At 50.6% G+C, this 121,896-nt stretch overlaps 3 protein-coding genes across 3 annotated transcripts in view; 2 read left to right on the top strand and 1 right to left on the bottom strand.

The window, feature by feature from the left end:
* Window positions 1-273: 273 nt before the first annotated feature.
* Smc1b (structural maintenance of chromosomes 1B) lies at window positions 274-53,302 on the bottom strand. The gene is made up of 27 exons (XM_048339826.1): window positions 53,194-53,302; window positions 44,510-44,698; window positions 42,013-42,125; window positions 41,725-41,928; window positions 38,499-38,737; window positions 35,620-35,878; window positions 34,099-34,239; window positions 30,526-30,608; window positions 29,500-29,707; window positions 26,645-26,830; window positions 23,682-23,861; window positions 21,520-21,666; window positions 19,178-19,315; window positions 18,752-18,868; window positions 17,341-17,447; window positions 16,259-16,400; window positions 15,535-15,680; window positions 14,063-14,216; window positions 11,434-11,532; window positions 9,309-9,465; window positions 8,272-8,426; window positions 7,198-7,349; window positions 4,445-4,514; window positions 2,502-2,612; window positions 1,096-1,216; window positions 488-564; window positions 274-402 (listed from the first exon to the last, which is right to left on the bottom strand). Exons 1-27 carry the CDS (start codon window positions 53,300-53,302, stop codon window positions 274-276), a joined length of 3,933 nt encoding a protein of 1,310 aa, XP_048195783.1.
* Window positions 53,303-53,577: 275 nt separating this feature from the next.
* Ribc2 (RIB43A domain with coiled-coils 2) lies at window positions 53,578-65,921 on the top strand. The gene is made up of 7 exons (XM_048349285.1): window positions 53,578-53,698; window positions 55,489-55,570; window positions 57,229-57,580; window positions 60,433-60,550; window positions 63,028-63,255; window positions 65,174-65,340; window positions 65,843-65,921. The coding sequence occupies exons 1-7, from the start codon at window positions 53,585-53,587 to the stop codon at window positions 65,919-65,921; spliced, it is 1,140 nt and encodes a 379-aa protein (XP_048205242.1). The 5' UTR covers window positions 53,578-53,584.
* Window positions 65,922-100,334: 34,413 nt separating this feature from the next.
* The window catches only part of Fbln1 (fibulin 1), a 61,067-nt gene continuing 39,505 nt past the window's right edge, over window positions 100,335-121,896 (top strand). Inside the window, exons 1-8 of the mRNA XM_048339817.1 lie at window positions 100,335-100,422; window positions 112,072-112,177; window positions 114,382-114,520; window positions 115,488-115,659; window positions 117,703-117,762; window positions 118,492-118,593; window positions 119,258-119,395; window positions 121,083-121,220. Coding sequence (XP_048195774.1) covers window positions 100,335-100,422; window positions 112,072-112,177; window positions 114,382-114,520; window positions 115,488-115,659; window positions 117,703-117,762; window positions 118,492-118,593; window positions 119,258-119,395; window positions 121,083-121,220 — 943 coding nt within the window. The remainder of the gene's footprint in view (window positions 100,423-112,071; window positions 112,178-114,381; window positions 114,521-115,487; window positions 115,660-117,702; window positions 117,763-118,491; window positions 118,594-119,257; window positions 119,396-121,082; window positions 121,221-121,896) is intronic.

Genomic DNA, 121,896 nt, shown 5'->3' with positions numbered 1-121,896 from the left:
ACTGGCCACCCATTTCCAGAGCAGATTGGCATATTAACTAATATTTTATTACCACTGAAAGTATAAAGCCAGTTACACTATGTGTTCGGGGTTTTGTTGTTTTAATATGCTTGGCAGGCTCTGTACTTGCCTCGCCCGTGATCTCTGTGTGCCTTTGTGTGGTGTGGTGGGTCTGCTGTGTGTCTCCATCGTACCTGGAAGGACCAGTGGCTATGTCCTTGTACAGAAGGGAGGGCTTCTGCATGGAGTACGGACACGGGCGTCAGCCGGCACTCAGCGCCACGGCCGAGGGGTCCGCCGGTGGCCTGAGAGGAGGCGCGTGGAGGCTTCCTCCGCAGGAAGAAGAGCCTCTGAGACCCCAGTCTTGCTGTGACTCAGTTCACCTCGCAGGTCAAGTGCCTTCTGTGGACGTGAAAGGATGAGTGTGCGAAAGTGACTGACTTCACGAGGCTGCGCCGGGTCAGCCCTTGGCGCAAAACAGACTTACAGAGAATATCGTCCTGGAGTTTGCACAGCCATTTTCAGTGGGTGCGAGTGACGTCATGCCAGGGGCCTCGTCCTTTCCTGCGTGTGAGCATCGCGGTGGCTGAGAAAGCCTGCGTTCTTAATAGAAACTAGACTTGGAGGCGTTGGAAAGTAGGTTGCTTTTATTGATATTTTCAATGTTGACATAGTTCTGAAACAGTTTCCCATAAAATCCGGTTTCAACAACTTAGTAATAACTGTTACCCTATTTAAAAACGAGTCTTTCAGGGGTCACGCACTTTTGTAGCGTGTGGGAGGTGTGGGTTCCATGCTCAGTGCCACAGAATCAATTCCCCTGGAAGATGCGTTTCTTTCGAAACACTTCAGTGTGCAAGGCACACCAGAGTGGATGTTTGAAAAACTTCTGACAAGCTTATCCAAAATAATGCAAATTGTGCTTAAGCAATCATACACACTCAGCACTGCCCTACAGACGGGCGAGCCTGACAGAGCTCCCTCGGGGCCACAGCTGGCTGCCTCCAGTGAGGTGGGTTTTCCTCAGTGCCGCACAGACCTGGCTTTTAACTGGGCACTGAACCCTGGGCTGTGCGCCTGCCACTGGCTTCTAACGGGAATGGGAGTCTCCGGCCTCTCGAGCATCCGGGACTTTTCGGCCTTCTGGGCCCTGGGTGTCACATGGATACGGAGAAAGATCCAGGGTCAGAATTCGGCTGAACATGCAGTCGTTGTGCTGAAACACGGAAAACAGTTAAGTCCTCATTTAGGGGAAAAGGATTAGTGCCCCAAAATAAGGCCATTAGTGAGTCTGGATTTTTTTTTTTTTTTTTGGCCAGTCCTGGGCCTTGGACTCAGGGCCTGAGCACTGTCCCTGGCTTCTTCCCGCTCAAGGCTAGCACTCTGCCACTTGAGCCACAGTGCCGCTTCTGGCCGTTTTCTGTATATGTGGTGCTGGGGAATCGAACCTAGGGCCTCGTGTATCCGAGGCAGGCACTCTTGCCACTAGGCCATATCCCCAGCCCCGAGTCTGGATTTTTGTTAGTAAAAAAGACTCTCCTTTTACCCAAAAGGTCATGAACAGATAGATGTGACCTGTTTATACCAGGATTTCTTAAATAGCTACCTTAGAGCTTTTACACTTTATTTTTTGCTAGTCCTGAGGCTTGGACTCAGGGCCTGAGCACTGTGCCTAGCTTCCTTTTGTTCAAGGCTTGAGCCACAAGGCCATTTCTGGCTTTTTCTGTGTATGTGGTGCTGAGGAATCGAACCCAGGGCTCTGTGCACGCTAGGCAAGCACTCTACCACTAAGCCACATTCCCAGCCCCAAGATTTTTTTTTAAAAGGAAGGCTGATTTGAAAATATGGAATGCTTCATGAATTTGCTTATCATCCTTGTGTAAGGGCCATGTATTTTTTTAGTTACCTGGTATGAGAACTTCTACCTCATGCAGCTTATTTCTGGATGATCCTCTTCACAGGAATGTAAGTTACATTTGTTCTCAGCTTCAAGGAACATTCGGGAAGTAGGACCTGAGCCCCAAAAGCCCACTGTCTGGAAGCTTGCTCTACTCTGTCAGCTCAGGTAAGTATCTGAATAGCTTACAAAGGCATGGCCTATTCTAAGTTACTGGGCCACCCGGAGCTTCTATGAATGTGGGTTTTCCTAATTGTCATGCATTTGTTTGCAAAAGACATTATAGAAACTTCAGATACCAAATTAAGTCTGTTCTTCATAGGTTAATGTACTATTTTTACAAAAAGTCATGGTGCTGTATAGTTAATTTGTCCTTAAAATACATCTTAAATTTCTATGTATTGTCACACAAAATACCTGAGTACTTACTCTTAGCTCTTATCTGATTACGTCTCGTGTGAGATTATATTTCTCAGCTGCAGAAACTCAGCAGTATCTGTACCTCAGGGATGGCCACAAGGCATCCTAACAGATGCCTACCAGACGCTGCGTGCGTGCGTGCGTGCCTGGGAATGGCTGTCTAGGAGACGCTACGTGCACGTACCTCGGGATAGATGCCAATGAGAGCGTCCGCTTTGGAATAGAACTCTTCTTTCAGGGAGATGATGATCATCTGGAAGTGCTCCTGAGCCTGCTCCCGGATGTAACTTGACACCTGAGAGGAAATGACCGCACTTCACCAGCAAGCAAAGGGCTCGGGTGGGCTTCGAGGCAGTGGTTCTTCTATTTGACTGCTCATTTTAGGTGAGAACATTCTATATTTGCTCTTCTGGACATGCAGTAAATCCCTCTTCTAAACTAAGAGATCAATCCAAATAAAACCACCCTGCAGACCTTTTAGGAAGGCGAAAAAGGACTGGTGCTTAAACCAACTTCTGCTTACTTCTGAGCCTGCAGATGGGGGAACAGGGTAACTATAGATTATCAAGATACTAGACATGAAGTTTTGAAGCAGGAAAGGCTGCTTCAGAGGAGAACTGAGCCATCAACTCAACTCCCGGAGGACAGATTGCTTGAGACAATCGGGTGACTGCATCCACTCAAGGTTTTAGATGACACGTGTGTGAGGCAGTGTGTGAGGCAGGAGAGATGAGGAAAGGCTCACCAGCTAAGGTGAATGATGAGGGGAGGAGAAAACTACTCTGGAATAAGAGCGCTGTGTTCAAGAGACAAATCAAGAGTTTCTTTTGCTCCATATTTTCACTTCTCTGCAGTCTTTGGCAGACTTTGTTTGGGTGCAGAGTTAAGAGCTTCTTGTATCTCCTGTCTGTCATGTTGGGAAGCTGAGATGCTGAAAGACTACCTTCGTGCCCCTAGAAGCCCTCTCAGGCCTTGGCTACTAATGTACTTGGTGTGAGACTCCTGGGCGAAGCCATCCAGGGGGCAGCTCCAGAGGCCACGCCTGGCAGCACCCCAGGACTGAATACCCCTCCTGGGCACCCATCAGCCAAGCTTTCAAGATCATGTTAGAAACCAGCTCGCCAGCGTGTTAATAAAGCCTGAGAAATGTATCTCAGCAAAAACAGCAGCCATAAATGCAGAACCTCGTCCTCTCTGGAAGAAGATGGGTCTAGAGTGGAACCCACCTCCCAGTGGACGCCATTCCTCAGGCAGGCACTGCCCAGCGTGTGCACCGTCCTCTGTCCAAGTGCTGCGGCTGCCACTCAGGATGTTCGCAGTTCACTTGGGGGAGTTGAGGGGGGACGGAGTGTGGGGGGGCGGCCGTGTGGATCTGTGTCCCAGCCTCCAGTGCTGGTACAACTCACTCAGAGTTACGCGGCACCCTACCCTCGGCATAACTTACAGAGTGATAATAGTTAATTGCTGGCCTTGGTTCTGCCTTTGTCTCAGCGAAGACAGGCTTGTGCACAAGCACGGCGAGTGGATGCATTCTGATCAAACCAGGGCAGTAGAACTTTGAACCCTTTAATTCCTGTGGAGCTTATTTGGAGATGTTATTCTTGGACTTTAATAACTAATTTGGCCCATGGAACCAATAACCTAAAGGGAACAACTGAAGCATCTTGTTTTTAGATACTTAACATATACTTTAAAGGAACCGATTATGTGTGTGTGTGTGTGTGTGTGTGTGTATGCATATGTGTGTGCGTACAAATGTGCATGCCAGTCCTCGGGCTTGAACTCAGGGTTTAGGTGCCGTCCTTGAGCTTTTTTTGCTCAAGCCTAGCACTTTCCTGCTTGAGCCACAGCTCCACTTCTGGATTTTGGTGGTTAATTGGAAATAAAAGAATCTCATGGACTTTCCTGGCCACGCTGGCTTTGCACCAAGATCCTCGGATCTCAGACTCCGGAACGGCTAGGATTGTAGGCATGAGCCAGCCACTGGCACCGGGCTAAGGGACTGGTTTGAATGAGCTATTAGCACTGCGCCTATGGCCCTGTGTATTTGGGGTCAGCTGCCTTCTGACTACACACGAACCTAGACCTGAGCCATTCTACTGCAAATTAAAGTGGAGAAAAACTTACCTTGCCAATGTTAGTATTGTCCAGGGCTGCGTCCACTTCATCCAGAACAAAGAATGGAGCAGGCCGATAGCTAGAAAAAAATTAGAATCAACTTAGCAGTGTTGTTGTTTTATAGACTACTTGTCAGAATGGTGAGCAATAATAGAAGGAGACAATCTTTTTGGGAAGTAAAGCTGTGGCTCAGGTGGTAGAGTGTAGACTTGAGGGAAAAGCTACGCAAGAGTGCACGCCCCCTGCCTGGTGCACACACACACACACACACACACAGAGGAAGACATACTTCTGGAAACTGCTGAGGGAAGCGGTCGCCTCCCTGCTGCTAAGTCCTGTCCTCAATCCCTCGTCCGCAGCAGGCGGCCAGCCCCAGGGGGACGAGGCCGTCTTCCCTGTCCTGTGCCACTGCTCTGTGACTTGGGGACATGTGGTCTCTTACCAGGGTCCTTCTGAGTCTCTTCTGACGACTTCTCATCTAACTCCTGAACGCCAGTGGCTTGGGGCTCAAAGCCTCCTCCCCGCATCTGACTAGCTCAGCGGGGGCGGGAGCACACGCGCGGCACACACCATCCCCAGCCCTTTCGTCGTGTGTAGGGGTGGAGGCAGAAGGGCCGCGGGGGCTTGGCTACATGCCCGCGCCCATCAGCGGTGCACGCCTCGGTTCCTTACCACCCCCACCCCCACCCCCGACGCCCCACGCTCCCCACGCGCGCCCCTCGGCTGCTCCCGCACCTCCTCCCTGGGGCGCCTTCAGCTGGTCGTCCTCGTTGCTGAGGCTGCCCCTGGGTCACCCCGAGCCCTCCGTCCCCACCCCCCGCCTGCCAGCTACCACCCGCAGCCATCGGCACCTTATTGCAATAGCCTCCGGCACCGGTGCGCGTGGCCACCGCACCGCTCTCCACCGCCCGGCTCAAGGCCTCGGGCCCTCAGGCCGAGCACATTCTTCCTTTAGCCATCCACATGGTTTGCTTCCTTAATTGCTTCAGTTCTTTGCTTACATGTCACCTTCACAAACATACCTTCCATGGTGACTGTTTAAATGGGTGGTGCTGAGGGTGAACTCAGGACCTCACACTTGCTAGGCTGATGCTCTGGTTGAGGGGTGTGTGTGTGTGTGTGTGTGTGTGTGTGTGTGTGTGTGTGTGTGTCCAGGGGCTTGACCTCAGGGCCTGGGCACTGTCCCTTAGCTTTTTTGCTCAAGGCTGGCACTCCACCACATGAGCCACAGCTCCATTTCCAGCTTCTTGATAGTTAATTGGAGTGAAGAGTCTCACAGACTTTCCTACCCTGACTGGCTTTGAACCACCATCCTCGGATTTTAACCTCCTGAAGCTAGGATTATAGGTGTGAGCCATCAGTGCCCAGCTCTCTACCTTTTCTAAATGCTGCTCCTGGGCTTGAACTCCAGGCTCATGCTCTGCTTGTGTTTTTGGCTCACAGCTAGCCTCTACCATTTGAGGCATGCTGCCAGTGTGTCATTCTGCTGGTTATTTGGAGAGAGAAGGTTTCTGGACTTTTGTGCCTGGGCTGGCTTTGAACCATGATCCTTAGATCTCAGCCTGCCACAGTGCTGGACCTCAGGAACTCTGTTGCATGCAGGCCTGGACTGCCACCTAGTGGCAGCCTTTTTCTGTGGCGATGGTGGGTTCAGAGCCACCTGCTTTCTTTTTTTTTTTTTTTTTTTTTTGGCCAGTCCTGGGCCTTGGACTCAGGGCCTGAGCACTGTCCCTGGCTTCTTCCCGCTCAAGGCTAGCACTCTGCCACTTGAGCCACAGCGCCGCTTCTGGCCGTTTTTCTGTATATGTGGTGCTGGGGAATCGAACCCAGGGCCTCGTGTATCCGAGGCAGGCACTCTTGCCACTAGGCTATCTCCCCAGCCCCCACCTGCTTTCTTGAGCCTCCTGCTCTCTCTGCCTTTCCTGTGGCCTTTAGTAAAATCCAGCTGCCGAACTCGGGTGTTCTCATGTTCCCGCCACAGGATGGTGTTGACAGCTGTCACGCAACTAAAACAACTGGCCACCATTGTCAGTGGACATGAGGAAGTGAAATACTTAAACCAGGCACTGGTGGCTCATGCCTGGAATCCTAGTTACTCAGGAGGCTGAGATCTAAGCATTGCAGTTTGAAGCATCAGACAGCAAAGTCCTTGTGAGACCCAAAAATTGGAAGTGGAGCTGTGGCTCAAAGTGGGAGTGTTAGCCTTGCAAGAAAGGCCCTGAGGTCAAGCCCCACGCAGACACACACACACACACACACACACACACACACACACACACACACGCACACACCCTTTGCTTAGGTATTCTTTCGCAAATAGCAGATCTCTAAATATTATGGATGAGGAAATAATATACAAGTTGACATTTTGGTTTTTCTTTGTGGCCATCTTGATGTCCCTTCTGGACATCTCAAGCACTCCTTTGGGGGCTGGGAGATGGCTCAGTGGCAGAGTGCTTGCCTAGCATTTATGAAGCTCTGGTTCAATCCCTGGGACAACAAAACCAAATATTTTTTCTTTTTGATTTTCTAGAAAGCTGGAAAGTCACAATTTATTGCTAATAGCATTTGTTGAAGCCTGACCTTTTGGTTTGCTGTTTAAATTGCTATAGGCGTAAAACAATTTGAGGAGCTCAGTTTGGTATACACTGCCTATTGTCTGCAGATGTGTCCCCTGGTTCTCTGCCCAGGGGTAGCCCCAGTCCCTGGTATAGAGCCCGTCCCCGGTATAACACAAGTCCCTGGGACAGCGCTGCTCTTACCTGTGCACAGCAAACAGGAGGGCCAGAGCCGCCACGCACTTCTCCCCGCCGGACAAGTTGTCCATCGGCATAAACCGCTTGCCCGGAGCCACACAGTTGTAGCTGATTCCCTCCAGGTAAGGCTCTTCAGGATTCTCTGGGCTAAGAAAGGCCTGAAACACACATGATTTATTTTAGCTGTTCTCAGAAAAATAGCTAACTGGCTTCAACTGCAGGGCGGACATAGTTTAAACATAAATATTGGTTGACGAAAACGGATTTTGTCAGTTTTGATGGGAAAATACCACAACGTGTGAATAATGTATCTAGTCTATGTTCACGCGCAGAGCCCAGGGCTGTCTGGGCTGAGGCAGGGGGAGAAAGCGCTCCTGCATGTGCATGGTTCTGGCCCTTAGGCCAGGCGGCCAGCGAGACCTCAGAGCACAGGCCTGACGGAACAGTCGTGGACACCCTGTCCACTCATCTGACACGAACTCCACACTTCCCCGGCCCCGTGCAGATAAACCCTGTGCCCAGGCAGTTAGGGGCGCACTTCAGTCCCGCTTGATTGAACGTAAGTGGAGTTTTAGAACATAAAAGTTCTGAAAATATTCTAAAACTCTACTCTGGGATCACTTCAGTCACAAAAGAACATGAAGCAAAAGCAGAGCAGGAATGAATTCCACGCTTTCCACAGTTACTTGCTGTGGACATCAACAGCAGAATTGACTGGTGACAGCCAAAAGACCACCAGTGGAAGGAACATCTTTGTACTCGGGTCCTGCTTCAGTTCTTTCCCTGTCCTTTGACACTTCAGTCAACTCCAGAGGCGAGTCGTCTTCCCAAGGTCCTTCACACGGACCTTACCTTTACCACAAAAGAAGTACCATTAGTACCAGACAGGAATTTCACCATGAGGAGAGCCTGGAAAGCAGATGCGTGGCTGCCAGCGTGGAGAGATGGGCTCGAGCGCACGGGCCACACGGTGAGCCGTGCCCCGAGGGAGGCCCTCAAGCCTGTAGTAGCATTTAATTCCCACCAACAAACAAGCGTGAGCGCCACGAAACCCCCGCGCCCGCTTGGGATGGAGGGTACCTGGGCACTGTTGTTTCTGCAGAGCTTCTTGTAGATCTGGTCAATCGAGATGGAGACGTGCTCAAAGCACTGGCTGAAAAGCTCGAATCGCCTCCGCTTCACCTGCTCAAACTCCTGCCTGCATATTCTGGCTTCCTTTCTGCTGGCCTCAAAAGCTAAGAGAGAATCAATGTTCCTTATCTGGAGGCCACCAGACACTTAAAGTTTGAAAGAATACAATATTTTTAATTGAAATTTCAGTTACACTGTTTTAAATTTACCTTCAAAACACCTCAGCTGTTACTAATTCTAAGAGAATATCTCTTACAATTGAGTCTTCTACCATTTCTAAACAATAGCCAAATTCTGAATATGCCTATTTTGCTGTTATTAAAAAGTTAAATATCTATTCCAAGATAACCCAGTAAGCTTATTTTTAATACAAGCAGAATATTTTATAGGGAAACAAATGAGTAATTCAATATTAAAAGTACCTAATTATAAGACTACAGAGGGAAATACATAATAAAAAAAAGTCAGGAGCTGGTGGCTCACACCTGTAACCCTAGCTACTCGGGAGCTGAGAATGAGAGGATCTTGGTTCAAGGCCAGGCTGCGCGGTAAGGTTAGTAAGATCCCTCCTGTCTATAGCTGGGTGCACTGGCGAGCACTTGTTACCCCAAGCTGTATGAGAGGTTGAGGCTGGGAGGATGGCAGTCCCAGCCAACCCAGGCAGAAAGGTCTGAGACGCGGTCTCTATGGAAGGAGAAGCTGAACCCGTGTGCCTGTGATCCCAGGGACGACAGGTGTGTGCTTGGTAGGAAGGAAGGCCCTATTCTACACATACACAAACAAACAGACAAACAGGTAAAACAGGACTGGAGCTGTGGCTCAGCAGAACTGTGCCAGCCTGACAAGCCCGAGGCCCTGATTTCAAACTCCCAGCACCAAACAAGAACAAAGTTACAATCCGTTGAGATTGTTGGCCTGTGGTACAGAAATCAAAGCCACTAGGAACATGATCTTGTTAACAGCTATAAATATAAATTCAGCTTTACCATCTGTGGACTCTTGAAACTTGTCTCTGACGTTCTTTAAGTTCTCCAGGGCTCGCAGGTTTGGGGTTGCTGTCTTCAACAGAATATCTTCCTTGGATGCTATTTGCTCCTGAAGGAGAGTCAAGTAGACCTGCACTTCTTTGTCTCTTTGCAGGGCCTAGCATTAGTAAAGAACAAGAGTGACTTGCAGGTGACTGTGTGGGCTGCTCACATCAGGTGTGCGCTCGGGGCTGTCGCCATCCACCCACCAGCTCTCCCTGCGGGAGCCCCGGCCCCGAAGCCGCAGGTCCACTGCACGGCCTGGAGCTCCCAACTCACGCGGGCCTTTCAGGCTCTGGTGCTCTATGCATCGCCTTTGAAACCCGGTTTACTTTCTTGGTTTTTAGTCTGGCTAGATCACTTCAAACCTTGTTCAATGAAAGTACTGACCACTCACTATGGATCACTGATGAGTGGTGATACGACTACTTAGTTTTTTCCTTTGACAAGCTCTTAGTGAAGTCAGAAATAGAAACTGGCATTTACAACAGGATGGAAAAAATCCTCTTCTCAGGGCAAACAGGTACTAGACAGCAGAGGGAGGGGTTACTAATTAGCCAGGAACTTGATGGAAGAAGAGGATGAACTGAAAGGGAAGTACAGCCGTTCCTTCCTGGGAAAGCGCTGACTTCCAGAGAGATTGAAAGTGAGAGTGTAATTCACTTAGAAGACTATTTTTGAAACAAAGTAACTCTTAAGAAATAAGTGCTTATAGATCTAAAATACACTGGGGCATGATAACATTCACAACTCCTGGCATTCACACACAGTGAGACTGAAGGTTACCCTTAGGGGAGGAACCCACAGGTGTAATACATCTGAATATTTAAAATACAATTTGTTGAACAGATTCCAGGAAATGGAAACATGGATTTTTTTTTTGTTGGTGGTATTTGGTTTTGGTTTTGTTTTGTTTTTTGTCTTTTGAGAGGGGGTAAAGGGATGGCAGAAATGGAGGAAAGAAGGACGAAGAAATGCAGGCATGGTACTCAGTAGACACTATGTGGAAAACTATGTAACTTGTGGGCGGGGATGGAAGGGGAATGGGGAGGGCAAAGGAAGAGGTGACACTGTCTAAACAAAATATACTCATTACCTGACTTATTATTCAACAGTAGCCCATCTGTACAACACCTTAATGATGACAATAAAATTATATTTTAAAAAAGAAGTGTTTAAACCATACCAGTATACAAATGTAAATTTCAGATGAATTAAAAAGTCAAATGAGGGGCTGAGGATATGGCCTAGTGGCAAAGAGTGGTCGCCTCGTATACATGAAGCCCTGGGTTCAATTCCCCAGCACCACATATATAGAAAATGGCCAGAAGTGGCCCTGTGGCTCAAGTGGCAGAGTGCTAGCCTTGAGCAAAAAGAAGCCAGGGACAGTGCTCAGGCCCTGAGTCCAAGGCCCAGGACTGGAAAAAAAAAAAGTCAAATGAAAACAAACAAAAATATATTTCTTCTGGGTCATGAGGTGAGGGTAGATAAAATTCTCTCTAGACACAAATGCAATGGGAGAGAGCACTACGTAGAAAACGACTGAGAAGATAAAAGCTGTTTTTGAGTATCAAAGAATGCCACAGATACAGACAGTCCAAAAAAATCTCACCAAGCATCTGAGCGTCTGAAAATGCGGGAGCCTCCAAGTCTCCATCTGCCTTTCCTCCAGCACAGGCCCTGCCCTTGGCTGATGGCCATTCCCGCCTGTGGAGCCCATGCCCCCAGGGGGACCCCCTCTCGGAGGAGGCTGTCTCCCCGCGCCCCTCCGGCCAGTGACGTGGGCTCAGGAATACACATGTGCCTCCACTCGGATCCGGTGACAATCGCTGGGACTTGACAGGGAAACCTACTCTTGTAATGGCAGTACCCCAAAAGGCTGTAGTCACTGTGCCCTTAGATGCAGTCTCAAGATGAAGCCTAAGAAACACAGGGCGGCAGTGCGGGCACAAACAGCCAGTGGCTCCGTCCTGTGGAATGGCGGTCCGGGCTATGCGCTGGCACTGTGGAGCACGTGCCTTCTCCCCTTGCAGATTTAAACATTCAATGCGGCTCTGAGTTAGTCACCAGCAGACCTCTGGATTACCTTTAACTCACTCCGCAGAGGGCTGTAGTCGATTTCCATGGCCGCCTCCCTTTCATAGACGTCAGTGGTTGTCCGGGTACTTTCTGTTCCAGTCCCCAACTGAAACAGATGAGAAACCTTCCTCGGATCTGAGTCGGGGACCTGTGCTCACTCGCCTCAACTTGTCCTCAGTTGCTGGTCATCTCATTCACACTAAAAGCTTACGATGGCACACGTGCCAGTGTCTCACGCCCACTCTGGGGCACCATGCAGGCCTCCCTACTTAAGCAGGCGTGCTACTCTTGCGCACTGCCCTCTGCCTGGACCACCTCCTCCCCGTGTCTGCTTGCCCGCCACTTCCTCCGGCTGCCCTGGGCCTTGCCATCCACAGCTGGGAGCCCATGCTATCAACGCTCTGGGCTGCTCATCCTTTCTGTCTTCTTTAGCATGTATCAGCCTTTGCCTGTCTGCCTGGCTCCACCCTCTAGACCGAGGAGAGACTTCTGGCTGTTGTTTTCATTGCCTAGTGCGAAGCCTGATGTGTGTATTTCAATTTCAATACATATTATACCAACAAATAAATGATCACTTATTCAGTTAATGCTGATCCAAACAAAGACCAATAAGGGGAAAAATCCTTCTTTTTAGATGTTCCCAACTCACACAAACTCAAGGAAAATCACTGTGAACTAAGTATACCTCTTATACAAAGTATACCTCGTGATAAACTAGCTCACAGAAGAGGTTGAATTTGAATATGAAACTGTAACTCAGAAGCTCTAAATCTCATGACTCTGTGTGGTCCACTATCCTTGTTTGTATTCAACTTCTCTCCATGGCTGGGCTTGACCTGGTGGAAGGCTGAGGCAGGAATGGGAGTTCCAGCCTGGCCTGGTACAGCAGCCACCTTGATTTCTATGCACATCAACCGGGGCCTCCAATTCACAGTGTGGCCCCGTCAGTGAGGCGGGACATGGGGACCCAGGCAGCATCACCCAGCAGGCCTCCTCTGCACGCTGCGACGTGATAAGCAATAATCTAGTCAAGCTCCCCACAGGGAAGAGTCTTGTCAGAACTATGGTTCTGCCTCAGCATCTGCCAGTGGAAAGGAAGTTTCCAGTGTACTGCACGTGTACAGACTGCAGGAATTGTTGTATGACAATGATTTCTACCCACTAACTAGGTCAGCCCTTTGGGGGAGAATGTACCTTGTGCCTTCTCTCTTCTGGGCGTTCTGCACCTCCAGTACCTGGGCACTGTTAGATGTGCTCACACCATTCCAGTCAGGGCACTTACCACAGGGGCCTGTCATCTTCTGACAAGGAAGTGTCCCTGGTAAAAGAACTTGGACTTTGTGGCTTTCTGCAAACAACGTGGGATCCTCCTGACACCAGGAGAAGCAGGCGTCGCTCACATGACAGACTTGCTTCTGTCTGAAGAGAACCATCCTCCTGTCCACCCTTCCCTTATAACACACATGCAGGATTACAGTGCGGCCTGCTGACTAGCACAAGCCGGGGCAGAGGCATCGCTTTTTAAACACTAGATTGCTTTTTTCAGACTGGTTTGGTTTACAGCAAAACTGGGAAGAAAGGTTAGACATTTCCCATGACTCTCCTCTGCACACATGGAGAGTCTATCAATGTCTCCCTCCAGAGTGTGGCACAATCACCCAAGTCCATAGTTACATTAGAGTGCTGTCTTGGTGTACATTCTATGTGGGTTTATGCAAATGTATAAAGAAAAACATGTATCCACCTCTGTGGTATTAGGCAGAACAGTAAACCACAGCTCTAGAATCATCTGCAGATAAAAACCTAGGTATAGGAAAATACTATTTATTCTCCATGCCCCTTTAGTCCTTGGCAATTGCATACTGTGTGATCCTGGGATCATACACTGTGTAGTTTTTTACTTTTTATGATTGACTTTCAATATGGATTTAAATCTCTGGCATGTCTCTTCATGGCTAGATAGTTCACCACTTTCTACCCCATGTCTCAATGCACCAGCTCACCTGTTTACTTACGGAAGGTTATTTTGGCTGCTTCAAACTTTAGCAATTATGAATAAAACTATTATAAGCATTTAAGTGCAGGGTGTGTGTGTGTGTGGTGTGTGTGTGTGTGTGTGGTGTGTGTGTGTGTGTGTGTTGCTCTTGGGGCTTGAACTCTGGGGCCAGGGTGCCCTCCCCTTTGCTCTCTTGTTTAAGGATATCATTCAATCTTTGAGCCTCTTTTTATTTACTTATTTTTTTGGCTGGATAATTAGACATAAGAGTCTCACAAACTTTTCTGTCCAGCCTGGCTTTGAACCACGGTGCTCTCTTGAGTAGACAGGATTGTAGGCTGAGCCACCAACACCTAGCTCCTAGTAGATTTTTCTGTGGACATTCTCTTGGGCAAATACTAGCCATAAAGGGGCTATAGAGCCAGAGGAAGAGGAGAAAGTCAAAGGACACTGTATTCAGTTCTAGCCAACTCCACATTTTAAAATCATTTTCTAGATGGGGATGGGAAGGAAAAACTGAGAGAGAGGGATGGAAGGGGTGACACTGTCCAAAAGGAAGTGAACTCATTACTTGATTTATAAATGATAATCCTTCTGTAGAAACCATTTAAAAGAAGAAAAATACTATCTGCTAGAATACCTCCACATCAATTATGTCCTCCAGGGTCCCCAGCAAGAGGACGACTTCAATGTCTTGAACTTTGCAATCAAGCAGCAAGTTATGCTTCTCCAATCGCTTCTGTTCCAGTGAAGTCTGAATGATTATAATTTCCTTTTGCAATTTTCCCAAATCCCTGTTAAATACAGAGATTTGAAATGTGATTTTATATATTATGTATAGATGCACCAAAGAATAAATGTGCTAATGTAAACTTTCATTGAAAAGATTATTTTCAAGTGCAGTATGGTGGGAAATACCTTTCATCCTAGACATACCTCTAATTCTCATAGATGAGACAGTAGAATTGCAAGTTCAAGGCCAGCCTAAACTACATAGTGAGACCCTATCTAAAAAAAATAACTAGAAAGACTGATTTTCCTTTAAGTGCGAGTTTGGGACTTAAAAAATCAGCACTCCAGAGAAAGGCCATGAATAGAAAGAGTTAGCCCAAGGAAATAAGTTTACTTTCAATTTCTTTTGTTCAAGTGCTAAGGCTTGTAGTCAGGAATTTGCACGCATGTCTTTTTGATCAAAGCTGGCCTTCTGAGCCACCTGAGCCACAGCTCTATGTCTAGCTTTCTGCTGGCTGTCTGGAAATAAGAGTCTTTCAGATCTGTCTCCTTAGACTGGTTTCAAGATGAGATTCTTGGCTCTTAACCTCCTGAGTGGCTAGGATTACAGATACAGGCCACTGATGCCCAGCACAAAGAAGTATTTCAAAGTAACAAATTTTCTGGCTGCAATCAGGGATGGAAAAACACACTTTTTAGGGCATATTTATCATTTATCTTTCCAAATAGCCCCAGTGACCTTAAAGTGTATTCCTCCTGCCTCAACTTCCCAAGTGATGAGACATAGGTGTGTTTTGTCATACCCAGCACCAATTACTCTTATTTAAAATCTATATAATTTTTTCAATTTAAATTTCTCCCTCACATAAGTTCTACATTTTAGAACTTCAAACCAAGAGTTTCTTAAGAAAAAAATCCAGAAAAGTTACTGCTTTCATAACAACCTGAAGTTTCTTGGCTATAACTTGGCTATAACTACTATAACTCCCCAGCTGACTATGAAGGGAGGAGTTTACGAGCTGAGCCAATTGTGACTGCTTAAGCAGAACCCAGAAAGAGGGCAAAGGAAGACCAAGAACAAAGGAAAGCAAAATCAAAAGTGAACGTGAAGAAGGTAGGCAAGGAGAGAAGGAAGGCAGGACTACAAGGTTTTCAAGAATATGAAGAGAAACAGAAGTAGTCCTATTTCAACTAAATATATAGATTAAAAAAATCACTAAACAATTGCTTCTCTTGGGTTTCCCCTAAATTAGAATATTTGGAAGGATTTATGTGTGACCAAGAGCAACAAAGGGTACACACTCAATTCAGATAATAAATACTGAGAGTACATATTTAAAGTATTATGGAGGTCTTTCAAACCGTTAAATTCGTAGTTACCTATTAACAGCCAAAACCTTTTTCCGTTCCTCTTCGATCTCAGTCTGAGCTTTCTCAGTGTCAGAGTTCTGAATGACAAACATGTCCATAAATTGCTGCCGTTTCTCCATGAGGTCATCCACCTCTTGGAGACAGTCGTCTTCCACCTAAACACAGAAGATACACATTGTAGACAACTCCTTTATATTAATGAGGTCAACCGTTCTGGTGTTACTGATAATCTAAGTGAGCTCCTCGTGCCTGTGTGCTGCCTTGACCTCTGTCATCGTTCCACTGTGCGTATGCTGGCAATCACTATCTATCACTGCCTTCCTCTTCCATTTTGGATCATGCCATGACTTGCCTCATTCCCACTGTCCAATGAGAAGTGCTCTTGATGCTGTGACCTTCCAGACCACCTTTTGAGCAGCTTTCATCACTTCCTGAGGCTTCTGTACGGTGCCACCTCTCGGGCTTTCCCTCCAGAATCCCACTGTTGCTCTGTCTGCCGGAGTCTCAACCTTTCTCATAACGTTTCAATTTATTCTCCTAAATGCGCCATGTCTAAATCTGTGGGTCTAGCCTAGATTTCTACTACATTCCCGATTCATCTGTGGCACCTTCTTGCCTTCCCTTCTCTCTTGACATCGCCCCACTAACACACACCTTTAGGCATTCAAACTGGCTGCTCAATGAAGGTTCTAATTTCAGTAAAGAGGAACTGGAAGCCACCCATTATAAATACCTTCTTTAGCTTAGCAGTTTCTTCTGTATCTTTCTGGAGTGTTTCTTTTAATGTGTTGATCTTGCTCCGTTTCTTCTTAAGCTGGTTCTGATTATATTCAATTTGAACATTAAGCCGAGTTTTCTGTTTTTCAAATTCCAATCTAGTATAATAAAGTCGAGCATTACAAGTGGTAAGCAGAGTTCCTTTTACATACAGAAAACTCTATGTAGCTCATTTCCAATTTTCGTAATGATCACACCAGGCACAAGTAGCTCAACTCTGTAATCCTAGTTACTCAGGATACTGAGCTCTAAGGATATTGGTTCCAGGCAGGCAAGTCAATGAGACTCATCTCCAATAAACTATCAAAAAGATAGAAGTAGAGCTAGGCTCACATGGTAGAGCACTAGTCTTGAGCAAAAGCAGCTCAGCGACAGTGGCCAGGACCTGGTTCAAACCCTAGCACTAAAATACACACACACACACACACACACACACACACACACACACACAGAAAAAATGGGATAGGAGATGTGTTCAAGTGGTAGAGCACCGACCTAGCAAGAGCAACGCCCTTAGTTCAAACCTCAGTAACATAAAAAAAATTGTGTCTATACATATACACAATTAGGTAGATTAATCGTATTTAGGCATTTAAATGACAACTCCTTCGTATAACATTGTGTGTTCCTTACAAGAGAACTAGAAGGGGGCTGGGGATATGGCCTAGTGGCAAGAGAGCTTGCCTCGTATACACGAGGCCCTGGGCTCGATTCCCCAGCACCACATATACAGAAAACAGCCAGAAGTGGCGCTGTGGCTCAAGTGGCAAAGTGCTAGCCTTGAGCAAAAGGAAGCCAGGGACAGTGCTCGGGCCCTGAGTCCAAGGCCCAGGACTGGCCAAAAAAAACAAACAAGAGAACTAGAAGTCATATTTGCTTTTTGTTAAGGTTTGTTAATTTTTTCTAAGAAAATGAATTTCTGCTCATTCTTTCTTAATAAACGTAAATAAAAATTACCCCAGGCACAATTCCTCTAAATTAAGAAGTTACTTTCTATGTATATGTAAACTGTTCATCAATATCTTTTAGTAAACATACCTTTTTTGATCAACTTCTTGATGCTGTTTAACACGTGTATTCTCAAATTCACGAATATTTGCCACACCAATTTCTTCACAAAACTGTTGGAATATGTCATCTTCAACCTTTTAAATTATTTTAAGACAACTGGTTAAACAAGGAATTTTAATAAATAGATAATGTTTAAATATAAGTCTTTTTTGCTCCAAGATTTTCCTAGATTAGGCCCAAAACTAATCCACTTCAATATTACTGTCTGTGGTCACTACTTTTTCTTCTGTTATCCCTATAAACTATGCTAAACTATGTTCAAACTACATGTTAAACTAATAACTGGCTTTATTAAATGTTTTGACTTCATGCAGTTTAACATAGAGCTGGAAGGACTCTATTTACTACAGCCACAACAAAATACTGCTATTTTACACAAATCATTCCTTATACATGAAAAAAAACTCTCACAGATTAAGAAAAGAAAGAAAGGTTAGAGCACAGAGTTAAGAATCATGCTTAGTTAGGAAACTAAGCATGGTGGTTCACATCAGTAATCCCAGCTACTCGGAGGCCAGCCTGGGCAAAGTTATCAAGACCCTATTTCAAAAATAAGCAAAAGGGCTGGGGCATAGTTCTACTAGCCTGAGCTAAATCCCCCCAAAATAATACTTAATTTCAACAAGTTTTCAAAACATTATGTACATTTGTAGGAGAGAGATAAATTTAAAAGTTCAGATTTTAAGCCAGGTGCTGGTGGCTCATGCCTGTAATCCTAGCTACTCAGGAGGCTGAAGACGGTGGTTCAAAGCCAGCTTGGGCAGGAAAGTCCATGAGACTCTCATCTCCAGTTAACTACCCCAAAAAGCCAGAAATGGAGCTGCCCTGGCCTTAAGCACAAAAGCCCAGGGACAGCCCCCAGTTCCAGAGCTCAAGCCCTAGGACCAGTACAAAAAAATTTAAGATTTTAGCTGAATATGCATTAAATATAAGTGTGCTGAGGCAGAGGCAGGAACCAGTGATCACGTGCAGGGCAGAGGCACAGTGTGTGATACTAAAGTGTAATGAATTAAATAAGAAAAGGTAAAAGGTTCATGCCACATTTTAAGTAAAGGCTAGATGACCAATCTTCATTGCCAGAGCCAAGCTAGTTTATAACAGATGCTTTATAGAGTAAGTACTGAGCAAATTAACATTAGATTAAGATAACCTGAATGTCAAAGGCAAGGGAGGAAGGAAGAGGCTTTAGGTTTTACATAGGCCGAGGAGCTTGGTGAGCAGAAAGGAGTACATACTGGTCATTGTGTCTGGAGTTGGCCAACAGCATATCCCAATAAAAGAGATTGTTCTGATAAGGCACTTGAACATTAGGTGCCCTGAATCTGCTCTAGTTTAAAACCATATATGTTGTTTAATAGTCAATATAAACATTCATCACCTTGTCTATTTTTTCTTGAAATTTTTCAATTTTTTGCTGTTGTTCTGTGATTCCTTCATTCAGCATAGTACACTGAGCCTCTATATTTAGTAATTCGCTTTGTAGTTGAGATTGTTCCTAATAACAAGAGAATTTTTTTTTAATATAGCAAGTTTAGTGTTATACAGTGAGGTCAAAACAGGATAGGTGTCTTTACAATCAAGGAGGATTCTAGAAGCAAAGATGGATGTGGTATGTAATAGATTCAGTCATACTATTGAAAACTTACACACTGTGCTGTAACTCTAATTTCCACATCTTTCATTTTCAGGTCTGAGACTGGAACTCAAATTTGGTAACTGATGCTTTCACTCATTGGCTATTGCTCTACCAACTGAGACACACCTCCAACCCCAACCCACCACATTTTATGCACATCTGCATTACCCGGGAAAAGTTAGTAAGCTGCTTCTTTTTAATCATCTCCAGTTCACTCTGTGAATATTTGAGTCGTGTCTGAGTTCCTTGTATTTGAGTCTGTATTTGTTTCAAATCTATTTCCTTGCGGAGTGCCTTCATCAAATCCTGAAAAAGAAAGAAATGTCAAACATTTTACAATAGAAGAGTCCTTTCACTCTTCAAAATGCTTTCCCCTATGTAATAACATGATACACTGATTTTCAGACACAGCCCCTCTTCCCATTCCTCCTGTAAGAGGCTAGCCATAGAAACACATTGAGCACCTGAAGGTGATGTCATACAGCTTCCTCAGAAAATAAACACACTGGGGCTGGGAGTATGGCCTAGTGGTAGAGTGCTTGCCTTGTATACATGAAGCCCTGGGTCCGATTCCTCAGCACCACATATATAAAAAAAGCCAGAAGTGGCGCTGTGGCTCAAGTGGTAGAGTGCTAGCCTTGAGCAAAAGGAAGCCAGGGACAGTGCTCAGGCCCTGAGTTCAAGCCCCAGGACTGGCAAAGCAAAACAAAACAAGAAGTAAACACACTTCCCAACAGGAAGCAGAAGTCATGAAAACACCGAGTGGATACGTGCTCCACGCATGTGTGTGCCATGCGCCCGTTGCCCCCTAGCTGGGGTGGGAGCAACCCACTGCCTTGCTCTGAGAGCCTCCTGTTCTTTTCTGCTTGCCTTCTCCATTCCCTTCTCCCAGCACTCATCCATTATACAACCAAAACAAAACAAAATTTGATCTCACCACAGGTCCAGCTTGTAGTTCTGAGTATGGCAGTCTGTACCAAGCACAGCTTTGTGTTTACGAGCCATCTGGGCCTCTTTTAGCTACTCTATAGTGCTGGCCTTGGCCCTAATGTTTCGTCCTAATGTCTTCTACATCACTTTGTAAAGAACAGAACCTAGGTTCTTCATCGAAAATGAATAAAAATTGCTAGGCGCTGGTGGCTCACGCCTGTAATTTTAGCTACTTAGGAGGCTGAGATCTAAGGATTGTGGTTAGAAGCCACCCGGGCAGGAAAGTCCATGAGACTCTTATTAATTAACCACCAGAAAAATGGAAATGGAACTGTGGCTCAACGTGGTAGAGCACTAAACTTGAGCAGAAAAGCTCAGGGATAGTGCCCAGGTCAAGTTCAACCTCATGACTGACTAAATACATAAAAAGGGACTTTATCCTCACTAAAAATGTCATTTAAAAATTGTTTTACTTTTTGTTTTTAAAGACAGTGCCTCATAGTTCAGGCTAGCCTGGCAATTGCTATGTAATCCAGCCTGGCCTAGAGCCACAGCTTCACTTCTGGATTTCTGGTGGTTAAATGGAGCTAAAGGCCTCACAGACTTTCCTTCCCAGGCTGTCAAACCATTATCCATGATCAGATTTCAGCCTCCTGAGTAGGTAGGGTTACAGGCGTGAGCCACTGGTACCCTGGCTCTATTTGTTTATTAAGTAGTTGTACAAAAGGGGTTCAATTCTAGGAGTCAGGTTTTGAGCATTATGTGATAATTTAGTTTTGGAACTATGTATTATATTAGGGGAAATCAGTCTTTGCTTTTTGTACTATGCATTAAATTCCTAAGGGAAGTCCAGTCAGTCTTGTTTTTTGTACTACCTTTACGATTTTTTTTTTTTTTGGATGACAGTCCTGGGGCTTGACCTCCTGGGTCAGAATACTCTCCGGAGCTTTTTTGCTTAAGGGCAGTAGTTTTCTATTATTTGAGCCAGTTGCGCTCCAGTTCTGGCTTTTTTGGGTGATTAATTGGAGAAAAGAGTCTCACGGATCTTTCTGCCTGGGCTAGCTTTGAACTGTGATCCTCAGGTCTCAGCCTCCTGGGTAGCTAGGATTACAAGCATGAGATGCTAATACCTGGCTATAATTTTTTATTTTAAAGTTATACAAACTTCATTAAAAAAGAAAAACCTTTTCTATAATCTAAAGTAATCTAAATAACATTATATTAAACAGAATCAGTTGAAAATCGTTGCTGAATTTTTTTAAGTTGTAGTAAATTACATGTCATAAAATATGCAACCAATTGCCACATTTTTTTCATTTTGTAAAACTGAAACTCTAAATCCATTAAAGAACACTTTATTTCCCTTTCCAAAGCCCCTCGCAGGACCATTTAACTTTTTATCGCTCTGAATTAATGGAATAATTCAGTATTTGTCCTTTTGTGACTGTTTTGTTTCACTTAGCATAATTTTCTAAAGGTCTGAATCCAGTGCCAGTAAAACCAAAACCAAAAAAACCCCAACAATTTTAAAATGCAATTGTTGTTCTTGCTATCTTGTAAGTTTTATGACACAAATATACCTTGAGCTCCTGGACCAGCTGATTCCTTTTGTCTTTGAGATTCTTTACTTCTTTCTCATCCCAGCATCTAGCCTTCTGTCTTAAGTCACTTGATCCTCCAGAAATCACCCCAGATTTTAAAAACAGAGTTCCATCAAGGGCTACTGTCTATAAAGTGAAAAAATGTTTTACCACCGAGAAATGTACATGACACATACAAAAATAAGAACCTAACATGACAATTCCTACAGCTGAGAATTTTTAGATGAGAAAACCACTTACTGAGTTTCACTAACAAAAGATCTAGCTTATGAAGAAACATCAATGAACAAACTACAGATACAAATCTCATTTTATTAACACCCAAAGCAACTCTAGGCAACAAACTAGCATCAATAACAAAGACTTCAAACAAGTTATATAACAGAGTTCTAAAACAAACTGAATATTGAGAATTAAAAATCAATGGTATATTTGGTATCAAATAATTGGCATTACATAATCTAATTATGAAAAATCTGACTTAGTTGGCAGTGGGATATTGTGAAAATGGCCTTAATCACTTTAGGATATCCAAAATACGAGAATCTCTAAATGAACATAACACTAATGAGATCAAGAAAAACATTTAAATGGAATCAAGCTCTAAAATAGCCTGGAGTTTAAAGTCATTGAAGTATGCCTATGTTTTACTCAACATATGAAATCTATTCTCAACATTTTACAAATGTTCCTAGTTAATTAGTTAAAGTCGGGGATCATTTGTGACAGACAAAAATCGTATCAGTGAGCTGACAAAAACAAATCCAGCAAACAGCCTCCTTCCTTCTTCCCTCTTTCCTTTTCTTCCTTTAAAATCTTTTCAACACTGGGGTTTGCATCCAGAGTCCCACACTTGCTAAGCAGGCTCTCTGCCACTGAAGGCACTCTGTCAGTTCCTTTTTATGGTATTTTCAAGACAGGGTCACCTTCTATGCTCTGGAAACATAAGGGAGCTGGGATCCTCTTGTCCTCCCTGTTCTCTCAGGGATGAGAGGAACGAGCCACCAGGCTTGACTCCAGAGAGGGAGTAGCCTCTGATCTCTTCCTCTCAAGTAGCCAGGATTGAGCTGCCACAGCCAGCAAGTCTTTCGTATTTCTTCTTTGAAGATACTCTCTACATGAGTGCTGTATACTAAGGCATCCTGCCCTAGAGACTGGAGCCAGTGAAGGATAGTGCGGGCACGCAGGGGCACATGGCGAGTAATAGATAAACTTGGTTTTATTCTGAAAAATCTGGAAGCGGGAAATTATTTTTAACTGAGTATGTCTTAGAAAGTGCCATAGACTTTACATAAAGAGCATCGCTCTTTTTAAGGCTGTATACATTTCCACTGTATGTGCTTTTTCTTTTTATTTCGCTAGTCTTAAACAAATGCCTAGGTTAGTTCTACTACATATGATTGTTCAATCTCTAGGCCTTGCACATGAATCATTTCATATGATTAAGTTTACCTAGATGCTAAATCCCCATGGAGTATAACTAGTAAAAATGCCCTTCACAGAGCCAGTGAATTCCCACTGCCAGAGCATACAATGTCATCACTTTTCATGGTTGCCAGTCTGACAAGGGAGAATAGTATTGATGGAAGTGGTGCTATGGCTCAAGTGGTAGAGCATGAGCCTTGAACCCAAAGAGGCTCAGGGACAGCACCCAGCTCCTAAGTTCAGGCCCCACGACCAACAACATAAAAATGTTGACAAGCATTTCTCATATTATGATTAAGATTCATTTTTCGTGTTTAAGAGGCATTATATTTCTTTGGATAAGAACAAGTTTGCTTATAATCTGTCCATTTCCCACTGTATTATTACTCTACCTATTAGTTTGCAGGAACATTTGCTCTTTACTATGAGTTGCAAATATTTTCCCCAGTTGGAATTTCTCTTTTTATAGATTTTCTTTGTCTTTGCTGTGCTGTCCTAAGGGAGTTCATGAGTCCTAGATTTAACTATCTGTAAGTTCTAGGTTGGTTTTTCTTATAAAGAGAACATATGAAAACATATGTAAATGTGAGTTGCATATTTATTTTGAAAAGGGGGCAGGGAGAGGGAAGGGAGGGAGGGAGGGAAGGAGAGCCACATGGAACACCTTGTAGACACCGCTTAGACTTCTCTAAAGAGCCATCCAATTTCTTTCTTACTTTCCGTCTCTCAGGTCCGCTGAATGCAATATGTCTTGCTTCCTCCACCGTTTCACAGACCAGGCCATTTCCGCACACAAACTGAATCACTTTCTTCAGTTGAGGAATGTGAGTCTTTATGACATCAATCATCATTTTGCAGCCTTTAAGTTCCCTTAGTCTTTCATTAATTGGCTTGATCTAAAAGGTTTAGAAATACTTGGTATATTAGTTATGATAAAAAACACTAATTGCGGGCTGGGGATATAGCCTAGTGGCAAGAGTGCCTGCCTCGGATACACGAGGCCCTAGGTTCGATTCCCCAGCACCACATATACAGAAAACGGCCAGAAGTGGCGCTGTGGCTCAAGTGGCAGAGTGCTAGCCTTGAGCGGGAAGAGGCCAGGGACAGTGCTCAGGCCCTGAGTCCAAGGCCCAGGACTGGCCAAAAAAAAAAAAAAAAAAACAACACTAATTGCTGCTGGGTGCTGGTGGCTCAAGCCTGTAATCCTAGTTACTCAGGAGGCTGAGATCTGAGGACTGAGGGTCAAAGCCTGCGAGGCAGGAAAGTCCATGAGACTCTTGTCTCCAATTAGTCACCAGAAAGCCAGAAGTGGATCTGTGGCTCAAAGTGGTAGAGTACTATGGTCTTGAGCACAAAAGCCCAGGGACAGTGCCCAGGTCCCAAGTTCAAGCCCCACAACTGACAAAAAAAAAATTCCCAAATGCTCATTACATTTTTTTCTCATAGAACATAGATGACAGCCAAAGATTAACAGTATGCACCTATATGTAACAAGTTTGACAAGGACATGATAAACTATGTCCCAGAATGTCTTGCAGAGTATTTTTAAATACAAAAACGTCATCAGAATCCAGAAGAAAGAACCTCCAGATCCAACTCTGTTCCAAGTACATGGAAAAAGAACAATGCATAAATGCTCCTGTGTCTCCTCTCATAGCTTGTAGCAGAAGACAATACCCACCCAGATGTGTACATGAAGAACAGTATAACACTAAAGAGTCTGAAAACCACTGAAGAATCAAATCATCAGGAAAGCCTTCAGACCTTCAGGCTGTGACTTTCAGGTCTGGTCTATATAAAGCAAAAATATCTGCGAGCCTAGCACTATAGCTCAAGCCCACAATCCTAGTTACTTGGGAGACAGAGATCAAATCACAGTTTAAGACCTTCCCAGGCATGGAAATTCATAGACTATCTCAACCAGTGGCATATATTTGTTGTCCCAGCAATAACGAGAAGCACAAATAGGATGACTGCAGTCCAGGCCAGCCTGGGATAAAGCAAGATCCTTTCTTGAGAACAGCCAATGCAAAAAGGGGCTGGTGGAGTGGCTCAAATGCTAGAGTACCTGCGTAGCACATGCAAGGCTCTGAATTTAACACGCAGTACTACAAAAACGTATCTGCAATAAAACCAGCAAAAATGTTTTAATATTTTTTAAACCAAACAAAGCAAAAATCCCATAAAATGTGCACATATGTGCATATGCATAAAGAAGTTGATAGAAAAACAATCTGAAGTAGTTACTATTAAAGAACTGGACACTGAGAAGGGGTACAAGTATTCCTTTATATTTAAATATACTTCTGTATAATATTAAGAAATAACTTTGAAGCTGGGTGCCAGTAGCCCACATCTGTAGTTGTAGCTACTCAAGAGGCTGAGATCTGAGGATCGAGGTTCAAAGCCAGCCTGGTCAGAAAAGTATGAGACTCTTGTCTCTAATTAAGGCACCAAAAAAGCTGGAAATGGAGCTGCAGCTCAAGTGGTGGAGCACTAGTCTTGAGCATAAAATCTCAGAGACAGCACCCTGAGTGCAAGTCCCAGGTCTGGCATACACACACAAAATAATTTTTAAGTAAGTCTGTCCTGAAAAATTGTATGTGAGGAGTAAGTAAAAGATTTTACAGGCCAAAAAGAAATGATTTTACAGGCAGGCAAACTGAAGCAACAAGTCTTAATGGACCCAGCATGACTAAAGTGTGGAAATACAAAAGGCAGGTCTGGCTGTAACACCAGCTAGCATTTGCAGAGCCTCTCATCCATGTAGGTGCTGTGCCAAGTAATGATTCTTTGAAACAATTCAATATGATGAGGACTTATTCCTTTACTTGACAATGAGGAAATTAAGGCTAAAAAAGAAAACCTGAAGAATCAACTGACATAGCTACTTAGCAGTAGGGCTGACATTCAGTAGCCGAGAGCTACATAGCATCAGAACAACACTCTTCTTATCCATGCTCTCTGCCTGTAGTTGAGAGGTGGGACTGCTGAATGAAAGAGCGTTTTCTTTAGGAGACAATGAAAAGTTTCTGGAGGTTATCATCCACAAAGTTCTTTGTTTGTTTTGTTTTTTGCCAGTCCTGGGGCTTGAACTCAGGGCCTGAGCACTGTCCCTGGCTTCTTTTGCTCAAGGCTAGCACTCTACCACTTGAGCCATAGCGCCACTTCTGGCTTTCTCTGTTTATGTGCTACTGAAGAATCAAACCCAGGGCTTCATGTATACAAGGAGAGCATTTTACCACTAGGCCATATTCCCAGCCCTCCACAAAGTTCTCGTGTCAAGAACGTCAGTTCTGGATATACTACAGGATCTCAAAACAGACCTCAAGGCTTAAAATCTAGCCTGTACCACACTAGACCAAACAATTGAACCAACAGTTGCAATTGAGTTGTAGACTGTACGTCTTATCTGCTTCCCACACTTAGCTATAGAACAAATCTATTGTTGGCTACTGTGGATCAATGGTAGGATTATGCCAAAACTAGATTAGCAAGAAAAGACCTGCTCCAGGAAAGAGCAGCCATATATTCTCCATCTGCTAATACATTAACGCTAGCCTTAGTTGTAGCGTGGCTGTCATCCAAGCTACCTTCCTCCCTTCCCATAGCTCCCATAGTTATAAGCAATAAAGGTGTACTTAAACAGACTACTGAAAGCCAAACATAGATTTCTTACATCAAGGTAATCTAGAGCGAGGAATGTCTCAGGCTCTGCTCTTTCCTCCTTCAGAAATCGAATGCAATCCTTTGCTACCTTTTCAGAGGTGACAACTATGGCAACCATGTACCGGCCAAAAAGCTTAGTCACAGCCAGCTGGTATTTCTTATGAATAGGGTGACACAGGTCAAGCAGTCTTCCAAACTTAGCAGGTTTTTCGAAAAGAGAAGAAAATTAATATATTAGTAAGGAACGAGCAATATGCTGCCTTCTAATGTAACAAAGCAGCATAAATGAAATTAATTTTTATAAAATTACACCTGTCATTTAATACAGATCCACTCAAATCTATCTAAATTTCATTATTAAATGCCCATTTTGGTATGTTACACTCATTATAAAAAATAATGTTAGTGGTGGAGGAAGGCACAAGTGGTAGAATGCTTGCCCACCATGTGCCAGGCCCTGAGTTCAAATCTCAGAAAAGAACAAAAAAAGAACCTAAAAGGAAAACTATTAAATAAATTTTAGTAAAGTGCTAAAATATTTTATAAAACTAAAGTAATTCATAGTGATTATTTCCCTTATTAATGAGACAATAGTCTATAAAGCCCCTGCTGTGAGCAGGAATTGAGTTAGATATTGATGAACTACCCTCATGGAATCGCAGGGAGAGGGATGCAGACACTCAATGCTCTTATCAATATACAAAGCACAGCTGGGCACTGGCAAAGTGCAAAGTGCTCTGAAGGTACAAGGCAGGGCCAGGGTGGTCAGGAAAGGTTTCCTACGAGTGCCATTTGCACTGAGTGATAAGAGTGGTCAAGAGATCACCAAAGAAACCCATGTTCAAAATCTTTTTGAGAAGATACCTGATTATCAGCCATCCTGAATAAAATGGCTCCTAGAATTTGTGACTTCATGTAATTTCCTGTCTTTTGGCTCTTTCTTCTACTTGTGGGTTTTAGTTTAGGCATACTAGTTTCATGACAGCTTTCCATTGTCTTTAGTATCTGTTCTTTTTGCTCGCTAATTGTTTATTATTTCAGTAATTATGTCAGTACTTTGTCTTTTAGCTTTGACCCTTTCCTTGATATTGCTAATTTATTTGATATTTTTGATTAAACATGAATTCTGTATGTGTGTGTGTGTGTGTGAGAGAGAGAGAGAGAGAGAGAGGTTCTGGGGGCTTGAACAGGGCCTTGGGTGCTGTCCCTGAGCTGGTTTTACTCTAGGCTAGCACTCTAACACTTGAGTCACAACGCCACAACACCACTTTTTTGGTGCTTAGTTGGAAATAAGAGTCTCACAGTTTTCTGCTTGGGCTGGCAACTAGCTTCTGTCCTTTGACTTTGAAATCCTCCCTGGCTCTTTATTATTGTTGTATGACAGCTGCCACGGTAGTTCTCTCCCCCTTGCTCCCTGCAGATGATTTGCTTGCTGTGACAGACTGGTCTGAAGTCCCTTCCTGCAGAATCCTTCCCTACCCCGCACTCCTGTTCTACCCACGGTCCTAGCACTTAAGGGCTTGGAAGCCAGGTGAGGGCTAGGTGGTGCTTTGCAAGAATATACTTTGCTTGAACATCTAGGCTTGCTTTCTCCTGAGTGGATCAAAATGGCCCCTCAATACACGAGGCCTCCTGGATCTTCTCTTCCATCAGACAGCATTAGAAGTTTACATTTCCTGGTTCACTAGTTTTTAAAACTAAGACTCTACACTTAGAAAAAGAAAGGGAATGACTAGGTAAGAAAATACTAGATGAAAGGAAATGCTAGGTGAGAACCCTCAGGAACTGGTTAGGCTTCTGCAGAGTTTAGAACAAGCAATGCTATATTTCAATCTTTTTTTCTTTTAATGGACTACTGTCATTTCTCAAGTTTATGGCATTTAGGTTGTTTAGCTGTTCAACTAGTTTTCTACAAGTTTTTGTCATTTAGTTAGGAATTAAGGAAATAAGATTCTGTGACCCAGTTTCATCCTTCCATCATTATCCAGAAATCAAGGTGACATTTAAGAATCAGAAAACTAGCCAGGTGCCAGTGGCTCACACCTGTAATCCTAGGTATCCAGAAGGCTGAGTTCCAGAGGATCACAGTTCGGAGCTAGCCTGGACAGAAAAAGTCTGCAAGACTAAAGCTACACTGGAGATGTGGCTGAAATGCCAGCTGCAAATGAACAAGGCAAGCAAGCCAAGGATCCAAGTTCAAACCCTGTTACAGGCAACACAACAAAACAAAAACCACACCAAGAATCAGAAGTAAAAAAGGATACTGTAGAAAAGCTGAAGAGAGGTGTTGGTGAGAGTGTGATACCACAGAGGCCAAAGGCAGGTGCTTTGAAACAAGGAAGTGATGGAAGAGCTTCAAATACTCAAGACGGGCTTTTTGACAGGGAATGCACAGGGCATACTGATGTGGGAAAATGCTGCTGTGCAGCAGAGACTCCCAGCAACAGGTTGTCACTGTATACTGGCCAATGAAATATGTGTGCAATGCAAATATAGTCAGACTTAAAAAACAAACTGAAACCACGAAAAGCTTGAGGTTTGGACTGATCTTTCTTGCAGATCCAGACTCCATCATGGATCTTTTGGGGAAACTAACTGGTATACACTGACGAGACTATATCATATCAATGCTTCTCCCTAATACATACTTATCTATAGACAGAAATGGGTTATTTACATAATACCATAATTACTTAACTGTGGTTATTTTAAATATAAATTGTCAAATGAAAAACATAAAAAGATTTCTGAAATAAATCTGTTTCCTAATAATGGTAATACTTCTAATTCCAAGTAAGACTGTTTTTCACCAACGACTGAGCTTAGCCTTTTTGTTTCAGTTGCCTGATGATTCATTGTATTTACCACAGAATCTGGGTAAAGCCTTTTGAGGTGATCGAGAATTTCTGCTCTCTTCTGCTGACGTCTCCCTTCATGGTTATCAATTCCAGCATTCTCCAAGTCATGTCTAATAAGATTCAATTCCTCATTAACTTCAGACATTCTTGATTTTGTTTTTTTAATTTCATCCATCAGGATGTCCTCTTGCTCTTTTTTCTCTTCTAAGCACTCCCTACATAATAATAACAACAGATCAGATAGCAAAAGAGAACGCATAATTTAGAAATTTCCAGGTACAACATAATGTGTGTCTGGTCTTTTATAAGATAATAGAACATGATCAATCTATTTTAAAGGATTAAAAACATAGATATACCCAACACCAAACACACAAAAAAGCTTTTGGTCATTCTTTGTTGATTGGAAACATGTTTCTGGGGAATTACAAGAATTAGTATAGATCATCTAATCAGAGCAATTAATCATATGCTTAATAATAAGGAAGTGTCATGGAAAATTTTTAGGAGCAGACATCTAGGTTATGTTAGCTTTTTTTTTTTTTTTTGGCCAGTCCTGGGGCTTGGACTCAGGGCCTGAGCACTGTCCCTGGCTTCTTTTTTTTGCTCAAGGCTAGCATTCTGCCACTTGAGCCACAGTGCCACTTCTGGCCTTTTTCTGGATATGTGGTGCTGGGGAATCGAACCCAGGGCCTCATGTATATAAGGCAGGCACTCTTGCCACTAGGCCATACCCCCAGCCCTAGGTTATGTTAGCTTTCATGACACAAATACTTACTTACTTATAAAATATCAATACACAAAGGAAATTTAAGTTCCATGGTAACAAATTTATTTGCTCAAGGCTAGCACTCTGCCACTTGAGCCACAGCGCCACTTCTGGCCATTTTCTATATATGTGGTGCTGGGGAATCGAACCCATGGCCTCATGTATATGAGGCAAGCACTCTTGCCACTAGGCCATATTCCCAGCCCCAGCATGCATTTTCTGTATAGAAAACATGGAAAGCTACAGGGTTCTTCTTCTACCTACATGCAAGACTTCGTATATTCCTCCAACTTCTCGATTCGTTTTTGATGATCTTCTATTTGTTCTTTTAGTTGCTTTAGATTTCCCTAAAATAGGTAATAAAACCGAAAGTCAATCACATCAATTCTAAACCATAAAATTTCATGCTTCGAACTTCCGATATCAGGGCTGGGAATGTGGCCTAGTGGCAAGAGTGCTTGCCTCGTATACATGAGGCCCTGGGTTCGATTCCCCAGCACCACATAAACAGAAAATGGCCAGAGGTGGCGCTGTGGCTCAAGTGGTAGAGTGCTAGCCTTGAGCAAAAAGAAGCCAGGGATAGTGCTCAGACCTTGAGTTCAAGCCCTGGGACTGGCAAAAACAAACAAAAAAACCTTCCTATATCATAAGCTTTTACAAATTTTGTTTTTTGCCAGTCCTGGAGCTTGAACTCAGGGCCTGAGCACTGTCCCTGGCTTCTTTTTGCTCAAGGCTAGCAATCTGCCACTTGAGTCACAGCACCACTTCTGGCCTTTTCCCTATATATGGTACTGAGGAATCGAACCCAGGGCTTCATGTATACGAGGCAAGCACTCTACCATTAGGCCATACTCCCAGCCCCAGCTTTTACAAATTGAAACATATATTTTTGAGAACAAATTTGAAAAGATAAACTGGCTCAAATCCTGACTCCACCATTTGTTAAATGTGACCTCTGGGGTATGAATATTGGATCTCTGGTAAATTCAAATTTCAAGTAGATTATCTCCAAATACCTATACAAATCTTACCTGTCTTACAAGTTAATTTATTTAATCAATATTCATTTAGCGGCTAGCATATGGTAAGAACTAGAGATATAATAAGGAGTCCCTCAATTTGGGTGTTCTGCTGGACGTGTTAACTGGGATAATCAGATTACTCTGGTACTAGGCATTCTGGATTTGAGATCCTGGTTGACTATGTTAATGTTTGGGAAAACTAACTGTGGCCCAGCAATAGAGGTCGCAGGACCTGTGGATAGTAAGAGATTTCCCATGAGACAGTCATTAGTGTGACTCAGTGTGGACACAACTGTCTTCATCTCCACTGTGTCTTGTTACTGCTTGTCATATTCAAAGGACAACAGCAATTCAACAACACTTTTGACATCTAATAGATGCTATTTGAATTCTGCCTGGTAGAGCAATATCAATTAGTGTCGTTTTGGTGCTATAAGCGCCCTCAGACAGATGCAGATTAAGAACAAGGAACAATTGTAGGAAGAAGGAATTACTCTGCTTTCTGGAGGTGGGGTGGGGAGAAAAGAAGGGTCAGAAAAGAAAGATGGTGTAGAGACCATAGAATTTAATGTGTAAATATAAGTGAGCTATTTAAAAGGGAAATTAGCATTCACAAAGGCAAAAATATGTGATATATATTTTTAGAAATCAATATATGTTTTTATAATGTGGTACAAATTACACAATTAAATGCTTTTAATCTCTGCTGTTACCACACCTTTCTTTATTTCCCCTTTTTACAAAATGGTCTTTTCTTCTCAGAAGACTATCATATATTATAACTTTTATATTCATTTATTTCACCTGACAGCCAAAAAAAGAACAAAATGAGCCAACATAATGTGTTAGAAAGATTCATTTTGCAAACCAAGTTTGGATGCAAACCCTAGTTCCTACACTTAATAGTTTATTCAAGTCACTTAATTTTCTCATGCTTTGCTTGTAGCCATAATTCAACATTGCACAGAGAGATCCATCAGTGAACAAAAACAAACATTGGTTTCGTGGTGTTTACACTCAGAAAGTAAGTTTAGTGTGATATGCAATAATAATGCCGTGGGCTAAAGAGAAGCAGGGAAAGAACAGAGGAGCAGTGGAAACAACTTTAAATCTGGTGGGCAGGGCAGGATTCATTGAGAAGGTAATGTTTGAGTGCAGACTGGTAGGAAGTAGGGAGTTAAAAATGAAGAAATACAGGGGAAAGCATTTCAGCAGAGGAATAGCAGTGCAGAGTCCTTCAGACAGGAACATTTCTACTATGTTCTGAAGATCAGGACAATCAGATCATAGCAAAAAGAGGGGGTTTCGGGGGCACAAGGGAAGTGGAGGGGCTACACGAGGTAGCTCCATGGAAGCCATTTTATAGACTTTGGCCTAAAGCTTTATGTGTATTTAAAATGTGTCTTAGATAGGGAAGGCATCACTGTGGCTACTATGTGAGACTGTTGTGTAAAAGCCAAGAGTAGAAGTAAAGAAACCTGGTAGGCAGCTGGGCACTGGTAATCCCAGTGCACACCTGTAATCCTAGCTACTCAGGAGGCTGAGATCTGAGGATTCTGGCTCAAAGCCAGCCTGGGCAGACAAACCTGAGAGATTCTCCTAATTAACAGTATTGGAAAAGAAAAAGAAGAAAGAAGCATTAATATGGAGAGATTAAGTGGGCTCACATCTTTATTTTTAGTTACTCAGGAGTCTGAGATCCAGAGGATTGCAGTTCAAAGCCATACAAGGTGTAAAAGTCCTCAAAACTCTATTTTCAAAATAACCAGCAAAAAGTAGGGCTGGACTCTTGGGCATCTCCTCAGCACATGACAAGTCAGGATACGGTAAGGACACTTGTAGATCCATGTTAACTGCTGTACTTACTATTCATAGCAGTAAGCTATAGGAACAGCCTACATGCCCTACAATAGATGAGTGGATAAAAAGTGTGGTACATACACAAAACAGAATTTTACTCATCCATTAGAAAGAATATTATGATATTTTTAGGGAAATGGATGGATCGAGGACAAATCAAGTCATGTAAGCTAAACATAAGAGACATGTTTTTCTCTCATAGGAAGCTAGATCAAAAATACAACAGCACATGGTAACTTATACAAGACTTTGGCATTCACACACAGTTAGACTAAAGGACACTTTTAGGAAAGGATAACAAAGATGTAACTCCCCTTAACATTAAAATAGTTTATCAAAATGAATTAAAAAATGGAAACATGGTTTTATGTTATGATTTTTGATTTTTTTAAATCTTTTCAGGGAGGCAAATGGGGGCACAGAAATGGAAGAAGGAAGGATGAACTAATGTAATCATGGTATTCAGTACACACCATGTGGAAAATAAACTATGCAACTTGTGGGCAGGGACAGGAGGAGGAAACTCAGGGGAAGTGAAGAAGTAACAATGTCCAACAATTTTACTCATTACCTGACTTAGGAAATGGTAGTCACTGTGTATACCATCTTAGTAATAACAATAAAATCGTATTTTAAAAAAGTAGGGCTGGAGGCATGGCTAAAGTGGTAGAAGGCCTGCCTGGCAAGCTTTGTGATCTTCTTCCTTTTTTCTCTCCAACTCTAAAGAAACATCTAAAATGATAACATTAAACAGCACGAGAGAATCAGATTTTTTTTTGTAGTGCTGGGGATTAAACCCAGGGCCTTAGAACTCTATCACTGAGCTATGCTCCCAACCCCTCAGATTTTAAAAAATTACTCATGCTCAATACAAATTCATTTTGTATTGGAAAAAATTAAAAGGAAATAAAATTTCATTGAGAATAATTCTAAATCATTATGTAGCCCATATTACCTGAACTTCTCCATAGCGCCTCTTTTCAAATGCCAGTCTTTCCTTTTCTGCCTTCTGTTCCCACTGTAGTTTTTCCAACTGTTGAGTCATTATAGCTACTTTCTTTCTTACTTGCTCCTTTAGTTCTCTGTAATGATCCAGCTATATAAACAGCATTGAAACATTGCTAACTCAATCCGTATAAAATTCTCTTAGTATGATATTCTGTACTAACGAATACTTATCAAAGTCTTATTTTATGTAAATGAGATCACAAATGCCATCTTCTCCAGGTGAAATACAACAACAGAATATGCAAGTCTTCATATTTTGTTTTTATGTCAGTACTTGGGTTTGAACTCAGGGTCTGAGCGCTGTCCCTCATTTTTTGCTCAAGGATAGTACTCTACCACTTGAGCCACAGCTCCGCTTCTGAAGGCCTTCCTATTTAAAACTCCTTAAATAACATAAAAAGGGGACGCTCCAAGTGGTGGCCCACACGAGGAAATCCCAGCACCTAGAGGCTAAAGCAAGAGGACTGCAGGTCTGAGGCCAGTCTGGATTACAGTGAGTTCAGGCAGCTGGAGTAGATAGTCAGACCTATCTCAAAAAAATAAATCAACAACTCAAAATTTAATGGAAGGATGTTTGAAAACCTAGGTTACCTATTTTTGGATGTTTAATCATTGACTATAACTAAAATTTGCATATGTACTAAGCTGTATATTAATTCCTGTTTCTTCAGTACTGCATTTGAACTCAGGGATTCATGCTTGCCAGGAAGTACTTTACTACTTTTATCAGCAACTCTAATCCTCTATGCTTTGGGCTTTTTCAGATAAGATCTCACATATTTGCTAAAGACAGCCTCAGATCAAGATCCTTCTGCCTATGCCTCCAACCTAAACTAGGATTACAGATGTGAATCACCACATCCTACTTGTTGAACTTTTTGCTTGGGGTGGCCTAGAACTGTGATCATCTTGCTCCCTCCCTCCCAAGTAGCTGAGATTGTAGAGGTTCACTACTATGCACAAACCCCATCACTGGACATTTTATATCACTTTAATCAGTTTCTCCAGCAATTAAACAACTTTTCTTGTTTTTGGTCGGTTGTGGGGGTTGAACTCTGGGCCTGGGTACTGTCCCCGAGCTCTTCAGCTCAAGGCTAGTGCTCTACCACTTAAGCCACAGTATCACTTCCTCAATTAAACAACTTTAAAGATGTGTGTGTGTTTGTGTGTGTATTTCATAGTATCATGAGAAAAGTTTTACCTTAAAATTACCTAATTTTATTGTTATATGGTAATATTGCCTTTTAGAACTTGAATTCATAAATCTTACAAGGTCATCCAACTACATTACAGTGGGTTAGTCTAAAGATTAAAGTTAGATTCTTTGTGCAGACCAAAATAATCTTAATACCCATAATTTACATTCTGAGTATAACCTCTTAAGGTATCAGAGATAATATCCTTTAATTTTTTTCTAATTAAAAGATACAAACAATAGAAAATATTCCCCATCTTCAGATATTTTCACCTGACTAGCTTCCAGCTCAATGTCTTCCCCTTTATGCAAGAATTTTTCTTCAATCTGCTTTTCAAAAAATTTCCATGTGTTATCTAAATCAACCAGTTCTTTCTCCAGGATTCTTATGTCATCCTCCTGTTTAGAACATTGTTTGTCACCATCCTTTATTGTTTTCTTAAATGCTTCCAATTTCTTCAGGTGGTGAGAAGTGTTTTCTTTAGCTTTAATGTACTGAGGCCTCTTCACATTTAAAAGTGTTTCAATAGATCTAGAAAGGAAATAAAGCTTGCTTTAAAGAAAATTAATTTTATAAGGGAAGATCTTTTAATCAAGTCATATCCCAAACTAATTTCTAAAAGCTAGCTTCCAAGGTCTGGGAATGTGGCTTAGTGGTAGAGTGCTTGCCACCATGCATGAAGCCCTGGGTATGATTCCTCAGTTCCACGTAAACAAAGCTACAAATGGCACTGTGACTCAAGTGGTAGAGTGCTAGCCCTGAGGAAAAGAATCTCAGGGACAGTGTAGAGGCCCTCAGTTCAAGCCCCAGGACTGGCAAAAAGAAAAAGAAAAACTAGCGGGGCTGGGGATATGGCCTAGTGGCAAGAGTGCTTGCCTTGTATACATGAGGCCCTGGGTTCAATTCCCCAGCACACATATACAGAAAGCAGCCAGAAGTGGCGCTGTGGCTCAAGTGGCAGAGTGCTAGTTGAGCAAAAAAGAAGCCAGGGACAGTGCTCAGGCCCTGAGTCTAAGCCCCAGGACTGGCCAAAATAAATAAATAAATAAAAAGAAAATTTAGCTTTCAGAGGCTGTTAGGCAAAGACTGGGCAAGGTGGGGCAGGAGTTGGATAGCTTTAGGGACTTTTTTTTTTTTCTGCAACTAAGCTTACAAATTTATCAAAATGGATCTCTTTAAAGCAAGGAAATGAATGTAAGAAAAAAATTTAAAACCACAAAGAAGGGAGAGGGGTAGTAGACAGAATGTAAAATGTGCTAAAAGACTACTAAAAAATATGAGGGATGGGAATGTGGCCTAGTGACAAGAGTGCTCACTTTGCATACATGAAGCCCTGGGTTCTATTCCTCAGCACCACATATACAGAAAACGTCCAGAAGTGGCGCTGTGGCTCAAGTGGCAGAGTGCTAGCCTTGAGCACAAACAAGCCAGGGACAGTGCTCAGGCCCTGAGTCCAAGGCCCAGGACTGGCTATATATATATATGAAACAACTTCATTGAAAGAACGAAAGGACAAAGTGCTGGCTAGGTGATTTTGAAATCCATGACTTTTGAAACAAGCATTAAACATAAGCACTGTGCTCTGATTATAAAACTGCTTCCTTCAGGGGTATGGCTTCTTGCCCCACATAGTTTCTGGACCTGAACAGGTTCTCCCTGCTGGAAAGGGAAATAACAAGGAGATAAACAAGAAAAGGATGGAGTATTCCATGCGAGATAGGTAACAGTGAGATTTCAGTACAAATTTTTGACTACCTGAATAGTGACAGACAGATATATATGGAAACGTAAGAATGTACACAGTACAAGTGTCTATGTACACGTGTTTTCTATTTTGGTCAGCTGCCTAGAGGCAGACAACCCAGGATCAGTGAATACAGTACACCTAGCATGCAGATATTGGTTCCTAATGTTTTCCAATGAAAGAAGCCAATGTTCCTCGGAGAAACAATAGATCCTAGGCCTTGGGCAGGTTCATGCAAACTGGACAGGCTGATGTTAAAACTTGCTCTTAATAAGAGCACCTTTCAGTGTCAGAAATTGAGAGGGGGGAAAAAAGGAAAAATCTTCCACAAAAAGGATGATATCACAAAGGGATATGCAAAGCAAAGAACTCGCTGGGCCCTAAATGGACCCATCTAAGCAATAAACATAAAAAGTGTATATTAGAGTATAACCCAAATATAAAATACCCTGATACAGACAGCTGAATGAATAGATATAAAACAGAAGATATAAATCCCCTCTACAGAATTACAGTATGTAGATATTCTGCCTAACATCTACTCCTTAAGTGTGGGCTGTGGACAGTGACTTCCTTCCAAAGGTTATACATTGAAAATGGGCAGGAAACCTGACCAACACTACCTTGATCAAATGATGAAGGTTAACGACAAGCGTTATATCTGTTAATACAATGTAATAAGAGGGGCATTTTACTTCTGAGGCCTCCCTCTCCCAAACCTGTACTACCAGTCTGATGATGAGTAAACTACTAGACAAATGAGAAACTTGCTAAAAAAACCTGGACCAATAGTTCTCAAAAATGCCAAGTTCATCACAACAAGTCTAAGAAACTGTCACAGCCCAGAAGGGCCCCACAGAGACAAATGTCATGTGGCATTCGGGGTCAGCAAGGGCATTAGGAAAACAAGGGCACTAGAAAATATGAAGTGTAGGCTTCTAATTAAAAATGTATCACTGGGCACCGGTGGCTCATACCACTTAGCTACTCAGAAGGCTGAGGTCTGAGGATCACAGTTTAAAGCCAGTCAGGGGAAAGAAAGTCTATGAGATTCTTATTTCCAATTAAACACCAAAAAAAAAGAGCCAAATGTACAGCTGTGGTTCAAGCAATAGAGTGCTAGCCTTAAGCAAGAGAAACTCAGGGACAGGCTCTGAGTTCAAGCCCCAGGACCAGCACACACACACGATGAAATCCATACTCAGTTTATTAATTCTAAGAAATGTGGCAGGAGAAAAGGCATGGGGAATTTTCAGAACACTGCACAAGTTTTACAATTTTTCTGTATATTGTAAAAAGTATTCTAAAACACAAAGTTTATTTTTAAAAATTTAGCCTTCATAGTCACTTGTATTTTTATCAATCTATAAAAGACTCAACTGTTAATACCCATTTTTAACAACTCACTTCAGTTCTTTTTCGGTTTGTTGTAGTTGTCTAGACAGTACTCCATGCTCCTTTTTCTTGGCTTTCATTATATTTTCATGATGACAAAAAGACTCTTTTGTAGCACTCAAATCCCTATTTACACGATCTAACTCAGTGCTCAGAGAATCAATTTTTTTCCCATTGTAATAAAGCTGGAAAAGCTGTAGCTCTATCTTGTGTGTTTTCAGTTCTTCAAGGAGATTTCGGTAGCGTTCTGCCTATGAAATAGCACAATTCAACACAAGTTAACAGGGTACCCATTTAAGCTGACCTTTCATCACTTCATATTGATTAGTAATGAGTTTGGGTTTTTTTGCCAGTCCTGGGCCTTGGACTCAGGGCCTGAGCACTGTCCCTGGCTTTTTTTGCTCAAGGCTAGCACTCTACCCGTTGAGCCACACACTACTTCTGGCTTTTTTCTATATATGTGGTGTTGAGGAATCGAACCCAGGGCTTCATGTATATGAGGCGAGCACTTTACCACTAGGCCATATTCCCAGCCCCTAGTAATGAGTTTTTATGTATGCTATTAAAATGGTATTTTCCCCCAAATAGCATTATTTGGAGGTTTCTAGATACATTCAAATAAACCAGTGTCACTTTGCACTCATTTATGACACAGTGGTTGAAGGTGTCTCCTGCTTACCTGGGGCCTCATCCATTTCTGTCTTGACCAGTGAATGTGGCAATCCACCGACATTGCACAAGCTTCATCATTTGTAAATAGAAGGAAGACTCTTTTACAACCGTTAGACCCCCACCAACTTTAAATTCAATGATTGCAGATAAAATACTGGCTATAGCTAACCATTTCCGTATTGTGAATAAAGAAATAACAGGTCGGGTACCAGTGGCTCATGCCTGTAATCCTAGCTACTTAGAAGGCTGAGGTCCTGAGGATTGAGGTTCAAAGCCAGCCTGGGAAGGAAAGTCTATGAGACTCTTACCTCCAATTAATCACCAAAAAAGCCAGAGGTAGAGCCATGGCTCAAGTGGTAGATTGCTAGCCTTGAGCAAAAGAAGCTCAGGGACAGCATCCAGACCCCGAGTTCAAGCTCCAAGACCAGCACAGAAAAGAAAAGAGAGAAGGAGCAGTATGGGTCACTTGAGGAAGAGGTGCTTCATGTAACCTGTAAGCAGCCATCTGCCAGGGGTGCTCTAAGAAGTCCTGAGGAAGCTGGACTACACTAATCTTAAGTTTAAAGTTCTACAGCTCCATATGCTGTTCCAGTACACTGGAAATACTACAGTCTGATTTTTACCATCCTCCACTTCCAATAACAAAACCAGGAACATATAAACACACTCAAAGATAAAAAGAAATGGAAATATTACTAACAAGAACACATTCATCCTTCTTATTTCAAATATTTACTCAGTGTCTGTTACATGTCAGGCCATGTTCTATGTGCTGGAATATGGTAAAGAATAAGACAGACCCATCACAACTCTTATAAAGTTTATATTCCAGTTATTGGATCAAAGAGAAATCAGTGAATAATAAACATCAAACACTATTAAATGGAATAGAGTATGTGGTAGTACAAGGGAGAAGATGTTCATTTAGATGGGAGTGTGGATAGCAAGTGCCTACCAAGGAAATGGTTTTGTGAAAACTCAAATGAGAAAGTATCAGCTATGTGAAAACTAGAAGTGTTTTTAAGAATTTAGCAATCTTGGGCTGGGAATATGGCCTAGTGGCAAGAGTGCTTGCCCCATATACATGAAACCCTGGGTTGGAGTCCCCAGCATCACATACATAGAAAATGTCCAGAAGTGGCGCTGTGGCTCAAGTGGCAGAGTGCTAGCCTTGAGCAAAAAGAAGCCAGGGACAGTGCTCAGGCCCTGAGTCCAAGGCCCGGGACTGGCAAAAAAAAAAAAAAAAAAAGAATTTAGCAATCTTCTCTATGCCAGGTCTTAAAAATATTATAAAAAAATAAAGTGAAGCAGGGCTCACACCTGTAATCCTAAATATATGAGTACTCTTCTGATTTTTAAATATAGTTTTAAAAGTAAAAATAAATTAATATGTTCATATGTAATAGTTTGCTATTTTCACATGGTCCATGAAAACACTTATTCAGGGGAGGGGTTTTGGGGGGAATGGGAGAATGAGGAAAAGGGTGATATTGATCAAGATGTATTGTATTCATAAACTGCTTTGTTGAATGATAACTCTTTTGTACAACCACTTAAACATAATAAAATAATATAATTATTTGGTGCTAGTACTGAGGCTTGAACTCAGGGCTCCCACTCTCCCTTGGTTTCTTAAGTCTAGCACTCTGCTATTTGAACAACACCTCCACTTCTGGCTTTTTGCTGGCAAACTGTCCAGGCTGGCTTTGAACCACGGTCCTTAGGACCTCAAACCTTGAGTAGCTAGGATTACAGACATGAGCCATCAGAACCCAGCTAGAACACATTTTTTTAAAGTGTGAGTTTTAACTCCAAGACAACAAATATTGGTGAATATTATCCAAATGAATAAAACCTCTTTGGGGTACTTGATAATTTGTGTGTATGCCAGTACTGGGACTTGAACTCAAGGTCTTGCACTCCTGCTTGGCTTCCTCTGCTACCAGCTCAAGGATGGTACTCTGCCATTTAAGCCACATTTTTATTATGATTTTTTTTGGCTGGTTTAATTGGAGACAAAAAATTCATTTTTTTTTTACTCAGGTTGGCTTCAAACAGTGATATTCAGATCTCAGTGTCCTGAGGAGCTAGGATTATAGCGGTGAGGCACACAGCACCTACAACCTTGATTTTTAAATTAATTCAAGATCCAAAAGCTTGAGTGTCTCAGCCACGAAACACTATTCTGCTTTTGAGCTAATCAGTAGGTTTATTTTTCTCAGGTGCTGGTGGCCCCGGTTGCAATCCTATCACAGGCCGCTGAGATCTGGAGGATTATGGTTCAAAGCTGCAGCCTAAGCAGAACAGTCTCCAAAATAATCAGCATAAAAAGCAGGACTGGAGGTATGGTTTAAGTCATAATTTGCTGACTTAGCAAGTGCTAGACCTTGAGTTCAAACCCACTGAATGCCCCACCCAAATAAAAGATTATCTTTAAGGAATATTAGGTATTATTTGTCTTATGTTATTAAGTGAATCTTTGGTAGCCTGAAGGAAGTGTCTAGCAATTTTAAGAGTGGGCTTTCGCGTCTAATACTTTACTGGCTACATCTCTGGTATACTTTACCTCATCTTTCTCTAATTTTGCTTGCTTGCGCTCTGCAGCCACATTTTTTTTCTTATTAAAATTGAACTGTGCATCTTCTTCAGCTTGTTGTAACTTCTTTTTCTTCTCCTCATATTCTCCTATAAGTTCTCCTGACGTGCTGATTTCCTCAAAAAACTGAGTTCTTTCTTTGGGTTTTTTCATGGAAATCAACTCTACAGTTCCCTATTAAAAACAGCAATGCACAACAATATGTAGAATACAGTGATGTTGTTCAAAACCATGAATTAAACTGCTACAGTGACTTACCTGAAAAACTAAACAGTTCTGTGCTTTGACTATTATACCTATCTTTTCCAGCTCTGCAATGTAAGCAGAGCGACTCACAAGATTATCATCAAAATAAAATTCCGAGCATCCCCCTGAAATAAAAAATAAAGACTGTTACAGAATATCTTCTCACTGAAATAGACATCTATGCAACAATGTGCCTATTAATAAATGTGTTTGATGAATCAACAATAGCACCAAGTGCATATTTTATGCCAGGGGTTGGGAATATGGCCTAGTGGTAAAGTGCTTGCCTCGTATACATGAAACCCTGGGTTCGATTCCTCAGCGCCACATATACAGAAAAAGCCAGACGTGGCGCTGTGGCTCAAGAGGTAGAGTGCTAGCCTTTAGCAAAAAAAAAAAAGAAGCCAGGGACAGTGCCCAGGCCCTGAGTTCAAGTCCCAAGACTGGCAAAAATAAGTAAATACATATTGTATGCCAAATTGTGGTAGTTTAACAAATGAAAAGTCATCTCAAGGAGCTTATAAACAAACATGACACATACATATAAAATACAGCATGTGAGAAAGCATAATGCTGTAGAGTAAACAAAAAAGCAGAAGCCTGGTGCTAGTGGCTCATGCCTATAATCCTAGCTACTCAGAAGGCTGAGATTTGAGGATGAAGGTTCAAAGCCAGTCCAGGCAGGAAAGTCCATGAGACTCTTATCTCCAGTTAACTAGCAAAAAGCCAGAGGTAAAGGTATGGCTTAAGTGGTAGAGAACCAGCCTTGAGTGGAAAAACCAAGAGCACAAGGTCCTGAGTTTAAGCCTCAGTACTGGTGTGTGTGTGTGTATGCACGAGTGTACACACAGAGAGCTGGGAAGGAGAATGGCAGTTTCTACATGGCAGGGAGAGGCATGGCGATTTTACATTGGGTGCACAAGAGAATTCTTACTGAGATGCATACTGTTGAGTTAAAACCCCAAAGGCTGGGTGTCAGGGTACAGAGTGTGTAGGTCCAACTCCTTGAGCCCAGGGCTGTGGGGCCAGCCTGAGCAATACAGGGGGCTTCTTCTTAAAGAATAAACCTCCCCAAGGTCAGAAAATTACCCAGTGAATATGTATGTATAGTAAACTTGGTAACGTACTTAAGTTATAGATTACGATACATGATAAGTATATAGTAAGTATTTTTCTTTTCTTTCTTTTGGCAGTACTGGGACTTGAACTTATGGTCTCACATTTGCTTAGCTAGAACTCTACCACTAACCCATGCCTCCAGACTGGCTCTTCAGTGGTTATTTTGAAGATGGTGTTTTGTGGCACTGTCTGCTAACACTAGCTTCAAGCCACAGTCTTCTAGGTCTCATCCTCCTGAGTAGGTTTATAAGCATGTTTCACCAGCAGCCCACTAATATGAATTTCTAGAATTATCCCGGACCAATTTGGGGGAGGTTAATTCAAAAGCATTTATACATTAGAAACACTTGAGTGAAGCAGAGTAAAAACAAAAACTAAAAACAATAAAGCACACAACTATTTTTAGACGTTCTATAAAATCTTAGCAGAGAATACAAATGTTATTCTCAATTTTATTCTGGGAACATTGGAAATTCATGAATAAAAAGTACAATTTAAAACATTCCACTCAAATTTCTTCTTGGTGGTAGAGAAAAACTATGTAAACCAGGAATTTGCACACAATTAGTTCAACACTGAAAAAAAAAACAGATAAAAGAACCGCAGAAAGAACTTTCATGACTTCTCTTACAGGTAGACTTCTTCTTTCATCCTAACTGAATAACCAGGTACAAAAATGCTATCTGAGCTGGGTGCTGGTAGCATGCCTGTAATCCTAGCTACTCAGGAGTCTGGGATCAGAGGATTGTGGTGCAAAGACAGCTAGGCAGGCCATGAGATTCTTTCTCTGAAATTAACCAGGAAAAAAAAAAAAGCTGGGTGCTGGTGGATCAAACCTATAATCCTAGCCACTTAAGAAACTGAGATCTGAGGATCAAAGTTCAAAGCCAGGTTCAGCAGGTATGTCTATGACATTCCAAACCAAAAGTGGTGCTGTGGCCTCAAAGTGGTAGAGTGCTAATCCTGAGCAAAAAGAGCTCAGGAACAGTGCCTAGGCTCTGAGTTAAAGCCCCCAAAACCAACCAAACAAACAAAAAAACCTTTCTGAACAAATAAGTGTTTAAAGAAGTCTTAGTGAATAGGTTGGTATTTGCTTCTGAGAATAAACATACCCTCTCACTATGCCAATAAAACAGTAATTTAGGGGCTGGGAATATGGCCTAGTGGTTAAGTGCTCACCTTGTATACATGAAGCCCTGGGTTCAATTCCTCAGCACCACATATATAGAAAAATCTGGAAGTGGCACTGTGGCTCAAGTGGCAGAGTGCTAGCCTTGAGCAAAAAGAAGCCGGGGCAGTGCTCAGGCCCTCAGTTCAAGCACCAGGACTGGCAAAACAAAACAGTAGTTTTCCTTATCCCACAAAGAAAGTAGGCAATCAAATGAATTACCTTGAATAACCCTTGAGAATTTCTTCTCCTTTCCATCTTCCTCCACATATATAATTTGTACACTTGCAAAAGAAGAAATAGGTTTTCCAATATGTGCTCCATGAATAAGTTCCTGAATACTTTTCACTCTTAAATTAGCAATTTTCTCTCCCATTACAAAACTAAGTGCATCCATTACATTTGATTTTCCTGGGAAAGAAAGGAGAAAAATATTCATTAAAAACTCATAAAAAGCCGGGCCTAGAGCCAAAAACCAGGCTACCAATAGAATGAAACACAGCCAGTCACCTAATCATCCTGTTGGTCAATGTTCAAAATGCATAACTAAAAAATTCTGGGTGGCTCACTTGTTTCTTCTCTGCAGCTACAGGTTTGATGCAATAAAGGTATAAATTTAAGAATTAAATATATGGATTTAAATTCAAGCTCTCTCCCATTATTGCCCATTATGCCAGGGCAAATAACTTCTCTGCATTTCAGTGATTCCCATTTCCGAGTATGGAATGTGCAAGTATTACCTAAAGAGTTAATATAGCACCAGACCTTCACATACTCAAAAACACAGGACTAGATTAAGATTGCCAGAATCTTCAGTTGTGGTGGGATGGTGCTAGGAAACTCATACAGCAGACCTGAGGCACTGCACAAGATTGGCCAACTTTGGGTATTTAGATTTGGAGCTGGGTGTCTAAATTCCTGGTAAGAAGAGTGCAATGACTAGGCTGAACACACTTGCATTCAGGCATGCAGAATCTTGGCTTGGGTTAGGCAGTGGGTGTGATCATTTTTCAATAAAAACCCTAGGCACTGAGTCTTTAGTGAAGGTTCTTTAGTAGATAACAGTTGAACATGAAAATTTGTTTTAAAAGGAATCACTGTATCACTCCAATGGGTAAGGACTCAAAATCTTGTGCCTGATTTCCTCAGACTTGACCCCACATGCCTTTTCCCTTTGCACCTTGTCATTGTTAATTATCCTGTTTACAACTATGTGCTGAATCCTGTAAGTCCTCCCAGCCAATCTCTAAACCAAAGGGTAATTTCAGGGGTTTGCAACTCCCATGGCAGATTTGTAGTTCAATCATGACCCTGTGATTTGCTCTTTGACAACACAGCTACTCTACAAGTAAATTCAAATTCTGAGTGCCAGGAAGAAGCAACACAAAGAAAGAGACAGGAAGGCTGTCAGGCACTAGACACATGGCCTAGAGGGTTGGGATTTTATAAAGAACTGGAATTGTATAAAATGGCGCTAATTTATTTGGCTGAGTTGCAGTTAACTGATAGATATTAGCAATATGTTTTGGGGTATTAACTGATAGTCTGCACACGGAGAGCTGCTATAAATACATATAGGATAAAATGAGCATTCGTGGAATTAAAGTATTACATTTGACAGTAACAAAGCAAAACAAAAAATTGTCAACCTTTATTTAAAATCTATTTAAAGATCATTACTTCCCCAACAAACTCAATGTTGTCCTTGACTAATGATTTGTTTTAAGACAGACAGACAATAAGCAGAAAAGAAAACTGCATATGGTAATGAGTATCAAGACAAAAAGTGGGTGATAAAATGGAGGGTAATTTGGGATGGAACTTCAGATAGGACTAGGTAACATTAAGTGCTGACCAAGCTGCTCATGTTAGCTTAACCATCTGTTGAAAAAAATTAGTGAAACAAACCAGGTTCTGTAATAGATTGGAGACCTCTGCTGTAATTAAAAAGCAAAATCAGGAAAATTGTAGAGGAGTTATCTTGTGTGTATGTGTGTGTGTAAGTGCGTGTGTGTCGTGGGGCTTGAACTCAGGGCCTAAATGCTGTCCCTTTTTTGATCAAGGCTAGAGTCATACTTGAGCCATACCTCCACTTTCATTTCTCTGGAAGTTAATTGGAGGTAGAAGTCTCCTAAAACTTTCTTGTCTGGGCTGGCTATAAATCATGATCCTCAGATCTCAGACTTCTGAGTAGCTAGGATTACAGGCCACCAGCACCTGGAAAGTTATATTTTAGGTCACCATCACCTGATCAAGATGGACCAAATAGTCAAAGATATAAAAATTGGGTGTGGCTCAAGTGGTAGAGTACCTGCCTAGTAAGCATAACACCCTGAGTTCAAACCCCGGTACTGCAAAAATAAAAATAATGAAAATTATGCTCATTTTCTAAGTCCCTTTTGATCCCCACTCTACATACTCTACCTCCTTCCTCTACTGGGGTAGAGAACACCCAGCTCCTTGAAATTATTTGGTCTGGCCAGGCCACAGCAATCACAGGCAGGACTCAAAATTAAAAGATCTTGGGTCATTTTTCATAGCAACAAACTTAAATTTTTAAGTGAATCATACCATAAAACTTGAGGGTCAAGCAAGGGACATCCATTACAGCAGGCAGGTACATATGAAAACAGACATATATGCTTCTTTTTTTTTTTGTTTGTTTGTTTCTGGTTGGTTGTGGGGTTTGAATTCTGGGCCTGGGTACTGTTGCTGAGGTCTTCAGCTCAAGGCTAGCCGCTCTGCCAGTGAGTCAGAGCCCCACTTCTGTTTTTCTGGTAGTTAATTGGAGATAGGAGCTCATGGACTTCCCTGCCTGGGCTGGCTTTGAAAAGTGATCCTCAGATCTCAGCCTCCTGTGTAGCTAGGATGACAGGCGTGCGCCACCAGCAGCCCAGCCACGTGTGCTGCTTATTGGTTGCCTGTAGCCCATCTGTCTATACTGACTCAGAAGACAGTAAGTGCCAGGCAAGCTGGGAGTGTACATGTTGGGAATGTGTAAACATACTGTAGCCAAACCATAATGACCCAGTGATGAGACGAGATGTGACAGTACTCCTCACAAGGTGATGACTTTGCTTCCAGTGACTGACCACAAGGTTGTCTACTTCTCTGTTGAGACAGAGAACTTCAACTTTAATCCACAGGTTATGATCAATAATCCTTGAAGAAATGAATCTCAGATGAAGATCAAGGCTGGGAATGGGGCTTAGTGGTAGAGTATTTCCCTATGCATGAAGCCCTGAGTTTGATTCCTCAATACCACATAAACAGAAAGAGCCAGAAGTAGCGCTGTGGCTCAAGGGGTAGAGGGCTAGCCTTGAGCAAAAGAAGCTCAGGGAAAGCGCTGAGGCCCTGAGTTCAAGCCCCAGGACTGGCCAAAAATAAAGAGTTGATGCCAGTAACTCACACCTGTAATCCTAGCTATTCAGAAGACTAAGATCAGATCAAAGCTAGTATAGGGAGGAAAATCTGTGAAACTCTCATCTCCAATTAACCACACAAAACTGGAAGTAGAGCTGTGGCTCAAGTGGTAAGAGCACCAGCCAATGAGTTTAAAGTGTCAGACACCGAGTTCTAGTCCCCATCCTGGGCCACCCCTACCTTCCAAGAAAGACTACATCTCAAAATAACCAGTGTAAAAAAGAGGCTGGAGGTGTGGCTCATCAGGACAACACCTGACTTAAAAAAATTGAGGGAGGGCTGAGAATGTGGCTTAGTGGTGGAGTGCTTGCCTAGCAACCATGAAGCCATGGGTTCCATTCCTCAGCACCACATAAACTGAAAAAGCCAGAAGTGGCGCTGTGGCTCAAGAGGTAGAAAGTACTTGCCTTGAACAAAAAGGGACAGCACTGGGCCCTGAGTCCCAAGCCCCCAGGACTGGCCAAAACAAACAAACCAAAAAAAAAAAACAAACAACACCTTGAGGCTTTGAGTTCAAAATCCTTATACAAAAAACACCTAAACTGTACCTCATGTATTTTCTAGCCTTGTCCACTGAATGCAACAAGTACCTCTTGCTCCTAGAAATCTGTCTCTAATGACTTTCCTACTAAAAAGCAGAAATCATTGGAGAGACTAGCTAATTTCAAGTCTGAGGCAGGGCAAAATAAAGAGGAACCAAGGAACCAGGACATCATAAATCAGAAACCAAGAAGTTTTTCTATACAAAAAAGCAGGGAGGAGTGCCCAATGACTAATGTTATAACCTTAGCTGAGCATCAAAAATAATGATTTTTGGTGAATCAAGATGCACTGCATCAATAAAAATCCATGGGTCTATATAAATACAAAAAGAATTCACCATTTGAGTCAGCTATTAAAAAATCCTTTCTTTGAAAATACTAATGCTCACTTAAATAAGGATTACTCATGGTCACAATCTGGTAGCCTGACATGGTTATATCCACCTGCAATCCCAAGTATTGGGAGGCAGAGACAGGACTGTGGTTTCAGGCCAGCCTTAGACACTATCATAAAAAAAAGCCAAGCATGGTGGTTCATGCTTATAAATTCAGCTACTAGAGAGACAGAGTTATGAGGAACTAGCTCCAAACCAAGGCAAAAGCATGAAACTTTATCTAAAAAACAAACTAAAAAAAGTAAGCACTAGGGGCACATGGCTTGGGTAGAGTGTCTGAGGCACACAAGATCCTGAGCTCAATCTTCAATACTGTCAACAAAACAACCCCCCCACCCCCCAAAAAATATCTGGAAACTGGTCTGTTGTATAATACCAAAATAATAATGGAAATTTATACATGTGGGGGACTAACCATAGATGAAGAAATTACTATCATCACCTGTATTCAGAGGTCAATCTTATCACCAGGAGATAACAAATCAAGCCAGGCACTGGCAGTTCATGCCTGTAATCCTAGCTACTTAGAAAGCTAATATCTGAGCATTGTGGTTTGAAGCAAGCCTGGGTAGGAAAGTCCACAAGACTCTTATTACCAATTAATCAGTACAAAGCCAGAAATTGGGCTGGGACACAAGTGGTAGAGTACCAGCCTTCTGCAAAAAAGGACAAGCACCCTTGCCCTGAGTTCAAGGGCTGAGTACCACCCGCCCCCCCCCCCACAACGAAAGAAATTTTATATGATACAATGCAACATAAAGTTTATAGTACCACTTATAATGGGATTTAGCAAAAATACTTATTTTTGTTTCACCAACTCTTTATATTTTCCAGTTTACTGAAATAAAGGGGAGAAAAGAAAAAAACTAAATGACACCACAGGAAGCAACTGGAGAAAGCTAAACTTTCTATAAAAAACCTTTTCTAATCTCTTCAATATGTCAATATTATAAATAAAGGTTTGGGGGTAAAGAGAAATTTAAGATGGAACAATCAGATGGAACATGGCTCTAAGTAAAGAATGCTTAGGAGTCACTGAAGGAGATCTGAGGAAATGTGAGAAACAAACATTTACTAAAAAAGTAAAACAATCTCCTGAACACAATTAAGATAGAAAATAGTACATGCTATGAGGTCTGAATTTCCTTTTTTAAAAGTTTCATAGAGGGCTGGGGAGATAGCCTAGTGGCAAGAGTGCCTGCCTCGGATACACGAGGCTCTAGGTTCGATTCCCCAGCACCACATATACAGAAAAACGGCCAGAAGCGGAGCTGTGGCTCAAGTGGCGGAGTGCTAGCCTTGAGCGGGAAGAAGCCAGGGACAGTGCTCAGGCCCTGAGTCCAAGGCCCAGGAATGGCCAAAAAAAAAAAAAAAAGTTTCATAGAAAAAAAGGTATAGATATGCTCCAAGGAAATAGGGCATACTAAATTTTGGTAATGTTTTTACTTTTTGTTCATTTCCCAATTTTTACAATACATGTGTACTGCTTTTATTACAATGAAATATTTTAGAATTCAACATTAGCATGGACTGTCTAAAGTGGAGAGACAACTGGGTGACGGAACAAGGAAATCAGGGGAGGCAACTTCCAACTTTAAATAGGATGGCAAGGAAATGTTAAATGTTGTCCTGCTCAGTGTTAGCTTAACTACTATTTGGTGGAGAAAGAAAACAAAGTATGCAAATTCTGTAATGGTCAGATTAAGGAGCTCTGCTATGAATAGCATAAAGGCACCATGAGGGAAATGATAGTTCTAGAAGAAGGGTTACTTTCAGTTCTAACATTCTCTTCCCATGTATTCACTATGCTTAGGCCAGGATTTTTGGGGATGTGGGAGTAGTAGGGTGGAAAGTAGGGTTTTCCTCACACAGGGCAAATTTGTTTCCATTTCAGAGTTTTAGCATTTGTTAGTCTTTTGACTTAAGAGTACCTTCCCCCCTGACCCAGGACTTCATGAAGACCACCTTAATTCCCCATTATCACAATCTTGCTAACTGTACCATCCTAATAACCCTGTCCTCTTCTCTGTTCCCACTGCTATCACTGTATTTCACACTCTGCCCCTTTCTTCCTAGGGCTAATGCACTAACCTTTAAGCTGAGTTCCCCATTTATCATCTTCATTTTATTTATTTATTTATTTTTTGCCAGTCCTGGGCCTTAGACTCAGGGCCTGAGCACTGTCCCTGGCTTCCTTTTTTTTTTTTTTTGGCTCAAGGCTAGCACTCTATCACTTGAGCCACAGTGCCACTTCTGGCTGTTTCCTGTATATGTGGTGCTAGGGAATCGAACCCAGGGCTTCATGTATAGGAGGCAAGCACTCTTGCCACTAGGCCATATTCCCAGCCCCTATCATCTTCATTTTAAACCCTTTTCACACTACTACCAGAATCTCTACTTGTTACTATAAGATGACTTTTATTTTCTTGACAGATAAGGACGTTTAACAGACTCAACATCCATTCCCATCAGGTGGAATAGTGGCCATTTCCAGTGTTGGTTCCCCCCCCCCCCTACATTTTCTCAGTTCTCTACATTGAAAAGTTTACTTTTTCAGTCAGAAAAAACAAAACACCTGTCATTATAAAAGCCTATCTTGGGTAAACTAAACAAAAATGGTGCCAGAAATTTAGCAAAATATGCATAAATGAAGTCATTATCATTAAAATATGCAGAAACGAAGTCATTATCGTTACTATCTCTGGGTCAAAGGTTGTTCAGACTCCCTAAAACCAATAACCTTTGTGAGTTCCCCACTTGTTTTCATGAAGAGGGTGACTATGGCGAGGGCACAGGTGTGTAGAGCTGGGAAGCAAGGGCAATAAATAACGAGTCAAGAGGAACCACTCTTCGGGATGGAAGTTGAGGATGAGGAACATGGGATGGAGGGCATAGGGGACCAAAATATGTGAGAGTGGCCGGCCTGCCAAGGAAGAGGGTGGAAGTAAGGATCAGCCAGGAGGGAAGAAGGACCAGGAAGGGGGAAATGAGCTGAGGGGGAGGGTCGGCCACTAGAGGAGGGAAGTTGAGGAAAGAGAAGAGAGCCGAGGTGGGAAGAGAGGGGAGGAGGAAGAGGGTCAGCTAAGAGAGGGGTGAGGGGAGCTGAGGACGGTTGGCCACGATAAATGGGGGGGGGGGAGTGGAGGGTCGTTCATGGGAGAAGGGAGCAAAGTAGGTGGAGGACCTGCTACAAGAGGGGGGAGGGGAGCCAAGGGCAGGCCAGGAGAGGGGGTTGGGGAGCTAAAGAGGGCGAGCCACGAAGGTGGGGGGGGAGCTGAAGAGCGTCAACCAGAGAAGGGGAGAGGAGCCAAGGAGAAGGGCCATTTATGATAGAAGAGGGAGGAGAGCAGGAGGGGGAGGACTGGCCACGAGACGGAGGAGGGGAAGGCTAGGCTACAGGAAGGGGAGGGGAACTGGGCGCAGGCCACGGGAGGGAGGAGAGGAGCCTACGGTCGGGTGGGCCAGAGAGGAGGAGCAAGGAAGGAGGGAGGGGAGGCCACGAGGAGAAAAGTGAAGTCAAGGAGGAGGGTGAGCTGAGCCACAGAGGAGGAGGAAGGAAGGGGGGTTGGCCACAGTCGGTCCTGAGGGGGGGAAGCGAAGGCGAGGAGGAGGAAGGAAGGGGCGGGGGGAGAGGAGCCGACGGTCCGCCACGTCGGTCATGAGGGGGGAAGCGAAGGCGAGGAGGAGGAAGGACGGGGCGGGGGGAGAGGAGCCGACGGTCCGCCACGTCGGTCATGAGGGGGGAAGCGAAGGCGAGGAGGAGGAAGGACGGGGCGGGGGGAGAGGAGCCGACGGTCGGCCACGTCGGTCATGAGGGGGAAGCGAGGGCGAGGAGGAGGAGGAGGAGGAGGAGGAGGAAGGAAGGAAGGAAGGGGGAGAGGAGCCGACTGTCGGCCATGTCGGTCATGAGAGGGAAGCGAGGGCGAGGAGGAGGAGGAAGGAAGGGGGGGAAGGAGAGGAGCCGACGGTCGGCCATGTTGGTCATGAGGGGGGAAGCGGAGAGGAGGAGGAGGAAGGAAGGGGGGGGAGAGGAGCCGTCGGTCGGCCACGTCGGTCCTGAGGGGGAAGCGAGGGCGAGGAGGAGGAGGAGGAAGGGGGGGAAGGAGAGGAGCCGACGGTCGGCCATGTTGGTCATGAGGGGGAAGCGAGGGCGAGGAGGAGGAGGAGGAAGGGGGGGAAGGAGAGGAGCCGACGGTCGGCCATGTCGGTCCTGAGGGGGAAGCGAGGGCGAGGAGGAGGAAGGAAGGAAGGAAGGAAGGAGAGGAGCCGTCGGTCGGCCACGTCGGTCCTGAGGGGGAAGCGAGGGCGAGGAGGAGGAGGAGGAAGGAAGGGGGGAAGGAGAGGAGGAGGGTTGGCCGCAATGGGAGGGTGGGGTCGGGCCGGGCCGGGTCCGGCGGGCCCGGGTGGGGGGGACTCGGGCGGGCGCTGACGGGGCCGCCTCGGCCCGGGCCCGCCGCCCGCCCGCCCGCCCGCCGTGGCCGTGGCCGTGGCCGTGGCCGGGCCGTGCCGGGCTCGAGGCGCGCCGGGCCCCCGGGGCGCGGGTTACCGGAGCCGTTGGGGCCGATGATGCAGGAGAACCTCTTGAAGGGGCCGATGACGTGGCGGCCCCGCCAGGACTTGAAGTTCTCCATGAGCAGGAGCCGCAGGTGTCCCATGGCCGCGAGCGAGCGGCTCCGCAGCGGGCGCCCGCGGGCTCGCCTTCGAGCAAAGCGCGGGAAGAGCCTCGCCGACTCTCGCGAGACGGGCGCGGGCGCGGGCGGCGCGAGGCGGCGTCGTCCCGTAGCAACCCGCGCTGTGGTCGGGCGGCGTCGCGTCCGGCGGCGTCGGGGCGCTGCGGGCCGCCGGCAGCCCGCGGCCGGGCCGCTCCGCGCGCCGCCCGCCCCGTCCCTCGCGCGCCGCCGCCGCGCCGCGCCCCCCGCACTCCCTCCCGTCGGGCCATGAGCCTAACGCTGCCCAAGGACCTCCTGCGGGAGGCCGGCCTGGCCAAGAGGCGGCACGCCGAGCAGGCCCGGCTGAAGCGGATCTTCAACGCCCGGGACAGGATCACCGGGGTGGGGCCCGGGGCAGACGGGGGGGGGGGCGGCGGCGGGAGACGGGGGGGCCCGAGGGAGACGGGGGGGGCCCGAGGGAGATGGGGGGCCCCCGAGGGAGATAGGGGGCCCCCGAGGGAGACGGGGGGCCCCCGAGGGAGATGGGGGGGCCCGAGGGAGACGGGAGGGGGGCTGAGGGAGACGGGAGAGGCTGAGGGAGATGGGGGGCCCCCGAGGGAGATGGGGGGCCCGAGGGAGACGGGGGGGGCTGAGGGAGACGGGAGAGGCTGAGGGAGATGGGGGGCCCCGAGGGAGATGGATCCCCCGAGGGAGACGGAGGGGGGGCTGAGGGAGATAGGGGGCCCGAGGGAGACGGGGGGGGGCTGAGGGAGATAGGGGGGCCCCGAGGGAGATGGGGGGCCCCTGAGGGAGATGGGGGGGCCCGAGGGAGACGGGAGGGGGGGCTGAGGGAGACGGGGGGGCTGAGGGAGATGGATCCCCCGAGGGAGACGGGGGGGGGGGCCGAGGGAGATGGGAGAACCCGAGGGAGATATGGGACCCCCGAGGGAGATGGGGGAGGCCGGAGGGACATGGAGGACCCCCTAGGGACATGGGGGGCCGAGGGGCGAACAGGATGGAGGCTCCAGGAACGGCTGACAGGCCCACTGGGGTGAGGGACAGGAGGGTGATGGGGAGGGGAGATCAAGGCCTGGCCTAGCACTCGATTTAGGTGCAGCCGAAAACCGTCCCGGGTTCTGCCAGGTGCCCAGTGGGGTGGGGAGGAATTGTCCCACGCGCTGTTCCCAGGCGGACCAGCGGAGGGAGGCCCACCTGGCAGGGACCGCACCTGGACTCAGCAAAGGGACATGGGGGGGGGGGTCTTGGCTGGGAAGATGGCCTAGTGGTAGAGTGCTTACCTCATATACATGAAGCCCTGGGTTCGATTCCTCAGCACCACATACATAGAAAAAGCCGGAAGCGGCGCTGTGGCTCAAGTGGCAGAGTGCTAGCCTTGAGCAAAAAGAAGCCAGGGACAGCGCTCAGGCCCTGAGTCCAAGGCCCAGGACTGGCAAAAAAAAAAAAAAAAAAAAACCCAAGGGACACTGGGACCTGGCTCACTTTTCCTTTGAGCCAGGTTTTCTTTTTTTTTTTTTTTCTGTCAGTCATGGGGCCTGAACTCCGCACCTGGGCGCTGTCCCTGAGCTCTTCAGCTCAAGGCTAGCGCTCTTGGACCACTTGAGCCACAGCACCACTTCTGGTTTTCTGGTGGTTAAGTGGAGATCCGAGTCTCATAGACTTTCCCTGCTGCCCCAGTTGGCTTTGAACCAAGATCCTCAGATCATAGTCCCTCTGAGTAGCTAGGATTACAGGCATGAGCCTTGAGCCAGGTTTTCTACACCGCCCAGGACCTTCCAACCCACTTATTTGACAAATGCCAGTGGAGTCCTGAAGAGGGTCCAGCAGGTGAGGGACGAAGCAGTCCCTGGCCTTCTTTGTCGTGGTGGTGAAGGTTCAAAAGGTGATGACCACAGAGCATAGTGAAGGAGGGCAGATCTTAGCTGGCAGCTTGCACACCCCAGAGTCTGGGGGGAAATCAGAGAAGGCTTCTTGCCTGTTAGCTACAAAAGGGAAAAAGGAAGCTGTAGGGCACGTTGAGTGCACAGGCTGTAGACCTAAGTACAGGCTTCCACATGTGGTTAGGGCTGGTAGGGCACCTAAGGTGACAGCTGGTTCACACTGAGGCAAGGCTAAAAGACACGTAGAGATCATTGCCCTGCTTTCATTGCTGTTCCCTGGTTTTCCATGTCCAGGGAGACACACATGCCTGGAATGCTCAGATTCAGGAACAGAAGCTGAGAGAAGCAACTGAAAAAACAAGAGAGGAAACCTATGGTGAGCATTTCCCCAAATGCCTGTTTGTTTAGGGCTGTGTGTCTTCATTTCCTCACGATACATAGAAAGTTGTTGGGCTGGGAGGTACGGGTCAGGAGTAGATCACCTGCTTAGCTTGTGCAAAGCCCTGCCCTCAGTCTCATGCATGAGAGTGCCTCTGTGTGCCTGTAGGCACACACACACACAATCATTTCACATTTTCACAGAGTTACCATTTCACATTTGCCCTCCTTTTAAAATTATACACACCAGGGCTGGGAATATGGCCTAGTGGAAAAAGCGCTTGCCTAGGTTCGATTCCTCAGCAACACATATATAGAAAAGGCCAGAAGTGGCGCTATGGCTCAAGTGGCAGAGTGCTAGCCTTGAGCAAAAAGGAGCCAGGGACAGTGCTCAGGCCCTGAGTTCAAGCCCCAAGACTGGCAAAAAAAAAATAAATAAATAAATTCACACCTGAGGTTGGGGATTTAGCTCAGTGGAAGAGACCTTGCCTAGTAAGTGTCAGGCCTTGAGTTTGGTCCTCAGCACTGAGAAGAGCAAAACAAAAAACCATAGGGGCCTGTGCACTGTCCCTGGCTTCCTTTTGCTCAAGGCTAGCACTCTGCCACTTGAGCCACAGCGCCACTTCTGGCCATTTTCTATATATGTGGTGCTGGGGAATCGAACCCAAGGCTTCATGTATACACGGCAAGCACTCTTGCCACTAGGCCATATTCCCAGCCCAACAGCTCCACTTCTGTGTGTTTGTTTGGTGCTTAATTAGAGGTAAGGGTCTCAGACTTCCCTGCCTGGGCTGGCTTCAAACTTCCATCCTCAGCTCTCAGCCTCCTGAGTAGCTGGGATGACAGGCGTGAGCCTCCGCTGCCTGGCCTTTGGGTGGTAGATGTGGTGTGGAATGGATGGGGCACAGTGCCAGACTGCTTGGTTAGCAGTGCACCAAGACCTCCTGCAAGCAGAGCAGTGTGGGGGAGACCTTACTGATGGGTGACGCAGCTGTAGCATCTTGAGTACTTTACCTCCAGTTCATTGGGGCTTTCCCATCTTGCAAAATTAGCCATCCTTTCACAAGCTTATTAATCACTCAGGTTTTCTCTCTCTCTCTCTCTGTCTCTCTCTCTGTCTCTCTGTCTCTCTCTCTCTCTCTCTCCCTTTCTTTCCTTTTTTCTGTCTTTCTTTTTTTGGGGGGGTCAATTATGTTGTGCCAGGGGGCTTGAACTCAAGGCATTACATTCATTCTCCATGAACTTTTTTTTTTCACTCAATGCTAACACTCTACCTCTTGCATCACAGCTCCACTTCTGGCCTTTTAGTGGTTCATTGGAGGACAGAGTCTCTTGGGCTTTCCTGTTTAGGCTGGCTTCCAACCCCAGTCCTCAGCCCTCTGCCCCCCGAGTAGCTAGGATGACAGGTGGGAGCCACCCGTGCCTGGCCCGCTTGGGTTTCTTGATAATGACTTGCCTGTTCTTAGCCTTTGCCCATTTAACTGGTTGGGTTTAGGTCTACTTTATATATTTAAGATACTAATCCGTTTAATAGCTTGAAGGATGTGTTTAACAATTGTTGAAAGTTGCTTATTGAGGTAGTATATGTTGAAAGTTGTGTTTTGATGTATATTTTTTTCTCTTACCAAGCTTGTGTATATATTGTATCTTTTCCAGCTGCAGAAATTAGGCACAATGACAAAGTCATGTGCATAGTAGAAGGCCGGGAAAGGAGAGACAAGAAAAATTTCTGCAAATTTATCAATGACTTCCAGCAGAACTTCCAAAAGCCAGAAACTCGTCGGGAATTTGACCTGTCTGACCCACATGCCCTTAGGAAAGCACTTCCAGCTGGGATTTCAGGTGATAGCCAGAACGCAGTCATGGGAATGCATAAGTTCATGGGAGAGGATTTAAACTTCCGGGAGAGGAAGAAGTTCCAACAGGAACAGAACAGAGAGTGGTCCTTACAGCAGCAGCAGGAATGGGAGAGAGCCCGGGCCGACCACAAGATGGCAGGTAGGGAAAGGCAAGAGGCGGACCGGCCTCGATAGTATCTTTACCAAATCAAACCCCTGGGTTTTGTGGGGTATGGTTTTTTTTTTTTTTTGGGGGGGGGGCTGCTGAAGATTTGAACTCAGGACCTTGTACTTTGCTAGCAGACGCTCTACCACTCAAGCCATGCCTCCACCAGTGTGTGGGATTTTTTGTTTGTTTTAAGTCCCGGTGTCTTACACCTTCAGGCATGGGTCAGTAGCACAGGCAATGCCCTCCTACAATGACTCTGGGCCAGGGCCCGAGTTGGGTGTTGGGTCTTAGTTAGCTCCACATTCCTTCCTGGCTCATGTATGGTCTCAGTCTTCGTGGAAGACAGTGGAAGTGTGTGGGAGCCCACCAGGTCTCCCGGGTGCCGTGGGGAAGTAGGAATACCGTGGGGCCCATCCACAGGCCCAAAGCCCACAAATGCCCGCCAGGGCTCCCCGGCCCAGCCATGTCCTCAGCAAGGCTCTTAGTCCCAAAGGAGCCTCTCTCCCCAGGGAACTGTCGGGCCTTCATTGAGGACAGCAGGGCCCTTCGCTGCCAGCTCTGCACTGTTCCTAGGGGCGGGGAGGGCTCAAATTGAGGGCCACTTCTGTCTCGGGCCTTTGCACTTGCTGCTTCCTCTGCTCGGAAATACCCCTCCCCAGTGCCATCAAGTGGGGCCTTCCCAAGACCCTCTGTTTTTAAATCCTGTGCCTCCACCCCCATATTCCCACCCTCTTCCTTAATGTTTCTCTATAGCCTTGGTCACTGACATACCTGATTTTTGTAGTTGCTGCCTCTCTTTCCAATACTGTGTTCTAAGCTCAGGGAAGGCAGAGGATTTTGTGTTCTGTTCACTACTATGTCCTTACTTTCTAGCATATAGATAACTATTTGCTGTAATAACATACCTATAGGACTTTTATGTTTGTGCCAATACCAGGACTTGCGCTCAGTACTTATTCTCACTTGGCTTTTTTTGCTCAAGGCTGGTGCTCTGCCACTTGAGTCATACCTCCACTTTTGGCTTTTTCCTGGCTAATTGGAGATGAGTCTCATAGACTTCCTGACCCGGGCTGGCTTTTGAATCATGATCATCAGACCGCAGCCTTGCGAGTAGCTGGGCCAAAAGGTGTGAGCCACCGCTGCCCAGTCTACCTCCAGGACTGTTTGGAATGCCATCCAGCCCCTGGGCGCTCGGAATTTCCATGTCTGCCTGAGAGCCTTCGTCTGAGACTTCATCCTGGGATCTCATCACGTATCTGCCAGGTTTTCATATCTCCCCTGGCTTCTCACCACACATCTGCCCGGCTCTCACATCCCTCCTGCTTCTGCCCACTCACCCTTCATCAAATACGAACCCAGGGGTCACTGGCTTCCCCTTGTTGCCAGATGCTTCTATTTCCTGCATATATTCTGAACTGTTCCTCCCACTGAGACAAAAGAAGAGCCAGCCCTCTTCTCACTGGGGTGGGCCAATGGTTTGCGAGGGCCTGCTTTCCCTTCTCTGGTGCCTGCTCACCATAATAAGCAGAGTGACGCTACTTGAGTGATGCCAAGCGGAACAGTGCTACGCCATGACCCCCATCCAACCTAAACTCTAATGGCGTTGGGGTGCATAGACTCAAATCTAAAACCCTCCCTTGGCCCGCAGGCCCTGCTCGCTGGGCCCCACCCCCTCCACTGGCTTCCGTGCCTCACCCACGCCTTACTGGACTTGCGGCTCTTCCACTTTGGAGCCTTCACACCTGTCCTGACACACCTTGTTGTGTCCGTGTTACATCTTCTTGCCCTGCTCCCAGCTACCTAAGTCAAGCTCTCTGTGCTTTTCCTCTATGGACTATCTGTTTATGTGTGTGTGGGGGGGGGGGTTGTGTGATCTGCACAGCAAGTTCTAGGAGGACAGGAAAGGACTTTGTTTTGTCAGCATGTCAGTGTCCCCAGCAAAGCAGGGCCCAAGCTGGGCTTTCCGCAGTCACCTGTCATGTAGATGAATGAACGGTGAGAGGTGAGATGAGGCTCAGTGGGATCATAGGCCAGAAAGCCAGGGCTGAAGAGTTTGGTCTGGCGTGCAGCCCAGTGGTAGAGCACTGACGCCGTGCATGCACGGACCCTGGGTTCCATCTCTAGCACCGCAAAGAAACAGAGCGTCTGGTCTTTTGGTTCTCATCTTTTAGTGATGAGAAAAAGACCCTTAAGACACAAATTCAGAAGTCAGAACTACTGATTTATGAAGCAAGCTGGGGTACTGGTGGCTCACGCCTGTAATCTTAGCTACTCAGGAGGCTGAGATCTGAGGATTGCGTTGGAGTTCAAAGCCAGCCCAGGCAGGAAAGTCCATGAGATTTTTATCTCCAGTTAACTACCAGAAAACCAGTGTAGCTGTGGCTCAAGTGGTAGAATGCTAGCCTTGAGCAAAAGAGCTCAGGGACAGTGCCCGGGCCCTGAATTCAAGTGTGAGCTCTGACTCCAGATCTCTACATTTTCCTCTTGGGTCCCTTCACCTTGATCTGGAACAGAGTCCTAGTGCCATGTCCTAGTGACGTACCTGTCCTTTTCTCTCCACATTCGGATCCCCACACCCCAGAGAGAGCAAGGATAGCTAGATGCACCCCTTTAGACTTCCCCCTGCAGATGTGACTAATTCATAGTGGATATTACCAATATACATAGCAATGATTGTTAGCATTTCCTGGGTGCTAAGACCTCTAGCTTGAATTAAATGGTCTAATTCTCGCCAGAGCCTTTGGAAGCAGGTCCTATCGTTATTACCCCTCTCCCCCGCCCCCCCCCCCCGCTCCTGAGAAGGTGCTCCTGGTGGGCACGCGCAGTCTGATTACATCTTGCCTCCTCACAGAGGGACTTGCATACGCAGGCAAGGCTGCAGGCTGATGAGGTGGCTATGCACCTGCAGAGGCTGCAGCTCGCCACGCAGAGGGCGGTCAATGCGGCTGTGAAAGAATTCAACAAGAACCAGGTATGTGAACCCAGGCTCACGTCTGCAGGGAAGGAGGCGCGCAAGGCAGCTTCCGGGCCTCCCAGTCTCGCTGGAGACAAGGCCTGGAGAAGGCCTGCCCTGTTTCATAGGTGACTGTGACTGGTATGAGCTGTTCCCCAAGTCAGAATGGGGGAGCACCTAGCCCTGACGTGCTGCCTGCAGCTGGACTCACTCCTGAACAAGAACAGGTGGATAGATGTGCTAAGGGGGGTGACGTAGTGGTGAGTGCAGGCTTTGAGGGTCTCCTGAGGGTCTCCACACTTCGCCCAGCTTCCTTACCAACACCTCCCCTCCACCTCCGTGCTGAGGGTGCTTCAAATCCATCACTCCCGTTGGCTGTCAGACCTCCTTCTTCTCAAACACATTTGATAGCCTGGTGAAAGGTGTCTGGGTTAGTTCATCAGATGAGCTCATTGGCTACACCTGTGATCGCCAGAGGGCCCCCCCCCCCACCGCCCCAGCAACCATCCCTTGGGAATCAGGAAGAAACCATGAAAACTTAGCTTCACATCTATTTTTAATTCGCCTGCATGTGTATTTTTGTGTAGTGCATGCTATGCTTATGTTAGACTAATACTGCATTATGAGCCAAATATATTGGAGAGCAAGCTGAAAAAGTTCCCAGAGAATGGTGGATTTCCATTGTAGGGAGGAAGGAGGAGGGCAGTCTGTGCAAGCAGCCAGGTAAAAGAAGTGGTCCATAGGCCCAGGCTGGCCAGCAAAAGTGCCCTTCCCCTTCCTTTTCAGAGAGCACCCTGAGGAGAGGAGCTAGCTCAGGCCCCACAACAAATTGATGGCAGATTTTTTTTTCTGGGCCTAGGGCTTGAACTCAGGACATAAGCACCTTTTTTTTCTTTTTTTCTGTCGTGGGGCCAGGGTGCTGTCCCTGGGCTTTTTCACCCAAGGCTAGCACTCCGCAACTCTGAGCCACAGAGCCACTTCTAGTTTTCTGCTGATTCCATGGAGATAAGAGTCTCACGGACTTTCCTGCCTAGGCTGGCTTTGAACCATCATCCTCAGATCTCAGCCTGCTGAGTAGCAAAGATTACAGACGTGAGCCACCTGCACCCGGCTCCCTTAGCTTCTTCACTCAAGACTGGCACTCTGCCACTTGAGCCACAGTTCTACTTCTGGCTTTTTGGTGGTTAGAGATGAGCGTCTTATGGACTGGTCTGACTTTGAACTGCGATCCTCAGATCTTAACCTCCTGAGTAGCTGGGATTACCGGTGTGAGCCACTGGCTCCCAGCTAGAATGGGACTTTTGACAGTGAGTCCACTATTCCATCCATGCCTTCGTCCATCAGTCAGATCAACAGCTGCTATTGAGGTCTGCCTCCCAGGCACTGATGTGGTTCTTGCTAAACCACCTTGCCACGTTCATAGGTTTTTCATTCATTCCCTGTCCTTAGTGAGCACGCTGCACAAGTGGCTGATACTTCGAGGTACCCACCCCCATGGCAGCACCGTCACAAGCAGCTCTGCTCTAGGGAGAGCTCTGCTCTAGGGACAACTCTGTCCTTGACTAGAATTAGACTAAGTTAGTCTGGGATGGTGAAAGAAGGTTCTAGAAAACCATCCTCAAAAGAAAGTTCCAGGCGAGGCAAACTTTGATGCTCAGATCCCAGCCTTCTGAGTGAGTAGCTAGGATTGCAGGCGTGAGCTGCCAGCACCCAGCTGACAGCTGGTGCTGCTCACCCTAGCCACAGCTAGCTTCTGAGGGAGCGGCTGGCCAGATGGCCACCCTGTAGAGGTGTGACCAGCGCAACTCAGTTGATAGGAGACAGGCTCGTGGCTGAGCCCAGCTTTCTCGGGGACAGCCAAACACCAAATGGCAGGAATCTATTGATTGGGTCCTGTCTGGTGGCAGACCATGTGCTGGGTGACACCGTGCTGCTGGCATCCTGCGGCCCAGAGAGGGCAGGTGACTCGTGACTCGCTCCCCACAGGTCACAGGTCACCGCCCCCCCCCCCCCCCCCCCCAGCCCTGTGGCGTTTGAGTAGCAGTTTGACTGGGAATTTGCGTTTTGGGCACTGAAGCCATCAGGACCACTAGGTGGCAGCCGATCTCCCACTTTTGAGAAGCCACCACTTCGTTGGGGCAATAGAGAACATTCTATGGAGTGTTCTTTGCAGCCCAGGGAGGTCCAAATGGCCTAGGGCCTAAGACGCCCCTGGGCTGTGGCTGGGTGGACAGCGGGTGGCTCTCTGCCCTGGCAGCGTGGTACAGAGACCTGTGGCCCTGTGCACACAGCTGCAGGGGGTGAGCACTCGCGGCCAGGGCCCCGGCCCTCCGCACAGCCATCTGGACCCCACACTGCCTTCCCCGCCCCCTCTCCATCCAGGGCCCAGGTGGGGTTTGCAGACCTGGGTAGGAGGCATTCTGCGGTCCCTGGAGCATCTTCTCTAATGTCGTCAGGGGTCCCGCAGAGCGTCTTCTCTAATGTCGTCTGCTTAGGTCATGGAGTTGGCAGAAAGGAAAAGGCTGAAGAAGATAAAAGAGGAAGAGGACAACCAGGCTGAGATCTCTGCCATGCTGCACAGAGACCAGTCCTCTGAGAACCTGGAGCAGGTGGTGGGCGCCTTCGGGTCTCAGCGGCTCATCCCTAGCTGCTGGAAGGGCATGAGCCAGGAGCAGCTGCGGGAGATACGCCTCACTCAGAAGCAGCAGATCCAGGAGAAGCAGGTACCTGTCCACCCCGCGCCCAGGCCCCGGCCTGTGCCCCGCTCCTGTGGTTGGTCTCAGCCAGGGTCACTCGTGTCCCGGGGGCCACCATGGGGAGCTTTTTTCTGGAATGGAGTCACATGGTGTGGAGGTAGCCTGTGAAGGACAAGGGCTCAGGGGCCCCGCAGGCCTTTTGGTCTGATCTGCTGGGAAGCTGGTGATAAGATGGGCCAAAGAGCAGGCTGGCGGGGCTGACAGAAATCACTTGCCGTTATAAGCATGCCAGGTGTGCAGAAAATACCTGCTGTCTTAGGATTGGGTTTGCCTGAATGTGGCAAGGAAAAACCCCCACAAATAACAGCTTTTAACAAAACAGAACTTTAGGCTAAAAATCTTAGAAAAGGCAGGACTGTGTGGCAGTCCTGTGGGCACTAACCATCTGGAGCCCTGGCCCCACCTGGTGCACACTGGCTGCTTGAATACCAGCCCTGTCTAATGCATCTTTGGGCTATGGAGGAAGAGAAATGAGAAGGAAAATCTGAGGAGATTGATTGGGCAGTGCATAGTCATAAGATCACTGCTAACTGCCAAGAACCCGAGGACGTGGAGTGCTTGTTCTCAGCTGGTGGTGGTTTATTAAGGAAGAAGCAGTAGAGGACAAGTAGCATCCCGTCCACCACCTCCAGGTAAAGCCTAAGAGGAGAGCAACTTGGTAGGCGGCAAGACGTGTCATCTGGGGTTCAGAGAAGGGGCTGGGCTGGAGGCAGATGTGGGAGTCATCACCAATAGAGTGTTAAAGCTGGCCGTGATCACACAGTGATGGAGATAGGAAGACCCGGGACGGGGCTGGGACCCCCAGCCACCCGCAGCTGCAGAGGGGCTGGCGGGGAGGAGCCTGAGGTGAACCCGGAGAGCTAGGTCATGGGTGTCTCCTGGCCTCACCACAGTGGGAGAAAGGGGGCTCACCCTGGCAGTGTGACCCCATGAGGCCGGGGTGCTGCCTGCTGAATAGCTGAATGAGGTAGGGAGGGCACAAAGGGAAGTGGGGAGGGAGGGCATGTGGGAGACGGGGGAGGGGAAGAGGAGACTAAAGAAAAGGGTGAGTAGGTACGAGAAAAGTGGTCACCAGGTAAGAGGTCTCAAGAGGGGGTGTGTGACCACTGGGTTCAGGTCAGGGTCCTAGAGAAGAGGCGGGTTAGGGTGGTGGCCCTTGGAGGCCACACCAGGGAAAGGGGCATTGTGGGTAATGCTGAAGTGAGGCCTGAGGATCTCAAAGCGGAGTCCCGGAGTGGCCTGGGCTCACAGCCTACGATCCAGTGGCTTGGTCTTCCTGGGTCCTGCTGTCCTCCACGGCTGGAGCCGCAGCGGGGTGCTGAGGGCTAAATTTAGGGTTGGGCTGGGACTTTCAAAAGGAGTTGGAGAGTGGAGGCCGGGGGCCCTTTAAGACTGCAGCAGGAGAGACGGAGAGAAAACAAGAGAATAGAGCCCAGCTGGGAAGAGCTGCCAAGCCTGGGCTGGGGTGGGGGGGGGCTGTCCTCACAGCCCAGGCCTCCCATCATGCCTGCGGGCAGTTTACACTGTGGAACTCGTGCTGAGAACAGTTGGACCTCACGCCTCACGCTTGGCCACGGGTGTGCACATCCCTCTATTCAGGAGGAGGTAGTGGTGTACAGTGGCCCCGGCGGGTAGCTGTGAAGGTTCCCAGCTGCCAGTCGGCACCCGTGGGGGGCATAGCCAGACCTGCAGGGTCCTGGGCACACTTTCCATCCGCTCATTGGCTGGGTGGCCCTCAGATCCCAACTCGCCCCCTGTTGTCCCTTTGGGAATGAGGGCGCCAGGGCCACACAGGAGGAGGCACCAGGTGGGCTGCCCCTCCTCTGAGAGGTCAAGCCCCGGGCCGTGGGGGACGGTGGTGCTGAGTCACCTCATTTCCCTCCAGCGGCTCCAGGAGGAAGAACAGCAGCGCAGCATGGAGTGGGACCAGCAGAGGATTCAGAAGGCCCGTGCTACCCTACTGCACGAGCGGCAGCAGCAGCGCCTGCAGCGGGACCTGCGCAGGGCCCTGGACAGCAGCAACCTCAGCCTAGCCAAGGAGCAAAATCTCCAGTGAGTGCTGGGGACCCGGTCCTCCCCGGCCAGTCCTCCCCTGGGCACTGGGATCCTGTTAGGCTCAGACAGGTGGGGAGGCCCACAGGCCACTCCTGCCCACGCCGGGTGCCTGAAGCCAGGGCCCCCGAGCCCGTCAGGTCAGCAGCGCGTCCTGGAGGCGTGCGTGGCGGGGCTCTAGGAAGGGAGTGGTGGCTCTTACTGCAGGAGGGCTTTTCAAGTGGCGGGAGGGAAGGAGGACTTCCAGGTTGAACACTCCAGGAATCCCTGAGCTACTGGATCTCTGCGGGCGTCGGGTTCAGGGGACCTGGTGAACTCAGCTGCGGTGCGTTTATTGACTTCCCTGTGGATCACTGGGAAGCGGCCGGAGGGGGCCGGCTCTTCTGTATCATGAGGAACACACTAAGCACAGGCACAGGGATTTTTGTTTCCGTAAAAAAAAAGAAAAAGCCAGTTTAGGAAGAATATATAATACATAACCTTTTTCTCCTTTTGTCACCAGGAAAAAATACAACAAAGAAGCCTATATAAATCAACCCACAGGAGACTATTTTGCACAGTTTAATACAAGAAGCCGATAATGGGGGGGCACCCTTATCCCCCTTGTTTATGAATAAAGTGGCCCCTCCATGCAGTCTCGTTCATTAACAGCAGAGCTCCCCTCGGCGCTCAGCCTGCGATGGACAAGCGTGGCCCTCACGCGCTGTGATTTGCGTCCTTCTGCCAAGCTCCACTCCCCCAGCCCCTGCGAAGGCTGTAGGTGCAGGGGACGCGCAGGAGGAGCCCTGGAAAGACCGTTCTCCACAGTGGGGCAGCAGCCTCGCGCAGGGGCCGCCAGGACAGCAGGTCTGGGCAGGCATGCTGGCTGCGGGCACCTGGGGCCCCCCACGCCTCACCGGGAGGAAGCTGATTCCCACCGCAGCCGGCAGCTAGCGTTTTGTCTTGATCTCTAAAAGCGCTCTGTGAGTATACACGAAAACCCTTACATTACGAACAATCCTGTGTATTTGCTTTTTCTTTGTGTGTGTGTGTGTGTGTGTGTGTGTGTGTGTGCTGGTACTAGGGTTTGAACTCAGAGCCTTCCACTGACTTTGAAAAACTCATGGCACTCTTAACACTTGAACCACAGCTCCATTTCTGGCTTTCTGCTTGTCAATTGCAGATAAAAGTGTCACAGAATTTCCTGCCTTGCCTGGTTTCAAATGGATCCTGGGATCTCAGTCTTCTGAGTAGCTAGGATTACAGGGGTGAGCCACTGGTATCTGGCTCAACTCCTGATCTTTTTTAGGCAATAGCTTGGGTGGGTAAGATGAGGCCCACCCAAAACACAGGCACCCTGTAGGACTTGCTTCTGGGAAATGCATTCTCCTTGTATCATTAGGAGTTCTAAGAAGGTTACAGTTCCAAAGGGATAAGCCTTTCCTAAGTCTTATAAGCTAACGTTAAGAAGGAAGTGTGGAGCTTTTCTGTTTTTTCAGTATACTAACTGATTTTAACTTATGAGTCTGACTCTTTTGGTCTTTGCTTAAAAAAATTATAATTTCCCTATCATCTCATCCTGCCTCACCAACCACTTGTGACTAGCCGCTGGACCCCTGGTCCTGTTCTAGAAAGGCCAGGCTGTTCCGAACACTGAGGTCACAGTGACCAGAACATCAGCTTAGCTTATCAACCTCACTCCTTGTGGCTAGCAAGACAAGAATTCGGGCAAGATGTAAATGTGGTGGAAGGGACTGGAAGGTTTATTAAGAAAGGAATACAGGGGTTTGGAATGTGGCTTAGTGGTAGAGTGCTTGTCTAACACGCACGAAGCCCTGGGTTCGATTCCTCACTACTGCATAAGCAGAAAAACCTGGAAGGGGCACTATGGATCATGTGGTAGAGTACTAGCCTTGAGCAAAAGAAGCTCAGGCATGGTGAGTTCAAGCCCCAGGACTGGCAGAAAAGAGGGGGGGGAGGGGTGAGGGAGGGGAGGGAGGGAGACTGCAGAGAAAGGTGTGTGTAGTTGGAGTCCTGTTTACCAGTATGGGCTGGCCGGCCATTGTCTCAGAGAAGTTGTTAAAGCTATTATCACTTGAAGGGATCTGTCTGGTTGCCAGGAGAAGATTTCTCCCAGCCCAGGGTGCAGCCTGATCTTAGAGATATTTGTCTTCACCTGAGAGAGATCTGTCCTGCAAGGCTTTACTGTTGCTCCGCAGTGTGTCAGTCACTTGTCAAGAAGACGTTATCCAGCAGGCCTGTCTTTCCTGGAACCCAGGGTGATATGAGGTTGAAAGCAGGCTTTTAGACGTCGGGCCCACCCTCCAGGAGTCTGCATGCTGGGCCTCACACTAGCCCTCCATGCCTGAAGGGGCATGTGGCTAGTCAGGCTTTCTCACTGTAACTTCCAGGGCTTTGAGCCCTCACTTCCCAAGCAGCGTTTATGATTCAGCTGGTTCAGCATATCCTCACAAACAAGTTATGTGTGTACGTACTACCATAGGTAGCCTTGGGCCCCATTTTGTCCAGAAGCCACTTTTATCTGGTGGGACGGGAGACAGGACACCACTGTTAGACAATGTGCTGCGAGTAGCCAGAAGGGGAGCCTAGGACTGGCGCCGCGATGCAGCGGTGAGTATCGACAGAATTCTGATTAAAGTATAAACTCCACTCTCCTCGCGCCATGTATTTTCTTCCGCCTGCCCAAAGCTCACCTCAGTCTACCTGGAGCCGAGAGTCGGTACAATGCCGAATAAACAGACATCGTGAAGGGCAGAAAAAGGCCGAGTACACGGCAGCCACGGGAAGACGGCACTTCTGTACATCTTCAGCTGTCTTCAGGGGTAGAGATAAGGGGAGAACTAGGGTATGAGTGAGGAGGTAAGCACAGTTTTAGTAACAGAGGTCTTTCACTTCCACCGTTGATGCCTAGCTATTATTCTTGAGCTTATTGTGAATGGAATTGTTTTCTTGGTTCCACTCTTGGCCTAGCCATTGTTGCTATATAGAAAAGCTACTGATTAAGACTTGGTTTGTTCTTATCTTTCCAGAAGTTTGAGGTGGAATATTGATTAGGATGTTATTTGAGCACTCACTGTTCTTTGGATATAGACACTCATCAAAGATTCTAGAAGACTCTTCATTTCCCTGAGATCCTAGAAACTTAAATTTCTCCTTTTATTTCTTCAGTAACTCACCTGTCACTCAGTAATGTGTGGTTCAGTCTTCATGTGTTTCAGTATTTTCTGTAATATCTTTGGTTGTTGAATTCTAGTAAAATTCCACTATGGTCTGATAGAATACAGGGAATTGTTTCAATTTTCTTGAATTTGCTCAAGCTTGCTGTATGTCCTAGGGTATGATCTATTTTGAAGAAAGTATAATGAGCTGTTCTGTGCAGCTACTGGATTACATACTCTGTAGATGTCTGTTTAGCCCATTTGCTGTGCTGTTACTTGATTCTGATGTCTCTTTGTTGGTTGTTTTTGTTTGGGTGATCTATCTATTGCTAATAGTGAATACTGAAGTCTCTTATTATTGTGCTGAGGTCTTGTAAATCCAGAAGTGTTTAACAAATCTAGGAGCCCTGCTATTTAGTTGAGTGAGTCTTGCTTTTTAACCCAAATTTCCACCCTGTGCCATTTCTTTGAAGAGTTCAGATCATTAATACTCAACATTCATATTGAATGTTGTATTTTCTATCAATTTGTTGATTTTCATGAGTTGCTCCTTTTTTATTCCTGCTTTTCTAGTTGACTGTTATCTATAGTTGAGTTTCTTTTTTCTTGGATTTTCCTGGTTTTGATTTTCTTCTTTTGTGGTAGCATTCCCTTAAGTGTCTTTTTCAGTGCTGGCTTACTAGTCATGAATTTCTCCTGTTTTTGTATGTCATGGAACGGTTTCTATTTCTACCTCATAAGTTATCTTATGAAAGGTAGCTTTGCTGGTTGCAGTAGTTTATGTTGGAAAGTTGTTATCTCTCAGGGCTTCAATTACGTCCTTCCACACCCTCCTTGGTTTTAGAGATTGTGGTGAGAAATCTGTTATTCTCGTGGGCTTGCCAGTATACGTTTCTTGTGTCTTTTTCTGCAGCTTTTGATAGTCTTTATTCTATATGTTTAATGCTTTAATTATAGTTAATGTGTCTAAGGATGTTTCTTCTCTCAAGGTTTGGGGAAGTTTTCTGCTGTTATATTGAATAGGCTCTCGGTGTTTTAGCTTATTTTTTTCTTCCTCATCTATGCCTATGACTCATAAGTTGGCTCTTTTGACAAAATCCAAGAGGATCCATGTTTCATTTGTATCTTAAGTGATTTTTAATGTCCTTGACTAAATAAACCTAATTCCTATGCTTTATCCTCAATCCGTTTTCAACTTCTCTTGAAACAAATATGCCCTACCCACAGAACACATCATCCATTTCCCTACAGGGAGTATTCTTGCCCTGCTAATCATTCTGGAAGCAGGAGGCTGAGCTCCAGAGACTGTACCTTGGGTCCCTCAGTGTAAGGTCACTGAAGGAGACATGCAGCTCTGGCACACTGTCTGCAAGTGGCTCCCCACTGTGCCCTGGCCCTGCCCCTCCCCCCCAGGCATGGGTCCTTTCTGTTTGCTCTGTGTTGGGGTCAGCTGTGCCTTTAAGAGGCCACAGCTGCCCTTGGCCTGTCTCCTCCCCTTTTCTTCCGCCTTTAACAGGAAGAGAAGCCCCTGCTCCTGGGGCGAGCACGTGTGCAATGGCGGGGGTACCCCAGAAACCCAATCCTTGGGGGGCTGGGCCTCCGCCCACAAGGGAAGTCCCTTGATATCACTTGACGGACAGCTCTCGTGGCCAATCTGTTGTCCCTTCCCTGTGCCCGCCTTTGGGGTATATCTTTGTGGCTTCTCATTTGAATAAATCAGAATCGTCCTGGGGAATCGTCCCAGAGACGGTCTCCTAGACCCCACGCGCCTGTGTCTTCCTTGGGCTGGCGAGCAAGGGGTTCTCGCGACCACATGCGAACCGAGGCACCCGGGACCCCCCGCTCCCGCGTCTAAACCCTACCAGCTGGGGGGGACGTGAGAGAGTGAGTATGGATCCCAGACAAAAGAGATTTAGATAAGCCCAGGACCCCTCCCCACGTGGATGGGGAGGGGTAGAGCGAAGCCCGGCAATTTGGAGCCCAACAGCTCTGGTCTTGGGTCTATATCCAATGCCCTGTATTAACACATTCAAGATTCTCCAGCGGTATCCAGGTCACACCTGGCCTCCCCGCTGTTCAAGTTGGGTAACATTTCTAACTCATGGCTCTTTAGCTTCTGTACATTCACAGTGCTGAGAACATAACAAAAAGTCTGCAGAATTAGGTATATTCAGTGATTTAGGAGCAAAATCCTAGAGCTGAATGTCCTTATCTCTACCCTCTCTCCACTAATTTGTGTCCTTCATAAGGTCTGGTGTTTACCTGCTGTGTTGTTAGGGAGACCACTCACAGACAGGGCATTCTGAGGTCCTTGGAATAATCCTGTGAGGTGAGCAGGCAGCTATTTATTAGTTCCTTTTAGGAAGACGGGTTTAGAAGGACAACATGGTGTTACAGACTACAGGAGGCTTAGCAAGGACTCAGGCTCAGGTCATCCTGACTCCCACTTCAGTGGTCAGGCCCCTTGCTCACTATGAGGGGCCAGCTCATGGCATAGACCCTTAAGACACAAGCCCTTGCTCTGGGCATGTGGCCTAATTTTGCCAGAAACGCTTGTCAGAGGGACAGTGCCTTCATTGTGTTTAGCGCATCTGTATTGCCTTCTGTATCGTGAAGGATCTCATCATGGTGATGGTGATGATGGTGGTGGTGATGATTATGATGATGGTGGTGATGGTGGTTATGATAATGACAATGATAGTGCTGGTGTGGTAATGATCAGGGTGGTGATCATGGTGGTGATCATGGTGGTGATGGTGGGTAACGGCGGTGATAATGATAGTGGTGACTGATTAGAGATGTTGACAATATAGCGTTGATGGTAGTGATGGTGTTGGTTGCCTTTGAGAAGTCATATCCAAACGCCCACTTCCTATTGTTCAACTCTATTCAAAGACATAAAGTCCCCAGAAGGAAAAAGAATGATTTTCATTGTTTGCAGATTCATTTTGTCAAAGCGCTAGGTACCAACTGCAATGGGGCATGAGGTTATGTAGCAGAAGCTAATACAAATCGTCTCTGGAAGAAATGAGGCTCTGCCCAGACCTCTCACGGTTCTTTAGACTACATCCAACCCCAAACAGGCGCACAGACGTACTAAGCCTGCAGGGAAGCAAGCCACTCTGGGTAAAGATCCGTGGAGACCGACACTCCAGATGTGAATCCTTCACTAGCTTCAGACACAGCTGGTAAAGGTGCAAGGGCCTTCTGCCTTTAGAATCCATGAAGTGACTGCACTGGACTCTTTCCTGCTTTAAACAACAAAAAAACTGGGTGGAATTAGTGAAGCTACTGTTGTCAGACACTGGATGTCCGCTCAGAATGTGATCTCGGAGAAGGAGAGGGGAGCCGTGCCAGGTCCTGAGACTGTCTTAGAGGAACCATACTTGGCCCACACAGAATACACTGGTCCCATCAAGTCCAGAAGGGGCTGTTCCGTGGGGGAAGGGTAATTGAGCCAGCAAATCTACCCCTGTGTAAATACGCAAGAGAATGCAAAATGTGTGTCCATAGAGACACTGGTACAAGAACGTTCAGAGGTGACTCATATAAGCCACAAGAAGACAGCAACCCACATGTCCATCAGCTGATGATTGTGGTCTATCTACAGAGTGAGATACTATTCTGTCCTGAGAGAATGAGGTTCTGATACAACCCGCAGCACAAATGAACCTCAAAAGTTCATCACACACGATAGGACTCCATTTACTGAAATGTCTGTAATAAGCAAGTCTGCAGCGATAGGGAGAAAACCGGTATGGAGTAGCAGGGGTTGAGGATAACAGCCAAAGTGGACAGGTTTCTTTAAGGCTGGTGCAAACATTCTGAAATTGGTTAGCAGTGAAGCTTGTACAACTCTGTGGATATACCAGAAACCTCAGAAACGTATGTTTGCTCAAGGCTAGCATTTTGCCACTTGAACCATAGCTTTACTTCTGGCTTTTTGGTGGTGAACTGGAAATAAGAATCTCAGGGAGTTTCCTACCCAGGCTAGCCTTGAACCATGGTCCTCAGTTCTCAGCCTCCCGAGTACCTAGGATCACAGGCATGAGCTACCAGTACCCAGCAAATTCCTATGTTTTAAAAGTTCATGATGTATCATCACACGGAGACTCAAGTCCCAAAAGGAAAGAGATGACACTGTGCGCCAGCAAGTGGCGCTTGCGGCTTGCTTGCCCTGGGCCCTCTTGTTTCCCCACGGGCCTCTGCTCGCTCTCTGCAGAGAGCACAACCTGGGCGGCAGCCGCTCGGGAAGGTGTTGCCCTGAGACACGGGTCCCACGCTGCTGGCCAGGCGGCGGTCCTGAGCCCGGAAGCAGGCGGCGAGCGTGGAGTGGGGCTGGGAAGCGTTGCGCGGGGGCCTCCGAGTGTGCTTTCTGCAAGAGGCTCCTTGTGGAACATTCGCCACGTGTCTGTACGATGCCAGGGCAACGACGAGCACGAGCTGGGGAAAGGTCAGAGGCGGAGGGAGAAGGCAGCTGCAGGGTGAGGCCTCCCTCACCAAGCAAAGCCCTGGGTCTTGTTCTTTCCCTCCCCCTCCTCCTCCCCCTCCATACAACGTCACAGAATCCGTTCTGCCATGCGCGTGTCTGTGCAACTCCCCTTTCTCTCCCTTCACGCGTGGAGGAGGAACAGGCTTTTTCCGAGCCGCCCCCTGGCGTGGCTGTAGAGATTCTGGGCCTGGGTGGGTGGGGATATTCACCAGAAGATTCCCCGGGATGGCTGAGGTCTGTGTTTTGGTTCTTTTTTTAAACAGACATTCTAGAAAGCTTTTCAGAAACACTTGTGCTGTAGTACCATGGTTTTTGAGGACAGAACATACCCAGACCGTTGAAGGAAGAACAGAGCAAGGTAGGGCCATCTCCTTCACACCAGGACAGCCCCTGAATGCAGCACCCGAAAGGTTCGCTGCGGTGCTCTTGCACTCACAAGGTGGCTTTTGTGGACACCAAGGTCCAGTCAGACTTGGCAGAGCCGGAGGACAAGACACGCAGCCACCTGGGGCTGGTGGGAATGAAAACAGAAGGCAGGCGGCCACGGCCAAGCTTCTTGTCACAGATCACTCTAGAGTGGCCTTCACTCCAGGTCCACCAGCAACTGGCCCAGACTCCTCATTGTCAGTCCAAGTATATGAGCAAGGGACTAGAGGCATGGCTCTTAGAGTGGAACCTGCCTAATAAACTTAACGCCCTGAGTTCAGTACTCAGTACTGGGGGGGAAAAAAAAAAAAGAATGGCCACAACCTTAGTAGACAGAGTTATCTGTTTAAATGGACATTGCATAGGTCTAGCCCTCAACCCTGGCACCATCCTTTAGCCCAAGATGTAATCACAGGGAAGAAGGGTACAGGCTTGCAGTAATAACAAACATGTCTTGCAGACACACTGCCAGGTCTGGTAGCTGTTGTTTGGTAAGACAGTGAAGCATAGCTTATCTTATGCAAATTCTCATGATCAAGCATTGCTACTGGTCTCATGTCCCAGAAGGGGGACTGGGGATTAGAAAGACCAACAAACTTTTTAGGTTCTCGGTGCCACTTGAAAGTGGAGCCAGGCTTGAATCCAGTCCTGATCCTAAGTCCTACCTATGTCCAACAGGGCGCTCAGCAGAGCCCCAGACAGTGTTACAGAAAGTGTTAAAGACAAATCCGAGATTTAGGTAGGCTTCTTAGAGCGAGGCTAAGATTCTCAGTTGAGTAGCATTATGGACTATAGTTGGATCAGAATACTTCATTCTGCAAATGTGCAGGTTCCACTTGTAGCCAAAGGAAAGGCGTGGCGCGTGAAACAACCTGATTGGTTGCAGCTGACATTTCCGATCAGTAACTGGGTTGTGACTGGCTGAAGTACAACTAATGTGACTGACTGAGACAGAGTTGCTTGGTGACAGGAGTAAACTCTTAGGTTACAATATGTTCACAAGTCAAAATACAGCTCACTATATTTGCACTAAATTTTATCATCCAAGTAGAGAACGTCAGGCCAAACTTCATTTTAGCAGAAGACAAGGAAAAACAATCTAGCGATCCAGGCAGTACTAGGTGCCGAAGGGCAGGGCAGACTGAGCGTGTTTGGGAAGGGTGCCGCCATTGGTGTTGATGTTGGGGCCCCCGTTTGACCTCCCTCGGGAGCAGAGGCTAGTTGGGCATTTTCCGGGCGGCGCTTTGGAGTTGAGGGGTTCATGGGAGGCGAAGGAAGCGGCACTGGGCAGAGGGAGACGCCGAGCTGCATGAAGGCCTCAGCAACCCTGTGGGGCTCTGCGTGAGGATCAGCCATCGGAGCCACTTGGAGTCGGAGCCAGGGGCCAGGACTTCCTGCCCCGGAGCTGCCCCGGAGGGGAGGGGTGGCCTTGGGCAGGCAGCTTTTGTCCAGCTGTGCAGGCCTGAAGGATGCTGGCTTCCTAGCAGCCATGGAGGGGGACGGAACCTTTCTCCTGCAGCGTCCTGGATCCAATACGAAGCAGGAAGGCATTTCCGTAGCGAAGCCGGCGGTGTGACAGCAGACTCCGTGCCAGGCAGAGGGAGCGGCCGGTGCAAAGGCCCTGGCGCTGGGTGCAGGGAGGGAGGGAGGGCAGGGGGGAGTCGGAGTGGGCATTTTAAGGCCTTAGGCTTTCACTGGAGTCACCAAGGGACGATTTGTCTTGCATGTTGAAGTGACCCCCGTGGCTTCTGTGTAGGGGTGACGGGTAAAACAGACCAGAAAGATGCAGCCACTGCCATTATCCCGGGAGGAGGGGAGGGTGGCCCAGGTCCCAGATGAAGCCGCAGTACATTGTTCATTTCATTCTTAGGGGGGGCTTCCCCTCTCCCCCCAAAAAGCCATAGGAACCTCTAGTAGGAAACATCAGATGAGACCGCTTAGCCTGACACATGGCATTTGTCTGTTTCTCTTCTCAAGCAACACCCTCAGTCCCATCTGTGCACCCCGTGGGGGGGGGCTAGGGAGCCCCCAGAGCGATGCCGGGCCCCTCGCCCCAGGCCCCCGCATCCCGGCCCTCCGGGCGGGAAGTCCAGATGATCAGCTTGCAGCCCTGCAGGCCCCGGCTTCCAGCCAGAGGGACATTGGCAGTTGATCTTCTAGAGGAATTGCCCAAAACACATTTCTTGGAATCGTGAACGTCTGAGGGTTGCTGCGGTCTGTTAGATTATCTTGTTTTCTTTACCCGTGGGAGCCAAAAAGATTTTTAATAGTACATCTGCATGAGTATCTTTTGATAATAAGAACCAAATGTTGTCAGTGGAGATGACTGGAAATTACACTCGGGATCAGAATGCAGGGTTTTCAGTTCCCCTTGGAAGGCGGCACACAGAAACACAGCAGACATTTTCTCATAAATCACCTTGTGATGTCGCAACCCCGGCGCTCAGCCCCTGCCTCCACTCTCCAGGCATCTGGAGGCTGGGACGGGGCTGCCCGGGGGTGGGGAGGGGCGGGGGGGGGAACGAAGGCTTCCACCAGCCCCCATAAATCTAGCTCCAGCTAGACCTGCAGCCCCCCCGCCCCCCCGCCGCTCCTTGGTTGCTTCTAGCAACTTCTACCAGGACGTCCTGAAGGTGGGTTAGAATCGTAACTTTCCCCAGATCGCCTCCGCCTCTTCCTCCTCCTCCAAGCAGCCATGATCAAGCAACAACATGCTGTTTTCTTCTGGAAAAGCAGGCCCGGCTCTGGGCGCAGGAGGAGGGTCACAGAACTGACCATGGGGGGGCCCCCACGCAGGGGAACCGCCCTCCAGGGCCCACCGCCAGCCATAGCAGCCCGTCCATGGGGGCACCGTGTAATTGGTGTAATTGGTTCTGCATGCTATGGGTTCTATTTATGTTGAAAGGAGAAAAACAACCAGAAAGCAGCTGGTAGAGGGAGGCCCTGGTGAGGACCGTATGGTAAACGTCCCTGCAGTGGGAGGGGGAGAGGGGCGAGGGGGAGGCAGGAGAGGGCGGCATCCCCACTAACCTGGTCCCAATTAGGGGGTTGCCGGGCTCGGGGCCTCAAGTGTGCAGCGCTCTCGGGTGGAATCCTGACTGACTCTTCAGAGTGGAGATTTCAAGAGCCCTTGGGTGTGTGGCACAGAATGATCTGGCAGCGGGGTCACAACATCCCAGGTGGGGTTGGAATATCACTCTTGCAGGCACTGGTGCCTGGCTCACGCCTGGAATCCTAGCCACTCAGGGGGCTGAGATCTGAAGGGTGCGGTTCAAAGCCAGCCTGAGCAAGAAAGGCTGTGAGACGCTGATCTCCAAGAATCAACAAACCAGAGAGGAGCTGCGGAGCAAGTGGTAGAGAACCAGCCTTGACCGAAAACGCTAAGGGGCTGCACCCAGGCTCTGAGTACAAGCCCCGGCGTGTACACACACACACGCACACACACACACACACACCCCGACGTGGCTGGCCCCTGTCCCTGCACGCCGGGACACGCTCGGGACCGCTTCGCGGGCTGGCGGGCCCCGTCGGATGCTTCCCGGCGTCGCTGCCGTCCTGCTTTACAACAGAGCTGGACAGAAACTCGGGAAGAAGCTGCGTCTCCTTCCGAGCCTGGGCGCCACTTCCACCGTTCACAAACATCCCCGTGGCTGTCTTTAGACTGTGCTCCCCACCGCCGCCCCGCCCCTCAGGAGCGCGTCCCGCTTTGCTTTTGTCGTCGAATGTTTCTCTTCCCCCGCCACCTGGAGAATTCATCAGGAAGGCCGCGCCTCCGCTCTTCCACTCTTTCTCACTGCTTGCTAATTAAAACAAACCTCCGGCCAAATGACAGTCTTCCAACGGAATGCAGGCGTCAGTGGAAAGTACTGGAGTGCCCCCCACCTCCGCGGCACGCCCATGGCGTTCCTGGGGCACCGGCGCGGTGCCCGGCTCTGCACCCGGCGGTGCCCTGCACGCCTTGGCTCCTTGCAGCCTCCTGGCCACTAGGAGTTGTAGGAACCACGAGTCGCCTCGTGTCGCCGTCACACCAAGTTAGAGGCGAGGAAATACGAGTCAGGGCCCGGCGGCTGGCTCCCGATACCCAGGCCCCCGGGCCGGGTCCGGGTCTCGGGGCGTTTGACTGCGTTCTGTGCCGATCCAGCACTACGCAGCCTTGCTGTGTGTGGTGCTCCGGAGAGAGCCGGGGGAGAAGTGATTGGGGGCTTTGGGTGGACCTCTGTGGTCATTATCTTCTCTGAGAATGCCGTGAACGTCTAACCGGTTGGTCCCGGCCCTGGGCTTGGGCCTGCCTATCAGACGGAGATCAATCGTGGAATCATAGGATTAGGATAGGCAAAGTTGTGCAGATTAAACATGAGTCTGGATCCGGTGTCATGGAGACACTGCGGCTCAGGTTGCATAGGATGGTTCCTGCCCGCAGTCAGGGACCTGGCGATGAAATGGCTGGTTCAGGGGCCGGCGGCCTGGACGCCGCCCACCGACCGCTGGCGGGCCACCCTGGGAAGGACCACGCCCACTGCAGACGCAAGCTTCGGGGTGGGGGCTCTGGCCCCCCTGGAGCAGTGAAGGAGATCTTAATGTAACCCCCACTTTGAGTGAAGGCAGACTGGTAAGAGTGGGGCCGTGAAGGGAAGGACTGTATTGGGAGCCATGTCCCTAGCACCCCAAATCAGGATGGTATTCTGCCTTGCTGCAGACTCAAATAACAGAGGCACTTGTCTGTGGACGGAAGCCTCTGGAACGTGAGCACGGCGAACCTTTCCCTCTTTTTAGTTGTTGACACCAGGTATTTCGTTGCAGCAGCGGAAGTCTAAGCTGAATGTCTGTAACTCCTGCCTGTAATCCTAGCTGCTTGTGAGGCTGGGAGTGGAAGGATAGTGGTTCAGGACCCACCAGGGTGGAAAATTTGGAGAGACCCTCAAACATATCTCAAAAAATAATCAACGAAACAGGGCTGGGGATGGGGCTCAAGAGGTAGAGTAACAGACGAGCAAGCATGCGAGTCATGAGTTCAAACTCGAGTAGTGCAAAAACAAAACCAGTCATGAAGCTGGGCAACGCCGGTGGCTTACCCCTGTACCACTTGGAGGCTGAGATCTGAGGATCACAGTTCAGAGCCAACCTGGGGAGGTAATTCCCAGAGATGCCTATCTCCAAAAGCTGGCAGTACAGCTGTGTGGCTCACGTGGTAGAGCGCTCACCTTGGGCAAAAAAAAAAGCCAAGCAAGAGCGAGAGGCTGTGAGTTCAAGCCCTGGTGCTGCCTATTCCCCCCAAATATGAAAGAGTACACAAATCCCGCGCTTGCTGGTGTTCCCGGTTGGTGGCTCAGGTAGAAGATCCTCTGCCTAGCACCCCAAGGCCCTGAATTCCACCCTCAGTTGTCCGACTACATAAATTGTGGGGGACGCTCGGCTCTGCGCGCTACTCCCGCCGGGGGGAGGACAGAACATAACCCAGTTGAGACTAAGCTGAGATGGAGTAGGGCCGTCGAAACCCCCCGTCCCATGCCCCCCTTACGTTTAAGAGCAGACACTGGACACGGAGATTTCGGGGAGCCGTCTGATGGTCTACCGACTTCCGAAAGTTTTATTCAGGGGAGGGGTTTATATAACAGTGATGACGACGGGAAGAGGAGGGACTAACTGGGTATTAACGATTGGCTGATGAACTGTCCATCACGGTGATGTCACGGAACTTCCCGCAGAGGCGGACACCACAGTCCCCCCAGGACCGGTCCCCGGCGCCATTACGTGTGCTCGCAGACGAGAGGCGGGGCTGCTTTGGGGCTGGTTCCAGCCCCGGGGAGAAGGTGGGAGTGGCTAACAGCCAGCAGTCCCAGGTCTTAAAGGTATAGCCATCCCCGACACTCAGTACTACAAAACCAAATGAGCAGTCCAGAGGCCATGAAGCATCTCAGGAACCCTGAGCTCAGAGTGTGCGGGGCTGGCGGGTTATCAGTCTCTCAGATCCTCCAGGGGGACCCTCTGGCTTCCATTCGTCTGGCTGAGGTGTCCGAGCCAAGAGGGGCCTGCGCACGCCCTTGTGGCATCTGCACACCTCACTCTGAGGAGAAACATTGCCGCGTGCCCGGCACAACTCCCTGTAGCGAGCAGTGTCACCTGGGTCTCATGCGCAGGTTCCTGGGGTGATTTCTCAGTGCCATAGCCCCGCCTCATCTCGGGACGGGGCCCCTGGGCTATGGGCCGGGCAGCCCTACAGTCTCCATGAAAGGTTGACCCCCCTGGTGCCCGTGCAGCTCTCACTATTGGGCGCTCAGCCCCCCTCTGGGGTTGAGAAGGGAATGAGCTGAGCTGTCTCCCAGGCCAGGATGCCGCAATGGCGGCTGGGAGTCCTACACACAAGAAGGGCACAGGCCCAGGAGTCTTGCTGGCGTGGGCAGTGGCCAGGCATGGCTCGCAGAGGCAGGAAACCCGGAGGGAGCCGGATGTGGGGTGAGCGCATGTGTGTTATTTTATGAGCACTGCCATCGGAGGACCCAGACTGAGCGACCGAAACAACAGAGCTTGCGTTCTCACCGTCCTGCGGGCCAGATGTCTGAGATCCAGACCCGGATGGTCTCCTCTGAGAGGCAGTCCTGGGCCGGCGCCTCCCTGTGTATCAGGGCGTCCTAATCCCTTCCTGTGAGCACAAAGGAGCGACATCATGGAAGAGGACCCACCACCGTCTTCTGACTTCAGTGACTCTATCTACAATCACATTCTGACACCCTCAGGGTCACGACATCAACCTGTGACTCCCGATGAGACATCATGTAGCCATTGCAGCGAGCATGTAGATTTGGCAGGGCCGGGATTTGAACTCGGGGTCTTGTGTTCGTTAGGCAGGCATGTTGCCTCTTGAGCCACACCTCCAGCTTGCACATGCATAATTTTGTTGGTGTGTGCGTGTGTGTGTGTGTGTGTGTGTGTGCGTGTGTGTGTGTTCTGGTACTGGGCTTGAACCCAGGGCCTGGGCACCGTCTCCTAGCTTTTTCACTCAAAGCTGGCACTCTACCACTTGAGCCGCACCTCCACTCTGAGCTTTTCTGTGGTTCGTTGTAAATAAGAATCTCACAGATTTTTCTGCTCCTCTGGCTTTGAACCATGATCCTCAGATCTCAGCCTGCTGAGTAGCTAGGATGATAATGCCTAGTTATTGTTGTTGTTGTTTTTTCTTTTTTCTTTTCTGGCTTTCTTTACTTTTGCCAGTACTGTGGCTTGAACTCAGAGCCTCTTGCTCTCCCTTAGATTTTCTTGCTCAAGACTGGCATTATGCCACTGGGAGCCACAGCTCCACTTTCTTCCTCCCTTCCGGCCTTCCCCGTGATGGCAGAGAGTTAGGGCAGGAGCCGGGCTCGTTCCTCCCCAGGTCGGAAGGAAAGATAAAGAAATAGGAAAATAGCGATGTCTAGCTTTCCTGAAGGAGAGTGTGGTTGCCATTTCTGTGAGCTCAGTCTACTTCCTGGAAGCAGGGATGGACACACGTGTCGGCGAGAGGGTCACACCCTCCCCACAAGCGACTAAGATAAAAGGAAACGTCTAGATGGATTGTTCTACTTGGAAGCTAAAACAAAAAAACAAGCTCAGCCCAGCCTGTGCTCACTGTGCCTTTGGCCTTTCATCACGGATGGAATGATGTTTTCCAGATGCTTCCATCTCCTCCAGCCTGGAGTCTGGCCGGCCGGGCGGCCCCCCCACCCCCCCACCTCAGGCCTCCACTGGGTCTGGCCGCCCACAGCCAGCCGCTTCCGCCGTCCCGGCCTGGCTCCACGGACACTCCCGCCGTGGTGTGGCCCGGCAGGCCTCTCACGGACTGGGCCGCTAGAACATTCCACAGCAGTGGCCCTCCTGAGCTTGTGCGGGCCTCAGAAGGAAGTCCAGATGCTCCAGGACCCCCGAGGGCTACACACTGGGGTGTCATCCAAAACCCACTCCTGGTGACCCGAGCCCCACGCTCGGTGACATGACCCCCCACTCCTGGGGACCCGAGTCCCACGCTCGGTGACATGACCCCCCCCCCCTTGCTTGGCCTCTGGCCTGCTGCCCTGGGATTCCTGCACATCTGGCATTCGTTAGACACCGACACAAACAGCGGGGCAGCTCTCTGCTTAGAATCAAACACCTTCATTATACTTTGATACTTGGGTAACGTAGGCCTTACTATTCGAATCGGGGTGTAACTATTTTGAAACAATGATAGAGGCACAGAACGTCTCAAGCCAGGCTTTGTTGGCTAGCTCATGCCTGTGATCGGAGGAGCAGGCTGGGCCCAGCTCTGAGGATCAAGGTTCAAAGCCAGCCTGGGCAGAAAGTCTGAAAGACTCTCTCTCCAATTAACCAGCCAAAGGGGTGGGGGGAAAGCTGGAGGAGATGCGGCTCAAATGGCAGCACACCAGCTGCAAGGGAAAAGACCTAGTGCGAGGGTGAGGCTTTGAATTCAACCCCATCAAGAGAAAGTAGTGAAAAAGTACCGCCGAGTCGCTTTTGTGGCTGGCAGATGGAGGCGCTAATACTGTTCCCACAGCACCGCCAAGCGCGACCGAGAACGCGCGGAGAGGAGGGGGCTCGGGCCGGGCAGAGGCAGGTGCTCCTCTGGACCCAGTGAGCCAGGGACCCCGACACAGGAGACTCCCGCTAGACGCAGGCCGAAGAGGCCGCAAGAAAACCCCGCCCCCCTCGCCGGGGGAGGGAGGGCCCGGGAGTGGACGCGCAAGATCCACAACTTGAGAGAGTAACCGCTCTATTTCCAGTAAGCACCACAGCACCCTCACGCGTGCCCATGGACACACACACGCCAGGCCGTAACGAGGTGTCCACACGCTACCCTGGCTGGTGCTGAAGAAGGTCGAGTTGGGAACCAGGACGGTCGTTCCTGCTGGTGAAGATACATGGGGTGTCTGGACTCGTACCCCACCTTCAGTAACAGCATCCTTCCTCTTCAGCATGGAAGGCGAGGGCGTCCCTGTGAGAGAAGACTCCCGATGGGGAGCGGGGTCAGGAAGCTCTGGGGGAGGGGGACTGCCCCTCCCTCAGCAGGGATGAAAGGCTCAGGGGAAACTTGGGCCTCTACCTCCATCTGGCAGTCATGAGGCAGAGTCCCCCGCCCCTGCCAGAGCAGTGCCAGAAATAGACCAGATAACACAGAAGGATTCCAGAACCTCGTGCACAGTATGAACATCTGGGTTTCAAACACACACACACACACACACACACGCACACACACCAGCAATAGAGACGTAGCTCAGTGGTAGAGCGCTTACCTAGTATGTACATGTACAAGGCCTTGGCTTCAATCCCCAGCACCACAAGAGAAAATTACAAACAACTCTGAAAATTATTTATCATACCAACCATTGATCTCAAACTGAATGAACAAAGACAGTAGATAAAACCCCAAGATGAGAGAGATGTTAGATTATCTGACAAAGATCTTGAAACAAGCCAAGATTAAAAACAAAACCACAGCAAGCAAGAAATAGCCCTCAAAACAAGCGAGAAACAGATAGAAAACTGAGTAAATAGCTATCGGTTATCAAAAAGAAACAGTGGGTCTCCTCCTCCCCCCGCCCACTGTAAGAGCCCCCAAATTCTGTTATAGTGCACCCTGACCTCTGTCTGTCTACTGTTTCTCTGCTTGCTTGCTTACTCAATAAAGCTCTGCCAAGTTTTTTTTTTAAAGAAAGAAAGGAAGGAGGGAGGAAGGGAGGGGAGGGAGGGAGGGAGGGAGGGAGGGAAGGAAGGAAGGAAGGAAGGAAGGAAGGAAGGAAGGAAGGAAGGAAGGAAGGAAGGAAGGAAAGGAAGGAAAGGAACCCGTGTGAACTGGAAGACAAACAATAGCAACTGATCTGTATTAACAAGACAAAGAGAAGAAAACCAAAGGTTAGCAGACCTAACGCTTTTTAAATTTAATTTTATTGTCAGGGTGCTGTACAGGGGGTTATAGTTACATACGTAAGGTCGTGAGTACATCTCTTGTCAAACTTGTCACCCTCTCTCTCATTTTTCTCCCACTTTCCCTCCCCCCAAATCCCGCCCCCAAGTTGTACAGTTCATTTCCAAGATAATGTCTTGTGAGTATCCCTGTTGTATTGCTTCACCCTGTGTCCTGTGTCTTACCATTTGTTGTTCCTTGTCCCTTCCCTAATTCAGATAATTTTTCTTTTAGTCAACTCTCTAACTTAAAGTTAGACAGCCTGAGGTAGGAGAATCATTGGAGCCCTCACATTTAAGATTAGCCTGGGAAGGGGGGCTGGGGATATGGCCTAGTGGTAGAGCGCTCGCCTCGTACACATGAAGCCCTGGGTTCGATTCCTCAGAAAAGGCCAGAGTGGCGCTGTGGCTCAAGTGGTGCTAGCCTTGAGCAGAAAGAAGCCAGGGACAGTGCTCAGGCCCTGAGTTCAAGGCCCAGGACTGGCAAAACAACAACAACAAAAAGATTAGCCTGGGCAGCATAGCAAGACCCAGGATGGATGGATGGATGGGTGGATGGATAGATAGATAGATTCATCCGTCCATCCATGGATGAGAGAGTGAGCGAGCGAGAGCTATTGCCTTTGGGGGCCAGAGGTGTAGCTCCTGCTTGCCTAGCACATGCAAGGCTCTGGCTTTGATCCCAGCCACCCTCCTCGAAACCCACCAACTCTAGATGCACCTCTGATGTGGGGGACGGGGTGGCCACAGAGGGCGGCATTGGAGTGGGCATACACAGACCGCCGGCCCTGCCTAACCTCTAATCACCTTTGCCCGGGCCGCAGCCTGGAAAGGCCCCCTGGACCTCCTGTCTCCGTGGGTGGCCGCCTTGTGAGTACATTCTTCCTCTTTTCTAAAACTTGTCATTTCATTACTTCCCGGTCCCCCCGCTCCCCCCCAACTGTGGCCCACGGTGCCCACAGAAAGGAGCAGCTGCAGAAGACAGTCATTGACCTTCTGCACCCCCCTTATTTATTTATTTATTTATTTATTTATTTATTTATTTATTTATTTATTTATTGCCAGTCCTGGGGCTTGGACTCAGGGCCTGAGCACTGTCCCTGGCTTCTTTTTGCTCAAGGCTAGCACTCTGCCACTTGAGCCACAGCGCCGCTTCTGGCCGTTTTCTGTATATGTGGTGCTGGGGAATCGAACCTAGGGCCTCGTGTATCCGAGGCAGGCACTCTTGCTGCTAGGCTATATCCCCAGCCCCCTTCTGCATCCCTTTTAAGACTAAAAGTCATTTAGTGGGAAAACGAGACAGAATAGATGAGGAGACAGGACAGTTGTATTATGTTTAACAAATATCAAAAGACCCAGACTCAGAAGTTAAACCTGGGGAAGTAAACTAGTCAATCCTCTCTGCATTTAAGTGCGAAGTTGCACGGATTCGGAGGCCTCACAGGGGCCGTCTGAATCTACTTTCTTCTCTGAAATGGTAACATCCTGGCGCTTAGCTGGGATAAGGATGCCCGAAAGCTCACCTGTTATCCAGTGGGGCTCAAAGATGTGTCTGTATTTTAGAATAAACCACACGGCTCTTGGCCACACAGAACCATTGTCTAATGACTGGGGATCAAGACCACGTGCATCCCCCAGCTCTGAAAGAAGAAGGGCAGCTTCCATTTTGAGTCTTTAGCTCCTATTTCCTAAGAGGGAAGTGGGAATATTTACCTTTTATACTTTCTCCCCCATTTTAACCCGTTTATACCAAAATAAATTCCTACAAAAACTAAAGCAACAACAACTCAGCCAGATAGCTGCAGCACTTTGCTGTAATCCTATATACTCAAGAGGCCGAGATCTGAGGATCATGGTTCAAAGCCAGCCTGGGCAGGAAAATCCATGAGGTTTTTAAAAGCACACACACCGGGGCTTCTGTCTCTGAGTTGCTCTCGGGGCCTCCCTCACCCTCCGGATGCTTGGTTTGGGGTGCACATTCGCTGAGAGGGTCACCCAGCCAGAAGGAAAGCATTGACTGAGCAGCTGGGATAAGTCTCCGTCACTCCCAGACAGAGTCCCTCTGCACACCTCGCCTGTGTGTCTGTCCTGGGCCGGGCTGGGGGCTGGGGGAGGAGCCGGTCAAGGCCCAGCCCTGGCCGCCCAGTGCCTCGGTCCTGCCAACACTGTAACCAGAAACTATCAGATGACCTCATGTTCTGTGTGTGTGTGTGTGTGTGTGTGTGTGTGTGTCTGTGAGAGAGAGAGAGAGAGAGAGAGAGAGACAGTACTAGGGCTTGAACTCAAGGCCTGTACGCTAGCCCTTGGCTTTTGCCCTCAAGTCTGACTACCACTTGAGCTACAGCTCTATTTCCAGCTTTTTGGTAGTTAGTAGAGAGAAGAGTCTCACCGGCTGTCCTGCTCAGGGTGGCTTTGAACTGTGATCCTGAGATCTCAGCCTCCTGAGTAGCTAAGATGACAGAAAGGAGCCACCAGGGCCCTGCTTATGATACATTTTTGAAATCTCTCTTTTGAAAACGAAAAGGCAAAGGTGAACTGGCTTGTGGGATCCTGGCTCTTTTCCAAACGCTCGACCAGTAAACGGCGGATGGGCGGGGTTAGCAAAGGGCGCTGGGCTGGCCTTGGATGCGGCAGAAGGCCACCTTGGGCGCCATGTTTAGGAAGAATGACTTCTGGCTGAGTTGGTTCTAACGCATTAGGAATTCTGCATAACGATGGAGCAATTCCTTCTTATTTCTCTCAAGAAGACCTCCTGTCTTTATGGTCTGTTTCATTTCCCGCTAAGCTTTGAAAAGTGTATTTGGAGTTTTCCATGGCATTCGAATGAAGTCATAAGACCTTGGAATTGTCAACAGATGGTCTCTTTCTAGAACATGAGTGTATGGGGGGGGGGGGTTTATTAGAGGACGTTTCACGAGCAGTGAGATTAGGCCGGAACGGAGCGTGCCATAAACGCTGCACGCGTCCTGGGCGGAACGTCTGGCTTGCTGCAGGGCTGACTGCCTTTTAACACACACCCTTGGCTTTTCCTTTTTGGTTTGGGTTCACGTTTTTGTTTGTTTGGCCTACGTCCCAGTTACGATTCCTTAACTTGCCAGAACTTGAACCTGGAAAACTGGCATTTGAGATGAGGCATAAAACCAGGAGATGAATTTTGTCACCCATTTTTGGATTCCAGTGTTCTTTGAGGGCCAAATAGGGAGCATGTGTTGAGATGTAACATGGATTTCTAAATGTGCGGGGACGCATATAATTAAATCGAATCCATTAGGGTGAAAAGGAAGGAAGAAAGCAGAAAGGAAGGAAAGAGGGAAGGAGGGAAGGAGGGAAGGAGGGAAGGAGGGAGGGAGGGAAGGGAGGAAGGAAGGAGAAGGGAGGGAGGGGAGGGAGGGAGGGGAAGAAGGAAGGCAGGAGGGGAAGGAAGGAAGGAAGGAAGGAAGGAAGGAAGGAAGGAAGGAAGGAAGGAAGGAAGGAAGGGAGGGAAAGGAAGGAAGGAAGGAAGGAGGGAAAGGAAGGAAGGAAGGAAGGAAGGAGGGAAAGGAAGGAAGGAAGGAAGGGAGGGAGGGAGGGAGGGAGGGAGGAAGGAAAGGAAGGAAGGAGGGAAAGGAAGGAAGGAAGGAAGGAAGGAGGGAAAGGAAGGAAGGAAGGAAGGGAGGGAGGGAGGGAGGGAGGAGGAAGGAAGGAAGGAAGGAAGGAAGGAAGGAAGGAAGGAAGGAAGGAAGGAAGGAAGGGAGGGAAAGGAAGGAAGGAAGGAAGGAAGGAAGGAAGGAGGGAAAGGAAGGAAGGAAGGAAGGAAGGAGGGAAAGGAAGGAAGGAAGGAAGGGAGGGAGGGAGGGAGGGAGGGAGGAAGGAAAGGAAGGAAGGAAGGAAGGAAGGAAGGAAGGAAGGAAGGAAGGAAGGAAGGAAGGGTACAGCATTGCAGATTATTGACTCACCAGCCGTTTACTCAGTGGTGTTCTTGTGTTTCTCATGAAGACATTTTCCTCCTCAGGGCAGGCCTGGGAGTCACTTCCTCCTTAATTCCTGTCCCTAGCTCTGGGCCCTGCAGAGCGAGGTATGAAATGGACGGCTTGAACGGAGTTTCCGGGAGGGAGGTGTGTTACGCAGACATGTCCCCAGAGGAAAGATCCACGCCTCACAAGGCCGTTCTGCCTGTTATTTCCAAAGTGAGCTCCGGAAATTCTCAGCCAAGACACTGCTTTCAAATCCCAAAGGCCTCCTGGCCTGGAGGGCCAGACTTCAGAGAGGAGAGGCGCGCTTTCCTGCTGGGTTCCGGGGTGCCCCCCCCCCCCCGCTGTGTTCTCCACTCAATGCCAGGAACACCCCGCCCACAGTGGGGCAACAGCTGTGCGTGGGGGGGGGGCATGCAGACCGGGCCTCCTGGGGCTTCTGCCTTCTCTCTCCCCACCCCGGGAACCCTGACCTGATGTCACTAGCTCGTCAGGACGCCAGGCAGATGTGTTCTCTTGGGACACTGCCCTGTCCCATTCCAAGTTCCTGTCTCCTCTCCGTCCTGCCCCGATGTGTGAGTGAGTGAGTGTGTGTGTGTGTGTATACACACGCACGCCCCCAGGCATGCACAGTTTGATATGGTGCCTGGGAGGTGGTTTTCTTCGAGTTGGGGTAAGCCGACACTTGTTCTTGTTTTGGGGGAATTCTTGGCCCCATCCTGTCCCCGTCTCTCTCTCTTCTTTCTCTGAGGCTGTGACCACATGGACGTCAGCCCCTTTGGGTCCCCACATGGCTTTTTGTCCTTTGGTTTGTCCTATTGATTCTTTCTCTGGGGGTGGGGGTTCCCGGGATCTGAGGTTGGGGTTTTGTGCTGCTAGGTAGGTGCGCTTTACCACTGGAGCCACACACCCCAGCTTTGTTTTTGTTCTCCTTCCTGCACTTTGCCTGGGACTTGCCTCAGACAGCTACCCTCCTCTCCACGTGTCGTGCCTAGCCAAATAACAACAGGCTTGAGAGAGATACTGCATCTGACTTCTTTGTTGAAAAGGGATCTTGTTCACTTTTTGCCTAGGCTTGCCTTTAACTTCAATCCTACTGACCTCTGCGTTTTTGTTTGTTTTTTTTTTGGCCAGTCCTGGGGCTTGGACTCAGGGCCTGAGCACTGTCCCTGGCTTCTTTTTTTTGCTCAAGGCTAGCACTCTACCTCTTGAGCCACAGCGCCACTTCTGGCTTTTTCTCTGTTTATGTGGTACTGAGGAATTGAACCCAGGACTTTGTGCATGTTAGGCAAGTACTTTACCGCTAAGCTACATTCCCAGCCCTGATCTCTGGCTTCTTTAGTCATTGGGATTACAGGCATGTGCCCCCATGCCCGGCCAATGTAAATATTTTCTATTGGCTTCCTTTGAGTTCATTTCTTTATGTTCTGCTATGTCAAACCTGTGGTAAAGCCTTTTCATTATATTCTAAACGTTTGAGTTCTAGATTGTTCATTTGATTTGGCCTCTTTAAAGATCCCAACTTCCTAATTTAAAAAACTCTTTTATTATTTTGTATGGTTTCACTTCTTTTGAACCATTATTAATTAAAAGTTTTTGTTGGGCTGGGATGTAGCTCAGTGGCAAAGCACTTGCCTAGCAAGTGCAATGTCTTGGGTTTGATCCCCAGTACCAGAAAAGAAAAGACAAAAAAATAAATAAGGGCTGGGAATGTGGCGTAGTGGTAGAGTGCTCACCTAGCACACATGAAGCCCTGGGTTCGATTCCTCAGGACCACATAAACAGATAAAGCTGGAAGTGGCGCTGTGGCTCACGTGGTAGAGTGCTAGCCTTGAGCACAAGAAGCTCAGGGACAGTGCCCAGGCCCTGAGTTCAAGCCTCGGGACTGGCGAATGAATGAATAAATAAATAAAAGTTAAAAACAAAAGTTCTTGTCCTCTAACTTTGACACCCTTGATCAACTGTGGTTCTGCATCGTTCGTCCGTCTCCCCCGTTGTCATATTTCCTTAACGCTTTTCATGGAGGGCTGGACATGGTGTGCGGAAAGCAAGGAGGCTCCAGTGATGTCACCCTCTCCAGGGACGGTTCCTCCTCACCTCCTAAAGATATCCACGCTTGAGTGGAAGAAGCCCCAGGCACAGCCATCCTTGTTAAATGTTGTGCCCACGTCGCGAGAAGACCCCCAAGAAGACCACCGAGGGCCAGATGTTCCGAAATGCAAAAGCAAGGCTTTATTCAGGCGGGCTGCAGCTCGGGCCTCGTCCTACCCACCGACACGGCGGAGGTTAGGAGGCAGCCCCGAGCTGCGATTGCACAGGGCTTATAAAGGCAAAAACCAAGTTACAGCAATCAGGTGTTCGAGCAAGCAAGATTAGGACACAGGTACAAATCTGCTTGGCTCAGGGCTCGAGGCATTCCGGGGCGGTTAGAGTGAAGCATCCCCAGCGGCTAGAGTTAAGCAGGGAGTTTCCTGACCGGCTGGGCCCTAATACGCTTGTCCTGCTAGCCGGGATAATTGGGGACCTGGGTTACTCAAAGTTTAAACAGACAACAAAACGGGGGCTGCCTGAAAACAGGGTTTCCTTTAACTCTTCATTAGACACGCGGTGTTGCTGCTGAGGAACACCTTGGGGCCGCGCGGTGCCCTGGAGGAGCCCCAGAGTCCACTGGGAAGCCAGCGCCCGGCCAGAGCAGAAGCCGGTCCTTCCCGCTGTCGCCGGGGCAGCTCTGAGCCCGCGCTCCGGGCTCGCCGGATCCTGGCTGACTCGGAAATCATGAACGCTTGAGCTGGGTGCCAGTGGTGCACGCCTGTAATCCCAGCCACTCAGGAGGCTGAGACCTGAGGATCGTGGTTCGAAGCCGGCCTGTGCTCCTGGCCTCCCAGCACCTCCTCTGCCTGGGTCATGGGGCGCTCTGCCCCCCACCCGGGGCTGCGGCCGCCATCTGCCCGCTTCGCTTGTCTGTCCGCGGCGTCCGTCTCCTCGGCTCTGCCTGTGGACGCGTGGGTCACTGAGAGATGTCTGGTCCAGAACTGCAGTACAAGGTTACGCTGACCCAGACTCCCGGCCTCTCTCCCTCTTCAAGGCCATCGCCACCTCCACGATGGAAATTCCAGCTCATAAATGGAGTAGACAGAGGGGACACCCCCCTTTCCCAGACGTGGCCTCAACAGCCCGCCCCTGTCCTGCCCCGCCTGGACCTGGGACCCCTCAGCCTCCCCGCGTGGAGAAGCTCGTTTGTGATGGGGGTGGGGGCTCCTCTTGTCTAGCCAGTGGTCATGGAGTGACACCTTCCTTTCCCCCACAGCTCGGTCTCGCAGACACTCGAGTCCGTGTGAGAGGCTCAGCACCTCATTCCAATCAGAAAAGAGGGTGGGAGCAGGCCCGGGCTGCAGCCCCGCCGCCCTCAGCCTGAGGCCCTCTGAGGTCCTCGTCCTTGCTCCGGGCTCTCACTTTCCACCAGAACTCGATGGGCTTCTGTCTCCTCAGCCTCACGGTAGGCTGCTCTCTCTCTCTCTCTCTCTCTCTCTCTCTCTCTCTCTCTCTCTCTCTCTCTCTCTCTCTCTCTCTCCGTTGTGGGGCTTGAACTCAGGGCCTGGGTGCTATCTCTGAGCTTTTTCTCTCAAGGCTGGCGCTCTACCACTTTGTGCCACAGCCCCACTTCTGGTTTTCTGGTGGTTCATTGGAGATAAGAGTCTCGTGGACTTTACTACCTGGGCTGGCTTTGAACCAGGATCCTCAGGGTCCTGAGTAGGATTGCAGGTGGGAGCCACCAGTGCCCAGTGCTTGCTGCTTTTCCTTTTCCCTGCAGAAGAGGCTCCACCAGGAGGTTGGAAGCTCTTGGAAAAATTAAAACACACACACACACACACACACACACACACACACACACACACACTCGAGTGGAGATGGTCAGCTCCTGCTTAGGTCCTCCAGTGCTAAAGGCCCTGCTACCATCCTTTTTTGGTGCATTAAAAAAATCTGATTATTACAGCGAGGATGAGGGAAGAAATGAGAGAAAAAGAAGGAAAGGATTACACTAAGCAAAAAAGAAAGAAATGTACATATCACTGACCTGGAAGGAACTGTTTTATTGTTGATAATCATAGAATTCATAAGCATTGGAGACTAGACTGAGGATGTCCATCATGGGAAATACTTTTTCAAAAATGATGAAAGCAGGAGGGGGTGTTAGGGAAGGGAAGGTGGGAGGAAAATGAGGAAGGGGTAACAAGCATGACAAGAAATGTGTACATAGTCACTATCTTAAGTATGTAACTGTAACCCCTTTGTACATCATCTTGTCAATTTAAAAAAAAATCTGCTTTTTAGCCGGGCACCAGTGGCTCACGCCTATAATCCTAGCTGTTCGGGAGGCTGAGGTCTGAGGGTCGCAGTTCGAAGCCAGCCCAGGCAGGAAATTCCATGAGACTCTTTTCTCCAAGAAACTACTCAAAAGAGCCAGAAGTGGCTCTGTGGTTCAAGTGGTAGAGCACTTGCCTTAAGCAAAAAGAAACTCAGGGACAGCACCCAGGCTCAGAGTTTGAGCCTCCAGGACCAGAAAAAAAAAAAGGCCTGATTTTTTTTTTTAAATAATTTCCCCAGCTTTTTCTAATTGTTGCAGTGGGAACATTGGCCTGTAGCAATATACTACTCACTCCAACTTTAAAAAATTGAAAAAAAAAAACGTCTGCTACATAGTTTATCCACATATTTGCTTTCAAAATACAACCATGCTTAATTGAAAACACCCATTGTATCTACCCCACGGTTTCTTAATGAAATGGATTGAGAATTACCAAAGAACATGGAAAAATGAAGCCCGGTGGGTTGGGGTGGTAGAATTGTGGGTCCGTTTTTCTCTGTATTTTAATAGAATTTATATGTGGTTTCTAGAATTTTCCAAAATATTCTAGAAACCCAGGCTTGGCTCTTGGGGCTCCACTGGAGGTCTCCTGGCAAAAGGGTGCCCCAGCTTCCTGCCCCCGCTCACGGGCCTCGGCTCTGGGTGCCGAGGGAGCCCCGTCCGTCCGTCTGGAAGACTCCAGCCCCTTCCTCCGCCTCCTCTGGACTCTGAACCAGGTGGAGGTGGCAGAGGATGACCTGTGTTGACCCCTCCTGTCCATTCCCTCGTGGCTCGTGGCTCGAGCTCTGGGTGGGCAGAGGGGCGTGTGAGCCCTGGCCTCTCCCTGGCCGAGGGCCACTGGGAAGGCCGGCGGCACCTTGCCGAGCGCCATTTTGTCCACCTGTACAATGGACAAGGTGTGCCCACCTCCAGGGCCACGTGGAGGGTGACGTGGCCCGATCCTGCGCTGGAACCTCGCCGTCCAGCGGAGTGGCCGCTGCCTGGTGTCCGTGGTGGCTGTGCCGGCCCTGCGCCAGCGGAGGGGGGCCGCGTGCCCGGCCCAAACATCCATCTCGTGGGGTACCCTCTCTCACTCGGAGGGCTGAATGCGGGTGGGGGGGGACAGCGGGGGGAGGGCACGAGCCAGGGGCAGCCCCGCTTTGTGGACGGAGATGGCAGGCAGGTCCACAATGCCAGCCAGGCTGTGATGTGCCCGGACCCCTAGGGCTGGCGGGCGGACCCAAGGGGGAGCCAGGGCGGGCCGAGAGGAGAGGAAGCACGGGCTGCCCAGCCTCCCCCACAGCTGCCTCCCAATGCTGGTCAGGCACCCCGCCCTGCTCCCGGGGGCCTGGGAAGGGCGCTTGACGGCCCGGAACACCACGACACCGCACGCACGCACGCACGCACGCGTGGCTGTGAACGGAGTCACCCGAGGCCCAGGCTGGGCTGCTCTCTCTTTGGAGTGGCGCTTCCCTTACAGGTCTCGAAGCAAAGCTGGAGACCAGGGCGGGGGTGATCAGGAGCCAGCACCAGTGGCTCACACCTGCGATCCGCGCTGTTCAGGAGACTGAGAGATCTGAGCATTGAGGTTCAAAGCCAGCCCGGGCAGGACAGGCAGGGGGGCTCTTATCCCTAATAAACCACAAAAAAAGACAAGACTTGAGTGGGCAGAGTGGCAGCCTTGAGCAAGAAAAGCTCAGGGACAGTACCTAGGCCCTGAGTTCAAGCCCAGGACACACATGCACACACACACACACACACACACACACACACACACCATATCCAGGGAGGATGAGGGTTGCCTCTCGTTCAGCCAAGGAGGTGTTTAGAGCTGTGTGACTGTAGATTTTCCCGAAACACGCGCTAAGACATTTGGAAACACTATGAAGGAGGCGCCCTGCCCCCACAGTTGATCCCAAGGCTGGGCCCCCTCCCGGCAGCTGGAAGCCACTCGGAAGGAGACTCCTGCCTTTACTGGAGCTGTGGGACCTTCCAGGGAACGGCGGCGGGAGCAGGCCATCTTGGAAGAAGCTCGTGAAAGCCATGGGTGACCTGTCACCATTCATCTGACTCCTGGGAATCCGGCTTAAAGAACCCCAAACATGGAAAGGCCAGTGAACCCCACAGTAGTCTTTGTAGAAACTGGCCTCGCCCCAAGTATATGTCCCTGGGATGAGCCAGTGTGCCCCAGTCTCCTCTCCCTCCCCCTTCTCTTCTCTTCTCTTCTCTTCTCTTCTCTTCTCTTCTCTTCTCTTCTCTCTTCTCTTCTCTTCCCCCCTCCTCCCCCTCCACTCCTATGGTGGTTTTCTTCCCTTCTGAGAGGGAAGGGCAAGGGGCTCACAGAGCGGGTTATAGTCAGGCAGGGTGGTTCACACCTGAAATCCCAGCTACTCAGAGGGCTGAGGTCCGTCAGGGCAGGAAAGTCTGAGATTAACCAGTCTCCAGATTAACCAGCAGAAAGCTGGAGGCGGAGCTGTGGACAAGGTGGTAGAGCGCTAGCCTTGAACAAAGAAGCTCAGTGACGGTGCCCAGGCTCTGAGTTCAAGCCCCAGGACACACACACGCACACACACACACACACACACACACACAAAAGAAAAAGACAGTGGCCATAGAACATGCTTAGGACTAAAGAAGTGAAGCTGTGCGTCTTGGTGGTGGAGCGCATGCCCAGCTGGGATGCAGCACTCGGCACCGGTGATGATGATGGTGGTAGTGGTGGTAGAGGTGATGGTGATGGTTTCTGGGATACTGGGATTTGAACCCAGGGCCTTGTGTTTGCTTGGCAGGTCCCACCGCGGACGTCACCCTCTAGCCCTTTCTGCTGCTGTGATTTTTCAAACAAGGTCTGGTCTTTTCTCTGGGCTGCCTGGACGGCAGTTCTGCGTATGCTTTCCCCGTCGCTCGGATGACAAGCTCACCCCGCTGTGCCGCAACTTTTTTTTTTTTGGCCAGTCCTGGGCCTTGGACTAAGGGCCTGAGCACTGTCCCTGGCTTCTTCCCGCTCAAGGCTAGCACTCTGCCACTTGAGCCACAGCGCCGCTTCTGGCCATTTTTCTGTATATGTGGTGCTGGGGAATCGAACCTAGGGCCTCGTGTATCCGAGGCAGGCACTCTTGCCACTAGGCTATATCCCCACCCCTGTGCCGCAACTTTTTATTGGTTGAGACGGGGAGAGGTCTTACGAACGGAGCCTTTTGATCTCTGTGGTCTCCCTCTGGTCGCTGAGATGACAGGTGTAAGTCAGGGCACCCGGTCAGAAATTACTCTTTTTAAACTCAGAGCCTAACGACGGCCAAGGTTCTAGAATGTTCTGTAGGATCCATGGTTCACATCTCAGATACCTGTGGCTTCTCACCCTGCCTCCCCGCCTCCCGGCAGTGTGAGTTTGCTCCGAATGTCTTCCCGGAGCAGCTCAGCTGAGCGTAAAGCGCGACCGTTTCTTTTCTCCTGGTTCAAGGTCAAAGGACTCGGCAAGGTCACTTTCTTCGAAGTCCTCGCCCCTTGATGTGTGGATGCAGAACCAGCCCTCCCTCCGTGGGTGTGTCTGTCCTGATGGCTTCTTATCTTCAGCATACTAGTCCTGACGAGCCACGGCCCACTCCGAGCTAGGACCTCACCCTGTGGATTAGGGGGGCAGCCCCCGGGGTGGGGGCGGCGCGGAGGACCCCTCTCCGGTGGAGGGTGTCACGGGAGGCCGGGCGCGTCTGAAGGGGCCCCTTGCGGGGTGGGCATGTCATTCGAGGCTCCCGGGGGCACCCGTGGGGGGGCCGGCTGGAGAGGGAGCTGCTGCTGGAACGTGGGAACCCCCCCCCCCGCCCCGTCGTTCTCCTCCGGGCTTCTGGAATCATCTGGGGGCCTCACTTTTCACGTGGCCGCGTGTGGCCCCCGTCACAGGAGTCGGGGCCCGGCGTGCGGTCAGCCGAGGGCACAGGGGTCAGAGTGGTTTTTGCCGGGCGCTCACGTCTGAAATCCTAGCTCCTCAAGAGGCTGAGATCGGAGGCCCCAGGCTTGAAGCCGACCCCGGGCGGGAAAGTCCATGAGACTCCTGTCTCCAGTGAGCCACTCAAAACCAGCCGGACGTGGAGCGGTGGCAAAAGTGGTAGAGTGCTAGCCTCGAGCAGAAAAGCTCAAGGACCGTGCCCAAGCCCCGAGTTCAAGCCCCAGGACGGGCTACAAAACAAGATAAAGATGAACTTTGCCCTAGGTTCCCGTGTGCCTCGGTGGTAGGGCGTCCGCCTAGCCGTGCTGTCGGGCCCTGGGCTCCATCCCCAAGGCAACGGTCCTGCAGAGCGGGGCGCTGGACCGGAGCTGTGGCTCAGGTGAGTGGCAGAGCGCTAGACTTGAGCGAAGAAGTCAAACAAGAGTTCAAGCCCCAGGACCCACGCAGGAAAAAGAGAAAGCTCACCTCGGCAGAGAGGAAGCCGCCGCGTGGAGGGGGGCTCGCCCCTCCCTGGTCTGGGTCTCCTGTGAAGTCCAGGAGGTCAAGGTGGCCTCCGGGAAGATGAGAGGCGGGCAGCAGGGCTCTGGGGTGCGGGGACGGGCAGAACCAGAACCAAACACAACCACGCAAACGGCAGGCGCCTTGGGCTCTAGAGGCGGGCGGCCCTGTCCTAACTCGGGGGAGCGAGCACTAGCGAGCGAGCCCCAGCCGTGGTCTTTCCACACATGAAGGGCTGTGTTGTCAATGAGAGCGACCCGTCCATCCGGTCCCGGAGACGGGAAAGGGCTGGCGGTCACGGAGGGACATTGTGGATAGCTTCCTGCTTGGAGCAGAGTCTACGGCTTGTGTCTTCTTGACCTGGGATCAGAGGATTGGGGCTCCCACCCCGGGATCCCCACGTGGAACTTCTCCCAGTATCTCCCTCGCCCTCTCTGTCTCTCCTCTCTGCAAACTACCAGAGAATGTGCGGCTCATCAAGTGTCTGGACTCTTACGTAAGGAATTGGAAAGAAAACATCAGAACCGAGCGCCAGAAACACCCTATCTCTCCTGATAACACAGCCTGGCTTTTTGTATGGGTGGTGGGGTGGGGTGGGAGGGTCAGAAAAGGGAAACCATAGGAGTGATCACAACTGGATTTTTTTTTTTTTTACCTTTTCTTGCCAAGAAACTCAGAACCAAGTTTCCATGTAGTAATTATCTCACTCTAGGTTTCTGGCACAGTTCTTCCGGGCTCCATGTGTTCTCTAAACAAGTTAAATTGCATATTAAAAAAATTACCCGTAAAAATTTCACTTGTCAAACACAGCATTCATTTTCTTAAAAACAAATCCTCAGAATCTGGGCGCTGTCATTTAGCTTTTCTACTTAACGCTTGGCACGCTACCATTTGGGTCATGGCTCTACGTCTGACATTCCTCTGGTGAATTCACTTCAAACCGCGACCCTCAGATCTCAGCCTCCTGAGCAGCTACGATTATAGACAGGAGCCAATGGGGATTTTTTTTAAGTTGATATATATATATATATATATATTTTTTTTTTCTTTTTGCAAATCCCAGGGCTTGAACTCAGGCCTGGGTGCTGTCCCTGAGCTTTTTTTTTATTTTTAACTCCCCTCAAGGCTAGCACTCTGCCACTTGAGCCACAGCTTCACTTCCAGTGGCTTTGAACCTCAAACCTGAGATCTCAGCCTTTTGAGTAGCCGGGATTACAGGCTTCAGCCTCCCGGCCAATGGGGAAGTTTTGAAAGGCGACATGAGGACGATTCCATGAATTACTTTACGTCACAGTTCTTGGCCACCAGGGCCAATCGCAAGGTGATGTCTGTCCAAGGTTGGACAGGCAGTGGCGGCAGGCATCCCCGCAGAAGTATGATCTGCGTAAGCCTGGGTGGCCTGTGGGAAGGGCTGAGGTCCCCGGGGACGGTTCCTGACACCCGGCCCTCATGGGTGAGACCTTCCTCCCCGTGTGGATTCTTGTGGGGCACACCTGGAAGTCACCGAGCCGGCCCCGCCCGTTTCCCAGTCTTGGGGCCACGTGTGGCTAAGATGGTGGCGCCTAACAACAACGCACAGCTGCTGCGAGTGTCTTTGGTGATAACCCGGAGGCGGCTCTGTGGGCGGTGACGCCCCGGCTCTTCGGCCCTTGATGGACAGCTCACCCCGCCCCTTCCTGCCGATCTTAGACCTGATTGGCTCCTGTGCCTTATATTAGTGGCACGCACTTCCCCAATAAACGAGATCTTGCGCCGACTTGACTCCCAGGCCGTCTGATTGTCCTCCGGTGAGGGAGGGCTGGGTGTGGGCGGCCTGCCGACCCTTCTCCTTTCTTGGCCCGCCCCAGTCGGGGTGTGCCTTCCCCATCTCTCCCGTGGGCCGGGGAGGGGGGCTAAAGACCCAACAGATTCTGACAACTTCCCCAGGGAACCCGCTGCTTCTAGGGGCAGCTCGTCTGCCGGGAGATGGGACCTCTGTCTGGACGCGTGCTGAGGGGCAGTACCCACTGGCCAGGCTTTACAGTGTGGACGCACTCAGCAAGGCAGTAGGAGAGGGGGAACAGTGAGCGTGGCGGCTCACGCCTGTAATCCCAGCTACTCAGGAGGCTGAGATCTGAGGGTCCCCGTTGGAAGCCAGCCTGGGCAGGAAAGTCTATGAGACTCTCGTTTCCAATTAACCACCAAAAGCCAGAAGTGGAGCTGTGGCTAAAGTGGCAGAGCGCCAGTCTTGAGTGGACAAGCCCAAGGACAGTGCCCAAGCCCTTGTGCTGGCACAAACCACACCACACTGGTAAGGCTATTACGAATTTGAACAAGTCAGCCTATAATACAAGAAGCACCCAGGTCCCATCGGGCAGGTCCACGCCCTGCCTCAGGGACCTTGAGGGGGGCCACTTGCCCTCTCTGTCCGTGCCGGTGCCCCGGTGTGCCCTCTGAGGCCCAGGGCAGATATGAGGGCCCGTGGATGCCTGTAACACGGTCCTCGTCCAGACAGTGCGGCGGAAGTGAACAGAATATGCAAGTGCACAGGCCACAGAGAGTCCCCCCAGGTCCCAGACGGAGACAGGAAGATCACTCGAACCCAGGATTTCAAGATCAGGCGGGTCGCCACAGCAAGACTCGGCCTGTCTAGAAATAAACGTTTTATTTTTTCAAAGGCATGTTTCATAAGCGTGCCTTGTGCATTTCTTTTCACAGGCTAAACCTAACCTTGTAACCAACACCCGCCATTAAAGCTGCCCCCCAGCTGTTCTTCGTGCTCTGCAGTGCCCCCTCCCCACCCCCGCCCCCATCAGTCCCTGACCTGCCACCCTCATCCTGAGATTCACTTACTATGTGAGGTTTCATCCCCTCCTGCACCCCTGCTCACTCTCTTGCTTGTTCAGAGCTGGTGCTCTACCACTTGAGCCATGTCTCTGGTCAGGCTTTTTGCTAGCTAGAGATGGGATTTTTCTGACTTTTCTACCTGGGTTTGGGAGATGGTCCAGGTCTCGGCCCCCTGGTAGCCAGGATTAGAGGCTGAGTCAGTGCTGCCTGACCCCCCTCAGCTTTTCAGCTGACAGCCTGTGAGCTGTGTGACTCCAGGGAGAGGGGGCTCATCTGCCATCCAGCCCACGGGCAGCACCGTGGGCCTTCTAGCAGTTCACGCCTAGGTGCGTGTGTGCACAGGGCACTCTGCCTGCCAGGGCTCTGCTGCCGGCGCTCCTGGTCTTCGTAGAAATCGATCCTGGCTCCAGGGCCCCCGTCCAGGAACTAGGAAGGCCCCGAGCCAGGCGCCCTCCACCCCGCCTGGCCCCAGGACTGGACTCTGGGGGGTCCAGCGAGCTCATCTTACCCCACTAGTGTCGGGAGGGGGGGTGGGTCGGCCTCCCTGACTGCGGAACTTCAAGGAAGGGGTGCGCCCGGCACCCCTGCGCCCAGGAGGGGGTGTCGGGGAGAGGTCAGGATCTGGTGGGGCTCTCGGGAGACGGTGGGCCCGGGAGGGGCGCGGGGCGCCGGCCGGAGGTCAGCTCCTTCCTCCCGGAGGAGCAGAGCCCGGGGACCGCGCGCGCGCCCCGGGCCTGGCGGCGGCTGCCCGAACGCCCGGCCGCCCGCAGCGGGTCCGCGGGCTTCGCTCGGCTGGAGCCGACCTCGGGTCCCCAGCGCGGCGGGCGGGGACGATCGCGGCTCCGCTCCCACCCCGGCGTGGCCGCCAGCCCCGCCCCCGCCCGCCGGGCTGAGGGGGGGGGGGTACCCCGGGGCGCCGCGGGGTGAGCGGCCCGAGGCCCCGCCCCGCCTCCGCCCCGCCCCCGCCCCCGGCCCCGCCCCCCGGGCGCGATAATTGAACCGCAAGGCAAGGCCCCGGGCCTCGGCCCGCCCCCGCCCTCAGGCCCCGCCCCAGGCCCCGCCCCGCCCCGCCCCGGCCCCGCCCCCACCCCGGCCTCGGCCCCGCCCCGCCCCCGGCCCCGCCCCGCCCCCCGGGCGCGATAATTGAACCGCACGGCAAGGCCCCGGGCCTCGGCCCGCCCCCGTCCCCAGGCCCCGCCCCACCCCCGCCCCAATGCCCCGCCCCCGGCCCCCAGGCCCCGCCCCCGGCCCCCCAGGCCCCGCCCCGCCCCCGGCCCCGCCCCGCCCCCCGGGCGCGATAATTGAACCGCACGGCGCGGCCCGGCCCCGCGTTGGCTGCCCGGGTCCCGCCGAGTGTGGAGCGCGCCGCCCGCCGCGCCTTTGTCCGCCACTCTCCGCCGCCCGCCGCCCGCCGCCCGCCGGCCCCATGGAGCGCGCCGCGCCCCGCAGCCCCGTCCCGCCGCCGCCGCTGCCGCTGCTGCTGCTCGGCGGCCTCTCGCTGCTGGCGGCCCGAGGTAGGGGCGCCCCGGACCCCCGCTCCGCTCCGCCGCCCGCCCCGCTCCGCCCCAAAAGTTTGCGCCGCGGGGTCCGGAGCGCTGCGCCCGCGCTCGTCGCCGGGATCCCCGCCTCTGAGCCCCCGGGCCCCCCGCCACTGCGCCCCCCGGGCCCCCCGCCGCTGCACCCTCGCTCGTCGCCGCTTCCCCCCGTAGTTGCGCCCCCGGGCCCCCCGCCACTTCGCCCCCCCGGGCCCCCAGTCACTGCGCCCCCCGGGCCCCCAGTCACTGCGCCCCCCGGGCTCCTCGCAGCTGCGGCCCCCGGGCCCCCAGTCACTGCGCCCCCGGGCTCCTCGCAGCTGCGGCCCCCGGGCCCCCAGTCACTGCGCCCCCCGGGCTCCTCGCAGCTGCGGCCCCCGGGCCCCCAGTCACTGCGCCCCCCGGGCTCCTCGCAGCTGCGGCCCCCGGGCCCCCAGTCACTGCGCCCCCGGGCTCCTCGCAGCTGCGGCCCCGGGCCCCCGCAGCTGCGCCCCCACCCCGCGGGCCCCCTCCGAGGCCCGGGCCTGGGTGGGAGGGCTTCGCTCCGGGAGCGGCGTGGGGGGTCTTGTCTCACGCCCGGGGTACCCCGTCCCTACCCTCCGACGGGACCGTGGCACCCCACGCGCGGGTCGGCACGCTGGAGGTCCGAGGCGCATGTGCCGGAGGTACAGCCAAGCCCTGGGGTGGGGTGTGGGGAAAGTAGAAGAGCAACCTGGAGGTTTTCAGGGTGTTGGGGGGACTTGCCGCCTCCCCCACCTGCCCACCGGGTCGCAGAGGGACCGAGGCAGTGAGCTGGCACAGGGGACAAGCCACTCCACCAGCCCTGTGGATCTGGGGTGCAGAGCCCCCCCCGAAGCCGGACCCTTCCCTTGCTCCCAGCCTCAGTGGGGGGGGGGGCCGGCGAGGGAGGGCCGCCCCTGCGCCCCTGGATCTTTGCAGCTGGGCCCAGAATCTGCAGACCCACTGGCCACCCCGCCCTCCCCCTCCTGCAGTCTTTTGTTTCCTGGGGTGCTCAGGTCCCCGACCACCCTCCCAATCTCAGGCTCTTTATCCCTAGTTTACTGGAGTTTCTTGTGAATTCTCTGAAGGTCCTCTTATCTCTTCCTTGGTCAAAGGTCACAGGTCCCAGATTCCCAGAGAGGCTTGGGAGGGCAGGGGTGGGGAGGCGGGGCTGCACCCAGGTGTGCCCCCTCCCCCAGGGCAGCAGGCCTGGAGCTGCAGATTGCTCTGCCTGTGGGGGTGTTGGGGTGCCACTGGTCAGGGAGGCACAGGGAAGACAGTGTTGTCTTGCAGAGTCGTGCCAGCCCCTGGGAGCTCATGGGGGGTCTCGCCCGGCCCTGTGTGTGAGGCCAGGCAGGAGGAGGGCCTTCTGGGGCAAGGGACATTCATGTCACCCAGGGAGAGGGGACCTTGGAGTGGGGGGTGGAGTCTCCTATTGGAAGTGCTGGAGAACAAGTCACGGGAAGCAGGTTCGGTTCAACTCTCCAGGGCCCGAGCCCCGGCATCCTCCGGGGTTACTGCCCCTCAGTCCTTCTTAGAAAGACTCCGGATCCTTTCTGACCCTTGAGTCTCAGGAGTTTAGTTTGGTGTGGCCTGGGAGGAGGGGCTGGCAGGAGACTGTCTGGTTTCTTGTTGCAAATGTGTGTGTGTGTGTGTCCCTGACCCCAAGAGAACTGGGGGGGGGATCCCCAAGGAAATCGTGACTTAAAACGGATCATGGAATGGGCCGACCATGAGCCCTGTTGCTAATCCACTGAGATGCATTTGGCCACTGATTTGCAGAGGGGCCCTGGGCTCTCCGGCCCAGGAGCAGGGCTAATCTGGCTTGTGTGCGTCCCTGCGTCCTGTGTCTGGCTGTCCTGTTGGGCTTTACCGAGTGCTGGGAAAGGCAGTTGTGTTTTCTCCAAGGCTTTCTTGGCCTCTCCTCTGGCTCCAGACAGTTTCCAACTGATTATAAAAAAAAAATCATGTTGGGAGGGAGAACAAAGGGAGAGCAGACTTGGCGCAGAAACATGTGGCCTGCGTCTCCGAGCCTGGAAGGTTCCCAGTCCGGACGAGGGGGGGCCCACGCAGCCCCTCCTGGCCTGCCTGAGACCTCCCAGCTTGAAGCTGCATGCCGCCCCTCTCAGTTGCCCTTTCTTTTTCCCGTCCCAGTACTGGGTCTTGAACTCAGGGCCTTGCACTCAACTTTTATGCTCCAAGCTGGTGCTCTGCCACTTGAACCACCCTTCTGCTCCCCGCGTCTGGGTGGTTCGTTGGAGACAGATCTGACGAACTTGTTTCCTGGGGCTAGCTCTTGAAGCTGGCCCGGGCCCTCTGCTGTGAGCCCTCTGCTGTCCTCCATGTCGTCCTTTCTCCTGGGCAGGACAGGATCTTTGTCCCCAAGACCACTCTGAAAGTTCTGCTGGTGCCGGGGTCCGAGGAGAAGGCCTGCCCTGTGGGGAGGGCCAGCAGAGGCCTTGGCTGGGGGGACCGCTGGGGGCCAGACCCCGCGCCTGGCGGGGAAGGAGACTCCCCCCGTAGGAGCTCCAGAACGACAAACCCGCACCTCCGCTGTGGCAGTCAGGAAAGGCATGGTGGAGGCGGCGGCGTGCAAATAGGGGCTGCGGAAGAAGCCACCTTGACTGGCTCTGTGGGCCCGGCTGAGCGCCGTCGGTGGGTGGAGGTGTTCCTGGCAGGGGGAAAGGACCGGCCGAAAGGCTAGGTTGGCAGAAGAAAAACAGGACATTTGGGGGAACTCACAGGCACCCCGCCCTGCCCCCCCTGCAGGGCAAGCCCCCCCCCCCCCCCAGCCCCGGAGAGCCAGGGCCAAGGTGCACGAGGCAGCTTTGCAGGTGACTTTTAGGACACTATTGCTAGCCGGGCACAGAGCAGTGTTGCCAGCACATTTTATGCCACAAAAGATATTTTCCCCTCTTTTGCAAAATAACCCAATAACAATTTGATTAATAAATGCTCTGGCAGGTCCTGGGTAGGCCTAGTCTCCAGAATGACCTCAGCTGTGGTCACAGAACAAAACAGCGCTGGAGGGGGAGAAGAGGGAGGGGGGGAGGGCAGCCACCCTGCCAGTTCCCTGAAACCAGAGCTGCTTTGGGTGGGGGGGGCGGCTGAGGGAGGGCAGCGGGTAAGGCTGAGTATCTATTGCGTGTGTGTGTGTGTGTGTGTCTCTCTCTCTCTCTCTCTCTCTCTCTCTCTCTCTCTCTCTCTCTCTGGGCACAGTGGGGGGCCTGTGCTGGGAGGACTTAGGAGAAGGGGCTGCTCCCCACCTCAGCGACTTACTTGACCGTTGTGCCGGAGTCTGCTTGGGCCTGCGTGGAGGGCCCGGCCTGCGCTGGGTGTTATTATATATAGCTGACGCCGTTCATGTGTGTAACTAGTAACCGACCCCGGGAGCAGGGGACCCAGCGTTGTTCCTGAACCCCCTTTTTGTCTGCAGCCTGTCACCTGTTTCTCGTTCGGGCTTGACAGTTCTCTCGGGACCCATTCTTGGCGGCCCGCAGTTTGGCCAGCTGCCATCAATCAGTGCTGCCTGTGGTTAGACCGACGGTAGAACCAGATGCCAGTCCAGCCAAGGTCTGTCCTCACGGCTGGCTCCCAGGCTAGTTCCTTTTCCCCTGCGGGGTCTGTGACACCCCATTGAGCCCACATACTGTGGCTCACAGAGGAGACACTGTCGGCAGAGGGATGGCATCCAGGCCCCGAGGTTAAGCCCCAGGAATGGCATACACACCCACACACGCACACACGCACGTGCACAGAGTCTCAGGCTGCTAAAGTCCATCTTCAGGGGGTGGAGTGGAGGCGCTGGGTTTCCCACAGGGAGCGGCGGGGGAAGGGAGGTCTAGAGGCCGAGCTGGGCTTGTTGGCCAGAGTGACCGGGAGCCGCCGCTTCCTGGATCTCTGCTGTCCTTGCCGGATCACCAACGATCTTTTCATTCCCTTCTTCACAGGCTTTGAGTGCTTGAGGCCGCCATAGGGCACAGTGTGCGCCTCTCCCCGTCTTCCTGGTGCTAAGTACAGGGTGGACCATGGATTGGTGCGAGGGCTGCGGCGTGCAGAGAACAGAGACTTTCCCAGGAAAGGGCCCAGAGCCGGAGGTGCATAGCCCTGAGTTCAAACCCCAGCACCAGCATGCACAAAGCAAAGAGAAAGGGCACAGAGCGATCGTGTGTGTGTGTGTGTGTGTGTGTGTGTGTGTGTGTGTGTGTGTGCGCGCGCGCACACACTTGTGTGCTGGGGGGCAGGGCTGGTGGCCATTAGCAAGAATGGCACGCCCAAGGTGGTCAGGGGAATGGAACCGGGGAGATATCACACCTGGAATCCCAGGCCCCCTTTGGCGCCGCAGGGGATGTTGTGCAAACGTGTGAGTATATAGAACGGCGAGACTATGTCTGGATGAGTGTGTGTGTGCGTGTGTGTGTGTGTGTGTGTAGGAATGTGTGCACCTCACAGGTGGCTGCCTGCACCCGAGCGGCAGAAGGACACTTCCCACCCTCTGGGATGTGCCCTCCGCCCCCTCTCCCTGCCTGCTTCCTTCTGGCCTCGCTGGGGAGCAGCTCGCAGCTGGGGTTGAGGGGGGACAGCGTCTGCTGTGGTTGGGGCGGGAAATGTCCTCCCTTCCGCACCCCAAGGCGCCAGGGATCGGAGGTGGGGTTGGAGACGGCGTCAGCCTCTCTGTCTCCCCCCTCTCTCCCCTCGGTATCTGATGCTTTCAGTCTCCGGCTGGCTCCCTCCCCCCCCGAGCCACGCCTCCCGCCCCTCCTGCAGGTATTTACATTAGCTCACCTTGCTTCCTTCTGAGGAGGCCAAATTGCCTGGAAGAGGTGGGCCCCGATTCCGTTGGCGTCTTGGTCACAGGAGCCCTGCTTTGGCTGGGATGCTCCCTGGACTCCATGGCGGCCCTTCCAGCTCCGCTGTGGTCTAGGAGAAGGGTACGGGCCCCGCCAGGGCGAGGGCCCGGCAGACACCAGCAAGCGGGCCTCGGGATCCCATTCAGATTCTGGAACATCCCTCTACCTGGGGAGGGTTTGCCCCTGAGCTGAGGATGCCTGGAGAATTGACCCTCCCCCCACCCCCACCCCCTGCCGTCCCTCTTCTTCCAGAGCTTTCCCCACTTTGGATTTGCTCAGTGAAGGCATTAAAACAAACAACACGCCATGCTGCTCACTCTTGCCTGCCATCCCAGCGAATCAGGAAGTGAAGGTGGAGAGGATTGCAGGCCAAAGCCAGCCCGGGCAGAAAGGCGTGTCTCCAAAATAACCAGCAGAAAGCAGCGGAGGAGACTTGGCTTACGTGGTAGAGCATGCCAGTTCAGTACGCAAGCAAGAGGCTCTGAGTTCAGCACTGGAAATCAATAAATAACCCCCCGGCCCCCAGTGTGGAGGGAAGGAGGCTGTCTCGGAAGCAAAGAGTCACCATTGGCCTGTGGGCCTGCCTTGAAACTCACTTGCTCCCCCTTCATTGTGTGGCAGCTTTTTGGGGGGAGTGTTGTCGGGCTAGTGCCCAGCGGAGGGTGGACCCCATCTCCCGAGGTGTGGAAGGGATCTTTAACCTGAACCGTGGTGCGGATCACGTGCGGACAGATCACGTGAAGCTGGGCACCGGTGGTACACATCTGTTTTCCCAGCCACCGCGGAGGCTCAGATCTGAAGCTCCTGGTTCAAAGCCAGCCCGAGCAGCAAAGTCCATGAGCTGCTTACCTCTAATTAGCCAGCAGAAAAGCTGGAGGAGGGTGCGTGGCTGAGGATTGACTCCCTCCTTAGCATCCCAGGTGCATCTGAACGCCAGGCAAAGCCCCAGGTGTTCATGGACGCGCGTGCAGGGCAATCCACCCACGCCTGGCTGCAAACATTCCACTGAGGGCCCGGCCGAACGTCCCCCCTCCCAGCCGCCTAGCCGTTTCCATAACCCTGCTCAGACCCCAGGCAACCTCTATTCCCACCAGAAGGTTTGTTGCCCCTCGCTGGGCCTCAGTAAACCTCGCCTGTAGAGCTAGAGACTCCAGCCTGTTCCTTTCTCCTCCGTTTTCCTGACAATGCAGGAAAGCCAAGCAAGAGTGCAAGGCCCTGAGTTCGAGCCCTAGGACTGGCACAAAAGACAAGTCATGTGGCTCTGATCTCCCTCTACACCAAGGGCAGGACCCCATTTCCTCTCAGTTCTCGGGAACAGCTGTGGGCAGCTGTCACAATGACCACACACGCCAGGCCCCATGGTCCGGTCAGCCCCGCATCTGCCGAGGCTGAATTCACCGAGAAGAAATGGACTTTCAGCCGCTGCCTCCGGTTACAAATGGTGTCGGAGGCCCTGGAGCTGAGCTGTGCAGGGCAGAGCTTCGGGTTGGTGTGTGTCTCTGGAAGAGAGGTGCGTGTGTGCATGGGGTGTCTGTGGGGTGGGGTGCAGAGCATTTGCTAGCCTGGGGGCTGGGGGTTCCTACAGTTTCTGTGGCCAGGAGACTCTCTCCCCCTCCCTCCCCGGCCCCTAGGCTACTGCCACCCTGCGAGGAGGTGTTGGTGTTGGTGTAGCTGGTTCAAGCCTAGCTAGTGGCTGGGGTGGATTTGTTTGCTCTGAGATGGAATCTCACTAGGTTAGGTTCTTCCAGGCTGGGCCTCTGGTCTCAAAGTCCTGGGCCAGCACAGCTTGGAGTTCTTGTGCCTGGCAAAGACGAGAATCCAGGCCAGTTGCAAACATCGTGACTGGGAAGTTGACTAGAAAAGAAATAGGGTAGAGTCCCCAGTGCCGTAAGCACATGGCACTTGTGTTCACTGTCAGCCATCTTCCAGGTCCAGAGTTGGCTTATGCACAGGATGGGGCAGGGGCCGGGGATAAAGGTGTGCACAGGTTGAGGCCTGTTCACAGGTGTGGCCGGGCTGGCCATTATCTCCTAAGTGGTTGAAGCTGTTTTCTCTAGAATGGAGGGATCTGGTTCCCCTGAGGGGATTTTAGGACGTTTCCTCCTTCGGGGGCGGCCTTTCCCGCCAGGCTCTGCTGTCTCTTGGGTGTTTCGGTCTCGTCGTAAGGGTGTTGTCATCTTTCAGCCCCGTCTTTCTTGGAACCCAGGCGGATGGCAGAGTGTCCCAGAGAGAATGGCTCAGAGCCAAGACAATTAGAAAAGAGAGGCGGAGACGTCAGGCTTTTCTCCTGCTTTCGGATAATGTGTGCAGTAAAAACGGTTTCCGTGGGCTGGAAGTGGGGTGTCTCTCGGGGTGAGAAACAGCATTAGCCTGTGGTATTTGAGGACTTAATAAGATCGCCTGGGAGAAATTGCTCCCCGGAGGCCCAGCTTTCCACGACAGCCCAGGAAGTCTTAATTACGGTATTTTTCTCTCAAAGACCTCACGATCCCATCCTCCATCTGAGGCCCCCTTTGCGTCCCCCGTGGCTCAGGGCTAGCTGCCGCCCGTCAAGGTTAACCTCCTGCCTCAACGTTCTAAGTAGCTGAGACTACAGGTGTGCACCTGCTAGGACAGTCTTCCACGGAGACCTGTGGTCGAAGGCTAGCCACACTTTACAATAGCAAAGGTCAAATCTTAGGGCTCTCAGATTTCCCATCGGATGACAAGAACCAGAGGTAAAATACCACGGTGGATGGGAGCGGTTGGTTTGGTTTTGTTTGTGCCGGTCCTAGACCTTGAACTCGGGGCCTGGACGCTGTCCCTGAGCTTTTTTTTTGCTCAAGGCTAGTGCTCTGCTGCTTGAGCCACAGGCTCCACTTCTGGCTTTTTGTGGTGGTTCATTGGGGAGGAGACTCAAGAACTTTCCTGCCCCAGCTGCCTTTGAACTGTGACCCTCACATCTTAGTCTCCTGAGTAGCCAGGATGTCAGGCGCGAGCCAGCAGAGGGTGCTGCTCCCCAGGGCAGTGACGGACAGGACAGGGCGTCCAGAGGGGATTTACCTACACGCTCGTAGTGTTGGTGAGCAGGGGACAGAGGCAGCCATGGTGATTGTGTGCGGGCCATGTAGGCTGGGTCCCCTAGTTTACACCTTCTGCGGGGCCGCTTGTTCTTCCCCATGGTGAGAATTGGAGGTGATCTGTGGCCCGGGCAGGGGAAGTGGGGTGGGAGATGGTGTTGCTCCTCTTCCAGGCAGGTTGTTTGTTTCCAAGGCTCGGGAGAGCTGGGTAGATCTCAGATCCTGGGGCTGGGCTGGTTCCCGGGGCCGGGCCCGCCAAGGTCCGGGTTCCGCTGGTCGGGGTTGGTTAGCGATGTCTTCCGAGGGTCTTCTCCCCTCCTTCTGTCTCATCACAGTCCAACCTGGCCAGAGTAAAGTACGAGGACAGCCGAGGAGGCCCGGGAAGGTGGACATAGCCCCCCACACTCTGTGAGTCAGGAGGCTTGGCTCTCGCTGCTCAGAACATCGGAGCCACATTCCAGGGCTATTCCAAGTTTCCAGGCTTAACTTCTGATTGTCCTGCTGAGAATAAAGTTCAAAGTCCCCCGCTCCCCAGCAAGAGTCCTTTCCCAATGTTCTGTAGCTCTGGGCACCAAGCCCCAGCGTGTCAGCACTCCAGGACTGGGGGCCGTGGCTCCCCCTTCTCCGGGGGCCCCGCGGGTCAGTCCCCGCAGATCACGCCACGTGTATTCAAGCCACTTTCCACGGTGTGTTTGGCTGTTCTTAAGCTTTGTTCTCCTTCCTAGCACTTCTGCTGAGGGCTCTCAGGCCCTCCCGGGTCACAGAGGAAGCCCTGGGCCAGGGAGGGGGTAGCCTGGCCAGGTCCCGGATGGAGGGGGCTGGAGCCGGCCTCAGCCCAGAGCTTAGTGCGTGGCTGCTTCTACTGGCTTTTGGGGTTTGTTTGGGCTTTTTGTTTTAGCAATACTGGGTTTTGAACTTGGCTTCTGCTTGCTAGGTTGGCAACACACACACACACACACGCACACGCACACGCACACACACACACCCCAGCAGCCTTGTTTTGCTTTAGTTGTTTTTCAGATCAGGTCTTTTCTTTTTTTTTGGTACGGAGCCAACCTCAAACCATCGTCAGACCACTGTTCTCCTACCTAGGCTTCCCGGCTTGTGGCTTGAGATAGCATCTTTGCTAACTTTTTTGTCTAGGCTGATCTCAAACCATGGTCCTCTCCCAATCTTTTCCTGAGTAACCAGGATTACAAACACGAGCCACCCTGCCTGGCTAGGGATTGTTTATTTTTGCCAGTCCTGAGGCTTGGACTCAGGGCCTGAGCACTGTCCCTGAGCTTCTTTTTGCTCAAGGCTAGCACTCTGCCACTTGAGCCACAGCGCCACTTCTGGCTGTCTTCTATCTATGTGGTGCTGGGGAATCGAACCCAGGGCTTCATGCCTGCTAGGCAAGCGCTCCACCACTAAGCCACCTTCCCAGCCCCTGGCTAGGGATTTTTGTTTGTGTTTTGAGGTAAGATATTGCTATGTAATAGCCCAGGCTGGCTTGAGCTCAAATTCTCCCAAGTACTGTGGACCAGCTTTTGAGCTGGAGTTTAAAAGGACCAAAGGCTGACCTCACTCTCAGCACTGCTGTGGCGAGAGGGACGAATCAGAAACAGTGTTAGAAAATGGTGACATGTGCCCTGGGTACAACGTGGTGAAGCTCTGAGTGCAGGCAGGCCAGCAGGGGCGGGGCCAGAAGGCTGTGGGGGAGGAGCCAGGCAGGCTGTGGGGGCGGGGCCAGGCAGGCTGTGGGGGTGGGGCCAGGCAGGCTGGGGTAGAGCCGGGTGGGCTGTGGGGGAGGAGCCAGGCCGGCAGGGGCGGGGCCAGGAAGGCTGTGGGGGAGGAGCCAGGCCAGCAGGGGCGGGGCCAGGCAGGCTGGGGCGGGGTCAGGCAGGCTGTGGGGGCGGGGCCAGGCAGCCTGGAGGGGAGGAGCCAAGCAGGCTGGGGTAGAGCCGGGTGGGCTGTGGGGGAGGAGCCAGGCTGGCAGGGGCGGGGCCAGGCAGGCTGTGGGGGAGGAGCCAGGCCAGCAGGGGCGGAGCCAGGCAGGCATGCAAAGGGCCGTGCATTTGGGGGAGAGGGCAGGACTGGAGAGGGACTTTTCCCCCCCTCTTTTTTAAACTATCATGTTACTGTTATTAAGGTGTTGTACAGAGGGGTTGCCATGTCTTTTTTGGACAGTGTCACCCCTTCCTTCACTCCCCACCCCCCCAATTCCAGGAGTTGCGTGGCTCATTTTCCACGTAGTGTCTTCTGGCCAGCGGGGAGGAGGGATTTGGAAGATGTTGAGGGAGGCTGAGGCCGCAGGCCGGGGCCACAGGAGTGTGGGAAGTCCGCGGGGACAGGGCCAAGGCATCAGACCACGCGGCCACCGTCATCCGGAGGCCGAACCACAGGTCCCCGTGGGGAACAGACACAGACAAGTGTTTTGCGAGCACTTTCTCAAAAGACAGATCGAAACTGGAGACGCATTTGTCTTCGCCAGTCACTCCTGGCGTCCCCTTGGCTTCCACGGGGCCGCCCGAGGGCTCTGGCTGCCGTCCTCGGGGTCAGACCCCCTCCCTGGCCCCGCTGTCCTGCTCTCCTAGATGGGTGAATGAATCAGTGAACGGATGGACCAAGGGTTGAACGAGTGAACCACGAGGGACTGAGTGAACGGGCCGTTGCTCAGCCACCCGGGAACGCCTGTGGCTGTAAGGGTGGAGTACGTCCATCTTTCATGGCAGAAAGTAGCTTGGAGTTCCCTGGCAGCCCCAGGGAAAAGGGAAAGTCTGAAATAGTCACTAAGGAGATGTGGTTCAGTGTGTGGTTCCCCCCTCCTCCTGGCGGTGGGAGCCTCCGTTCATCAGCACCGACCACACCCGTCCTGAATGTTTCTGGAAGTTTCTCTTCCTCCCCTTCCGGAAGGTGGTTTAGAAAGCCTGAACCTTACCTGAGAGCAAGTCCCTCTCCGTGCCCTGCCCCCGGGGCCAGCCTTGGGAGAGTAACAAGCTCAGATGCACGCGGCTCCTGGAGGAACTTCATTCACCCCCTGGGCCCCGCAGAGCCTTCAGTGAGAGCCCCCCTCCCTGGGGTCCCGCCTCTGCAGCTGTCAGGCTAACGCCGCTGGCTGCCCCCCCACCCCCCCGGTGGGTTTTCTTCCCTGACTTACAGCGCTGCCGCCTGGGCAAAGTCCTGGGCCTGTGGTGGGCAGGGTGACCACCCTGAGAGGGCAGTGCGCCCTCCGCCCTGCCAGCCTGCGGCGGCCTCACCCCGCTCGCGCGGCCTCGCCGTCTCCGGGCGGGAGGCCCACGTGCCTGAGAGGAAGCCATCGCTAGCTGCAGGCTCAGGCCCGAAGCTTCTCCAGGATCCTCGGGGAGGCTGGGGGCTTCCGGGGGGGCCTCTCCTCCCTCCCCACTCTCCAGCCTCTTCAGGGGCGAGGAGTCAGGCTGGGGTCCCCGTCACGCCCTGGCCCCGGGCCTGGAGGGCATCTGCCGCGCTTCGCCAGCGGAACCCATGTTTCCTGTGACTAGGATCTCGAGGCAGGGACCCCATGTTCAGTTTCAGCCTGCGTCCAGAGCTGACGCGCACTCCTACAGCCCCGAGCAGGCCCCGTGAGAGCCGGGCTCGGCCTTCCTGGGAGGAGCAGTGGGTGCTCCCAGCTGGGAGCCCGGGGGAGTGTCCGGGCCTGACGGCTGGAGCGGGGCTCGCGGGGTGAGAGTCTCCCCTCACCCGCCGTTCTCTTCCCGTCGCAGTGGGCGCCGAGGTCCCCGTGGAAGCCTGCTGCGCAGATGGCCAGCGGACGGCCGCCCAGCACAGGGCCTGCGCGCTGACCTTCTCCTCAGAGTCCAAGGAGTGCAGGTAGGTGGGGGCCACGGACGCACCCTCAGGCGCAGCCCCCGAGACCGTCCCCGCGCTTGACTCCGTCCTGGGCCGCCCTGGGCTCGGTCTCCTCCCCGGGGCCTCGTCCCACGGTCCTTCTGTCTCCTTCACTGAGTTTGCGGCCCAGTCTGCCCCGGTTGGGGGGCGGGGTGCCGGTGGTAAGGCCTGCCATCGTCAGGAGGCTGAGATCTGAGGATCATGGTTTGAAGCCAGCTCGGGGCAGGAAAGCCCACGAGACTCCCTCTCCCATTAACCAGCGAAAGACAGAAGTGGAGGCGTGGCTCAAGTGGTAGCGTGCTAGCATGGAGTGAAAAAAGCTCAGAGACAGCTCCCAGGCCCTGCTGGGTTCAAGCTCCAGGCCCAGCACACACACACACACACACACACACACACACACACACCCCTCCCCCCCATGAGGCACCCACCGCGCACTGCGTTGCTCGTATTTCGCCTTGTGCTGGGTCCCGTTTTAGAGGAGGAGCCTGGGCTTTCCTCATGTCCACGGCTGGCGCGCAGGGCTGTCAGGATTTGCATCCCTTCCCGCCAGCCAGGGAGCAAAGCGTCCAGCGTCCCACAATGCATGCTGTTACTGGGTGCTGGGTAGAGGGGACCAGCCCGCACGGAAGCTCAGCGGCTGTGCGGGTTGGCCGGAGAGTAATGAGGGGACCGGGAGGCGGGACAGGGTGAGGTCAGAGGGAAACCAAGGGCTGGGGTGCTGCGGGCCGCTCGTCCCGGCCACGTGTCCTTCTAGAGGTTGGGCTGGAGCCGGCCGGGGAGCCGCCGGGGGCTTTGTGCAGAGGTGCGTGTGGAGGGATGGGAGGGGGGGCGGGACTGGCTGTGGAGGAGCCGAGGGGCGCCGTGCGTGGCCTGAGCCGCGTGGAGCCCCGCATGAGGAGGGGCGGCAGTGGGAGGGAGGCTCAGGAGGGGTGGGTGCTGAGGATGCAGAGTCCAGGGACTGGGGGGGGGCAGCCGGGCCAGCCTGGCACCCTGGGCTCCTGCTCTGTGTGGCAGTGCCCCCCTCCCCTGGGACTGCCGACTAAAGAGAGCATCTGGGACAGGCGCGTGCGTGATTTCAGCCTCACAAATCCTCCTCAGAGGGTTCCTGAGGACTGGCTGCTCCGCGCGTGTGTGTGTGCGTGTGTGTGCGCACGTGTGTGTGTGTGTGATGAGGTGGAGGCTATCTCAACAATCGAGGCCCAGCCCCGGCCGTATCATCGAGTGCCCGTGGTCTCAGGACCGTTGTGACATCTGGGCGGTGTGCCTGTCGGTGTGGTATGGCCTACCCCAGATGCTGGCACGGAAGCTAGAGGGCTTGTTCCTGCCTGTAGGGCCCGGAGTGGAGGGTGGAGCAGGGATTGGAGCGCTCTCCTGTCACTCAGCGCCAGGCTCCTCCCCTCAGGGGCGGGGCCTCTGCCTGTTCCTCCCCCCCACCCCCCAGGATGGCCTAGTGGGAGGAGAGCCTCCCGCTGGATAGTTGCTTGCTCCCCTAGAGCCTCCATGCCTGACCAGCACACAGTAGGGCAGCAGCAAGTGCTTTGTAAATGTCTGTTTCTTTATTTTAAGTAGTTGCATATAACAGTTACAGTTCCACAAGTTTGGTTATGAGTACAGTGCATCTTGGCCAGGGTCCCCCCTCCCCTTGCTCTTCACAGTCTTTCCCCGTTCCCTCCCTGCCCTCAAGGTTCGTAGCTCAACTTTTACATAATGTACATCAAATAGAACATACATTGGCTGTGCATTCATTGAGTATGAGCTCGCGGGTGGCTCAAGCGGTCCAGAGCCAGCCTGGAACAGTAACATCACGCACGTGAAGCCCTGAGTTGAAGCCCGGGTACCAGCCCAGAAAATGAAATAAATAAAAATGAGACAACTTGGGGTGCAATCCGCATGGCATTAATTACATCCACGTTGTTGTGTAGCCCTCACCTCTCCTCCACTGTCAGAGCCCTTTCCCTCTTTCGGAACTAAAGCCCCACTCCTCCTCCCCCTTCCCCCCCCCCCCAGTCCCCACCAGTCTGACTCCTTGAGGGACCCCCATTCGTGGGACCCCACGGGACTCGTCCTGCAGTGACTGGCTTGTTCCGGTGAGCACAGACAGTGCTTTAGCTAGGTGCACCTGTGCTGCGGGAGCCCCGAGCCCAGGACCCCCCCCAACCCCCCCGCTCGCCCCGGTCTGCCCCCAGGATAGCTCAGGAACAGTGCTGCTACAGCCAGCTGGAGGAGCTGCACTGTGCCACGGGCATCAACCTGGCCGGCGAGCAGGACGGCTGTCCGCAGCCGCAGGAGAACACCACCACCCCCCTGGAGGCCATCTTCATCAAGGTGAGCGGGAGGCCCGGGGGGGGGGGGCATGCAAGCAAGCGTCCTGCCCGCCCCCGCCCCCCCCCCCCGGGGAAGCAAGGAGGACCTGAGCCCCGTCTGCCCCAGAAGGCAGAGGGCAGGGCCCCGGGGGATCCCTGGGCCCCTTAGAAACTTCTCAGGCCAGGTTGGCACCCCATCCGTCCCGTCTGGAGGCCCTGTAGCCCTCCGGCCCCCGGGAGCCGGCGCGGCCTCGCCAGGGCACCCCTAGAAGAGGAATGACGTCCCGGGAGGCCCACCTGCCCCCGGGCCTCGCAGCCCCCCGCGAGGCTCCGGAGAGGCCCTGCCCCACTGGGCAGAGGGCGGTCTCTGGAGTGAGGCCCCGCTGCAGGTTTGGTGGGGGGGGCGTGGGGGGTCCAGAGCCCCCGCCCACCTCAGCCAGGCATGGAGGCTCCACCGCCGGGACCTCCTTCCCGGGCTCTGTCCACACCATGTGCTCGGCAGCCAGCTGGGCCTGTGTCCCCAGACCCGAGGAAGGGAGTGTGGAACCGCACGGAACATTCTGGCGGGATTGGGAACGGAGCGGCCGGGCCGTAAGGGGGTGTGCTTTACCCCCAGGCGGATACACCTACCCCCTCCCTGCACTTGGGGGCTCCCCACCTCCCCAGATGCCAGGCAAAGCCAAGCTGCCCCTGGCTCCTGCCTCAGGCTTTCTGGAAAGTTCTGTGCCTTCCTTGGGATGACCACTGAGGATGTCCTAAGCTTCTTAGGGTATCTGGACTGAGGGTCTGACACATGACACTCGGGGGTGAGAGGACAGAACACAGGTGCCCCCCCCAACATCACCCCAAAACCTGAGGCCACAGGAAAGCCCTCCCCCTTCATCTGCCATGGTCCCCAGTCTCTGGGGTGCATGGATGTGAATGAGGCATCTGAGAGGCGTCCCCAAGGCCCTCACCAGCCCCCCCCCCCGACTCCCCACCGTCCTCAGAAGTGCTGCCACTGCTGCCTGCTGGGGAGAGCGGCCCAGGCGGGGGGCCGGAGCTGCGAGCCCAGCCTTCTGCTCGGCTACCAGTGCGGCCTGGTGTTCCGGGCCTGCTGCGTGAAGGGCCAGGAGAACGCCGACTCCACCCCCGGGGACCCAGGGGACCTCGGAGACAGCGGTGAGCGCCCCTCCTCCCGTGCGTGCGTGCGTGCGTGCGTGTGTGTGTTCACATAAACACCCTCTGTGGTCCACAGACAGACAGGCCCAGCGCCTCGGGCTGGGCTCAGGGGGTTTCTGTGTCATAATGGAAAACTCTGGGGCGCTACAGGAGCTCTGACCTCGGACCTCCCCCCCCCCCAAGCTTTGTCTCCCTAAGTGAGGCCATCTGCCTTGGGGTCACATGACCCCAGGGCTTTGGGGACCTGGGTCAGATGAACCCATCTTTCACGTCTTGATTTGAATTTTCTTTCTTTTCTTTTTTTTGTGCCCATATTGGGGCTCGAGCTCCAGGCCTCTTACCCTTGTTTGGCATTGTTGCTGAAGGTTGGTGCTCTACAATGTGAACCACACCTGCAGTTCTGGCTCTCTGGGGATTAATTGGACAGTCTCACAGACTTTTTTTTGCCAGTCCTGGGGCTTGAACTCAGGGCCTGAGCACTGTCCCTGCCTTCTTTTTTCTGAAGGCTAGCACTCTGCCACTTGAGCCACAGTGCCACTTCTGGCTTTTTCTATGTATGTGGTGCTGAGGAATCGAACCCAGGGCTCCCTATATACGAGGCCAGCACTCTACCACTAGGCCACATTCCCAACCCCTCACAGACTTTTGAACCACAGTTTCAGATCTTGGCCTCTCCCGACTCTCGGGGATGACAGATCTGAACGCCAGCTCGCAGCGATGTTGATTTTTAGCGCCCAGGGCTACTGTGATTTCAGATGGGAGTCGGAGTGGGAATTGGGGGGGGGGGGCCCATTCCCACTTCCTCCGGAGCTCGTGGGACGTTTTCCATTTTCTTGTGGTGTGTGTGTGGGTGGGGGAGGGTGGAGACTGAACCCCGGCCCTGCGCAGGGGAGGCCCGCGCTCTGCTGCTGAGCCCCACCCCAGCCCCTCCTTGGCTCTGGAAATCAGTGAGGACATTGACGCAGTCCACGAACCCAAGCCATTCAGCCCCGTCCTGGAGTATTTTCGGTGACTTATGTCTCTTGGCATAAGCACCTCCAGGCTTTTCTCCAGACGTTCGCCGTTTCCTCTGCCTTTGATCCGCTTGGATTCCCGCCTTAGGCTGCGACAGTGCTGCAGCCGCCTCTGTGCGGCCTGCGGCCTGGGCTGGTCGAGGCCGCCCCTTCCCCCCGCCCCCGGCCGGCATCTGTGTCGGGCTTCCTGGGTGCCACCTGGCCTCACCGATCGTGCGTGGGCCGGTGGTGGTTGGGGAAATGAGCGTGGAAGTGGGGCGGGAGCCCCGGGGGAGGAAGTGAGGCGTTCGTACACCCGTCGTGGGCCCTGCCGTGGGCACCGCTGTGGTCGGGGCAGGCGGGCCTGGGTTTGCTTCGCGGGCATTCTCTGGCTCGCTGCGGTGATTTCGACCGCGGCACAGCAGTGGGCGTGGACTTGGTGATCCTGGCCAGGCCCCGTGTCTGCACCCTAACCGTCGCAATGGAGCCTTCAGAGATTCTGCTCACCCCTCCCCCAACCTTTTTTTTAAAAAAACAAGGTCAAATTGCACATAGAGTTGCGTGTCTGTGGCTCACGCTTGTAATCCCAGCTTCTCAGGAGGCTCAGATCAGAGGACTGAGGTTCAAAGCCCGCTTGGGCAAGAAAGTCTGTGTGACTTTAATCTCCATTAGCCATCCAAAAGCCAGAAGTGGAGCTGTAGCTCAAGTGGTAGAATGCCAGCTTTGAGAGCAAAAGCGAAGCCAGAGTGCTTGAGACCCTGAGTTCAAGCCCCAGGACACACACACACACACACAGACACACACACACGAATGTGAAGCTGCTTTTCAAATTTATGTTTAGGCATTCCTGCTGATCTCTTTCATATACGTAGATGTGTGCCTATATAGGTGTCATTTATGATATATATAGTAAGGTGACGTCGTTGTCCAAAGGGGTTTTAGTCCAAGTCAGCGTATAAGTACGAGGGTGCCTGGTGATCAGTGTCGTCCGGGATTCGTTGCAAGAGGACATGGTTTGGATCATCCTGACTTGCTCCCTGCTCCCCCTTAGCTAAGACTGCCGAGCCCGACGAGGAGCAAGAAGACCCCTACCTGAATGACCGCTGCCGAGGTAAGACTCTTTGGCGAGCCCTTTGGAGGTTCATGAAGTCCCAGGGCAAGTCAGAGCCTCACCTTGGCAGGGAGGGCCTCCCCTCCCCCTCCCCCAGGCCCGGGGGCTCCCACACCCCGCAGGAGGGTCTGAGCAGGTCTTTCCTTTGTCTCTCTGGAGTCCACGCATCCTGGCCCCCAGTAAGACCATTTCCTCTCCCGGAGAGACATTTGCAGTGCTATGTGTCCTACAGTGAAACTTTCTCTTTTATGGACACTTCCAGGCATCTAGAAGGGCAGATCTGCTTTGCAAGTTCGCCCTTCGGTTTGCCCTGTGGTTAGGGTCTTAATCAGGCAGCCAGTTTTGTCTCAAAATGACTTAATCAGTGGATGGCCAGAGCTGGCACCCAGACTGAGAGGAATCAGGATGCTAAAGCAGGAGGAGGGGGGGTGAGGCCGAGGAGCTGGGCGGGGGGGGCCCGGGGAGGCTGCAGAGGTTGCGGGGGGCCTTGTGGATTCCTGACAAGGGCCTGGCCCGTTATCTGCACTCGGAGTCTCTATCTAGTAGCCCTCCGTGAAGTGGGTCGCTGGGGTGGTAGGTGCCAGGGATTCCCGGGCAAACCAGGCTGAAGGAGGCTGTGGGCAGAGCCCCGAGTGGCTAATGCGAACCGCGCGCAGAGCCAGAGCCTGGGGGCTCCTGAGGGCAGGCGTGGCCCCAGCAGGCGGCTCCCCGTGTGTGCTTGGGTTCTAGGTGGTGGCCCCTGTAAGCAGCAGTGCCGGGACACGGGAGCTGAGGTGGTCTGCTCCTGCTTTGTGGGTTACCAGCTGCTGGCTGACGGTGTCTCCTGCGAAGGTAACCTGGTGGGCGGGGGGCCGTGCCCAGCACCGCCCTTGAGCTGCTGGTCCGGCAGGGATGGAGTCCAGCCCCGACTGCTGGCCAGCGCCCCCTGGAGTTTGCAGTGGGCAGAGCTCTTACGTAGGGGCCAGTTTGGGGGTCCAACAGGGCTCCCATCCCAGGTCTGCTGAGCGGCTTTGGGAAAGTCCCCTCAGTGTAGGACATGGGGAAAAGGAAAATGCTGCCCCCCACCGCCCCGGGGGACTCTTGAAGATCACATGGCAGCACTTATTCAAGAGGCAGTGGGGAGGGCTGGGGATATGGCCTAGTTGTAGAGTGCTTGCCTCGTATACATGAGGCCCTGGGTTCGATTCCTCAGCACCACATAGACAGAAAATGGCCAGAAGCGGCGCTGTGGCTCAAGTGGCAGAGTGCTAGCCTTGAGCAAAAAGAAGCCAGGGACAGTGCTCAGGCCCTGAGTTCAAGCCCCAGGACTGGCCAAAAAAAAAGAGGCAGTGGGTCGAAATCTCGGGCTTGATTTGGCGGTGGGGTTCCGATTCACCCTCTCCAGGGTACCGGTCTGAGCTGACGACTTGATGGATGTCATCAGCCAGCCCCACCCGGCTTCTGGAAGGTTCCTGTGATAAAGCTAAGGCGCTGTTGTTGTCGCCCACGTCTTTAGATATCAACGAGTGCATCACAGGCAGCCACAACTGCCGTCTGGGAGAGACGTGCATCAATACCGTGGGCTCCTTCCGCTGCCAGCGGGAGAGCAGCTGTGGGACCGGCTACGAGCTCACCGACGACAACAACTGCAAAGGTACAGTGCGGCATGGGCCTCCTCCCCGGGGTGGGAGGGCGGGCTGGGCGTAGCGAGAGGGCTGCCCCCCGGTGGCTGCCCGCGGCACTGCCTTGCCTGTAGGAGGCCGTGCGGCCCCCCAGGTCTGTTCCCAAGGCAGGAAGTTAGGCCTCTGACTAGCAGATTCACTTTCCCATGGTGCCGAGCTAAGGATGCCGGCATATTTGGCTTTAAAGACTCAGTGCCTGAACCTTTGAAAATAAGACGAGGGACAGGTGCTGCTGGCGGCTCGCATCTGTAATCCTAGCTACCGGGAAGGTAGATCTAGAGGATCGTGGTTTGAAGCCAGCCAGAGCAAAAACGCCCATGAGACTTCACCTCCAAAATAACGAGCAAAATGCTGGACTGGAGGCCTGACTCGCAGAGTACAGCGCCAGCTGAGTGAACTAAGTTAAGCATAAGACCCCGAGTTCAAACGCAGCATCTGAAAAGAAAAATAAAAAAAACAACAAAAAGACCAAGGATAAATTTTAGGTGCTCACATGTGTTTTCTACAAAAACCCAGCCAAGAAAAAGAGAAAGCTTCCACACAATGATTTTTGCACCACAGCTGCCATGCATCTGATTCCAGGCGTCCTTGAAGTTCAAAGCCAGGCCCCTTCCGCTTCATAAAAGCAAGCATGTCTGGCGTCCAGCCTGTCCTTGTCCAGCCGTAAGTGTTATCTGGCAGATAAGGCTCTGGTGCGGAGCTTTTAGATCACGGTTTTCTGCACAGATCCGTGAGCCTTTCAAAAGGACAGAACCACTGCTATAAAAATATTAATTGTTGCGTTATGCCAGGGCCCAAAAGCCGAGCACACGCTCCTGGCAGGGAAGGCTGGGGTCCTTACCGCCCCGCCCTGCTCCCTGGCTGGGCCTTTGTACGGCAGAGCCCCAGGGCCAGGCCAGCTGAGTACACACTGGAGCCTTTGATGGCTGTGAACTTCAAGGCTGGGCGGCCCATCGCCTCCTGTCCTGAGAGAGACCACTATTTCTTAGCCATTGGACCGTCAGGAAGACTTCAGGATGGAAACTATTAAAGAGACCACTTTGGTTTTGTTTGATTTGTTTTTTATTTTTCCTTAATGTGTGTGCACATGCGCTGGTTATGAGGCGTGAACTCAGAACCTGGGCGCTGTCACTCAGCTTTTTCCATTCAAGGCTGGTGCATTCAACCACTTGAGCCACAACTCCACTCTTAGCTTTCTACTGGTTAATTGGAGATGAGGATGTTACGGGCTTTTCTTCTTGGGCTGGCTTCCAACTTCCATCTTCAGACTTCACCCTCCCCCGTAGCTAGGATTTAACTGACACCCAGCTGTGTAGAGATTGTTTATTGTCACTAAGGTAATTTACCTTGTGGTCTATAAAGAAGCCAGAAAAATACCTGGGTTATTTATTGTATCGCAGAATGATTGCTTCATGAAAGTCTGGGTGTGGGTGGGTTCAGGGAGAGTGTTTTTAAGTCTTTAGCGAGCTGGCACAGTTTGGTTCACTGAAGCCCTCTTTGAATGTGACTTTGCTGTTGGAATATTTAGGATTGTAGGTTAAGTAGTGAGTCTAAGTAATAATAATATTTTTTTTAAAAACTGTCTTGTGATGTTAAAGTGTTGTAACGTGCTCGTGCCAGGACCCTTGCTAACAATCTCCTTTTTTTATGATGCACCAGATATTGACGAATGTGAGAGTGGTATTCATAACTGCCCCCCCGATTTTATCTGTCAGAATACTCTGGGATCCTTCCGTTGCAGACCCAAGCTGCAGTGCAAGAGCGGCTTTATTCAGGACGCTCTAGGCAGCTGCATTGGTAAGACGGGGGTCAGCCAGCGCGGGCCGGGGTGGGGGGGAGGGGTCCATGGGTGTTGATCCTGGTGGCTGGCCTGTGGAATCTGGGGGGCCGTGGAGCGTTCACGCCAGGGCTGCGAACTCTGCAAAGGGAAAGACAGCAACTGCGTTAGGTGTTCTGTGTTACAACTTAGAAGCCACAGCCTCTGTGTAAACAAATGGCTGAGGCCGTGTTTCAATAAAACGTTATAAACACCAGTGGCAGGCTGGGTTTGGTCCAAGAGCCATAGTTTGTTGCTCTCTGGTCTAGATGGTAAAGCTTGTGTTTTTGGAGTCAGAGATAACCTGGTTTTTGAGCCGGGTGACCTAAGGGAATGTAGTTCCTCCACGCTTCTGTTTCCTTCCTGTCATCACTGTGCCGGCTGCCTGGGTGCTGGGGGCCGGGGTCTCACCGGGGCTTGTGAAGTGGCAGGTACATGGGAGGCACTTGGCAAACATTGCCTCCTGGTCACAACCACGTAGTCTGTTCAAAATTGCTTCATAAAAGTACTTGGAATTGGGGCTGGGAATATGGCCTAGTGGCAAGAGTGTTCGCCTCATATACATGAGGCCCTGGGTTCGATTCCCCAGCACCACATATATAGAAAATGGCTAGAAGTGGTGCTGTGGCTCAAGTGGCAGAGTGCTAGTCTTGAGCA

The sequence above is a fragment of the Perognathus longimembris genome, chromosome 1 (assembly GCF_023159225.1).
Source record: "Perognathus longimembris pacificus isolate PPM17 chromosome 1, ASM2315922v1, whole genome shotgun sequence".
NCBI lineage: Eukaryota > Metazoa > Chordata > Mammalia > Rodentia > Heteromyidae > Perognathus > Perognathus longimembris.
Note: the sequence above shows the minus strand (reverse complement) of the source record. Positions and strands in the feature narration are given on the sequence as shown.

Bases quoted from the DNA above. Each gene is read 5' to 3' on its own strand.
- Smc1b (XM_048339826.1), bottom strand. From the start codon at position 53,302: ATGGGACACCTGCGGCTCCTGCTCATGGAGAACTTCAAGTCCTGGCGG. The intron at 15,681-16,258 runs GTATTTATAATG...TTCTGTGTTTAG, and splicing joins AAACTGCTAAGCTAAAGAAG to GTGGAAGACGACTGTCTCCA. The intron at 565-1,095 runs GTTAGAAGCCAG...GCTCACACGCAG, and splicing joins GGCCGGAGACTCCCATTCCC to GAAAGGACGAGGCCCCTGGC.
- Ribc2 (XM_048349285.1), top strand. From the start codon at position 53,585: ATGAGCCTAACGCTGCCCAAGGACCTCCTGCGGGAGGCCGGCCTGGCC. The intron at 63,256-65,173 runs GTACCTGTCCAC...ATTTCCCTCCAG, and splicing joins AGCAGATCCAGGAGAAGCAG to CGGCTCCAGGAGGAAGAACA. The intron at 65,341-65,842 runs GTGAGTGCTGGG...TTTTGTCACCAG, and splicing joins GCCAAGGAGCAAAATCTCCA to GAAAAAATACAACAAAGAAG.